This window comes from Homalodisca vitripennis, chromosome 1 (assembly GCF_021130785.1).
Source record: "Homalodisca vitripennis isolate AUS2020 chromosome 1, UT_GWSS_2.1, whole genome shotgun sequence".
Taxonomy (NCBI): Eukaryota; Metazoa; Arthropoda; class Insecta; order Hemiptera; family Cicadellidae; genus Homalodisca; species Homalodisca vitripennis.
Window position 1 is genome coordinate 189,765,665 of NC_060207.1, and position 144,179 is coordinate 189,909,843.

A 144,179-nucleotide genomic window follows, 5' to 3' on the forward strand; every position below is an offset into this window, starting at 1 on the left:
CAAACGGGATGTCAGTGTGGCTACTCAAACACTGCTTCAGGCATATATTGAGACCACTCACAAAATTGATCAACTTTTCTTTTGAAAAAGGAACCTTCCCATCACTTTTGAAGACATCCAAAGTCATTCCGATCTTCAAACAGGACGATCCTTGCCTTGCAAGCAACTATCGTCCAATCTCAATTCTTCCCAGTCTTTCAGCAAAATTTTTGAAAAAATTTTCTATGAAAAGCTTGCAAGCTTTCTAGAAAATAACAATATCCTAAATCCGGAACAATTTGGATTTAGGAAAAAACAGATCCACAATAGACGCGGTGAACAATCTTTTGGACAATGTTGTCGATGGATTGGAAAGGACGAGAACATGTGCTCAGTATATTCCTCGACCTATCCAAAGCGTTTGACTGTGTGCATCAATGAAACACTTTTTGCTCCAGTTGGATAAATGCGGTGTTCGGGGTCTCTCGCACTTATGGCTCACTTCTTACCTCAAGGATCGAGACCAGTGCGTTGAGTATCGAACGTCATCTCAAACAAAATTAAAATGACCCATGGTGTCCCTCAGGGCTCCATCCTTGGGCCTCTTTTGTTCCTAGTTTACGTATGCAGACTGAATTCAGTGATCCAGCATGGAAAACTGGTTCAGTATGCTGACGACACAACTCTCTGTATCAAAAACAAATCAACTCAAGACCTGGAAATCACATCCTTCATGGAACTGAATGCATGCATTCAGTATTTGCTGAATTGAACCTGAAAACAAATCATTCAAAAACAAATGTCATGTGTTTTAGCCTCCGACAAAATGGATCACGAAGTTCAGCCTGCCGTGTTTGTGGATGATGTGCTTTTAGAGGAAACTAACTCCACAAAGTTTTCTGGGAATGTTCCTAGACAGAGGACTGACCTGGGCTGATCATGTTGACAATGTATGTGCTAGAGTGGCCTCAGGCATATATGCCTTGCGGCACCTGGCAAAGTTTCTGTTCCCCCAGAGTTCTGAAAATGGCATATTTCGGCCTGATTCATCCACACTTTGCGTATGGAGTGAGACTCTGGGGAGGTTGTGCCAAAAACAAAATGGAAAGAGTTTTCAAGCTCCAAAAAAAAAAGGCAATCAGAATCATTGCAAATTTAAATTACAGAGAGTCGTGTAGGGAATCTTTCAGGGAGTTAGAAATTGCTGACTTTGCCCTGCCTTTATGTTCTGGAGGTGATCATGTGCTGCAAATCAAAGTGTGATTTGGTTCGTGGCGGTAGCGTTCACCACTATGAGACGAGAGGCAGGGACAACTTCCGAACTCGGCAATACAGACTGACATTATCACAACATCTCCCTCAACAAGTTGGTGTCAGACTAATAAACAAGCTCCCTGAAAGTGTCAAACTTTCCGCCAATCAACATTAATTCAAAACTCGTCTTAAACGCCTTTTGGTGTCCAAGGCGTTTTATTCTGTCGATGAATTCATGGTCAGCCGCTGGGGATGTCTAAATCTAAATTTAACTTGGATCTGAAGTCAGTTTGAATGTGTTTTGAGTGAATGCATGAATTGTAAGTATGAATGTGTTTTGAACGTCTAAGCCTGTGGTTTATCTTACTTACTTCTGACTTTTGCAAATACAATGTCCATTGTCAAAATGCAATAAATAGATTGATTTGATTTGATTTGAATACCTATTCCTAGTGGGTATCAAAAAAATCCACCTACTTCTTCAGAATGAGTCGGAAGGACTGTTTTATTTATTAATTTTATTTCACGTTGGTTCATTTTATTGAAAATGCCTAAGAAGAATAGTGCGTCATACTCAATTGTCTACTCTTCGTTATTACGTTAGAAAGACGGTATCATTAGGGCATAAGACACTAATATTTATCTCCGATGTGGCCAATAAAACAGCAGAAACGAATTGGTATTCGAAATTACATGTTATTGAGGATTGAGTTACTGTAATTGATAGGCTGAGGATGGCGTCATACAATTGCTGGTCCAAATCTGTTGAAATTACACTTAATGTTGGATTTCCCTCAATGTCACGATAGAGACATTCTCTTTAGACTTCCTTATTTCTACAACAACCCGAAAGCTGTGTACTTTATCATTCATTTCTTCTTTGGACAAATTGTAAATCAATGCCTTATAATGAAATCAGGGGCACAAGCAACTTACCAATTGACATGTCCGGTGTCCGGCTGTTTAATATGCATCTACAACACAGCGAAAGTACAGGCATACCAATACTTTGAGCTATTTATTGCACATGCATTAACAATAAACTTTACTATACAAAACAATTATTGTATAAATATAATTAGTTATATTGTATATAAATTTGACAAGAGCATGAGATGATCAACATTGACCACGCCTTTAATAACAAAATTAAAGCAACGGATTAAAAATCCGGGAATTTTACGCCTGGTTTCGAATATTTAAAATTCTAAACAGAATAAAATGTTATTAAATCTTGAAATAAATCAATGCATTACAACTCAACCAACACTCGGGCCGAATAATTTCAGAATATTTAAATGTGACAGATTGCAACAATAGTTTTAGTAAGTTACAATTAAATACTTTTAACGTTAAAATACTTTCTCATCTGAGTAGCAAAAGAACATGCAAGAGACTAACGTTGTTACAAAAAAATAAATGAGTAGAAGAAATTTTCTCCCAGTTGGGTATCTACATCTACATTTAGCATGCCCGAAAAATGATGTGGTGAAACGAATAAAACAGTGAGTCATATCACTCTGTTAATATATAAAATAAAATATGTACAGTTGAGGTAATGTTTATACCGTGCCCTATCCGCGAAGTAGGATCTGATGTGTTGTTTGAATTAGCGGCTGATCAACTTCTAAAATTGATCAACTCTCAATTCTCTTATGCTCAGACTCTTTATTTTCCACAGTCCACTGATACCACTAAAACAAGGCTGAAAGTGCAAGAACAAAATTAGACCCAAAAAATTGAGATATTCAAAAATAAATTTTCATAAAAAATCATAATTTAAATTAAATTAGTGCTTCTTATGGTAAATTCGTTTTTTGGGGTTATTAATAAATAAAGGAAATAGCTAAACTTCAACTTCAAATTAGCCATAAAGGGTAATTATGACTTATTCTGCAACAAGTTTGCTGTATCGATCATTATCTAAAGTGTTCTCCAAGCAAGGAGAAAAATGATGATGGCGTCCTAAATTGATTAGTTTGTTCAGTAAGTAATGAGGCACGTTCTCAAGCACGTCTACCAATACCTTTAGTGAGAGATACGTATCATACTCATCGTGGGCGGACATTCAATTAATATGTTAAACATTGCTAATAAAGTTCTATTTTAGGACACATGCTCATGTTTACCTTCGATTCTTCTTTGGTGTCATCTTTGAATATTCATGACTTCTAAAGTAAATGTATTTGTGTTGTCGAGGCTAATTAACAGTGTATATTTCTTGCTAACCAGTTAGTACAAGTAGGATGACCTACTGCGAAGTAACGCTGTTGTAACCGATTACACAGAGTGAACATATCTCCAGATTCGAATGACATGCCATATTACATCATATTGTATTCTACTAATGTAACGTAAATTGTAAAATTGTTTTAGCAATTCTATTTTAAAAAGCTTGTATCGCTTATCGACATTAATTATGGACCAATTTACAATCAGAAACTACAAGCTAGAAACTTGTAAGTGTTGTAGATAGATGGATAAGGCACAAAAAAGGGAGTTTGCAAAGGAGGTTTCGCGTAGTTCTTAAGAAAGAGTAGATGTTTACATATTTACAAAAGGAACCAACATATTCTTCTCTGAATGTTGGGTAGTAGATTTCTCAAATGGGGAAAACAATTTCTTGAATCGGAACGTCGCCAAATGTTGAACGTAGAAAAAACTTAAAAGTATATTAAATAAACGTGAGTTGGGTTTCGTAATAAAAAATATAATTTTCAATTCATTGGCTCAAAATAAAAAAAAGATTTAAAAAAACTTCGTTGTTGGGAATGGTAGACATATGTACCTAAAATACAATAAAAATACCAAATGGTTTCTAAAAACTAAAATGTTATGTTGAGCCTATTCAGAATTGAATAATTCCAATGAAATAGACATTTTAAAATGTTTTAAAAATATTTTAATCGATTAGAATAACTGTCCTTTTGCCTGGATCACTCCAAAGGACATATCAAAATTTGATATGTATGAGTTAAAATTTACTAACATAATAAGCTTTACAGACTTCTTGACATAAATCATGAGTGTTTATAATCTGGTGTGTATTAAAACTGATCTAGTTTGTATGAATAATTCGGATCATATTGATAATTCATTGTTTTAAAAAGTTTCTCCCTCCTCTTGAAATACAGTTTATTTTTTACGGGCAAATGAGTCAGGGTAGTTGAGTTGAAAGAGTGTGAATGCCTGCAAGTGAATTAATTACAAAAGAAATCGCTTTTGTTCGCTAAGACGTTCACAAAAGTGGAATTGAAGTGAATTTAAAAACACAAGTGATCATAATTATTTTATACAGCAAATATTCTTAGTTAATTGTGGAAAAGGAGTTTTTCTAGTAATTAGCAAACAATACAGATTTGTTGACCTTGGTTAGAAGACGAACAAACAACTGAGCAAAGTTGTTTAGTTCTCTTATTCGACCCGCTTTTTAGGGCCACCCTCACTCCAGGTTTATGGCCGTCTAAGTGGCACATCAAACTGAGGTTAATGTCGGTTTATTATAGTTTACATTACGGCGTTAAATACCCGTTACCACGGTCTGTACTAATCTCGCTTATGTTGATTTAGAAACGGGGGAAATGTTTCAACTTATCCAAGTTACTCAGGTAATCTTTCTCTTGAAATTAAAACCTACTTATTACAAAATAGTTATGCAGGCATTTAATTAAGAAATACCAACAAAATGTGTTCATAAAGTGATAATTGCTTTCATTCCATATGGAAAATATATTCCTCACTTAGGTACGTTTGGCCTCATTAATACATCTTGATCAATTACACAGTTTCCAAATAAAATCTCTCATCACCTTTGAACAAATTTACTGTGATTGTATAGGCTGTGATTATGTACCGTAAACGGTTAACATCCAATAAAAAGATCAGACAAAATTTAAAAAATACTTACATTTTGTAAATAATTATAGAAATGAATATTATCAAGTTGAGATGCCATCTTATTTGAATATACAGTGTGGTATACAAGTCAGCTGTAAAATCAATTACTTGGTGCACTAATTGTCTATTGAACAAATGAAAGTATATAAATATAAATCTTAGAAATGTATGCACGGTTCAATAAACACACACTTTGTGAAGAGTAGTTTCTATCCTGTTGTTTTGATCAGTCTTATGATGTTGCGTCCACTGCTCAAATCTGTTGCCTCTTGGACCTTTGTGCTCGCGCGCTATCTTGCGGAAACAAAAGAAATAATACTTATAAAAGTATCAGAGAAAAGTATTAAAATATGATATTGAGTAAACTCTGAAATCAACCACAAGTATGCACAAGTTAAAAATATTACTTTAAACAGAATATCCAGTGTTTAGCGCTATTTATGTGTCACTGAACTGTAGTTTTAGCAAACAAAATGTCTACCGGCACAAATATGGATGCCAGATCTGTATTTCAAACGTAAAGCATGTTCTAAGCTAAAACCTTGCATCTATTGAACACTGATTTATACACAATGTCGTAAATATTTTTGGATTGTGATTGGATTCGTACCTTTAATTGTTCCATATAACAAATCTCGATATTAATAAATAAAAATAAAATTTTAGTATATCAAAGTTCCATTTATAAAAGTTTTAACTTTTCATTCGGAAAGTATCTGGGTGCTCCATTTTTCAACAAAATCAACTTTTCCTTATCTAACAGCAGACGCAATGATTATTATTGGACTATTCCATTTCTAAAATCGCTTCTTGAAGCATAATTATATATTTTAGCTCCACATCTGCTTACCCCTTTGCTAGTAAAACAAAGGCTAGGGTTCTAGTGACAAATAACTTATAGCTCACCTTCAGCTTGTACGAATGATAAGCCAAATATGGATAGGTGTTATGTATGAGAGAGGTTACGTGTTAGGATTACAGTTTCTGAAAAAGTGCCATTGATTATAAGTCCATTAGTTACCAATCCGAGGGTGTCACAGAGTTCTACGAAAAGGTCGAACCACAGAGATTCTGATCTTTGTTATTGATACCTGCTGAAATCATATTTCTAATGCCAAATTCCATGCACAATCTACCAGATGGATTTAAACAGTATTAAAAGATCCATAAAGTTTGATGGATGTCAAGTAGCACTATAACAAATATACTTTAACTGTGGAAGCGGCTGTACCAACAGTCGAGGACTGTTATTCGTAATCAAAGGATAAACAGATAAAGACTTCCGTTATCAGTCCATTTGTAAAAACACCGTTATAAACAACAGTGACCAACTTGTTCATCAGGAAAATAATACAAGAAATACTAAACATTTGGTAATCATCGTGGGACAGACCGTATTAAAAATATTTAAAAGAGCAATTGCTAATTAATTACTGAGTGCTTGTCATTCAATTCTGGTTCTTATCCTGCCTCCTCTTGTTCCATGATATCTAAAGCAAGGGTTTCTTTCTGTCCAAGACCATCTACTGGCGATGGTTGGATTGCTTACAAATTTGGGTGACCATTCAATTTAAAATTATTAGGACACGATGAAAAATCTCGAAAATGGGGGTCCTCAGGGTGGCAAGACTGACAAGGTATAACATTATACTGTTAGTAATTGACCAGTTAGAAACGACAATTTCAGGTTCCTCCTTTTGGGGGCAGACAGGTGCTTCGACGGACCAGACAGAAACTCGTGAAGGCTTCCAAAAGACACGAGTGGAATGAGAACATGTACATAAACTTTACTTGCTTCCATATAGATTCAAATTCCATCAGCAACTGGGATTCAATGACCAACCCTCACCTCACTGCGGAACGTGGTATCTGATGATGGAAAGACCTTAACCCTACCTCAGGATTAATGATGCTGTCATAGATTAAGTTAATTGAGTTGGCGCTAGTCTTTTGGAACTGGTCAGGTCAATGACCCTTGGCATATTTACGGATAAGGAATGTCTCGAGGACTGCAGGCAGAATGTGGTGCACACACACGACGGACTGGGTGAACCTGTCCCCATGGCTCTTACAGGACAGAGTAATGCGTCAATCAATAAAGTATGAAATGGATTTTTAATAAAGGAAGTAAATGCAAGTTAGTGTTTAAACCTGAGCCAGAGGTTTGTATGTGGTAAACTGGTACCATTCATTGCCAGTTCAAGTATGACTGTTCAGTTATTAATTTATTGAATTTGATGTATAAAAACATTGCATTTATACGAAGAGACTAGAAGGTAAATGATAGCGTACTACTGTACAACTACGAGATATCCTTAAAACTAAGAGATCACTGTAACATAGAGATGTTGAGCTGGTGTGAAGACAGCGGACAGAAATCTCAACGCAGCCGAAGATGCACTCTTGAGATGCCCATTAGTTTTGACAAGTGAAAAAAAAAAAACACTTGATGCGCTGCAGAGCTTGATTGAAAAACGAAAACAGCTGCTGTTGCGTGATTAATGTTCCAGCCCAGCTGTGACGTAACAGATGATAATCAGCTGTTCCAGCAGTGTCTATATCTGTATGTGACCCAGTCGTAGTCGCACTCAGTGACTGGATAGTGGATGCTGCTCGGAGCCCGCTGCTGACCTAGCCCCCCCTCTACCGCTCTAATCGCTCTCCTCTCGTTCTCTGCGCTCGCCAGTGCTCTCCGTGTGCTGTCGGCGTCTGCCGCGCGTCTGTCCGTGTGTCTGTATGTGATTGTTTACAAACACCAGCCTATCTATCAGCGCGTCTACCCAGAGTCAATAGTACTAAGTGGTCTGTGGTCTACGGTGTTTAGGTTATCCAACTGTTGGTGCCTGTTGGTGTGGTGTTGGTGAGGTGTCAAGTGCGACGTGATTCCCGCTTCTAGCGTCGGGTCGGGAGAACTTTGGAATTTAGGATAACAGTCATTACGTCCTTCAGACGTAAGTATAATTCTGACTTATACAGTACTGATAAGTCAAACTCTCATCTATTATCAACTATTGGTGTTTGAAATTTTACTTAGAAGGAATTCCAGCTTTAGTTTTACTGTTAAAAAAATCCACATTTACTGTCTAAATTTTAACTGAAGCAGATTATATAAACTAACGTAATACAGTACCTTCTAAATTGGTTATGTAAAAATCGAATAGAGAGAAAGAGGAGAGCAATGTTTAGAAACAACAAAACGTGTTTGTTTATGTACAGTTCACTATTTTGTTCCAAACAACACTGTATGAATATAGCTTTAATTAACTAAAATCCGATATTCATGTGGTACTCTTGTTAATGATTAGACAACAAATAATATACGCTCATTAATTAGTAGCCATTTTAACAAATAGCCTACTCTGACTAAATTAAGAACCCTGAATATTCTATTGTATAATAACGTTTTTAGAATTAAAAATGTTGATGCTCTGACTGTAATGGGATGTAATAAAAATAATAATTATACCAATTTAATTGATTTTAACTCGGGCCCTTTTATTATATGTTTATCTGATTCTAATTATCTCTAAACTCTTTTACAAAACAAATAAAGTCTTGTAGCAGATATTATTATCAATAACTGAAAAAAGAAAACAACTTAACAGTGTAGTTTAATACATTTTAAATCGGAATATATGAATAGTAATACCCCCCAAAAGTGCAGCAGATTGGATGCAATAATCGTTTACAGAGTTACACAGAAATGTCTGTTTCAAAAGAATAATTCGAGTAGTTTGCAGTCGGATGTTTATGAATCATCCATTAAATACCGATATGAAGATAAGATAAACAATCGAGTTTGCTCTAATCTCCTCTAAGTTCTAATCTCAATAGTTGGGAACATGTTTACAACGCTGACAAGAAGTTCGATTCGCGAACTATCGTTCCGAGATACGATTAAATCCAGTTGTTTATTAGTTAACACTGGTAAAAAATAGATTTGGTATCTGGACACTATTCTTGGTCAATTTTATCATATATACTGGCCAAACACTATAATAACAGGCTGAACTTTTCATTCAGCCAAAGATACTTTCCCAAAAAGTACTAAAAAATATAAAAATTATAATGTGCGCATAGGCTATGTCGATCTCATCTCATCTCGGGTTTAACATGCTAGTCTTCAGATTCAGGCACAATTTACTACTGTATTTAGAGATAAATTTTGCAAAGTTAGATCATATTAGAGGTTGACATTAGGTTGATCATCAAATTTTCGTAATATAAAAATTATTCCAGGTGCAAAACTCCTTATTTGAGAGATTAATGTGCTCTCTCTCTCTCTCTCTCTCTCTCTCTCTCTCTCTCTCTATATATATATATATATATATATATATATATATATATATAAAACCTAGTGACTGAACCACTGTATGGTTTACGTTTTACGTTTTCTAGGAAGTTAACATCGTAACTTAAGATAGCAAATTCAAGCTCTTTTTCAAACCAACTAATCTTACAACATATCTTCAACTAATGTGTGGGTAATTTACTGAAACAGGTAAATAACACATGTTTAGGCATCAGTCGATTGTGTTTTTATTCATTTGTTAGTCTACGTTGCGTCGTTTGCTTATTTGTAATTGTCAGTAAAGTTACTCAAGTTCAACTTTTATTTAATATGCAGGAAAAAAAATAATAAGCACGATCGAAAGAAATTTAATAAACCGTTCTGGGCTACAGCTTTTCTTATTATCGTAAAAAGTATACGTCAGGTGTTTGTGTATTTACTCTCTCATATTTGTATTAATCCACCACCATCATCACAAGTTTAAAAAGAGAAACTGGTGTTTCTTAAATACTAATGATAATAATATCTATTTGTGGATATATAAATGTTAGCAACGAACCAAAGCCATTCAATTTATTATTTCCACACGATGGGCTGTTGGTACGTAGCAAATATTTAATTAACAAGTTTGTTTACATCTTTTGAATGAGTAAACTCTTTGTATTGCTGGACCACGTGTAGAAAAATACTAGATAAGATTTTTGCAACACGATAAGCAGAGCCGTTCATAGAAGAGTTTGTACAGACAGAGGTTTCTGAAATGGAGTGAAACTCGATTCAGAGTTGACTGTTATCTATGTAATAGGCTCATCCCTCTATTGGAGGGCTTTGGGAAACTGAAATTGGGCAATTCAAAGGATTATGTAAACCCCTAATGTAAGCTTGGATTTACCTTGCATAAATGTTTACTTTTAGCCTAATGGGTGGACTGAATATTCACCCCACATGAGTGTTTATATGTCTGTATAACGCAATTAAAAGCCAGATTGAATCGCCAACTTAAAAAGTAGTGCTTATAAATAGTGCCTAGAACACTCAGCTGATGGTGAAAAAGTTTTTCAAGTAAATTTTCTCAATGGTGTTTATGATAAAAACCCACATTAATTAAATTTTCACTCGAGAGGCTGCTGAAATTTTATGTCTGTCTGTCTGTCAGTCTATGACATAGACTTAAGAATGAACTGGCTTAATAGACTTTATTTCTAAATAGGCAATACCATCCCATTTTAAATTAGGCTACATAAAGTAAGATGGGGATTGTGCTGTCTTCCCGATCACATACTCGTATAATGTTTTAATGTCAAATGATACGTTACTAGGATTTATAGATGAATTTACTGAATTCACTATTGTCCTATCATCATTTTCCAGGTTTCAGGTCTTTGAATCTTTCTTTTGGTTATTGTGTTAACATGAAGTTAGAGCTTCTTAGCCACTTTTTGCACATGGTATAATATTTATACTACTATAAATTGAGGCATTTCTTTACTGAAGATTTTGATTTTTACGAGATCCACTAATAACTACACATTACACTAAGTGTTCTACTGTAAAGTTAGAATCAGTGAAAGTTATCATTTTTTAATACAAGTTTGTCTCATGTGTAAACCCCAATCACCTCAAACACTTAAGTAAAACTTCGAAGTAAAATGAGTGTTAAGATGAAACAGAATGGCATGTCGTTGACAATAACCCGTTGCTATATTATAGTCGTTCAGGTAGTAATGTGACAGATTTATGAATGGCGCCTACTCGTGACGAAAAGTCAGAAGGCCAACCGCCAGTAGCCTACTCGAGGTTTCATTGAATAATTAGTTGAGAGATCAATTGATGTAAGTAGCCTCAATTGAGGACAAGACCGACAAGAGTGTGAGTGAAATTACTTTGGCGTTTGTCATGGGTAAGATTTCCGGCGTCATCATTTGCGTTTAAACGTGCCTAATGCAATTGACAATTTATTGGAAATAGTTTCCCAGGAAAACGCTTCTTCTAAATTTGAACGTGCGTTTCTTAGACAATGTTTGTTCATAGAGAAGAATGTTTTGATTTTGTGTAATTTACCTTCAGATTTACCTTTTATGTAATTTATCGTTTACGTAATTTACCTTTCGATACGCTGAATACATTTAAGCACGATGGTTACGTGGCTAAACCACGATTATAGTAATTATATTTTTTATATACGTTGTGTTTGAGCCTTCAATCCATTTTTTAAATGTGGCTAACGCTGTTCCCTATTGGTCTTCAAAATAACAGGTTAAACAGCCTGCCTTAAGAATATATCCTCCATGTAACTAAATAGACAAAGTGTTTTACTGTGTAGCTACTATGCATGGGGATACTACATGAAGTGGTTACTCATGATAACCATCACGCAGGGAGGAATGTTAGTAGTGGTTTCAGAACGTAACCTCCATGCAAATAAATAGTTTGAAGTGTGTTTTACTATGTAACTATTATGAAGTGGTTTCTCATGGTAACTACTGTATAAGTGAATGTTGGTCTAAATCCAGTTCACCTTCCTCTTAGTGCAGCGTCTGAAATATGACGCTGTTACAGTCTTGACTACCGGAGTCATGTTCGTCAAAAAAGTTTGATGACGAAAAAGCTCAAAATGAACTCCTTACATAGTTTCAACATCAGAGACACCCAAACTGCCAATGGCGCAGTGTAGCGGGTACGGCGGTTATCGCAAGATAACCAGATCAAGCAACGTCGAGCATGGCCGCTGCTTGGATGGGTGACCGCTGAGCGATCCTATCCTTGCAAGCGGCCCGCCTGCCCAGCCATTGGTGGTGGTTCGGAAGTCACCTTTAAGCCGTTGGTCCCCAGGTTAATTGTTAGAGAGGGCTTCTTAGCCCTAACTTCGCCTGGTAAAATAAGACATTCTTTACTTTTTTTTTTACTTTTTAACTACAATATAATATAGTGTAATCTAGGTGAAGAGGATTCTCATTCTCTAATCACGTGCATATTTATACGGAACTATATGTAGAATTGATTTCATAATGTAACCACTATGCATTGAAGTGGTTTTATTCAGAAACACACAAATTTATGTTATTAGAAACAAATGATAAAATAAAAATATAACATAAATATATTTTAATTTGTGCAACAAAGATTAAATGTGAAGTTAAGTTCAAAAGAACATTGTGAAATGAAACATTTTAACAGTATATGAAAGTTAGGGCTTCCCCATAGATTGATCTAAAAACTTCTTCTTCTTAAAGGGCAAATATACAAAAGATTAGAAAATAAAAATCATGAGTATGAACACGCCATCTCAAGGCTATATATCGTCGTATTAGTATGTCAAAACTCACCACTAATTAAAAAAAAGCACCGGCAAAATCACTTTAATTCAGGTAAAAGCGAACCAACACAAATACAACAGAGACACAAGAGAGGGCTACATTTCACGATGAGGTGTGTTTGTGACAGTCATGTTATCAATTTAAGGATAATGGCTTTTTGTTTATATCCCTCAAAATGTCCCACATTTTAATCGTTAATAGTTTGGTCATGCATTAGTCAATGCATTATTGTATTCTCTTTATAATCTTGTATGTGATTAGGTTGTTTTTATTAAAAAAATTAACAACACGAAATTAGTCTGAGCTACTAAAAGTAGTATTCAGTCACTGAAAGAGAATTTTTACGAGGTCTGAGTTTGGGTCAGTTTGAGCCTTAATACTATTTTAATGAAATATTATTACATGATCGATTAACACACTATTTTTAACACACCTTTTATTTCTTATAAATCTATAAAAGGTCGCTAATTTAATTTAGTTTTCATATCAATTCATTCATTGAAGGCATACAATTAATATGAATTTGAAACATGTTTTAAAATTTTGCCGAATATATGTGTGTAAATTGGTCATACATATGAATAGAGTTTTAGCGAAGCCAATCATTCGTGGGATTAAAAAAGGTTTACTTCTGTCTGGCTGTCTGCCTATCGCTCGAAATTTCGAAAAGAACGGACCTGCAGACTTTGCACGAAGCTTCATTTAAATATGAGAAACACTGAGTTCGATAATGATGCATGTCACACCATGGGTTTTGGCTGAGCGTTAGCGAATGTTTTTACGACTATTTGTTTTATGGGTAACCATGAAGGCAACAAGAATAAATAGCAGAATAAATAAATTTGTAAACAAACTCAACACACCTATATGAGATTTTAAAATGTGACATATTAACACGTGTAGCCTAACTATCCAAACATATCAGTATCATTTTGTAGCGACTCAGAGAGTAAAACGAAAAATAATAGAGTAGAAAGTAAATGTTAAGTCAAGGTGACAAGATTTGATTTCAGAGCAGTCTTTCCTTTAGTTCCCTCGGTAGCTCATCATAACTGTTATTAATGAACAAAAATGCGAGTGTATCATTTGGAAAGATATCGCAAGAAAGATTTTATCCATAGATTTTGAATGGAATCTAATTTCTACATTGACAAGAAGTTGTTCTATGATGTCCGAACATGGAATTTTGCTAAGCGTATTTTTTGTACATTTCTATTCTGCATGTCTGTTTATCTGGCCTCAGTATATTTCGAGAATGAAAAGAGTTATATATTTGAAATTTTCCGTGTAACCCCAGCGAAGCCTGTTACACAACACGTGGTGTGGCGTACCTTGTACATAAAAAAGGAACTGTGAGTTAAACATTTCTACTAACCATGTTTTTATCAGTTAAATTTGATGCCTCGTCATTACAAAATATGCTCATTGAAGACGATTGAAATAATACAAACTCATTAAAAGTTATCAATGGACAAAGTTCATTTCACTAATGGAGGAGTATTCGCCAGCAGAGCTTGCGAGCTTTCATGGCTCTTTGAGTTAACATCGTACTCGGCATTCGCTATAGATGAGAATTACATTTCCAAGTAATGTTATAAGGGTCATACGAGAGTTTTCCATCATGGAGTTTTACGAATGGCTGAATGCGCCTAGTTTGAGTTGATCCAGGGTTTGTGCACTGTTGTGAAACTAGAAGCAGGGATAACTTCCACATCGAACAGCACAGTTTATGGCAGTTGCCATAGATTGGGGTCAAGTTAATCAATAAGCTCCCTGGAGAAATCAACTAATTAATGACATTAACTCCTGTATCGCATAACACACTTCCTGGTGGCGTAGGTATATTTTGTTGTGTTTGTCAGCCGCTGATGTGAAGATCGCTAAGTACTAGACATTATTATTTTCAATTTAATTTTAGACAGTAGGTAACACTAATTTTTAACAAAAACAAAAAATTAATAAATCAAGGTTATACCTAATCATTAGAACTTTATGGTGTTATCTGCGAGTGGTATATTTCAAGTTTCAAACCTCAAACACAATTTTTTGGGAATCGAAAAACCTAAAAATATTCGTTACCTCTAGTCCTAAAACTTATAAGCTTTAAGAGATAAATTAGTGAGCGTTAAATATACGTCATCAGATGTCGATATTGACGTAAACATAATCAAAGTACAGTGTTTCAAATATAAGACACATTTTTAAAATGATAAAAATATAGATATTGCAGAATATGTATAGATAGCTGTTATTGTTTAACATATAAATGTAAACAATGTCAATGTTAAAATGTAACACGGAGATACCTATTTTAATAAAAATGCACCTTGAGTATTAAGAATGAAGTTTTCTTGTTTTCACCAGAGGACAAACAGATCGCCTTTTTCCAACGCGCTTTAGTAGCGCATAAAAGTTTATACATTATTTTGCCGTCTTTTATTTACATAACTTTTTTTATAAATATTTGTTTAAATAATAACACATTAAAAATGCCATGTTTTACAATATTGATATATACAATATAAATGCTAAATGTTTCCCTAGTTAGTTTTCATAATGTTCTCGTCTTTTTCTGAGGAGACAAGCAGTCAATTCGAATTCAGCACCCAAAATACACATAACCTCCTATTTCGTGAGATCATTCGTTAGCCTCCCTAGTTTTGATGGAGGTTACAATGGAAGGTACCAAAAGGGTTAAACATACCAAATTTTAATCTTACACGATAGTATTTTTACTAGCTTGACACTCTTAAAACCAGTCGTTGGACATGTTCATACATGTTAAATTATGGTCTGCTAACCATATGCATTTCCTTAAAGTGACTGGCAAAGGAAGGACTCTCTGTCTCTTTATCTAGTTGTCTGACTGTGATATAACTATCATATATATATATATATATATATATATATATATGTCTGACAGTCGGTTTTAAGTGTGTCAAGCTAAGGAAAATATGATATGAGAAAAAAATGATCATTTCATATTTTAAAACCCTTTAGGTGCTCTTCCATTTCGACCTCACAGAAACAAGCGCAACTGACGATTTGTTTCTTTGCAAACTGATGCAGTAAAAATTGGCTCCCTGTTGCGAGATTTTTAAATTCATGTGTAAGATTAGATATTTAAGTGCCTATATAATATTTAATGAACCTTGCAAATCAGTGCCAAGGTTTCATATACGTTAAATTGAATTTATTCTTAATTGCAAAACTCAAACTGTGTAATGTAGTGCTGATACAAGTAAATTGATAACTACTTGCAATAAAGTGACAGTAACTTAGATCACAGTGATTATTTGACATTTACCGGTCCAGATTTCACAGGTCAAAAGTTCAGTGAGAACTGAACAGTCAATTGACAGTTCACGAGTCAATTGAGTTAGTACAACCTCGCAGTTGGTCAACCCCTGCGCTCTGTGAACACAATCGCTGGTATCTCCCATACTGTTCATTTAATTACAAACAACCTCTCTGAATGGTATAATGAAATATACAATATTTACTTTCGGAAATAACTCGATGTACAATATTGGTAAGTTTTGTATATATTTTTTAACTACTTATTGTAGGTTGCGTCAACTTGGTTATATGTGCCTTTTTGGAGTTAACAGTTTAAGTCAATATTAATAGATTTAACGCATTTTGATTTAATAAGAAATAGAAAACAGTCGACCGGAAAAAAATTTGTAAAAATCAGAAAAATGAGATGTACACAAAAAAGTCATCATGTTTTACTACTAATGTACAAAGGGATGGATTAACTGAAAAATTAGTTATCGATGGATATTTTACTAAAATTTGGTTGTCAGAGTAGAATTACTAGTATTTTATTAATTCTTGAACTCTGAGAGAGGGTTACTTGTGGTCAAATCCTATGATAATGTCTTACAAGTTATTATTGACCTTTTTATTGCATGGCCTCCTTCAAATTATTATTGTGTGTTAATTCATTGATGGGACGGGACATCCCTTAAATCATTCTGGTAAAAAATTTGAATTAAGAATCAATTGGATACTTTTTATCTTGCAAAACTGCAAAAGCTGGTTTTCAAAAATATAACTAAAAGTTCTATTTAAAAGAAACCAAAAATATTGTAGAAGTAGAGAAGGGTTTTAGTTCAAAATAGGTTCTGTAAACTTATTTGTTTGTTTTGCTGTTTAAAATTGAATGATTGTGAACAAGTAAAAAAGTAATACAAGTATATTTGGGGATGTAACGTATTTCAAATTTACATATTTCACATTAAAAATAATGCTTGCTGTTCTAAAATGAGCCAAACCTTACAATGGTGGATAAGTTTAAAACTTGTACAACACGTTTTCGCTAGAATGAAATCGTGATCACTATTATCATTCCAATACTACTTCCAATACATTCCAATACTTTCTTATAAAACCAACTCAGGTGAAACTAAAGTAGCGTTGAAGGATAAAATACGAGTTATAAATCCGCCGGTAACAGATAATTAACTTGAATTTTAATGGCCTACTTAGTTATTTTATTAAGTTGTTGGCTGAGTGTTAGCGAAGTTTTGTTGCCTGTCTTATCTTATACGAGATATAGTCTCGTATGTAACTATGAGATCTTATATGCCAACGATAAAACATCAGAATAAATAAATTTGTAATGAAACCCGGTTGACTCATACGAGACTTTAAAATGTGATATATTAGCTCACGCAGCTTAACTATCGCAACACATACATCATTTTAAGGTGACTTATAATTTAACACTGTTATAAAACCCAATTGGATGAAAAAAATGCGAATTTGCCACGTGATAAGATATCTCGAGAAAGATTTCGCCTGTGGATTTGAAATCTTGTACGAGACTTCATTCCTTTTACATAGACAAGTTTCAATTCTATCCAAACCATTGAATTTTGCTGAGCGTCGTTGGCCTGTAACTAAAATTAATATTTTTTATTAAATGTCCACCTTCTGAGGTTAAATTAATTTCTATTGTTTGCCGGGGGATGTACAAATTTTATTTCCGTATAATTGTTTGTCATAACATCTGCCAGTAATAAAATTAGCCGTAGACTGGAAATTTTGGATTTAATCTTAACGAACGAAACGTTTTACGCGACACGTGGTGTGGCGTAATCCTAGCCTGCAATTAACAGAATAAAGTAATTTTTTCCGGGTAATATTACCTGGAAAAAATCCTCGAATACCATAACCTGGAGAATGTTGTATAAATTGCTGCATTAATTATAAAATATTTTGTGATGCACAAATATAAAACTAGAGGTCTTTCCGGGTTCTATAGAATTTAATTTCTTTGAAAAGAAATAAAACCTTCATTAAATTCTTTAAATGTCCACCTTTTAATAACGCTAAAGGAAATTAATTTTTCATAGAAACAATGTCGCTGTTTATTCAAATACAGGAGGTATAAAAGGTATTCAGGCAAAGTGTGCTTCACAAGATGAACAATGTATTTTAATCTAAATAATTATGTAACGAGTAATATACAAATATTTGAAAATTTTAAGATCTAGAAATAAATTAGTCACTGACGTTGTGTTTGTTTAATTAAATGTATTCAATATTTCACACATTAAGGTTGTATTTAGTTTAATAGCTTCGGGACAGTTTATATCTTGTCAGATTGTTGCCATAAATACATAAAAATGTTATCGCCTTGGCTCAATAATGGCAGAATAAACATGTGTCAGACATGCAGTAACGTACTTTCCTGTGATGGGGACAAAGAAGCACAGAGAGACGGGATTGGTTTAGCCAGTTTTGGTTAATTTGTTACCTGTCCAGTTTTGCATGAGATGTCCCTACTGTTAATATTGGTATACATGCATATGTCCTAAAATATTGTGTTTCTAAACTATTTCAATACCTTTTTTGGAAGTTGTGAAAATTTTAATTTTTGATTAAAACGAAAAAATGTGTTTGGATTTGTGTATTTGTATGTGTGCGCGCGTAGTTAGTTAATAACATTCAATCCCTTTAAACTTAATAGTTTTAAAAAGTAAAAATTATCCCAAAAACTGCTTAAGGAATTGACAGGTCCTTCTTTAAGTCATGTCATTGTCTGTCTAGCAGTCCTTGCGGTAACTATTGTTAGAAAGATCTCAGAGACTTGAAATTTGGTACATGAGTTCCTTTTGGTTCAAGGAAGAATTTTTAAAATAAAAATAAGAGCTCGATCCCCCTCAAATTCTTACATATAAATGAGAGCAGTAACATTTCAGGCCAGTGTGTCAAGCCCTGAAGAAGAAAACTGCACCTGTTTCTTATTAAGAAAACACGAATCAAAATGAAAATAATTTATTTCTCATTGACATTAACATGTATCGAGAATGGTAATTATGTATAATTAACTAAATACTAAAAATATTCTTGTCACAGTTATTGTTATATCTGGTAAAACTACAAATTAAGAAATATATTGAAAAACAGTACTACTGATATTTTTACTTGTAAGGTTTAGTGGGGCACAAAAATTCAGAGAGTGAGTAAAAACAGTTTTTTTACAAGAAAATCTTTTAGCTTCTTTTTGAAAGATGCAAGTGAAGTGCTGGCTTTTATATAATCTGGCAATCTATTATAAATTGTAGGTCCTAAATATTCTATTGATTTGCGGAACATATTATTACTATGGTGGGGTAGTGTTAAACTATTTTTATTTCTGGTGGGATATACGAATGCATTTCTAAATTATTTATTTTAGTTATTAATGACGCTGGAAACCTTAGTTGGGTCAATTCCTGAAGTTGGAGAGGAAACTTTTGATTGCGAGCATGCGTGATGTTACTGTAAATAGTTATAACGATTTTAATAAACGTTGTTGAAACTTGAATGCCAACGATACTGACTCCTGGAATCGGAGAGAAAAATAATTTATCATTGGATATCCTTGAGGTAATGTAAGTTTTGCTTATTTACAAAGTGCTAGACAAGTTTTAAGATTTCAGTAACTTTAATTGTAAGGTTTAATTAACATCAGAGGATAGAACCTTGGAAGGTAAAGCAGTTTATGAATCATCCCCCACGAAATAATCTAAATTTCTATGTAGAAATTTACGGAATTCGTTACGCAATTCTTTTGCTCTCAAAAAACGGGTGCTATTTAGTTTTAAATGTCATGTCGGTGAGATCTGGCTCTAAAATCAGTGAGCAAAAGTTTAATTGATTTTTGTGGTATGGCATAAACATAAGTCAGTTCAGGTAGCCTAAACATGCACGCCAATTGTATAGGTATAATCTCTAAATATATTGATTAACATTTTAATACATGATATACAAAGCAACCTATTTAAAACCTATTCAAATATTAAAACATTTTATAGTTAGATCCTAAAGGAAACATTTAGCTTGAAAACATTTGCATTAATATTCACTGAGGAATGCAAATTAACTTGGGTAGTTGACATAAGATGGAATGTCATGAAATAATTACCCAAACTTCTCGGAAAGCAGTTCAGCAAATCACTAACTAGACTTGAAATTCAACATAAAATCCACCATTTAGAACTTTATCAATTAAGATTTAAATTATAAGGAGTGAGAGGTTGATCAAATTCGTTATTCAACATGTCCGGTATTATTAAGCCCTTAAGCTGTTGGTAGTCGTTAAATCTGTTGCATGATATATGGGAGCTATAGTTACAATATTTAAGTATCAATATTCATTTCTTTAAGTTGGAACACTTGCAGTAATTTTGGAATAATAACGTAATGCAATGGAACATAAAATCTTTGACTCAGTCGAAAATTGTAATGTAAATAAGTAAATAAAGTGGAATGTCTTTTGTCTATATAGTTGATAAAATTAATGTAATACAATTAATTACTCTAATACCTGATATTAGTGTACTGAATATTGAATGCAGATTTGAGTTTGTACCTTAGTTTTTCGATTTGGCTAGTTTATAAAGTTTCGTAATCACATACATTTAGTATCGTGATCCTGAATATAGAACAAGTAGAATAAATATTGTTAAATGTTTTTGTGTCACAAGAGAAATTTTATACATTTTTAATAGTCATTTCCAGTCATAAAGCAAAAGAAAACCGACTGAAAATAAGGTAGTACATTTATAGCACGCAACATGAATTAAGGATATTATATTTATTTAAGAAAATAAAATAGGAATCAAGAGAAAAAACAAGCTTCGTGTTTAAAAAATTGCTGGAAAAATATTTTTACTCATTATTAAAACAATAAAAAAGCCAATTATACATTTACAGGAAGAATTTCGCAATTCCAATTTATTTTCTTCAGGGTTGACGAACCAATCTTTTTACGACTACCTGTTTAAGATAATGGAAGACCTTAACAACGTGTTAACTCCTGCTGATGTATTGAGAGATTAGGCATTGGACGGAATGATTGTACAGTACCGTATGGTTGTGTGGTCGGTAGAGAACAATAGCCATTGTATTCCACTCACAGCCCTCCATCACGTGTTATTGGCTACCTTACAGGCTACATCTCAGGTACAGCCATCTTCATATCTCACTCTGTGCACTCTCTACAATGTATTCTACACACAGCCCTCCATCACGTGTTATTGGCTACCTTACAGGCTACATCTCAGGTACAGCCATCTTCATATCTCACTCTGTGTGCTCTCTACAATGTATTCCACACACAGCCCTCCATCACGTGTTATTGGCTACCTTACAGGCTACACCTCAGGTACACCTATCTTCATATCCCACCCTGTGTACTCTCTACAATGTATTCTACTAACAGCCCTCCATCACATGTTATTGGCTACCCTACAGGCTACATCTCAGGTACAGCCCATCTTCAAATCTCATTCTGTGTGCTCTCTACAATGTATTCCACACACAGCCCTCCATTACGTGTTATTGGCTACCTTACAGGCTACATCTCAGGTACAGCCATCTTCAAATCTCATTCTGTGCACTCTCTCTACAATGTATTCAACACACAGCCCTCCGTCCACATGTTATTGGCTACCTTACAGGCTACATCTCAGGTACAGCCATCTTCAAATCTCATTCTGTGTGCTCTCTACAATGTATTCCACACACAGCCCTCCATCACGTGTTATTGGCTACCTTACAGGCTACATCTCAGGTACACCTATCTTCATATCCCACCCTGTGTACTCTCTACAATGTATTCTACTAACAGCCCTCCATCACGTGTTATTGGCTACCTTACCGGCTACATATCAGGTACAGCATCTTCATATCTCACTCTGTGCACTGTCTGCAATGTATTCCACAAACAGCCCTCCATCACGTGTTATTGGCTACCTTACAGGCTACAACTCAGATACAGCCATCTTCATATCTCATTCTGTGTACTCTCTCTACAATGTATTCCACACACACAGCCCCTCCATCACATGTTATTGGCTACCTTACAGGCTACATCTCAGATACAGCCATCTTCATATCTCATTCTGTGTACTCTCTACAATGTATTCCACAAACAGCCCTCCATCACGTGTTATTGGCTACCTTACAGGCTACAACTCAGATACAGCCATCTTCATATCTCACTCTGTGTACTTTCTACAATGTATTCCACTTCTACAATGTATTCCACACACAGCCCTCCATCACGTGTTATTGGCTACCTTACAGGCTACACCTCAGGTACAGCCATATTCATATCTCACTCTGTGTACTTCTACAATGTATTCCACACACAGCCCTCCATCACGTGATATTGGCTACCTTACAGGTTACATCTCAGGTACAGCCATCTTCATATCTCACTCTGTGTACTTTCTACAATGTATTCCATACACAGACCTCCATCACGTGTAATTGGCTACCTTACAGGCTACAACTCAGATACAGCCATCTTCATATCTCACTCTGTGTACTTTCTACAATGTATTCCACACACAGAATTCCAACACGTGTTATTGGCTACCTTACAGGCTACATCTCAGGTACAGCCATCTTCATATCTCATTCTGTGTACTCCTCTACAATGTATTCCACAAACAGCCCTCCATCACGTGTTATTGGCTACCTTACAGGCTACAACTCAGATACAGCCATCTTCATATCTCACTCTGTGTACTTTCTACAATGTATTCCACTTCTACAATGTATTCCACACACAGCCCTCCATCACGTGTTATTGGCTACCTTACAGGCTACACCTCAGGTACAGCCATATTCATATCTCACTCTGTGTACTTTCTACAATGTATCCACACACAGCCCTCCATCACGTGATATTGGCTACCTTACAGGTTACATCTCAGGTACAGGCCATCTTCATATCTCACTCTGTGTACTTTCTACAATGTATTCCATACACAGATAATTGGCTACCTTACACGTTATCAGGTTACGTGTATTGGCTACCTACAGGGTACAACTCAGATACAGCCATCTTCATATCTCACTCTGTGTACTTTCTACAATGTATTCCACACACAGCCCTCCATCACGTGTTATTGGCTACCTTACAGGCTACATCTCAGATACAGCCATCTTCATATCTCACTCTGTGTACTCTCTACAATGTATTCCACACACAGCCCTCCATCACGTGTTATTGGCTACCTTACAGGCTACATCTCAGGTACAGCCATCTTCATATCTCACTCTGTGTACTCTCTACAATGTATTCCACACACAGCCCTCCATCACGTGTTATTGGCTACCTTACAGGCTACAACTCAGGTACAGCCATCTTCATATCTCACTCTGTGTACTCTCTACAATGTATTCCACACACAGCCCTCCATCACGTGTTATTGGCTACCTTACAGGCTACATCTCAGGTACAGCCATCTTCATATCTCACTCTGTGTACTCTCTACAATGTATTCCACACACAGCCCTCCATCACGTGTTATTGGCTACCTTACAGGCTACACCTCAGGTACAGCCATATTCATATCTCACTCTGTGTACTCTCTACAATGTATTCCACACACAGCCCTCCATCACATGTTATTGGCTACCTTACAGGCTACATCTCAGGTACAGCCATCTTCATATCTCACTCTGTGTACTTTCTACAATGTATTCCACACACAGCCCTCCATCACGTGTTATTGGCTACCTTACAGGCTACAACTCAGGTACAGCCATATTCATATCTCACTCTGTGTACTCTCTACAATGTATTCCACACACAGCCCTCCATCACGTGTTATTGGCTACCTTACAGGCTACATCTCAGGTACAGCCATCTTCATATCTCACTCTGTGTACTCTCTACAATGTATTCCACACACAGCCCTCCATCACGTGTTATTGGCTACCTTACAGGCTACATCTCAGGTACAGCCATCTTCATATCTCACTCTGTGTACTTTCTACAACATTCCACTACAATGTATTCCACACACAGCCCTCCATCACGTGTTATTGGCTACCTTACAGGCTACACCTCAGGTACAGCCATATTCATATCTCACTCTGTGTACTTTTTACAATGTATTCCACGCACAGCCCTCCATCACGTGTTATTGGCTACCTTACAGGTTACATCTCAGGTACAGCCATCTTCATATCTCACTCTGTGTACTTTCTACAATGTATTCCACACACAGCCCTCCATCACGTGTTATTGGCTACCTTACAGGCTACATCTCAGGTACAGCCATCTTCATATCTCACTCTGTGTACTTTCTACAATGTATTCCACTTCTACAATGTATTCCACACACAGCCCTCCATCACGTGTTATTGGCTACCTTACAGGCTACACCTCAGGTACAGCCATATTCATATCTCACTCTGTGTACTCTCTACAATGTATTCCACACACAGCCCTCCATCACGTGTTATTGGCTACCTTACAGGCTACATCTCAGGTACAGCCATCTTCATATCTCACTCTGTGTACTCTCTACAATGTATTCCACACACAGCCCTCCATCACGTGTTATTGGCTACCTTACAGGCTACATCTCAGGTACAGCCATATTCATATCTCACTCTGTGTACTCTCTACAATGTATTCCACACACAGCCCTCCATCACGTGTTATTGGCTACCTTACAGGCTACATCTCAGGTACAGCCATCTTCATATCTCACTCTGTGTACTCTCTACAATGTATTCCACAAACAGCCCTCCATCACGTGTTATTGGCTACCTTACAGGCTACATCTCAGGTACAGCCATCTTCATATCTCACTCTGTGTACTCTCTACAATGTATTCCACACACAGCCCTCCATCACGTGTTATTGGCTACCTTACAGGCTACATCCTCAGGTACAGCCATATTCATATCTCACTCTGTGTACTCTCTACAATGTATTCCACACACAGCCCTCCATCACGTGTTATTGGCTACCTTACAGGCTACATTCAGGATACAGCCATCTTCATATCTCACTCTGTGTACTCTCTACAATGTATTCCACACACAGCCCTCCATCACGTGTTATTGGCTACCTTACAGGCTACTCTACAGCTCATACTACATTCTCACCATCACACATATTTACTCTCTCTTATTTTACACGTCACTACAGCCATATTCATATCTCACTCTGTGTACTCTCTACAATGTATTCCACACACAGCCCTCCATCACGTGTTATTGGCTACCTTACAGGCTACATCTCAGGTACAGCCATCTTCATATCTCACTCTGTGTACTCTCTACAATGTATTCCACACACAGCCCTCCATCACGTGTTATTGGCTACCTTACAGGCTACATCTCAGGTACAGCCATCTTCATATCTCACTCTGTGTACTCTCTACAATGTATTCCACACACAGCCCTCCATCACATGTTATTGGCTACCTTACAGGCTACATCTCAGGTACAGCTATCTTCATATCTCACTCTGTGTACTTTCTACAATGTATTCCACTTCTACAATGTATTCCACACACAGCCCTCCATCACGTGTTATTGGCTACCTTACAGGCTACACCTCAGGTACAGCCATATTCATATCTCACTCTGTGTACTCTCTACAATGTATTCCACACACAGCCCTCCATCACGTGTTATTGGCTACCTTACAGGCTACATCTCAGGTACAGCCATCTTCATATCTCACTCTGTGTACTTTCTACAATGTATTCCACGCACAGCCCTCCATCACGTGTTATTGGCTACCTTACAGGCTACAACTCAGGTACAGCCATATTCATATCTCACTCTGTGTACTCTCTACAATGTATTCCACACACAGCCCTCCATCACGTGTTATTGGCTACCTTACAGGCTACATCTCAGGTACAGCCATCTTCATATCTCACTCTGTGTACTCTCTACAATGTATTCCACACACAGCCCTCCATCACGTGTTATTGGCTACCTTACAGGCTACATCTCAGGTACAGCCATATTCATATCTCACTCTGTGTACTCTCTACAATGTATCTACAATGTATTCCACACACAGCCCTCCATCACGTGTTATTGGCTACCTTACAGGCTACATCTCAGTACAGCCATCTTCATATCTCACTCTGTGTACTCTCTACAATGTATTCCACACACAGCCCTCCATCACGTGTTATTGGCTACCTTACAGGCTACATCTCAGGTACAGCCATATTCATATCTCACTCTGTGTACTCTCTACAATGTATTCCACACACAGCCCTCCATCACATGTTATTGGCTACCTTACAGGCTACATCTCAGGTACAGCCATCTTCATATCTCACTCTGTGTACTCTCTACAATGTATTCCACACACAGCCCTCCATCACGTGTTATTGGCTACCTTACAGGCTACAACTCAGGATACAGCCATCTTCATATCTTCACTCTGTGTACTTTCTACAATCTACAATGTATTCCACACACAGCCCTCCATCACGTGTTATTGGCTACCTTACAGGCTACACCTTAGGTACAGCCAATATCTCACTCTGTGTACTACAATGTATTCAGCCCTCCATCACGTGTTACACCTTACAGGTACATCTCATCATATCTCACTCTGTGTACTCTTATGTATGTACTCCTACAATGTATTCCACACACAGCCCTCACGTGTTATTGGCTACCTTACAGGCTACACCTCAGGTACAGCCATCTTCATATCTCACTCTGTGTACTCTCTACAATGTATTCCACACACAGCCCTCCATCACGTGTTATTGGCTACCTTACAGGCTACATCTCAGGTACAGCCATATTCATATCTCACTCTGTGTACTCTCTACAATGTATTCCACACACAGCCCTCCATCACATGTTATTGGCTACCTTACAGGCTACATCTCAGGTACAGCCATCTTCATATCTCATTCTGTGTACTCTCTACAATGTATTCCACAAACAGCCCTCCATCACGTGTTATTGGCTACCTTACAGGCTACAACTCAGATACAGTTATCTTCATATCTCACTCTGTGTACTTTCTACAATGTATTCCACACACAGCCCTCCATCACGTGTTATTGGCTACCTTACAGGCTACAACTCAGATACAGCCATCTTCATATCTTACTTTGTGTACTTTCTACAATGTATTCCACACACAGCCCTCCATCACGTGTTATTGGCTACCTTACAGGCTACACCTCAGGTTTACCCATCTTCATATCTCACTCTGTGTACTCTCTACAATGTATTCCACACACAGCCCTCCATCACATGTTATTGGCTACCTTACAGGCTACATCTTAGGTACAGCCATATTCATATCTCACTCTGTGTACTCTCTACAATGTATTCCACACACAGCCCTCCATCACATGTTATTGGCTACCTTACAGGCTACATCTCAGGTACAGCCATCTTCATATCTCACTCTGTGTACTCTCTACAATGTATTCCACAAACAGCCCTCCATCACGTGTTATTGGCTACCTTACAGGCTACACCTCAGGTACAGCCATATTCATATCTCACTCTGTGTACTCTCTACAATGTATTCCACACACAGCCCTCCATCACGTGTTATTGGCTACCTTACAGGCTACATCTCAGGTACAGCCATCTTCATATCTCACTCTGTGTACTTTCTACAATGTATTCCACTTCTACAATGTATTCCACACACAGCCCTCCATCACGTGTTATTGGCTACCTTACAGGCTACACCTCAGGTACAGCCATATTCATATCTCACTCTGTGTACTCTCTACAATGTATTCCACACACAGCCCTCCATCACGTGTTATTGGCTACCTTACAGGCTACATCTCAGGTACAGCCATCTTCATATCTCACTCTGTGTACTCTCTACAATGTATTCAACCATGTTATTGGATACTTTTCAGTTGCAGCCATCTTTTTATTGAACTTTGTGCTCTATCAGCAATGTATGTTCTACGCTCACGAATAGTTAGCTAGTTAAGATGTACTAAATAAAATTATAGTATAGTGTGGTAATCAATAACACTATCAACAATAACAATAATACTAATCAATAACAATGTTTAAGGGTTATGATTAAGAAATTATTGAGAGTATGTTTTAAAAGGGATATGCACTGTTTGAAAATGGCTTTGTTTGGAAAGTTATTCCAACATTAAAAAATATAAATTGAGGAAGTTAAATTGGTTTATCCTGCTCATGGACCTGTCAACAAAATAAAATTATTAAGATAATCTAGCGAACTATAACAAAATTATAAGCTACTCAAACAAGGGTAGAACAGCAAAACAGCACTAATATTTTTTCTGAAATGATAGTTTGTTGGACCAATTTCCACTATAAAATGATTATAACCTCTCCCGCGTGGAGCCTTCACTGATTAAATGAACGTATACAATTAAATTATCCCTGGTTTAAATTTTATATCAAATTTAAGCCCAATCATATAATATGTATATCAGAAATGCCTCACATGCACCTGACATTTCTTGATGAAGATTAAACAACTGTGACTCGTGTGTAAGTAATAAAATCAAAACCCAGTTAACTGCAAAGGGTATCTTTTTCAATATAAATATTTATAAATCAAGTCAAATTGGTTCATTACAGTGTTTGTCTTGTTAACAAACAAACCTCAACACTTGATAGAACTGTTTTACATATTGAAATTGAATGAAAGAAATTTAATGTTATGAGAATGATAACAAATTAAGTATAGTTAATATAGTAAATGATTTTAAAACTTGAATAATAAACCATTTATTTTGAAAATCAATTTGAATGTTTGGACTCTTATACAAGACATTTAATTTAATCCATTGAAGAATGTTAAACGGTGCTGTGAAGGACGATTTTATGGACAGGATTTACACGGAGTAACAGTTACGATAAAATGGTAGAGAGCGGATTTACAAGCTTCAAATACATTTTATCGAAGTCACTTTAAATGAAAAATCTGAACAAATGCCTGAACGTTCCAATCAAATTTAAGTTATTTTTTTACCTAAACATGGTTTGAGGTTTTCCAAGATTTGATTAGGTGTGAACAAAATAGTGTTACATCCTTTTTAATGTCGTCAAAATGCTACAAAAATGCGGTGTTTCTGAAACTTTGTCTAACTCTTCTGGAAAGGAGGCTGACACTAAACTAGATAAATGGAGTCCGTATGTTTTGAATAGAAACATTTAAATACTCCAGTTTTAAGGTAACACAATACGTCACATAGACTGCGTGTTGTTAGACTAAGTCAAGTTTACTACATTTTGACCTACTGTATCATAGTAATTTTTCATATTTTTGCGAAAATTGGTTATAAGCAATTTGAATTGAACAAAATTAATTTTAACGCCATAAGAGACAATGGGGCTTGAGTACCCATGGCTCCATTGTTTGTAGGCTTACAAACAAGTATACACCCTTAAAGCAAAATAGGGCCGCTCTTAGACTTTTAGTAAAAAATATTAGTACACAAATCTTGTGTAAGTACTTCTTCGAGTAGTATTTAAATAATATGTTCTTCAATTCAGCAATTTTTATCACTGCAACTCTGTACTTTACACTGCACAAGCCCCAAAAATTATGTACAACAGGAGTGTGTGTCACTGGATGACGTTTCCTGGATGCAGGAATGTCCCTAGGTTTCCTGAAGTAGTAGTACTTATTGCGAATCTTTATTCCATTTTAATGGCGATGATCCTGGCTCGCAAGGAAACTTTGATCCTGCAACAGGTACGTCATCGGGACCCTTATCGACTTCGATTTGCACCTAAGCATCCCTAAGGACACTCACAGGTGTCCTTCTATCCATTACACCTCACCTCATCAAGGAACATAATTTGGTATCGTTATACAAAGAATATATACACCGTCCTTTAGATGTCTGGGACACTTGAGGAAAGATGATATTCATATATCATCGTTGTGTTTATAGCCGAAAATGTTAACGCTGGCATTTACGGCGATCATTGGACTGGTAAAAAAATTGAATTTCGTCAAAAAGAAATAAGAGTGTTTGTAATTTACCTTGTGTGGATTGTGCAAATATTTATGTTCATAAAATTAATATTTCAGTCAATTGAGTACCGTGTGAATTTTGGGGCTGTGATAGAATTTGTTGGGATTGGGTTAGCAGAAAAGTGGTTAAATTTAGATACACCGAGTAAATGTGAATAAGAATAAGAATGATTTTTTAAATGTACAATATACAGCTTACAGACATGAGATATTTTCTCATCAAGAATAAAATAAAATATAAATACACAAGAAAAGCAATAAAAAGTACAAACGTTGTCAGTAGCAGAGCTACTTTACATTAAAATACAATGTATTTGGTGATTTCGTGCTAGAGTCATCTTAGGTTTTAACGTAAAGAAATTGAAAATGAGCAATGAATGTATGAACTATTGAAATTAATTTGGTATATTTAAAGCATAACTATTAGAACTCATGTTATTGTGATTTAAAACAATGTCACAATTTATAATGTCACAAATTTCTATTGACAAGGTTTTAAAGATTTCTGTAAATATACCAACATACCAGTTATTATCTTATTTTATTTTAAACAGAAAACCACCATCTAGAAACTAAAACGTAGGTTGAAACATCGCAGATAAACCCAAAGAACTAGTTCACAATCCGAGTTACCCGGCGGCGGAGAGTTAACCGGATCAAACTCAATAAAGTTCCTGGTGTCAACGCCGCGACTATTGAGCTTCGACACAACAAAGCCATAAGTGCCCTTCTGTAGCCTTTGACCGGCCAACTGTTTATACCGAACTTGACCAATGGGGTCGGATTGTTTGTGTTCCTTACTCAGTTGCTCACACTCCTTACTCAAACGGATATTATGTTGGGTTCTGTGTAGTCGACATCAGTGCATCCTTAAATCCTGCATAGGAAAAGTAGTTGGTAACTCTGGAATTAGGAGATACCCCTGCACGTTTTGAGTACAAAACACGGATTGTTACGCTCTAAACTTCTCTCAGCCTAATCTGGAAGACGAGAGACTTTGTTTAGTGAAAGTTTAATATTTCGAGTGACTTCTACAGATCAGATGTTAAATCGGGATCTATGCTTAGGCGACACAAACGAGGGATTCATTTAGAGACGACATGGATTCCTAACAGTTTAGAAAGTTTTCTGGGACACGGAATAAATATTTATTATTTGTAGAGACCGAGGAAACCGCGGCCGCCTGGCGGGTCCCGGTCCAGTAGAGGTTTCCTTATAGGGCGTGATCGTGCGACTTACCGGGTCCGGTCCTCCCCCCTTCTAGCGGACGGTCGGGCAGCGGCGACCACATGGTCTAGCCTGACACTGCGTGGGCATCAATCAGATTAATGGTTACACTTGGGGCACCATTAAAAGTGATTGACAACATCAATGTTAACAGTTTCCAAATTAAACCCTGTAATATCCTAAACCAACATTATAACATCTACTGTGAACAGGATTACTATACTTCCTGGTTGTCCATTCTTAGGGCTATTATAAAACAAAAACGTCCTCTTTGTACGGACTGTAAACGTAAAGTAAAGGTGTATTATTTTATCAGGCGAAATTAGAGAGAAGAAGCCCTCTCTCTATCACTTACCGTGCGGACCAAAGCGTAAAGGTGACTTCTGAACCACCACCAATGGCCGGGTAGGGGCGAAGCCCTCTCTCTATCACTTACCCTTGCAGACCAAAGCGTAAAGGTAAAGGTGACTTCCGAACCACCACCAATGGCCGGGTAGGGGCGAAGCCCTCTCTCTATCACTTACCCTGCGGACCAAAGCGTAAAGGTGACTTCCGAACCACCACCAATGGCCGGGTAGGGGCGAAGCCCTCTCTCTATCACTTACCTTGCGGACCAAAGCGTAAAGGTGACTTCCGAACCACCACCAATGGCCGGGTAGGGGCGAAGCCCTCTCTCTATCACTTACCTTGCAGACCAAAGCGTAAAGGTGACTTCCGAACCACCACCAATGGCCGGGTAGGGGCGAAGCCCTCTCTCTATCACTTACCTTGCAGACCAAAGCGTAAAGGTGACTTCCGAACCACCACCAATGGCCGGGTAGGGGCGAAGCCCTCTCTCTATCACTTACCTTGCAGACCAAAGCGTAAAGGTGACTTCCGAACCACCACCAATGGCCGGGTAGGGGCGAAGCCCTCTCTCTATCACTTACCGTGCGGACCAAAGCGTAAAGGTGACTTCCGAACCACCACCAATGGCCGGGTAGGGGCGAAGCCCTCTCTCTATCACTTACCTTGCAGACCAAAGCGTAAAGGTGACTTCCGAACCACCACCAATGGCCGGGTAGGGGCGAAGCCCTCTCTCTATCACTTACCTTGCAGACCAAAGCGTAAAGGTGACTTCCGAACCACCACCAATGGCCGGGTAGGGGCGAAGCCCTCTCTCTATCACTTACCTTGCAGACCAAAGCGTAAAGGTGACTTCTGAACCACCACCAATGGCCGGGTAGGGGCGAAGCCCTCTCTCTATCACTTACCTTGCAGACCAAAGCGTAAAGGTGACTTCCGAACCACCACCAATGGCCGGGTAGGGGCGAAGCCCTCTCTCTATCACTTACCTTGCAGACCAAAGCGTAAAGGTGACTTCCGAACCACCACCAATGGCCGGGTAGGGGCGAAGCCCTCTCTCTATCACTTACCTTGCAGACCAAAGCGTAAAGGTGACTTCTGAACCACCACCAATGGCCGGGTAGGGGCGAAGCCCTCTCTTTATCACTTACCTTGCAGACCAAAGCGTAAAGGTGACTTCCGAATCACCACCAATGGCCGGGTAGGGGCACCTTCCTTGCAGGGGCCGGATCGTTCAGCGGTTACCCATCCCAGCAGCAGCCACACTGATCCAGTATCTTGCGATAACTGTTGACATACAAATTAATAATTTTTTATATTTTTAATAATGACTGGTCAGGAAATGACACCTAATATAATTAATTCTGATTTTTGTACATTTGGGTGTAACGTTCAAATAAGTATACAAAATAGTCTTAAATATATAACCCAACGAACCCATGCAGATAAAACTGTATGTAATTAAATATAAAAAATATCATGTATTATAAAATACAGTTTGGGGTCTCTATTAACAATGTCTCTAGTCACGTATTGGAAAAAACATATTCATTGTGATAGAAAGGCTTATGAGCCTTGAAGGATCAATTTGAAGGACAAGGTATTAATTTAGAATGGTAAAGTATATAACAGATTGCAAAAATGTTATATTTATCCGTATAAGTAGTACTAATAGTTCAAAATTGTCGCATAAATGTTCAGATAGGCTACATAATTCACGCATTTAAGAAGAAAAACTCAAATTATAGAAAAGAGCTTCTTCAAATAATAATCAAATAATAAAAAACCACATTCGTTACCAATTTTATTTTTGTTTAGTAAAGCATAATTGTTCAAAAGTGTCCCCTACATACTCCAAAAAGGCATTAATAATTAACGTTTGTAAGATAAACAGCCAAAATTATGGAAAAGACGAACTCGGGAATGATGTACGTATCACGCACTGTGATAAATTTTATTTTTCGAAATTTTATTTTATCTTTATATAATCCATAAACTCTCATACAATTCCTACATGGGAATGGAAAACAAATTATGAACAAATATTAAAATTGCTGTGTCTAAATTGCATCGATTCTAGGCCCTTCAATAATAAAACTAACAAATATTAGCGTAATAACAGCAAATTTACTAATTTTCTGACTCCATAAGCGAAAGGAATTTCCTTGTGAACTTCTCAACATGGGCATCTCTAAACATATGCCAATCAAGAATGAGCTCAAAACACAAGTCTAATTTATGCATTAGGACTTCAGCCAAAGGAATTATTTGTAATAAAAGTTTTATTTTGAAGACTGTTGAATAGCATTAAATAGATTTTTAAATTTAAGCATCAGTGGTTTTTCAATGGTTCTAACAATCGAAATTAAATGCTCACCTAAATTAAAAACAGATTTCATTTTTATGTGGTTTGCAAATGTACTTTAAACAACCGATCCCACAAACCACGTCTGAGTCTCAATTTATATTCTCCAACTTTTTGGTATTAAGGAAATAATAAATTATAATCTCTGTTATGTAACGGAAGAATATGTTGTGCTGTATTTTGACTGTACTTAATTGCGATAGTACTTTCGAACCTCTGTGATAAAATTCTGAGCTCTTGGTGATGTGTAGTATGAGGCCAAGAAGGAGACAGCCTCTGTAAAAAGAAAGTGTTGAACAACACGCCCATGGTCTCTCGAGACTAGGTGATGTATTCTAACATCAGCGGCAGGCATGTGAATGGGACATGCGTGAAAAATAGCGTTCTTTAGTAATTGACCTTCATTCCAGAGAGAATCCGGTTAAGTGTGGAGAATGTTGATACCGCGGTGTTCTCGGCTAGAGTGTTAGATAAGGAGTTAAAACAAGTGGATTACCTGCACAGTGGATGGGATACATTTGTTAATCCATTCCACGACACATTTAATTACATTTGTTAGATTTTTGAGATAAACAACAAAAAATTAAATGAATGTAATATATGAAATTTAAACACTTTTGGACATGAAATAATACTGCAGATTCCAGTTCCAATATGTCTGTTAAATGTGTAAATTAGTTTTGAATTTTTGATTGTGGTGTGTAGGTAATTAATTTAACACAATTTTTACTTTAAATTTTGTGTCTGTAAGTTGCTTCTTTATCGCGTTAATATTCGTGAATTGTAAACATAGTAACAATTTACAATTATTGAAACATTCTAATATTTTAAAGCCTTAATGTATGTTACGTTTATAATATATTGCTGCTTAAGGTCTAACCACGTATGATATTAAACGTTACATTTGTTCAACATACCATTAACCATAAAAAAGCATGCGTAAGGCGTGAGTAATAAGAGGTTATTAACTGGGCAAATTTGATTTAATTATTTATTATATCACCCTTTGGCTATTCAAAAAATAGGCTTTAAAATAGCAGTTAATTGCTCTGTAATCTGTCTCAGTCTCAAAGTGTCCTATATTTACTGTATATATATATATATATATATATATATATATATATATATATATATATATATACAACTGTTGAATAGAGAGTTAGAGATAATATTTGTTTATTTCACATTAGTTTATATGTGGAACATATTCCACTGGGTTCCTTACCAGTTTTTATTATAACGAATGTGGCGTTTGAATGAAATTGATCGTCAATCTTCAAAGTCTTTCCAAACGTGAGTCGGCCACTTTAAACGACTGAACCAACAAATCAAACAGTAGATTAAAGAGTTGGACAAAGTTGGCTAATAAAACTACGTGATCTGGGCCACTGCCCCTACAGCGGCGGGAGGTTCCCTGTACTTTCTATAAATCACTAGACTCGCGGTTCAGAAGCGCTGTCGTGATGGGAGTGAATTTACAAACACGTAGCCTATAGAATGTATGGACACGTACATATATGTACACGTGTATATATGTATGGAGTTGCTTTCAAAGCATTGCAAGAGTAACTATCCGGGAGGTCGGATTCTTGAAGTCTGAGAGCAGAACAGGTTCTTAGTGGCAATTTATGAATATCTGCCTATGCGACATTTCTTGGCACTTGTTTGAGTAGGCTCTATCGTACGATTACAGTAGTTAGTTACTGCTGACACGTGCAATGCCATTAGGGCGGAGCTCTAAAGTAGGGGAGTATAACCTTTTCAGTGAAATTTACGAGTTGAATAATTAATAAGATAAAAAACCTAGACATACTGATTCAAATGAAAGGGGAGTAAATACTAAATGTATAGCTGTTCCAGGCAAAAAAGATTCTGGTATGCCAGAACATGTAAAGCCACAGCAGTCCAGCAGTCATTGTGTGCAAACACAGATGCCACAGAGGGGAGGACAAAATCTCCGCCAACCACGTCCTGAGTCCTGAGAATGCATTTTTAATTTGTCATACTCAATACTCAGAAATAACAAAAACTGCTTGAAAAAAAATGTATTTGAGTATTATTTCCTGTAAGATCTTCGCCTTTTCAATACACTGAGCCCGTTGGTAGTTTCGAGGCGACCTCAACATCTGCAGCGCGGTGTGCTTCTCGACAATGGCCCAAGACCGCCAGTCCTTCCTTCCAGACTAAGGGATGCCGAAACCCGCAAACACCGCTAGCGTCAGTACAGACAAAGAGGTCTTGAATACTGACATTTTCAATATACAATCTGAGTCATAGAAATACAACTCACAAGTAAGTGTCTGACACTGATGGTTGAATAACAACGAAAAAATTCTTGAATTGGTTACAAAAGTTCTGTAATTGCTATTTGTAAAAACAATAAAATGGGTACAAACAATAGTAATAGCCATTCCAAAGTTTAAATCATCAAAAACAAAATACTGGTACATGTAGCATGTAGTCAAATCATCGTCGTTGGAGACACGCAGTCCTAAGTATTTCGAGTGTCTGAATACTTCGCAGGTCTAATTCAATCTCTAGTAATCTATAAACATATTGTGGATTGGCTATTGCAAACCACGTAAAATCAGGGTCATCAAATTCTGTTCAAACAATCAAATGCCTAAATTATTCAAAGATAACCTGAAACTTTATAAATTGTATCTTAAATTTTGTTATACGTATTAATTTTTTTATTAAAAGAAAAATAATTTATTATTAAGTATAACATATAATTTTGTCTACAAAATGTGAGGTGGGTTGAAATACATATTTTACAGTTAAAATTAATAGAATGTTTCACAAAATTTACTTCCTGTATTAAGTTTTAATATCAGGATTATTTAAAGGTCAATGATTTATTACCAGTTTTGAAATAAATCTTAATAAAAAACTATTAGACTACTGTTCTTAGTGCATCAAACATTAAATACCACAACTTTTAATGAGCTACATTCAAATTAGAGTTAATTTAATTAAAAGTAGCCTTAATATAACTACATTCAACATAGTTTACTAAAGATATTTAAATTTTAAACGAAAAAGTGAGGTAATTTTGTTTTTATGTGGAAAATTCAAAGAAATTAAAACTCTTCCAGAGTTAATTGACGCAGTAGCACAGTTGAGAAATATTACAAGTGCAGCTTGAGCTCATTACGCAAACAAATCATTATAAAATTGGAAAGATTTTTCTAAAAATACCTGGTAAAGTTTAATTAAAATTGATGGTACATTACCGGAAATTCTTCGAAAGATTTGATTAATTAAAAAAATGTTGAAGAAGGTACATTTTATTCATTGCTAAGGTATATACGAACAGAGAGCTGAGTTAGAGTTATTCTGAGACTGAATTTTAAAAACTGAACAACCTTAATGACTTTTGAGCGAAACTCGAAAAGTTGGTTGGAGCACCCACCAAGGTAAAAGTATCCATTATTTCTGAAAACTTAAAAGTATTTTGTTTTTCTCTTCAAAAAGTCAGAAAAAGCAAATAATTATTGGTAAATAACGTAGTGTCCGTATGAAATCAAATATTTGTCCTATTAACAATTCGATTGAAATCATTGTCGATGGGCTGGAGAGATGAAGTCATGTGCTCAATTCTTCTTTACACATCCAAGGCATTTCACTCTGTGCGTCCTGAGACAGCTGCATCCGCTAGAGCCATGTGGTGTCGCTTTATCTTCGGACAGAGACCAGTGTGTGCAGATTGAAAACATTCTCAAGTACAGAACAAATGAACCTCCACGGATAGACGGAAATAGCACAGGAATAAATTCTGGTTTATGTATAAATCCAAACTGAAAAGATAATTTCCACAAAATGTGGATAGCTTCTCGAGTTAACTTTAATAAAAAGAGAGGTCTGTATGCTTTTCAGGTTTATTTTCGTCAACCTCATGGAAATAGCCTAAACTTTTCCAACTAAGCGAGAACTTTTCAAACAGAATAAGGGGATGACTCGGTGTTATACGAGTGCTACATAGATTTTGTAACTGACAATGCTTTTAGAAAGAAGCTTTATTTGTTCTTAAATATTTTCACTTGATAAAGAGAATAGCAGTGAGCCTTTTGATGAGTTTTTAGCTTTGAAAGTGATCTGTAAGGTGTTTCAAAAATAAAATGTTAGAGGCAGATTTTTCCTGTATCTTATATCCTTGACTCGACCTTTTAATGAAATTGTTAAAAGCAGGGATATTAACCACCACACCGTGGTATATAGAGTGGGATAGTGCAGAATGATGGTATGTAGACTGCCAACTTCTGAAACTCATAAATTTGCTCCAAGCTAGTTAACGGGATTCCACCAGCCTTTTATTGCTTTTCCAATCCATAAAACTATTAATTTATTTTATTCGATTAAAATTTGAACTAATAACTTATTGATGTAAGAGAGATTGATGAACTCAGTAGAGAGCACAATTATGTAACATTGATGCGATAATTAATTATTTTTAATAAACCGTCTGACCCCAAGAAGTTTTTTGAAAGATTAAGTGTAGAAACATAGTGTGAACATAATGTGTAGGAATGGTTAGTATAAATAATGCCTTTCGATAGAGCAAAATTTTCGTTTTTATTTTTTTGGTGAAGTGAATAATGTAAACAAACGCTCATAGATGTATGACAGAAATTGTTAAATATTACAACCAGAAACTTAAACACATAATTTATTTTTATTAAAATGATAAAATCAGATTATCATTTTACTGCACCAAGAACTATATTTAATTATCTCTGATAGGAAGATCGTTTAATACATTAGAAAGAATTGTCTGTACGTCAAATATGACTGCATAAATGTCCTTCTCCGTCACCATTACCACCCCCTGAATTAAAAATACGCTTTAAAAAATCTTTTCTAAAATCAGTAAAAGTTAGATTATTTTCATCTTCAAAGGTATCCTGGAATGTTTTACAGGAAATTTGTCATGGAATGTGCAGAATGATTATTTTTGTCATCCTTTGAATAGTTAAGAACTCATTTTATATCAACTCTGCAATCAACTATCCTGTCTAGTGTTAATGCCATACCCTTATATAGCCTACTGTATAAACAAAAATTACATTATTTCTTCACCATCGCTAGATTTTGTCTTTTTTACAAACTGAAACATATAATTACATTTTTCCAAGGAGGAGGTATTAAGGCAAGATTCTACTTTAACTCCTGAGGGCTCTAGCAAGAAAAGCTCCAGTAATAAAGAATCTAAGAAGATTTGTTATTACTTGAGAAGAAAATTCTTGTACTATCGGTAAACGAATAAACGTAATTACTTAAAAGTTTTAAAGATGATTCTGTCAAAAAGACCGACAACTAATTGGGCGAGTTGATGAACATTTGACGTTAAGTTCAATTTCATTCTCTATGCAAATCACTTCCACTTAATTAACGATGAAACGAAAGCTCCTTCCTTTACCTTGTTGGATACTCGTAGAGCTACGTAGAGCTCGTAGAGCTTTCGTTGTTCGTTCGTGACCAACGCAGAGATTGTTTACGGCGCGTTTTGGTTTCTTGATTCTGTAACGGACCTTGGTTTTGTTGTTAACCCTACTGAACAAAGTGTTTTCAGATGAGATTTAGAAAAACTACAAAAACGTTCGTATGAAACAGCGTAACTTAAAGTCTACTTTTACTGATTTATGAATGTTTGCAGATATAAAAATGAATTTTGACCTACTATTTGACATTAGAATTCAGATCTAATATTTATAAACTTTAAAAACTTTAACCCTGTTTAGTATAAATGCTTTGAATAATACATATAACGAATGTTGATGCTAACTGAATATTTTTACTATCGAAATATATAATGAAAAGTTAAAATTGAAACCATGAACAAAAATTCATAAAGTATATTTAAATAGATTTAAGAATACTACGAAAAAAATGTTGCTATTAAATCCTTAACTTTGTTAACTCTCAGTATTAAAATACAGGACATTCTCTTAAAGTTTAACTTCATTTGCCAATAAATGTCAAACACTGAGAACCAATGAAACCTCGTTTAACCTTTTCAAGTTTTTAAGAACACCAGAGTGTATTTTTATACATTCTTAAAATTACTCCTCCCAGTCCAATAACTATCCAAAATTTAATGTAATTGTAACAAATTAATAATCAGCACTTTATTGAATTCACATTTGAATTTTTTGATTTAGAGGAGCAATTTGATATTTAGATTTTTAATTGAATACATTACAGATAGAATCAATAACTCTTAGGTGTTGAAATTTAATGACATAAAATTCCATATTAAGGGTTTTAAGAGTTTTAAATGTAATGTTACATTATCAATTTTTGAAAAGCTAAACCTTTAGCATCGACACTTTATTTTCCCTGTATATATATATATATATATATATAACGAATTTTTTTAATAAACTCAACTTTCACTTTTATCTTTTATACAAAAACAGAAAAATCATCCCGTATTCAAAAGATATACGGTTGTACTCGTATGTAACAAAATCCTTGTTTCCCATATTTCCTTCGAAAATGTACCACCTCGTCAAGAGTTACAACTTAAAAATTTTAACTAGGCAACCGGCGCTCCTTTTATAGGAGCCAATGTTCCATCACTTTTATTTTGTCAAAAATTGTCGTTATTTATCTAGAAAGATACCCAGTTCATTTTTTTTCAATACCACAATATTTTATTCACATTTTAAGTATAAAAATTAAAATTTCATAAGTGTATATCTTTAACATTAAAAGTCAGGCAACAAAATAATACTTTAGATTTGATAAGTTATTCTTAAACATTTTTAAGTACCGTGTTTTAAATAATATATATATTGTTTCGTCAAGTAGTAGTAGTAGTTAGAAGCGATTGTGAAGTTTATTGTACGTGATGCAATAACTTTTATATCTCTTTTATTGGGAAGGAATACAATACGCCATAGAATCCTTCCTAATTAGGTGTTACGTAAAGAAATGTCCAAAATATTAATACTTGATATAACAAGCTAAGCCAAATGAACGGCATAACTCATCTCCTTATTGGAAAAAGGAACAACACTATAATGTGTATCATCCAACATATCCTCTTCTCATCGTAAAATCGAAAAATAAGTAAAATAAAATGATTATTAAATATATCTAACACTACGGTTGTATAGTCCGTACGGGATATTAAACAAATGTTGTTTATTGAATAGTCTTCATAAATTAATGGTAATTTAATTGGCTTATTTTCTAATATCCAATGCTTTGTTTTATTTATATTTCTGTGCAAAGATGTTTTAAAGGGACATAACTTTAATTTTATATATATAATGCAGGCGAGTTCTAAACATTACGATGGGATTGTATAGTACACTAAATAAAGAGTCCAGTAAACAAATGAAAAAATGTGTCTATTTTGATATTTATTGTTAAAAGGATTGCTATGAAAAAGTAAATGAAGACAAACACTGTATAAATATTTACAAAACAAATTTAATTGGAAGGAATCATAAATAAATTGAAGATGAAGATGAAATAAAAGCATTAATGGTATATTAATGCCAGCAGAACGAAGAAGTCTGGACCTATTTCGATATGTGTGGGCCAGAAAATGGGTATCGCAGTTAACGACTGCGTATTAATCGAATGGGGGTCTCGATGTTGTGGTTGGCAGTCGACCGAACGACGCGACGCGACGCAACGAGGCGCGAGGTAACGATCGCCACACAAAACGATAACTACTCAACAACTGTTGGCGGAGAGTCGTGACTGCAGCTCCACTCCTGTACAGTCCGGGAATTTATATCCTGCTTAAGGACATCATTAGAATACACTCGGCTCTGGGAGTTTTTAAGTAGTCGGTGAACGTGATGATGGTAATGCAAGACCATAGCTGACTGCATAATCATTGTAATATTTTGTAGATCACGATGTCTGCAGTTGCGTTCTTTATTGGCTGAGCTTTAGCAAAACGTACCACTGTGGGGTAGAAATATTTCATTTCTGTCTGTCTGTCCGCACGATATTTCGAAAACGAAATTACTTGTAAACTTGAAAATGTACATGAGGCTTCATTTCTGTTTGAGGACCACTGAGCTCGGATGGTGCATGTCACTCCATGATATTTGGCTGAGCGTTAGCGAATAATTTTACATTGGTCTTATGGGTTTCTGTGATAGCAATAAGAAAAAAACAGAATAAATAAACTAGCAAAGTCAATGTACACATAAGAGATTCAAATATTTGACATGGTTGTACATGTTTTCTAACAATTCCAATACATATAACATCATTGTTAGTTTATACAATTGGTGTGAAGCCTTATTATTTAAAGACACTAGAAAATCAATTTAATGAACAAAAATGCGATTGTATCATGTAGCAAGATATGTCGAGAAAGACTTCGTATGTACTCTGTAAATTTTGCAAGAAATTTCATTTCTAAATAAATGAATTTTAGGATAACACTTTTTTTTATTGTGTTTTGTGTGTCTATCTGTCCGGAGGACAATTCGAGAGTGAAATGAGATACGTTTGGAATTGGCAAGCAACCTCAGCGAAGCCTGTTACGACACATAGCGTGACGTGTTCCTACCTTGTTTATTTCTAGTATAACTGTTTTTAATCACGAGCTATCAAGCTTTATTGTTTAAGACTAATTTAAAGATCATTGTCAATTCCCAATAAAAAATTACTTACTTCTAAAGAAATTAATATTAAAGCCTTCAGTTCCGAGACTAATGACATATCTTCAAATGAACAAATCAAATGTTTCAATAAAATTAAGACCTAGTTCGTGTGAAACACGTTTCGCTTCAAATGAGTTATTCCCTTCCGCGAAAGGGTTCAAAATAGGTCGGTGGGTGGAAAAAACCAAGGAAAACACGGATCTTAAGCTGCGTTTAAATACTTCAATATTCTTATGTCATATTCAGGACTTTAGCAGCACTTTAAGCACAAACAGACATTGTTTTGTAAAAATTGCTAATGTGTTTAGCAAATAGTTGGTTAAATAGAGCGCAATGTAGGGTGAAAACTACACAAATAGAAGAGTATAGTTGTTCAAACTTTTCAAATGCACTAATAATAAATGGCCTTTCATCCTTCAGTCAAAATATAAAATATAATTTTAAGTTGCAAGGGATGACAAAAATCGCAACACAACACGTTTTAAAGCACTGTAGAAGAAATTTGACAATGTTCGTGAAATTTTGTGCTGTTGAGATCAGTGTTGTGGTCGAGCTCGTGGTTACAGAGTATCAATATCATGGTAGCTTGAGCCCGGCTGGCAGATGGTCGCGTATTGGCGGGAATTGGTGCAATCAGCTGACCACAAATGACGTCACAGCTCGATGACTGTTGTCCTCATAACACGTTCCTCGTATAGTGATGAAAATATGCTACCGTTCTAGAGTCTAGATAGAACGATAGAAGAATTTTCCGTAAAAAAGAATCGATTATCAGCAAGGCTAGTTTCTGTGGAGGTAGAAATGAGAGGAGTCGAAGGTATAAAAAAGTAGCAGGAATGTTTCTTAGATTATATATTTCCCAACTTCATACAATTAAAAAAGGACACCAGATTCAAAAATAATAGTTATGTCACAGTCAGACAACTAGATAAAGAGACCGAATGTCCCCGTTTAAGTCTGTCGGTTTAATTAGCGGAAGCTGATTAGGGGCGATTTCTCAATCGATTTCAAGAAAAACCAGCTCGCGGCTTCCGGACTATTATAAAAGTAATAACTTTACACATTGCCATCAAAATAATAAAATCTATTAAAATTTAAAAACGGTTTTTGCAGTTTGTAATAATGATTTAAATATATTTTACAACAGTTTTTCAGTATACGATTATTTACAATGGGATTAATTGTTTTTTCAATGCCCGTAATCCTGTGTTGCAATGGCTATTGTTAAGTTCCACTCAACATTGCTGGTTTAGACAGTAAGTTCAAGTGATGATGAATGGATGGATGTGCTAACGGTAACTCAAACACGAGCAGAAGTGTTTAGTTGAACTGTCACGCAAAATGACGTCATCGATAGCACGAACGCGAGAATGTAGTTTCTACTTACTTCATTGTTTTGCATATGAAAACTAGTTGTTAATCTCCAAGGTTGTATTCTAGATAGGAACATTAAATGTATTTTTAGGATTTTATTGTTGCTATACATAAATCCCTTAATTGCCTTATAGAACCGATTCTTATAAAGGAAAATTAACAAAATATAAATACTGTATAAAACAACTTCTTACAAGGATTGGACCAGGTTACAAAGGAATAAAATAAGGGTTGCCAATCATGAAATGAAAAATGCCTTTATTAAAGAGGCGGAGTTAGGGTTATTAAACTCTCTCTACTCAACCTCATAATTTATACAGAAGATTTACAATACTTGTAAATAATAACATTAAATAATAATAAATAATAAATTTGTAATAATAATTTGTAAATAATAAAATTAAAATATAATAATAATAAATTATTATTTATTACTAAAATTAAGAATTATTATGATTTTGTACATTTTTTAATATTTTTTAGGGTTTTTAAAATATTTTTTAGGGTTTTTAAAATTTTTTTTAGGTTTAAAAAAATATGTTTTTAGGATTAAAAAAATATTTTTTAGGTTTTTTAAATATTTTTTTATTTGGTTTTTTTTATAGAAATGAAGCTGGACTTTCTGAACCAATGAACAAGTGAAGAGATCAGATGATCTTTGCAATCAGCTGTCCGTGCGTAGCCAGTTGCTGCATTAGCTCATTTGTTACATACAAAAACGCATATTAACATAGTAACACAAATTAATATTAGAGTGAAAATTGTACTAACAAATAATACAAATATTATAAAATAACTATTTTGTAGATAAATGTTATTTAGTATTTTTTAACCCTTTCAAACCATTTCATTTCGATCTTCACCAAAATTAACGTGGCTGTCGTCAATTTATTTTAGTAAACATCGTAGTGTAGTACAAATTGGATCTTGGCTCGTAAATTATTATGATAATTTAACTCATATGTTATATAAATAACACAGTTTTCAATTTATAGTGTTATTGATATTTAAGGAATACTAATATAATGTTTGATGTGATAATAATGTTGTTTGTCATTTCTAAAATTTTATATTTATTGACTTTAAATCCGCAAGGATTCATGTAAAATTATTATAATATTTCTAAATTTTATAACGGTCCATTCTCTGGTTCCTAAAAAATTGTAACGTAATTAACAGAGGCTCAGCACGTTCATGCCCTAAGAATATAATTTATTGAGACAATATTTATACTTAGCTTTTACTCAGTATGGGAGGTTTTAAAATAGAACATAAATAAATTATATGCACATATTCCTAAGTGTAAAAGTATGAGTAAGTGAGAGAAGTGAAAGCAGGTGTATAAAGAAATCGATAAGTAGCCGACAAAAAAACTATCACAGCGGAGACTGATTGGGTGATTTCCGGACATTTGTTGCTGTGACAGAGAAACTAGAAGAAATGCGATCCTAATTACTTCCAGGTACCCACCGGCACGAATCTAACTTCCTAACTGGGATTGTATCTACTCGCATGGGCGTATACAAGAGGGGGCTAAGGGAGCTCGACTTGCCCTCCGAAATTTTGAATAACATGCATTAAAATTGTATTCAGTAGTTTTTTCAGATAGAACACGTTTATGTGGTCTCAAAGCTAAAACATTTGCAGTGGGAAGACTCCTAATCCTCTATATGTGCAGGGTATTTTATAATTCCTTAACAACCCAGTGAGTCAGATCACCCCCGAAATAATTTTCTACATACGTCACTGTCTACTCGTATGGTAGATTTCGCTAAATTCGTGATCTCATCGATTTCCTCGAACAAATGATATATTGTGTAAATCAAATGGAAATAAACTTTAAGTAAATCCAGACCTTTAGCGAAAAAATTACACTAAATGACTGATCAAGGAAAACTCATAGGTAAAACTAAGAAATTGGGTTATTTTTAATTCCTGGGATCCAATCTACTGTGATTTGAAACTAAAGTAAAAACTATTAGAATCTACGAAACTATGAAACATAATGCTAGGGAATATTGTTACAGTGTTATTTGATACTGATTATTTATAAGCCGTGAGCTCATCGGTTTTAGGGTTCTGCTTCAACGGAATTAAAGTGTTTAGCAATTTCTGAAATCTCAGAAACTACTAAATCAAATGTCGTTAAGTTTGTTTGAACATTATCATTAGGTATACGATTCGGAAATGGCTCTGAAGATCAAGAGAAGGATATTTACTAACTGAATCCAGAATGTTTGGAATTACCTTTAAAAATGATGGCCCACGGCTCCTCTGTTAACTGAAGCGCTAGACAAAAGCTAGTTACACCATTATTGTAGTAGCGTCAACATACAATATAATCTACGAATGTTATAAAAATTTATATCATGGTCGTTATATATTGATTTTGTCAGAAATAGACGTGATCAATTTGGGTGTATCAAATCCTTAAGTGATTTGATAATCTCCACCCGAATGTGATATGATTTGCGAGGTTTGGTCATCATATATTGAATTTGTCAGAAATAAACGTGATCAACTTGGGTGTATCAAATCCTTCAAAGATTTGGCAATCTCCACCCGACTGTGATATGATTTGCAAGGTTTGGTCACCATATATTGAATTTCTCAGAAATAAACGTGATCAATTTGGGTGTATCAAATCCTTCAATGATTTGATAATCTCCACCCGACTGTGATATGATTTGCGAGGTTTGGTCATCATTTTGTCAGAAATAGACGTGATCAATTTGGGTTTATCAAACCCGTCAATGATTTGATAATCACTACCCGACTCTGATATTATTTGTGAGGTTTGGTCATCATGTATTGATTTTGTCAGAAATAAACGTGATCAATTTGGGTGTATCAAATACTTCGATGATTTGACAATCTCCACCCTACTCTGATATGATTTGCGAGGTTTGATCATGATATATTGATTTTCTCAGAAATAAACGTGATCAATTTGGGTGTATCAAATCCTTCAATGATTTCATAATCTCCACCCGACTCTGATATGATTTGCGAGGTTTGGTCATCATAATATATTGATTTTATGAGAACTAAATGTGATCAATTTGGGTGTATCAAATCCTTCAATGATTTCATAATCCCCCACCCGACTCTGAAATGATTTGCGAGGTTTGATCATTTTGATTTTGTCAGAACTAAACGTGATCAATTTGGGTGTATCAAACCCTTCAATGATTTGACAATCTCCACCCGACTCTAATATGATTTGCAAGGTTTGATCATCATATATTGATTTTGTCAGAAATAGACGTGATCAATTTGAGTGTATCAAATCCTTCAATGATTTGATAATCTCCACCCGACTCTGATATGGTTTGTGAGATGTTCAGTTCACGTTATGTAATTCTGTACATATCTAGGATATCGTTACAGAAATAGGCGCAATCTTTAAGAAAACTCGTTAATCGACATAGTTGTAGTATTATGCGAAACAGACCGAGGTGTGGTTTGTCAGGTGCCGCGAAGGCTTCAAGGTCCCAGATACGTTGGCTCAAGAGCCTTACTGGCGGTACGCCAGCGTTACGGTTAAACATTAGAATTATAATTCGAGTTCTCAGGCCTTACCAATGTGGGAGGCTTGGGAATGTTCACGTTGGAGATTTGAACTGATTTAAAACCCAAATTAGTAAACGGGATGTTAACGAAATCCTTTGAACGAAAAGTAAACAAATATCGGTAAAAAACAAACCAAGGTCGAGCGTGTCATCCGGGTGATTACTGGGCGATCCTACGTTATAAAAACACGAATAAAAAAAGCTCATCGTAAACGCTAAAAGGGCACGCTTGTTAACTGTTGGCCGTGGATCGTAGTGTCCACATAGGGCTGCAGTTTATAACTGCGTTATAAATTAAAGCTCGTCTAAAAACCATAAATTTATCATTTCAGAAACTTCAGAAGAGTTTAGTCTCTCAAACCTTATGCATTGGCAAAAAATAAGGGTGTTTGTTAATACTATTTTTATAACAATTTATATTCAGTACAGATTTTTCTATAAAATCTATGTATTGAATATAAATAATAAAAAAATAATCTTAAAAATAACTGTATAGTTAACAATTTATTAACGAGATATTGAAATCTAAGTTTCTAAAATGAAACGTTAATGGATTTGAGAAGAGTTATTAAGTTTCGTGTTAAAAACGGAGCCTGAGGGGTGCGGCCAACAGCTAACTAGCGTGCCCTCTTAAAATCGATAACTTAATTTGACACCCTGTAATGAGGTTAGTTCATCGATGTTTTCAAATTTGAGTTGGTTTTCATAAAAAGTTTTATCCTCGAAAAACGTTTTACACCTCAAATAAATGTAAACGACTAATAGGCTATTCTGTGTGTAATATCGTACAGTACATCAGCAGTTTTGAGCTGCGAAACTTGAACCCGTCCTAGAGGTCGGCACGAGTTGCGAACGTGTGGAGTGATGTCACGCGTGCTCACTGACACGTGAGTGCATCGTGAGCACTGCACTTATTCCTTGGAGACTCTGTAGATTCACAATTGATGGTCTAAAATTGCTGGATGTTTAAGTTTTGGTTTTATTGGAGTTACGTAGTGATTGCGTTCCTTAACAAACCAACATTTAAATAAGATAGTTTCTTATATCCTCGGAATTAGTATTTGTCACGAATTGTAAATATTTATTGATGTTATTATTTTTAACAGAGTAATCAATTATGTATAGTTATGTACACATATACTCGCATAATAAAAAAGGCTATGCGAATATTTATTTCAATTCTATTTCACCTTCCGCTTAGTGCAGGGTCTGAAACCTGACGCTGTCACAGACTTGACTCCTGGAATCTGGAGTCAACGTCCGTCTGTAGAGATCCAAGAAATTCGGCACATTCTAAGGCAAAGAGGACACATCTTCATCTAAATTACACTTTATTTTGTGATTTAGGTGTCTCTGACGTCGAAATAATGAAAAAAGATAGTTTTGAGTTTGAACAGTTCATAGACTTTTTTGTTTATCTCGCTGGAAAAATTATTTCAGTTTTGAGATGCAACAAGGCGCAAGGCGTGTGGTAACGATCGCCACAGAAAATGATAACTACTATACTCCAAATTGTTGCCAGAGAAATGTTACTGCAGCATACTGGCAAGCAGTCGACGCGACGCACCAGCTGTGAGTTTACCATTGCCACAGAAAACGATAACTACTATTCTCCAAATTGTTGCCAGAGAAATGTTACTGCTGCATACTGGCAAGCAGTCGACGCGACGCACCAGCTGTGAGTTTACCATTGCCACAGAAAACGATAACTACTATTCTCCAAATTGTTGCCAGAGAAATGTTACTGCTGCATACTGGCAAGCAGTCGACGCGATGCACCAGGTGTGAGTTTACCATTGCCACAGACAACGATAACTACTGTACTCCAAACTGTTGCCAGAGAGACGTGATTGTAGCGTAGTGGTTGGCTGACTACGCGACGCACGAGGCATGGGGTAACGATCGCTACACAAAACAATAACTATTCTAGTCGAAACTCTTCGCAGAATCGTGATTGCATCGTTGTGGTTGGCAGCCACCGCGATACAACAAGGCAGATGGCGTGAGGTAACAATCAGGAGTAAAAATATATAATGCATAAATTTGAGCACGATTGAAATTATTTTTTTTTATCCTTTAGTAATTCAGTATAGTATTAATACGTTTTATTGAATTAAAAATAAACTTTGCAATTCCAAATGATTGTAGTTTTGTTATAGGAAAAATAGGGATTACTTTATCACGTTCTGTAAATTTCCTGACGATACAAAGGAAGACAACGATCGCACAGGTATAGCTGGCGAAATGGACCGCAACTGAATTAAAGTGGTTTATTAAGTTTCTAATGTTCTAAAAAAATGTATAGTTAGTCCAACGTGAAGTTATGATTAAAACCGCAACACAAATAAAGACATTGTCTGTGAACAACTTTGATAAGATGTTATGGTTATGGGCAGATTAGCTATGAATGCAAAGCATTGACATTCTGAAATATGCTCTCGCAGTCCCTAATTACTATCTGAGTTGCGTAATATACGAAGGGTATTAATATGATTCCACAATACGGGGAAGTTGCACTGGTGTAGTATGATATGCAAATATGTTCTCATGTTTGGTACATACACTAATTAGTAGAGCAGACTGGAGAGTGGTTGAACTATTAGCCACTCAGTACAATGTGTCAGTTTACCATTAGTGTTGATGAAGGCAGCACAAACTGCGCTATCATGAGCCAAACTCCCTAATGACAGTGTAACCTAAAATTCAACGTCCTCATGTGACATCACGTGACCCAGTAAATTACGTTTGTGTTGGTTTGATAAGTAAATATTTCAACAGGATATCGAACATTGAAATAAGCTGCAATATTGTTGAGGTGGGTATACCAATATAATTGACTAAACTTTTATTTAAACAGATTTAAGATAGTGTTTTGGAGCTGTATGAAATTAAAGACCTAGTGGCTCAAATATTTAATACAGTGGTTTATGTGTTTGAAAATTAACAAATGTAATATACAAATTTTACACAAGAATTATGAACCGAATAAGTTCATTTATAATTAAACTAGACCTTTACTAATATTAAAGTGAGACACACATTAATTTATGTTTAGGAAAACCATTTAATTATTAGTGGTCAATTACATAGAGACGTGTTATTGAACGACTTCATTGTATTAACGTCGGGCAAAAAATAATTTGAACCTCTATATTTTCACGATTTCAAAGCTTCCACATCTAATAAAATATATTCAACACAATCCACACCGTTACATATATACGACACCAAAGCAGGGAAAGAATACATCCCACAACTTCATTCATGCAAATTGGCGTCCAACACCTGGAGATTCATCCAAAAATTTCTAATCATTACAAATTTACACAAAAACGGCAGGCAAGATAAAACAACCTGTTACCTTTTTAGCTTAGATTAAGGCGTCTCAGATGTTGAAACAATGTTGAAAAGCTCGTTTTGAGCTTCTTCGTCACCGACTTTTTAGGATCTCACCAGACGGACGTTGACTCCAGATTCCAGGAACCAAGTCTGTGACAGCGTCAGGTTTCAGACGCTGCACTAAGCAAAGGAAAATGGAGCTGCACTCAACATATCGGTTTAGAGATGCAGTATGTAATTTCACTTTTCTAGGAGGCATTTATTCATTGATTTAGTATAATATATACTTTAGTAAGATAGATTTCATGTAAGTGATTGATTATCTCGAAATAACATTACGGCCATGAACAGATACGAAGAACCTGTAGTTCACACAGAAATCTTGCAGAAATGTAGAAGCTCATAATTTAAACACAATGAATATGCATGAAACAATCAACAGACAATGATTTATGGTGTGGGATTCAACAAGGATTTGGCATGAAATCCTATTTAGAAGCACAGTAGTCCTGCTTGTTTCTCTAGGCCAGATCCTGCCTATCTCACTGCACCAGAAGGCCGGATGTGAGGTGCTGATACAGTTTGTGATACACGTGGAACTGAAGAAATGCGAACCAGTGTGAGGTGTTAGCACAGTAACATACCTGTAATGCTACAGTATATGTGGAATTGGGAGATTGCGATAAGCTGACGGACTGTATAATATATATTCTGTGTCCCACGAATGTGCTAACGTTTTTGAGCAATCACCTGATGGGTTAATATCAGTTAAATTACATGGATATTTGAGAACATGTTGGAACATATTCAGCACTCTACCTTATCATTTGGAGTTGGTATCTGAAGAAGAAAAAAGTTGTGAGTACCGCTAATAATACATAGTTTACCCGGCAGCAATATAATGACATTTCATTATGTTAGATAATTGAATAGTTACTTTTTTCACAATCGATAGTTATTATTTTCACCAAATAGTAAAACATCTGTAGTTAAATAAACCCTAGTGTTTACTGCCGTTTAAACTATATATTGCTTTCAGTAGCCCAAATTAGTTTTTTTTGCAGATATCAACGTCCAAATGTAAAAGCATATTTAAATGTATGAAGTAATTTAGAAACAATTGACTGACATATTTGGGCTCACTCTAACTTTGACTTTGTACATGTATAATATTAGCAGGTAATAGACAGTTAAAACAGTTGGCACGTGTTAGTACCCAGGCGATATTCATAGGAGATGATGAGGTCAGTTCTGACGGTGTAGGCGTGACACTCGAGTGTCGGGAGTGGACATAACCCGAATAGGTGGGTCGGGCACTCTCTAGCCTTGACTGTACATGTATAAAACGTGAAGATAATGGACAGTTACACCAGTTCGGCACGTGTTTGCACACAGATGATGTTCCCGAGAGATGATGAGGTCAGTTCTGACGGTGTAGGCGTGACACTCGAGTGTCGGGAGTGGACATAACCCGAATAGGTGGGCCGGGCACTCTCTAGCCTTGACTTTTTACATGTATAAAACGTGCAGATAATGGTTACAGTTACACCAGTCGGCACGTGTTTGCACACAGATGATGTTCCCGAGAGATGGTGAGGGCGGTTCTGACGGATGTAGCCGAGAGACTCGAGTGTCGGGAGTGGACATAACCCGAACAGGTTGCGGGCACTCTTTAGCCTTGAACTTTGTACATGTATAAAATGTGCAGATAAGGACAGTTACACCAGTCGGCACGTGTTTGCACACAGATGATGTTCCCGAGAGATGGTGAGGTCAGTTCTGACGGTGTAGGCGTGACACTCGAGTGTCGGGAGTGGACATAACCCGAACAGGTGGGTCGGAGACTCTCTAGCCTTGACTTTTTACATGTATAAAATGTGCAGATAAGGACAGTTACACCAGTCGGCACGTGTTTGCACATAGATGATGTTCCCTAGCAGATGATGAGGTCAGTTCTGACAGTGTAGGCGTGACACTCGAGTGTCGGGAGTGGACATAACCCGAACAGGTGGGTCGGAGACTCTCTAGCCTTGACTTTGTACATGTATAAAACGTGCAGATAATGGACAGTTACACCAGTTGGCACGTGTTTGCACACAGATGATGTTCCCTCGGAGATGATGAGGTCAGTTCTGACGGTGTAGGCGTGACACTCGAGTGTCGGGAGTGGACATAACTCGGACAGGTGGGTCGGGCACTCTCTAGCCTTGACTTTGCACATGTATAAAACGTGCAGATAATGGACAGTTACACCAGTCGGCACGTGTTTGCACACAGATGATGTCCCTAGGAGATGATGAGAAGGTCAGTTCGACGGTGTAGGGGAGAGTCTCAAGTGTTGGGAGTGCACATAACTCGGACAGGTGGGTTGGGGATTCTCTAGCTTAATACTTTGAACATGTATACAAATGTGCAGATAATGAACAGTTACACCAGTTGGCACGTGTTTGTACCCAGGCGATGTTCATAGGAGATGATGAGGTCAATTCTGACGGTGTAGGCGTGACACTCGAGTGTCGGGAGTGGACATAAACTCGGACAGGTGGGCCGGGCACTCTCTAGCCTTGACTTTGTACATGTATAAAATGTGCAGATAAGCACAGTTACACCAGTCGGCACGTGTTTGCACACAGATGATGTTCCTGAGAGATGATGAGGGCGGTTCTGACGGTGTAGGCGAGAGACTCGAGTGTCGGGAGTGGACACAACTCGGACAGGTGGGCCGGGCACTCTCTAGCCTTGACTTTGCAATTATTGTAATCATACTGCGTCAGGTTGGCCAACTCAGGCCTCAGAAAGCGTTGGAAGCCTCTGAGCGAGTTGATGTGTTTTGTAAAGATGTTCTAGTTACGATTCTTTATGTCATGTTCTTGATTTACATATTTCAGTTTCGAACGATGAGCGCTAACCTTCCTTTTCTTAAGGACGGTATATAATACGTGTAATTACATAGTTATTATATACAAGAGGACAAGAAGACTGTCCTAGCACATATTCCTTTATTTCATCTTTAATAAGTTCATTATAAGCAAATACAGTTGAATTCATATAACTCTCTATTTGGCGAGTTATTATGTACTCCTATTGTCTTAGTAGTCAGTTTGGGCTGAAATCAACATAAAATCACATAGTATTATATTTTTATGAACATTTAGTAATTTGTTAAAGTATAAAATTAAAAAAAAAAAAAATAATACAATGCATCCGTAAAGAAATAAGTAAAATAGCGTAATGTAGTATATTTATCAGATTATTTTAATTTATATTTTAAGCCTGCCAGAGTAAAAATACTTGTTTACAAAATGAAAATCTTCACAGCGATGAAACTCTGATTGCGGTTCTGTTTGATTACCGCTAACAGGGAGGTAAATATCTCCCTGCGTTTGTACTGAACGTTTCTTTAAATATGCCTTTTGCATTTTCATGCCTTTACTTGCAAAGGTAAGAGGATTAGATAAGAATTTACTTAAAAATAATGCCGATGGAGAATGTAGTTCTCACCATCTTGATATTTTATTTCCTTTAATTTACAAATTCTTAATTTAAAATTAATTTTAAGACTTCGTATAAATTCACTATTGAATCAGCTCTTTATAAACAGGTTCCAGATATTTCAAAGCCAATACTAATACATTTTCTAAATTAAAAAGCAATACAGGACTAGCTATAGTACACAATGTTAACACTCTCAGTCCCACGTAAAGGTTCATAGTAAAGATATCTATACTTTTTATAAAGTAACATAGACGTTTTGGTACTGAAAGTTTAGTGTTAATAAGAAAAGACACCGGGACATTTAACTTTATTAAACCGATATAACTGAGTAACAAATGTTACCAAGCAATCCAACCTTCGTCTCATATATTACTGTCTCATGCTAAAATATCATATAATTTGTATACGTCTGTTAGTACTGCGATTTGATATTTTTTACAATGAATATTCACGAGATCATCGAAAAACGTTAGAATTTATTTTTAACTTTAGTTTTGATTTTGAAGTTACCTCAAATCAATAAGGTTCTTGCTTGGATAATAGGAACCTATGTACCAAGAACAACGACAGGATTTTAGGAAGGTCTGTCCTTAATTCATTAACATACATAAACTGGTGCTCGAAATGTATATTTGATTCCAAACGTGAACTAATATAATGTACCACCATGTACTGATTTGGGTGCGTACATTGTGAAAGAGTAGATACCATCACGTTGACGGGTAGAGGTACAATTCTAATGCAAAGTAGTCGTAAACAGAGTTCATACGTCGGGCGCGTCGTTAACAGTCCATTAATCATAATCAAACTATTAAGCAACAGACTGATGACGTCACGCATCATCATATTTGCTTTTGCGGCATGCAAATATGTCCTCATGTTTGGTACATCCTAATTACTGTCAAGAGCTCAGAGTGTGGTTCAACTATTAGTCGCACAATGGTGTCAAGTTTGTAATTGGCATTGATTAACTTCGCATTATGCTCATTAAAAATATACGAGGGTCGTCCACAAAGTAACCTCCGTTTAGAAATAAAAAATAAACCAGTTGAGATACAAAAAGTTTATTATATAAATGTTAAAACTACAGCTTTTCTCTACTTTTCTACATATTCACCATACAAATTCAAGCACTTATCATATCTTTTAACAGTTTTTGAAATTCCGTCTTTAAAAAAATCTGCCGTAGAAATTACGTATTTATGTTTAATGTCGTTCTGGAAATCCACTTGGCAAATACTAGTAATATTTCCTAGTTTTCTTAATTATTACCTCAATTGTTTAATTATGTACACACTAATAAAAATAATTTGTAAAATTTTTGTTGTTACCTAACAAGACGTATTTATTATTTATTAATCAGTAAGGTGGGAACTAACACAAAGAAAGTTTATGTATTTGTTGAAAAATGATTTGATAGCAAAGGTTTTATTACTTAAATGTATTACCACGATTTAGATTAGTTTGTACTTACAACTGTGTGTAATTACTTCTTCTAGTCATGAATTGCTTTTGGGGAATAATAAATTTGAACAAATTTCCAAATTAGGAGCCCATTGTGGAAATTATAACATTTCGTTTAAATATGGCGAGCCTTTCAAAATAAAAAAAAATCTAAACGCCATTTATGGACTTAAACAAACTAGACAGGTATTTTGGAATGTTTATAACGTTTCCTAACGTTTTGTTATAACCCATATTTTCCGTATTTAGTTATAACCCCTGACGGCTTTCGAAATATTGAGTACATGTAAATATCACATGAGAAATAAATTAATAATATTTCAGCTGTCACAAACGCGACCTAATTCTTCATATCAAGACGGACGAACTATTGTCTATATAATAAATCATTAAAATATAGACTAAAATGTAATACAAACATTTAGTTCTATCTTAGTGAATTCGATACAATTCTTGGAGATTTGTTTTTTTTCATTACGTGTCCATTACATATATGTACTCTTATATATAAATGAATATTTCTTTAACAGTTGTTATAGTATTAATAAAGAATTATAGTTTATCATGTTTAAAATGTAATGTTATCAATCCTAAATGGCAGTTTGATATTTATATTTGTATTTTTTACGTTCTTCTCTCTCTCTCTCTCTCTCTCTCTCTCTCTCTCTCTCTCTCTCTCTCTCTCTCTCTCTCTCTCTCTCTCTCTCCCTCTCCCTCTCTCTCTCTCCCTTTCTCTCCCTCTCCCCCTCCCTCTCCCTCTCCCTCCCCCTCCCTCTCCCTCTCTCTCTCCCTCCCTCCCCCCCCTCTCTCTCTCTCTCTCTCTCTCTCTCTCTCTCTCTGATTTCCGTCTTCGGTAAGGGATTCCTAATTATAGTGTTTTAACATAAAAAAATTAATAACAGGTTATCCATAATAGTAAATGTCGACATTATTGCTGCATTTTACCAATAACCCAAGAAATGGATTGAGACGTCAAAATGTACTTCAGTTAATTATAAGAGCTTAAGCGCTTGATAAAGTAAAAGCTAATTCGGAGACAACTTTGACATTTAATAATTGGAGGTTGAATGTTTCAACAAGTAATTAAGTACTTTTTGACTTCCAATAATGCCTATCAGTTCTCAAACACCAGACCTCTTTTATAAATCAGGAAAGTAATTATATAGCTTTTGTAGTCATCTACTCGTATATAAATCTTATCGATGGCAACCAAATATAACTCACTAAAATAAGTTAAAATTTCGGCCATGAAGCGAAACATTAACTACGTACTGCAAGTAAAACATCTTTTATTTTAAGTATTTTTTTACATAAAATATGCACAGAAGCTTTGCAGGGGTTTAATGAAATCATTAAATTAATTAATAACATAGGTAGCACTTCATTTAAACATTTGCAAGAACTTTGATAAACAAGTGAATGCCTTAATTAATGATCTCACCATTAATGTTGCTGTGTATGCATAAGTCTTGCTATTAACTTTTATTGCAACATGTCTTAATCATTGGATTAATAAATTAATGTTCAATGTATCAAATTCATTCCTAGATTTTTAAGTTACAACTACAGGTGCTAGGTTAATAAATATAGCACCAAATGCAAATCTGTGCATGTACCTCATTTATTAAATATGGAAAAGTAATGACTTATTTAAATATTACCGCTATTTGGCATGCGAAGGTATACGTCAAGAAGACGTTTGAGTTATGAAAACATAGAAACAACTGGGTTCACGATTTATCAATTGATTACACTATTTCAAGGTTAACTCTTTAATATTCAAGGTGTATTTAATTTCAACGGCCTTAACCTATGATCCTAGCTCAAATGAACGTCGAATATAGTGTGTATTTAGTGGGTTGTATGGTTTTTTCCTAGTTAGTATAATTGTTTGAATCTTACTCAAAACTAAACGAATTTCACCGAAATAGGCATAAAAAAGATATATGCTTAATGCAGGCTGTATTTAACTTGTTACTTCACATTTGACAAGTTTGTTTGACCGAATAAAGAAAACAACTAGTGACATGAAATTTAAAATATATTTGAATAATAATATTCAGCACGTTATATTACACTAAAACATATTATAGGCCTATTAAACTTAAAAAGTTATATTTTTACAATCTAAAATTACAAGTCCTAGAGTCCTATACTACTTACATATAGCAAAAACAAATTAAGACTTGGATACTGTGTTTAAAAAATGTATCTAACAGTCTTCTTGTGTGTGGTTTCGAACAAGGCATTTATACGCTATACCATGTGTTGCGTAACAGGCTTCGTTGATTTTGTACACAGTAAAAAACAATTTGTAAGAAAATATTTAAAAAAACTGTTTTTATAACTGCTTAATTAAAACAAATGAATTGTTCAAAACAGTGGGTTTATAACATTTGAACAAATTAATAGTCTTGTTTTGTAAAGTAATAATGTATAATGTATCTTTCTGAGGATATAGGCAGTTTATAATAATAATAACAATAACCCCACTGAAAAGGTTCCAAAGTTTGGCAGGGATTTCATCCTAAGTCGGAATTTAGTTGTACGCTGTTCTCTTTAAATCATAACAGATTAATTTGAGTCGTCTCAACATTGAGAGCTTTGTGCTGTGGGGAAGCACTTATATTCAAATATAAGACCGGTTACATTTGAAAATAATTTGGCCATTGATAGCACAACATAATTGAGATCATTCACCAACGTTTGGAAGTGTTACCAAATATATAAAATAAAATATCTCAACTTTATAAAGCATAACTTTGAGTTGTTCAGCACCATTGCTGGTAAGAACTGTTATTTAGGCTCAACCTAATGTTTTAAAGATGGGTACTTGAATAAGAGAGGAGATATCAGTTTCCGAAACGTCGATTTCAAGTTTTTATTAACAAAACACTTTTAATAATGAACGTTGCAGAACATATTATAAATTATAAACATATTATAAATATACGTTTAAAATGTACTCAAAGATTACATAAAAGTTTTCATAGTGGAGTTCAAATCAGGGGTAGCTTCAAAGTCCGGCATCTAAATTGGTACGAATTCTAAACAGAAACCTCCAGAAAGGGGTTTTGTTACAAAATTCGAAGTAATTTGCGGCGTGTGACTGCCACTGTGAACGGGTCAGTCAGTGTGAAAGGTATAGTCATCTGACCTTTGACCGAGGATCAGTCAGTTTGTCAGTGGACGGATTTTTGCAGAAGCAGTCAATTCAGCAGTCTGGTCGTGCATGCTCTCCGACTCTTGTAGTAGGACGGACGTGTATTCAGTGAGGCTTAGTAAATATTTTACTTGACCATCTCGGAAAACACTATTGTTAGTCGCAAATTAATTATGATGTGCTAAACGGGTTAGATGGGGGAATACGGGTAGCATGAAAATGCACCGGAACATTTAGATATAGCTTTGATATGTTATTATATTACAGTTACGTAAAATAATCAAGTTCGCTAGTGGAGTATCCCGAAATAAATACCGATCAGATTCAGGGAATTTAATAATTGCTTCTCCTGTGACCACCACGCGCAGAACTCTCATCTGGTCATCGATGCTTCATCACCAACGGATATCAGTTTCATGTCTAATATTAAAACACCCACATCCTCACAAATTACTTGATGATTTGATATTTTTAGTATGGTGAAAAACATATCTGTTCTATTATTTTGTATTTATTTAATTTAACATTGCTTTATTAATTCAATGTGAAACCCCTAAAGGAGTATATAAACCCGTTTATTACAATTTAATAGTTGTAGAAACTTTGATTTTTTAGAAATCTGTTAACTAAAATAATTTAATAAAAATGTTTATGAAAAATCATAACTCCCTTAATTTCTAATTGATTTAAACTAAACTTAGTGGCAAAATGGTACGCACACATACTTTAGATATGTTCCTTGGGGTGTACACAAATACTAATATACCATATTATATATAAGAACAAACATCTGAAATTTAAGAATATTATAATATTAAACAATTATTAGAAAAGGAACATTAGATTTGTTTTGATTTAAAATCGAATTTCTTAAAAAAAAAAAAAAAATAGTTTGTATTGGATGTAAAATTTTGAAATTGAAAAAAATGTGTCATAATAAAGTACTTAACATTAGAGAGTCGTCCCTGAATGTAGAACCTTTTAAATACCATTCAACAAACGAGTTGTATTGAAAGAATATTTATCCAGAATCAAGGAGTGACGATAAATGGAAAGGATCCTGAATAAATCTGCCCCTTGAGGTTAAGGATAAATCCGTCCTCCTTAAAAGTTGGACGATTGCCCAGTTTCCTTTTGTCACTGTCTCCTCGCATTTTGTAGGTGAGAAACGAACTGGAGCTCAAGTAAAATAATTTAAAGCACTATTAAATTAACATAATCTTGTATTAAGTACTGCACAAATGGGGATAAATTCAGTATAGTTTTAATTCTTTTGAACCCTACATACAACCTTGAATACATTATTGATCACTTTAAGGTATGTTTATTATTTGGAAGGATTATGGTAATTTATATGAACAGATTACGTAAAAAAACACAAAAAGGCAATTTAAATATATGTTAATATTAATGTTTTAGCTTTGAATTTGTGATAAAATCTGTTTAATTACTTTGTTCTGTTGTGCAGTAAAATGCAGTAGTCAGGGAAACAAAATTAGCTACTTGATAAATACAAGAATATTAATATCATCTCACAATAAGGGGAGAAAGGAGAAATCCTATTGACTGTTACAATAATTTATTATATAAAAATAATAAAAACTCATCGGGACGTTTCATAAAATTATTTTCAGCTAGTTATCCTTATCTCTAACGTAAAAATAAAGTGAACTCTCATTTAATATACCATAATAAATTCGTACCTATATTATAATAAAATTAGTAGTCTGCCCCTAATGCGATCAGAACTTAGCAGCTGGTGCTTGAGCCAACGATTATGCAACACGCTAATTATTGGAGTGCAGACTAATGCACTAATTGTATCCTGCGGAGTATACTATAGCTACTAACTGAACTGGCATAATTTAACGAGGCAGTTATTGTATTTTTCACTGTGTCCGAGTATAAAACTGATGCCACCACAATGGCGAGAAGTGTTCTGTTGTAAATTCGCCGTTACCCGTTAGTCTCTCCTCTCACGTCCCGCCAAACCGTTAGCGCTGAGGCCTACCACAAGTCACGGCCATTTGTACTTCCCGACAACCGCTGCGGCGAGCTGCGCTGCACACAGCCGCACTTTCCCTCGGCTGATTAGAGTCGACAAGCACCCGGCGCGCCAAACTGCACAGGAGTCGCTCGTGCAACGTCACTACTGGAAATATTGTGTTATATAATCAATGTATTTTAAATTGTGGGACCAAATTCCGAACACTCATTCCAGAACAAAACTAAACTGTAAAAGACGCGAATGCGCGGTTGTGTTGACCCACATCACTTACTTCATTATCTTGAGCCTTATATGGAAGCTTGTTGCCAGACGAGATAAATGTATGCATTTGTTGATAATTACCCAGGAGAGCACCTCTGGTTCTTTTATTCTTGACAGTAGAACCTCCACCGGGTACAGAAAATTGATGTTGACACATTTCTCAGAATTTGACTGTTTCTGTCGAAGATACAGCTAAATTCCTGAAAAATAATTACAACTCTCAAATGCAGAACTAAAAACATTTAAGCCGAAACCCTAGATATACGGTAAAATAAGAAATAAATTTCAAGTGGCAAGTTAGTTTAAGAATTTTTTTATCCACAGTTGCTGTATTTCTTAATAGGAACAGCAACGCTGAGAGGACTCGTCGACAGGGCTGGTCTCTTCGTCCATGGTTCTGTCTTCTGTGAGAGAGGCGGAGTTGGCCCGTATAGTGTCGGAGTTAAAAGTCTGATGAGATCAGCGTCAAAATCATCAATCATCAAAAGTCTGTGTGGTTACTCACACAATTGATCAAGATGTTATACGTTCAAGGTGTCTTCACATCTGCTTTGAAGAAAGCAAAAGTCATTCCATTAAAAAAAATAGTTACTTGACAAGTAACTATTGTCATATTTCCATTATTCCGGCCTAATCAAAATATTAGAAAAATCCTTCCTTGATCGCTTTGAGGATTTTGGATTTAAACAAAGTAAATTGACTATTGATGCTGTCTAGAGTATCATTGACTCTGATTTAGGTGGCTTGGAGAGACAAGAACATGTACTTAGCGGGCAAGTTGTGTTCGTGGTCTGCCTCACAGATAACATTCATCATACCTAAATGATAGAGTGTGTGCAGATCGCGAATACCCTGTCAGACGAAGTTAAAATGCCCTATAGAGTCCCCCAGGGATGAATTCTAGGGCCAGTTCTATTTCTCGTCCACATAAAAAAATGGAGTTCATCACTCCGTAATGGAAATATGATTCAGTATGTGGACGATACGACTCTCTGTACCAGATAAAAAAAACGAAAAAGATCTTGAAATAAAAGCCTTTGAACAACTAAATGCATGTCTGCTACATTTTTCAAGAATGCATTTAAAACAAATTGTTCAAAACCAGCGTGATCAGTTTCTATCTTCGACACCATGAAAACGAAAGGCGAATGTAATGGTCAATGAAGCTATAATAGGAGGAGAAGAATCCACAAGTTTATTGCGATGCAGCTTGATCGAGGTCTGACATGGACCGGTTACACCGGTAATGTCTGCTCAAAGATTGCCTCAGGAATTTATATCTTACGTAATTAATTTTGATCCTTGGATGTTTTAAAGGTAGCCTACTTTGGCCTATTAAATTAAGATTTTGGTGTGAGATCTAAATAAGCTCCCTGAAAAGATAAGACAGTTACCAGAAAAAACTTCACGGTGTCAAGGGCATTTTATAAAGTTGACAAGTTTGCGATTCAGCGCTGAGAATACCATCAGTAACAGAGTAAAAATAAATATTTCCATAATTCCCCTTCTTATGTCTAAAGAAAAATGGTAGTTGATGTCCGACGATCAGGTGACAAAATGTAATGTTATCTTGATATTTATTTATTTACTTGAAATTATTTTTATTATTTATTTGCTTTCTTATTTTTAAATGACTCTAGTAAGTCAATTATTTGAAATCGTTTCCTGCAATAAAAAATACTATTATTATTAATTAGAAAACCTAGTGAATGTTTAGCTTAGTCTATCTCTAGAAGCTAATGTCACATACTAGGGGATAATTTTATCGATAGATCTGGCCTGGGAGTGAGAATCGTACCCTGTTTGCGCTGATTGTGATGATGGAACAGAGCTAGCCTTTCTCATGACTGAAATAATGCCCACTATCTTCCCTAATGGTGGTAGTAGCATGGTATCAGGATATGTTCTGGAGGCAATCCCAGTCCTCCATCTTTATCCATCCTTTAAATCCTGTTACACCCGACTGCCACATAGAAGACTTTTTAGATCAGATCAGTCAATCAAAAATAAATTTATTTCGGTAAAAATATACATAACTTTTGTTATTATAGAGGCAGTTTCGTTATTTTTTGACTACGTATAATCTTGCTCTAAATTAATATATTGAAATACTATATAAATAGGTGTACAACGTCTGAGCATGAGCATGAGTCCAATTCCGTTTTAATAATATTTATTGACTAAGGAAAATAGTGTTTTTATTGGGTTTCAATGAAAAGGAAGAGTTGAAAAAATTTAATATATTTAATATATGAAAAGTCACGAAACAAAATAAAAACAGCATGACATAACAATGTTAGAAGACTAAGGTAATAGGAAAATTAATAAAAATTTGAGTCACTCGCGATTGTGCTGCACGCATGAACACAACACTCGCTTGGTCACTGTCCCACACGCAATGCACTCAGTCACGCGCATACACACGAAATAAAGTGTGATCCTCGTACTTGTGGTGTGTGCTCGGGACTGGCATTCTGTGCAGCGACAAAACCTGGACTGAACTCCAAGCGGATTTTACGTACGTTTGAACACTTTTATTTCACTTCTTTACTTCTTTCTGTTCTTTATGTTTGTATGTATTAATACCTCCTCCACCTGAAAAAGAGAATAGATTCCAACTCTCGAAACGTTGTGTTATACCTTTTGATACTACAACTATGGCAAATTTCTGAAATCGTCTTCCCAACTAGATTCTATAATTTGATGTAATAATGCTTTCAATGTTTTGTCTTCCCAGATTCCTTAACCATAAGCTTAAAGATAATTTCAAGATATAAGTGCAGTAGAGTTTTCTAGAGAACACAAATGCAATGTTGACAATTGGTAAGTAGAGGGTAATAAAGAAAACTGTTATTTTTATTCAGAAACAGACACGAGCACGCTTTTAACTTCAAAATTATAATCTGGTATTGTAACTGGTTTAATAAGGTTTTTAATTATATTGGAACTATGAAAATAATTTAACAGTTTAAAGTCATTGTAGTTATTTTATACTTTTTCTGATTTTTTCATCTTGTATCCATGTATGTAGATATAGAGGTCAGTAGTATGATGTACGACTTTGGAATTATACTACGAACACGTTGCTATATTTACTAAACATATACTACTTCCATTAAAAACGAATAAAAAAGTTTTGTGACAGTGTGAAAAACATGGACTCACTTAAGAATTAGTTTTTAATGGCTCAATATCACCTTGGAGAAGCTTATGCAAATCTCTGATGGACAGAAGACAACTTATCGAACCAGTTGTTCTCCAGCTTTGATCTGCCTCGGACAGTAGCCAGCTACGCCTTAACTCATTCATTATACAATCCGTTGTAGAAGATCGCCATCAATGGTAGTGGTAGTGGCAGTCGGAGAGTAGGTTGTGGTAGTAGTAGTAGTAATGTAGGTGTGCGCGCGTCTGTGTGGGGCTCTTGCGTAGGATCATCTCTCGTGAACTGGTTCTCGAATCAGACGGACCGAAAAACCAGTTGTTCCCGGTGTGGCCAACCTACAAACGTCAAATGTCATCCTGTATAAACGTCCAGGGAATTAACACGTCAATTCTGGATCTTAAGTATGAATAAATTATTAAATTGCTCTGACTATAAAAGGACAGGATTTGAGAAGAAATAGAGATTTCTCTTAAAAACATTCCTAACAAAAAAATGTATACAATTTTAAAATCTATCTTCTTCCCTCTTTTCCTTGTTTCTTCACCTCCTCTCTCGCTCTCAATATATTTTATGATTGATTTTATAAATTAATAATGAAAACATTGTCTAGTTGTAAATACTGCTCAATGTGTATTTTGTATCATTACAACAGAATTATTGATCGTGACAGTGACGGTGGTTTGTGACTGTACTACACTTTGACAATCAAATAAAAATCATACGCTAAGTCATCGAGGGACTCTTTAACGCAAACCCTTTATATGACTTTATAGATAATCTCCTAAGATAGCAATTAAGAGACAAATCCCAGTCCTTGAGGTCGTATCTCTTGAGACCTCTCTCTTGGTGCCTTTCCTTTACGTTATTACTTGACACTTGCCCTCGTGTCTTAAAAATTGCACCATGAGACATTATCTACAAGGTATAATGGGCCCGAGCATCGTTGGAGAAAGTTATGCCTTTTGTGAAACACCAGCGCTAGTAACCTTTAATCATGTTGTTTTATAGTCCTTGTTGGTCTCATGGTCTCATAGATCATGTTGGATCACATAGAGTATCCTCAGTTGGGAAACAAAATTGTCTTGGATACCACTGAAGTAAATGACATTAATATGATAAAACGCATATATCCTCTTTGATTAGTCTTATTTGATTGGTGTGAGAGCCTAAAGCAGCCCTTAGGTCCGTTACTACGATAGAAAAACGGGGTTTTATGACTTCTATCTTATCCCGTCAAGTCCAGTAATCCATGGTCTTCAACAGGAGTGTTATTGGAAGCTCTTACCTAGACAACCACCGACTACGCAGTGTAGCGGATACGGCGGTTATCACGAGATAACCGAATCAAGCAACATCGAGCGTGGCTTCTGGTTGGATGGGTGACCGCTGAGCGATCCTGCCCTTGCAAGCAGTCCGCTTACCTGGCCGTTGCGTTGGTGGTAGTTCGGAAGACATCTTTAAACAGTTGGCCCCAAGTGTTAGAGAGGGTCTTTTAGGCCCTAACTTCGCTTGGTAAAATAAGACTTTCTTTACTTTTTATTACGTACGCAACACCTGTTATCAGACACATTATAAAACAATGTTTTAACTGCCTATGTCTAAAGACTATAATGAAGGTGATTTTAAAACAATTTAAATTTAGAAAAAAAACATTCAAGACAGATAAAAAAGTGATATCCCATCTCAATCAGAGATACTCTTGTACTTCAATCGGGACTTTAAGAATATATGTGCTTTTATATGTTTTCATATATGCACTGACTAATATTGCAGTTGCCTTTCTTACTTTTAAGAGAAACGAGCAATTTATTCGTAAAACAATAAGTGACAGAAAAAACTCATCTAGTAGAAAGTCCACTGCAACTATAATAGCACTAGAAGAACTGCATCACTGTATAGACAATCAGCCTATCGAGCGCAAGTGATGCAGTTATGCGAGACGCTGTGCTGCAGCCCATTGTGAAATGTCTGTAGTTTTGAATACAGAACGTGAAATCAGGAGAGAAATCTCGTTCAACCATGACTGGGGAATTAGACAAGGAGATATCAGCTGATGGCGCTATCAGACAGGTCTTATCCTGCAGAGCCGCAGTCGGTGATTAGAGGTGTATTATGTAATGGCCCGTAGAGATGCGAGCCGACTGCGGACAACCTGGCTCCCGGGAGGTCTTGTACTTTAGTGAATTAATACGGCACAAGACTTAAATATTCCAGCATTAGAATTCCAGGCATTAGAAATGAGTGGTTCCACACCTATTTTACAAACACCGCGAAGTAAAACATATTTTTCGCTCTGCTATTCTCTACTATTCTCTGCCTTTCTTTCATACTCTCTCTCTCGCTCTCTACTATTACACAGTCTCGCACAGTAGCCTGCTTTCCCTGCCGACTAAACACCGAACTATCATATCCTTATGATCTGAAAGTAACAAGATTTTTTGTGAAACCTGTTTCTTTTTCTTTCTTACATTTGTATTTATTTATATTTTGTCAGTCACACCCACACAGCATTATTGAATTAAAATATCAATTAATCTTAAACGCTAAACATGATCTAAATAATGCATTCATATACAACTGCGTTAAAATTATCGTTGAATGTAAACAACTATCAATTCAGCGATATCATATATAAAACTAGCAATAAAAAAATCTCAACGTAGCATTATTGGATTTAAAATATCAATTAGTCTAAAACGCTCAACATTATCTAAATAATGCATTTATATACAACTGCGTTAAAATTATCGTTGAATGTAAACAACTATCAATTCAGCAATATCACATATAAAACTGTTATTAAGAATAAAGGAAATTAATGGACATTAGTGCCATTACCACTTGCCTTGAAAACGATGACTGAATCATGATGCGATGTGTGAGTGATGCGTAACGTCATGTGTCGTACCGCGCCTCACCGTGCGGCATCGTTATCAAAGACGAGAAGAGAACAATGGATTGATCTCATATCTGATGTTCCCTTGTCCATATTAATTAACTCAGACGCTTGATACATTGAGCAGCCAACACATTGTGTTGACGATCAATCACAAGATCTGCCCTTTGAGTTACTGGATGTGGATCACTGGAGGCCGTTCCTCGAAGGGAACTAATTAGAAGCATCAACGAGAAAGCAAGTAAAGTACAAGGAAATTCAAATGCCTAATTTTATAACTAGTCCCGTCTAAATTAAATGTCATAATGATAAATGATAAATACGTGTTAATGTTGTAGCATAAAATTAAAATACTTTGCACTAGTTTATTATTCATTTCTGGTATAATTGGATTGTCTTCTGATCAATGACTAGAAATCAATCTCGACCTTATTAACATTTGAACTATAAGTGATATATACTAATTGAAATTTATCCGTAAACATTGTTAATTGTGATAAGTATATCAATAAACATATGTAGACTTATTCAAGTTCTCTGAAATGTTTGTATTACTGAAAACATAAGCAAAATGGTTTGAAATACGAGAGCGGAGAAAATAAATGAAAGCGAGGAATTACCGAGAAACGCTTGAGACGGTTTGCTGGGCATACAGCCTTCAAACGGAATTGCAAAATTATATTTGTCTTACGAACGTAATGGTAAATAGGTTAGAGTTTTATTAACATACTTTTATCTGTGTGCATATTTACGCAAAAAATTCTTTATATATCTTTATATTTTTTTCAGAAAAATATCTGCAGCATGGATCGTTCTGCTTGACACTATGAGTGAGTACCGACAGCAAACTTCCAGGGACAGTGATGACCTGGAGGAAACCTTCGTGTACAGTGGTACAGAACCTCCGAGGCCGCAGCCCAGAGCTTACCGACCGCGATCGTCAACGTCGGACACCATCCCCTTCGCAGATGCCGAGGTGGTGGCTCCACAAGGGCGGTTCAGCAACGGGAATACCAAGGAAGATAGCTTGGAGCGTCGAAGGGTCTTAAAGTACCTTATTCCTCCTCCACCCCCTCCTCCACCACCCACTTCAGTTCCCCCTCCTCCTCGGAACAACACATCGACTACTCTCGAGTCAGAGGACTCCACCAGCCTTAACAATATCCTGGATGCCTTGGACGATCTAGAGCAGCCCGATGATTCCGACGAGGATCTTCTGAGCTCGATGGCTACCACGGGAAGCATCGATGACTCCGAAGACGACCTGGATGTACTCACCGATCTCCCCGTCAGTGTAGGAAAGTGGAGTGCGATCAAAAGTGAAGTGAGCATGCGTGATGTGCGGGCTGATAACGGAGTTGCGCGAGTGTTACCGATTACACCCGAGAACCTCCGAGAGCAGCCGAGTGGCCACGAAGACGTCCGAAGTGAACGGAGCACTCCGACCTCAACATCGCAACTCAAATTACAGGTAGGCTGTCAATTATTCTGCTTCACTGGTTTAACTTTTAATTATAGCTTCCAAAGAGTTTGAGCTCCGAGATACTGCGCATTGGATAAAAACACACATTTCCATGTCAATCCTTAACGTTGAACTGTGTCAGATTTCCGCCATTGTAGGGTGTATTACTCTTAAACTCGACTGTCGGTACTTTTTAAAAGAATAGATGTTTATTTAAAATGTGATTGTCTCTAACATTCAATTTACGTCTTAAGATTTTATGTAGTTATGAACATGATCTCATGTCGCCCTTTGATCGCTACTTTTTCCCCCTCCAGATAGCTTTGACTTCTGACTGTTGAGGTTTTATTGATGTTTATCTTAAGGTAAGAACGCTCAAACTCCTCGTGGTTGGAGCAGGAAAACGACCTTGTCGGTGTTTTAAGCCGCTCGGGCAGCTTGTTGGATTACCCGGTTCCCTTTGAGTGGCGTAATCTCGATATTTTTTGGCAGGTGTGAGAATCGATACTTATCTGGTCAAAGACGAGATTTTATAATTTAATTAGTGGTTGATAAGTGGTAAGGTTCTACTGTATTTTATTATTAATATACATATTACACAGTTTGTTGGGTTTTTCTTCTTTATTATTTTTTATATTAGCCAGACGTTGAGTCATGGTACCCTAGACAATCCCTGTGCTAAGTGTAAAGATAAGATGTATTGTAGTAAAAATATACTTGTCTGCGGGTGTATGACTATCATGCACATGTTCAAAAGTTGTTTTAGAGTCCTTTAAAGCTTTAGTTTATATGTCTAGTAAGTTCAGAATGCTTTGAACGTCAGAAAGCTAGGAATGTTGAGATTCAAATTATTCATACAAAATCGGTCTCTTGTCTTTTTTTTTTAAACTAGTGGTATTTCTGTGGGTCATGAAGTTCACACTAACATACTTCTGTAGACACCGATATATGAGCTTCTTTCCGAATATTCAATAGATCGTCGATGAAAAAGTGACTAAGGTTCTAGAGCTGCAATATTATCTAGAGGAAAGACCTAGTGTAATGTGCTGTAATAGTCTGTCTTATTCCCATCAGCTGTATTATGTGATTTGGTAAATCTTGAGAATGAGTTGGCTTCAAAAGTTGCACAGAACGACATTACTGAAAAGCAGACCGTTGTTCTTGAAGATTATTCAGGAATTGCTTCAAGCGATGATTATATAAATGAGACGCAAGTGCTCGTGGATACACCTGTTGACCTTTTGAATAAAAAATTGATTATTAGCCTGCTTCATGATTCACTTTGGTCAAAAAGGGCTGTTAATATCCTACGCAATATACTACTTTAAATTACAATTGTTACAGAAAAGAAACGCCTTTGCAGTGCTGTATTAGTGTTCAGATCAATAGAAGCTTCAATTATCCATGCTGTATGTTTAAAACAAATCATACGACTTGATTCAAGCTTAACCTTGAAGCTTCCACAGATGTCAAAATGACTTTGAATTGTGGGAGAATATAAGGAGTCAATATCAGAAAAAAGTCTATGGTTAGTAATTGGATTTAAATAAATTGTTACTGAGGAGATATTGAAAATTAAAAGGAGTTAAGGGCAGTGAAAATTAAAGGACAAAAGGTAAGTTTTTGTCTTTGTTGTTTATGACTCGAGTGACTGGAAAATATCATTTCTGTCTCTCTGTTTGTTCTCATGACATCGCAAGATCAAACTAACCTACACCTTGACTTGACATTTTTTACGAAGCTTCCTTATTACGTAGGTAACCCCGAGTTCAAAGTGGTGTATGCCTCATCTTGGTATTTGGCTGAATTCTTGTGAAAGATTTTACATAGGTCTTATGGTTAATCATGATGTAAACGGGAAAACGACACAAGAAATAAATTTGTTAACAAACGGAGTAGAAACACATGACATTTTACAATTTGACACAATTACACACAGCCTAATGAAATGAGTTATAGCCTTGAAAATTTGCGAGGTGGTACGATTTCATTTTTTATTATATAGCGCATAATATGTATCCTATATAGATTTATTAAGGCCAGATTTATGCTGACGATATGATTATCTCCGTAACAGTTAGAGTAGTTATACATTTAGCCCTGAAATAAACGATTGAATATATTACTGTTCGATGGGATGAAATAAACCAAATAGTCGCGAACCCCAGTAGACCAGTGATAGTTATCTTTATTCAACTTGTCTTTCTTTGTGTCTTGAAATTATATGTCCGGGAATCAAAAATACTTTTAATTGATTAAATATTGTGATTCGTGATTATTGTTTAATGTAAAGCTTTTACAAATTTAATATAGAACCTGAAATAACATGTGATTTTTGACTCTGTGATTTATTTTCATACTCAACTTGTTTTATTTATTGTAATGTTTCACTTTTTGAAGTGTTCATGATTGGATACTTTGAGCTATTCCAGCCTCTTGAGTTTCTTGTATTTTACTTATTGTGTGTAATTGATTAGTGAGAGGTCCGGTGAGGCGTAAGGATATGGGTTAAATCAGAGACTCTCCCGGAAAATAACTCATGTATTATAAAAGTATTCTCTTGGTACCATAGTACAGGAAGTATAGTATTAAACCATTATTTTCATTGTAAATTACAGTAATATTCGTAAACATAACGAGAATGTTTTGAATGTGAATATATATAAAAATGAAACGTAATTTACGTTTTTGAGCAATTTAAAATAAAAATCCACATAAATTCGGATTGGCTAAACATATTTAGTTATAATTGAATTAAATAATTACAATCCGTACAATAAATACATTACAATACAGCTTTATGTTAACACGTTTTGATAACAATATACAAGGCTCCTATTCCACTACTATATTACTTATGAAACGTTTATTTGGTCAACGTTTTGAATCCTTTTGTGATAACGTTGTCCTACAACCCTTTTTAGTTTGCCATGTTGGAAATATAATATATATTATAAAAAGTCTGCCATTGTATAGTTATTTACAACGGTAATTAGAATCAAATACACATAATGTAGCTATGGAGGGAAGGGTTGATTAAATAAGAATATCTCTTTAAACAGACTTGAACTCTAGTCTACCAGTGTGAGATTTCAGAAGTTGCACTAAGCGGAGCTCAACTCAGTATTCACATACAACCAAATATTTGAATATTTCAAACGATTAGGATCTGAAAGCAATGGAAATATTGAAAACATCACTTTGGTGTAATCAAGTATGACTAAAGATACAATTTTACTTTCTAGTGTCCAAAAACCGTTATATAATCACTAAAATTACAATTTGTAAAATTAATAAAGAATACTCAATTGCAGACCACAATCAATTGCCAAGTGCCATCTTAAAAGTCTACAAATATAATTATTGTGTTTGTTTTTGCACTGAACATTAGAAACTTCCAAATGATTTAGCAAGTCTATGGTTGTACTGTAAATAAGTGGCAGTGTAATTTACGAATTGTTTTCTGTTTATTACTGTGTATTTAAATATGGAATAAATCTCATTATTTTCTATTCAGATATAAATATCGTAAGTTGTCTCTCAAATTTTATATTTTCATTAAATTCCAAAAATATATTTTATTTTTCATTGATGGTAGTGACAGTGATAAAATTACAAGTTTCATATTTTATATAATAGAATACGTGTAGGCTATATACAGAATAATTAATTGGATACACACATAAATGGATTCTTTATACGTATTGAATATGAAATTATTAATAAACTTAAAGACTGTAACACTGACAAAACAAAACTACCCTTCTACGAAATTTTAGTGACAAAAACTCCCTACGATATTCGGGTTTAATAATGATTTTCATAGAACAAGATGCTTAAGATGATGGAACATGGACGAAGGTATAGTCTTGTCCAGCATTGCTTGTTGTACAGGACCTGCTATTGTTGTACACACACAATACGGCAACTCATCTGAGGCTCTTGTTCTATTGTTGATGGGCTACTCGGTACAAGCTCTATACTTCCGGAAATTACCTGTAATCCTTACCTGAGGACGTTCGCTGTATAAACCGATTGCGCTTTGGTCTTGTAAACCGAATTACATCCCCTGTTGTGGTAATTGATAACTTTTATTTGTACTTGTGTGTGGTAGGGAATTAACAAATTTACTATCAAGAAAACTTTATGTTGAATCTCGTGTTTTTATGACAATTTCTCAATGCAAAGTGCTATCTAATTACTGTGGATTTTTGGAAATATTCATATAAAGTATTCATCCCATAATTAGTGTTAAACATACTTTAAAATATATTTTTTTATATACTTAATGTGTCCTCACAGATAACGTGAGTGGCATTTTCTCTGTCTTATTATTACATCAAATAAGTTAATAAGTTGAATAGGTTGATATGCATTCTTTTGCATTATTTTGGCCGTGTTCGTTGTATACAGGTATCAATTTTTATCTAAAAAGTATATATACATATATAAATAAATATATATACATATATTTAGTGAATACATACTGCGCTTTACATAGTAATAGTCATACTATACATATTAATTTTTGAAGAATCCTGGAGTAATTAAAACAATTTTTAAATAGTACTAAATGTGTGTTAACAACACGTTTCCAAAAAACCTTTTTTTGGACAAGGCCTTTCGAAACCAAAGGTTTTATCATCAGGCAACTCCACATTTATTTGAAACCTTTGGTTTTGAAGGGTCTCGTCCAAAAAATAAATCTTTTGGAAAAGTATTGTTAACATAAATTTAGTATTAATATTAATTGTTATAACTTTACGTATTAAGAAATTTGGATAAGGCTTCATTATGACGAACAAACCATACTTGTAAAAGAAGTATGTATGAATATTTGCACTAATAGTGATTTTACCAGTTATAATATTTCATTTCTTACCGTTGTTATTCAACAGCATACGAAATAAAATAGTTGTTATCCGTATTATAAGAAGTTGTAGTTTAATTCTAACAAAGTAAATAACTCATATAAAAATAAAGAGATCAGATAAAATCCTAACTTTGACTCAACGTGGTAAGCTTTAGATTAAATCAATGCCTTTCATTTAAAACAACTTGTAAGTAAGATTTATAGCTCGTATTTTCCACAGTCCACTCACATTAAGAAACCCCACACGTTTTTGGGAACACAGTATATGGATAATTTTGCGTTTTACCACCCTTTTCTAAGATTTTATATATAATCTTATATATATAATTATATATATATTATATATAATATATATATTTATATATATATATATATATATATATATATATATATATATATATATATATATAACGAAACTCTACCTACATATTCTTTATTGAAATTTGAACTTGAACCGATATGCTAAAGTATATTCACCAGATATAATATATCTGGCTAAGAAATCTACTAAGTTAAAATATCGCCTGCTGACTGTACTGTTTCTGTACTGTTTCAGAGGCTTTCTTCTTTATATAACCAACCCAGTTTTTATCTCACAATGGCAAAAACGATGGTTACATACTTGCATCTATTTAGCAACCATTCTGAAGGCTCTTTGAACGATGCAAGACTCAATGGGGGTTCAGTCGAATCGGCCATTTATGGTACGGTATGGACGACTTTCACTGCCTTTAACCTTTAGCGCTCTCCCGCCATCGCCATCGCCGCTTGGATGTCAATCATATGTCTGTCTGTCCGAGGGTTAATGTGTGGCGTCTCTTAATGTCGCAGCGGCCTCTCTGATAACAGCCTGCACAACCAATACATCCCGTGAGACAGGATAGAACTGTCAACTGTCAACTGACAGAGGTCAGCAGGACAGGAACGATAAGCCATACTTGGTCATCTATGGAACCAGTAAATTAGTCTTAATTTGTCCTTGCTTGGAAATGTATTTTTGATTAATCTCAAGTTGAAAACAAGTCAGATTGAAAACCTGATAGGTTACGTAACCACAGCTGAATTAGCATCAAAAACAACTTTGTTAATATAGCATAAAAGGTTGTAGAGTAGCTTATTTAAAAGACTCTTTTAACCTAACATAATAAATATATAAGAATAGAATAAAAAATAAAATATAAAGCCATCAGAAAAATTTAAAAAAAATGCCGTACAAGATAAAAAGATTTGAGACATGTTATTATTTAAAGTTCCAATGTTTATACTAAAATATGTGGAGTTTTTTTAGAAAACGATTTACTATTTTCAAAATACAGATGTGTATTGATTTGTATGGTGAATAAAAGGAAATGAAAAAGGTTATTGTAACTATTTGGTAGAACAAATAAGGAATATCAAAGCCTGAGTTAATTATTTGGGTTTTAGAGAGGGGAAATTGTATCTGTTTCAAAATTGTAAATGTACGACGGAGAAATGTTTTAAAACTAAACATTGAAAATAAAAATAAAATAATGAACCGGCCTACGGCAAATTATCTTGAAACGTTTTCAAGGCTCACAGCTAATGGGTTAGTATCTCTTAATGCTTTTTCTCTTAGGATTTGTGGAAAGTTTAAATTCCTTAAATTCCTCGCTGATGTCGGTCCTACCTTGGACATTGTAATGTTTGAATCCGAATCATTAACAGGTACTTAAGATGTGACAGTTTAATGCTCTCTGATTACATTTTATAATCTAGCAATATTTTTAAAAATATATGACTCTTTAATCAAGTTACTAAAACAAAATTATATAGTAAGAAATTTAGCCTTTTTTAAGCCGCAGTCTTAAAATGAAACGGGTGTACCATATGTTCTACCTTTATCTTTTACTACTCACTAAGTTGGTGGACATGCAGACATCCAATCAGTGAATGATGGCTAAGTGATAATCTATATATATAAAAATGAAACTGTTCGTGTGTAACAGCATCACTCACAAACGGCTGGACGGATTCGCCTAATTTTTTTTTTAAATTTGTTCGTCTTGATCTGTAGAAGGTTATAGGATACTTTTTATCCCTTTCCCGATTCAGGATTCCGCCCCACTGGTTACAGAAATACCCGTAAGAAATGCATTGCAGCAAACATATGTTATTAAGTGAAAGAGTCTTTTCAAATTTTTAATCAGCTGTTCTTTGTAAACATATATAATGCGACAAAAAATATATTTATATATAAATTTCTTTACACTTATAGTTTTAAAGCATAGAGTAAGCTTAAGAGAAACGACAAATTTTGTTTAAACTGTTTCTGCAATCATAATATATAAAAATGAATGTTTGTGTGTTTGTCCTTTATAGACTCAGAAACTATTGGACCGATCACTATGAAAATTTGTATTTTTCTATGTAGAAGGTTTATACGCAATGCCCATTGATGTAACTAACCACCAGGCTGTACTGCAAGATATAAAAGTTATCAAAGCGCCTGCACATTATAAACTGCAATTACAACACAGTAGTTACGTATATTAAAATATCCAAACACTATTTGAAGGCAAAGAAATATACGGGCAAAGCTTAAGAGACGCGTGCGAAGCCGCGGGAAACAGCTAGTACTAGAAAAAGAAATAATTCTATAAGATGATCAGAATTTGGTGTATGTTCATATTTATACAAAACCTAATTTCCTTAACTAACGTTGTATAAAAACTACGTCATTTCCTTAAATCATATGTTATTGGCTGAGCTTTAGTGAAGCCTATCACTCGTGGAGGAGATAAATTATATATCTGTTTGTCTCTTCGCACGATAAATCGTAAAAAACAAAGCTAAAGACTTTAAATTTTGCACGAAGCTTCATTTCTAAAAGAGATATACTGAGTTCGGTCATGGTACATGTCACTTCAAGGAATTTGGCTCAGCGTTATCGAATATTTTTACATTGGGTATTATGGGTAACAAACGATGGCCACGAGAAAATATCAGAATCAATATATTTTTAAACAAACTCATTACACCCTTTTATTAGCTGTGTAGACTTTTATTATTTAAACGCTGATATAAGCCCCATTTTAATGAACTCAAATCTGAATGTATCATTTAGCAAGACATGTCAAGAGAGATCTTAAATTTAGCACGCCACTTCATTTCTAAAAGAAAAACTTTTATGACGTGACATTTTCGTATGATAGTCCTTCTGTATATCTGTTAGTAGAAAATCTCAGAATGAGATGAGATATAAATTTGAAATGCTGCGTACCAAACTGAGCGAAGCCTGTTACGATACGTGGTGTGGCGTACCTGTATCTTGTTATATACATATAAATTATTTAAATCATAACAATAAAAATATGTCATCCCTTCAAGTTACGATTCAAATTATTACTGTAATTGTCACATTTTTATTTTAAGCGCTATCATTGGGCTTGATTCCAAAATGGACCATAACATTTACTTTGTCAGTATTTCCTCGTGGGGCGATAACAATCTCCTTACTTTATTTTGTCTTTAATCAACTTAATAAAATCAAATCATGAAATGATAATAAAATCCTGTATAAGTTTTAGCTTATCAAACAAACCTACAGTGGTAAAACATGTACGTGGTATGATTACAAACTTTCATGAAGTTAAAAACGAAATAGTTTTTTAACCGATAGCTCGTTATACTTTAATTTCAGCCGAGTAGTCTTTAAACTGTCTGCCATTAAACATTTTGAAAATATCTAAACTCTACTTAAAGTAAAACTAAGTGGCCATGACAATAGTGGTTACTGGAAACGCCTGCAAGAGTCAGGAATGAACGGGGAGTCAGTTTGTTGTGCTCGGGAAGGCTCTCATTAAAGCAGCCGTTCAAACAACAAACTTGGGGTTATTATTTCGCACTTTGGCTTCACTCCAAACGCAATAAATTAGCTTTCTCATTATCCAACTGGGAGCTGCTGACCTGGAAACAGACTAACAGTTAATTAATAATTTACTCCTCCCAACAGTGCTCTGATTGCGTTAATTTCTTTGAACCATTTATGAATTTATTTCATATGCAATAAATTAACCATGAAATTGTTATAATGATTAGATTTATATTTTGGAATCAAAGAATAAAAACACAAAATATTAAAAATCTCATCAAAAATGTTCCACTCTCTATTAGGAGTCCGACGGAACGTTCTTAAAATCACGTTACTGTATTTCGTGAGATAACTCTTGATAGAGCGGTCGTAGAGAGCGGTCATGGAGAGTGGTCGTAGAGAGCGGTCATAGAGAGCGGTCGTAGAGAGCGATCGTAGAGAGCGGTCGTAAAGAGCGGTCGTAAAGATCGGTCATGGTGAGCGGTCGTAGAGAGCGGTCATGGAGAGCGATCGAGAGAGCGGCCATGGAGAGCGGTCGTATAGAGCGGTCATGGAGAGCGTCGTAGAGAGCGGTCATGGAGAGCGGTCGTAGAGAGCGGTCATGGAGAGTGGTCGTAGAGAGCGGTCATAGAGAGCGGTCGTAGAGAGCGATCGTAGAGAGCGGTCATGGAGAGCGGTCGTAAAGATCGGTCATGGTGAGCGGTCGTAGAGAGCGGTCATGGAGAATGGTCGCAGAGAGAGGTCGTAGAGAGCGGTCATGGTGAGCGGTCGCAGAGAGAGGTCGTAGAAAGCGGTCGTAGAGAGCGGTTGTAGAGAGCAGTCATGGAGAGTGGTCGCAGAGAGAGGTCGTAGAGAGCGGTCATGGAGAGCGGTCGTAGAAAGCGGACGTGGATAGCGGTCGTAGAGATTTGAAACGTTGTATTCATGTTCCTCTTGGTCCAAGGAAGAACTCTCTTAAGAGCCAGCTGCACTGATGACCACCTTGATTGTAGCTCTATTAGAACAATGTGAAACCTCAAGCACATTTGCAGCCTTATTTTTAGTCGTAGAGTTATAAGAGATGTCTCATTTGGAAGATTGAACTAATACGCATCGAAAAGCTGTTATGCTTTTTTGATATTTATTGTAGGTTTCTCAGGAAAAAATTTTTTAAATTCATTATTCCAATATTAAATACAATTTACAAAAGAGACTAAAACGCGTTTAGATGCGTATTAATTATACACAGGGTGTAAATTAAGTCCTGATACGCTTGGATATGTTCAAAACGGGTTGAGATATCGGTGAAAAATCTTCACCATACATGATAAAATAATTTTTGAATTTTTGGAGGGTAAAGATATTTCCTCCCTCCTTTTTCAAAGGGGAGTAGAGGGGGTTCACTTTAAATTTTCAAATTGCAACTTGTGACATGTAATTTGATATGTAAATTCAAAAGTAACACAATGTCATTAAAAATTCTCTACGACGATCCTAGCAAAAGTTAGAGGCAAATAAACCCTTACATATTTTCCGCTTGACGTTCTTTATAACAGCGAGCAAATAGCAAAACTAGTTGAAACCTACACACTTCAATTGGTTCGTCTTGTTATTACGCACTAGTTTCGTCATTTGAACGACATATGCCGAGTCTGTCATGAATTCCAAGATCACTGTAGTAGTGTGCATAAAACTGGAAACCTGATGTACGTATACGCCACAAATATGCCTCACTCGTACACCAGGTCTATCAAGCATACTGTGCATATCTATGTTTCTACTGACGTTATATATATATATATATATATATATATATATATATATATATATATATATCCATATGTATATATGGACCAGTTTGACTAAATATCACCATGATTATGTCCTTCAAAAGATTAGAGAGAAACCTCTGTCGTAGTATACTTAGAAACATGACTGTAAATGGTCCTATTTGCACTTAGAAGTATTATCTCTTTACCGCGATAGCACAAATACCAAAACCTATAAGGAGAAAATGAAATTTATTAAACCGATACAACGGAGTTTCAAAGGACACTTTAGAGAAAATCGAACGAGGGAGCGCACAGACTTAAAGACAGAAGGAAGGACTGCTTTAATTTTTCGATCCTGAAATCAACAGCGTGATTATTTGGACCAAGAGGAACCTATGACCAAAACCTAATTTCAAATCTCTAGTACCTTTTTACAAAGAGTTGGACAACAACACGATTTCAATAAAGTCCTACCTGATCCTTAATCAAATACAGACACTATTTTAATCTCAAGTCATAAGTTCTTATTAGAACACCATAAACTATCGGACTGTGATTTTAATACCCTTGCTAATATTTATATGTTTCTTTTGATTAAAAAATCTTTCGATAGGATTGCTAATAAATTTAAAATAAGTGTTTCTATTACTATAGCAGCTCAAGAACACAGATTGTTATGGCTTTAGTACTGTGACATAATAACAGTTGATATTGTTTAGTACTTAGTTAAAAAATATAATTATTTATAATTTATGAACTCATTTTCTCTAACTGCATATAGTTTGTTTAATAATTAAACTGTCCACATAAAACACATTAACTGTAACTTTTCATAATATGCTCTTTTAGATATATACGTTTGCAGTTTTTAAGAAGTAACAATTTGAAAAATAAAACTTCTAGAAATCATCGTGTTTTTGGCCTATAAAGCTACTTAAAAAATTTCAAGTTAACAACAACAAGCCATTCTCAAATAAAAAAATTAATACCAGATTCGTGGCTGTTTCAACTATTATAGTTTTAAAACATTTTGAATATGATATTTGCTTTTTATCTCTGGTCCAATAAATGAAAATTTGGTAAAGATTTTGTAGACAGAAGCTCAGTATGACATTTTATTGTAAGTGCAAATGACAGATAACATACATAAATACTTAATTGGTCTCAGAAAAAGCTAATTTTATTGTTAAATAAAATTGTATCTTTTATGTCTTCAAAAATCCCTGCAGGCCTTACACAGAGTTATACTGTGGATAGCTGTATGTGAAAAGGTGAGTTTCGGGGGCGCAGAAGGAAGGAAGTAGTTTGGGGCTTTTGCTGAGAAATGTTGAAGCGCATAAGTTTTCTTTTATTCATTCTTTTTACTAAACTTAAAGTACAGTTTGTATTGTCAAATGTAAAATTATAATGCTCCATTAATTAATTGAGTAACACTCAAAGTAATAATTAAAAATATAATAAACAATTGATTTTTGTCACTATACAGATTAAAGTATTAATTTTATTTCATTAACTTCACTCATAATTGTTTTAAAAGCAACCTAAATTGTTTTACAATAATTATTTTGATGGAAAACCGCACATATAATACAGTTCTGAGAAAGTCTCCTCCTTAATGAATGTTGTATTTAAGAAATATTCACATCAATAACTTACTCTGTTTAGTACAAAACAGATTACATAGATTGGTAGAATCTAACAGAATAACGAACGTTTAAATGCTCGCAAGCTTAAACCATAACCTATCTGCTTAGAAATGTATGAAAGCCATCAAGAAGTACTTTGTTTTTAGCAACTTTCACTTTATCTCCTCAATGAAACAAATTTATGGTCTAGTAAACAGACGACCTCTCTTGCATATCTTTTTGGACACCTGGCGGATATTTTTTGGTTTCAGTTCAGTTTCAGCAGTTTGCGTTCGTTGGCCTAAACGAATTTTTATTCCAATACAGAATCAGTCAGTCATTTCATTATTTAGAGTTAATAAAATTTAAGTTGGTAATGTAGTCCTGCATTTCAAGGGGACCCAGACTCCTATTTCACCTCCGCCACTGAGGTAAAGAAATTCTGTTTTAAAAAATTATTTTAATCGTTTATCTAGCGTAAGAGGATCATACCCGTCAAAAAATGTCCTTACATGATTATTCTACAAATTACATAGACATATAAGAGGCAATTTTGAAACTTAAATATTTGTAAGTTAGCATATAACAAATAAAAATACAAGACAATCAATTTTAAAAATTCATACAATATTTTCATTATATATCTGAATGCAGCGTATAGCCTACTTAAATATACAAAATGCTGCTATTTAATAAGCTCTAGATATTAGAATATTTTACTACCATACAAATATTATTTTTATTTTTCGTGTTTACTGAAATAAATATGTAAGAAATATGTTACATCTGTATTAACATGCCTCTGGTTATTTATTTTTGGCATCGTCTTTGTGTAATCAGAAACCACCATCCACTGTCATTGTCGTCATGATTGTGTTTTATGTTATAAAAATATAGATGACCTCATAACTGCGGTTGCCATGGCAACACCTTTATGTATTAACTGACGCTGGGTGATGAATGCTTTTATAGAAAAGTGCTATCATGTTTCGTTCATATTCTGACGCCGCGCACAATAATTGTGTCAATAACAGCCGCTATTTCTCTTCATATGTGGACATATTTTCTATTCCAATTTATGGTTGGTCCTCTATAAAAATCAACGGAATCGAATAACATATTTTTGTCAGAGTTTTATTATTTTTATTTAACACAGTTGAATAAGAATATTATAATAATCGCATCGATTATGTATAATTTGTATGTTATATACAATAAATTTACATTCGAAAACATAACATTTATTAAAATACAATGATATGAACGTTCGTCATAGCGTGTAAGCACGTTGTTAGTATTATAGGGAACACGGACTCCACAAAGTTCTGTTATACGAGTATTATGTTTATAATGCAAGAAGCTCTACTTAATTCAGGAATAACTGTTTTACACCACCTAGCTTAGGTTCGTTCTCCATAGGTTTTAAAAAAGTTCAATATTACCTATTCATTCACATTTTGTGATTTGAGTGAGACATTAGGAGCTTGTGTTAAAACGAATAGATTTTATAAATGGTTCTCAGAATCACTGAGCAGTTGAATAGTAAAAAGTCAAATATACCTTTGAGGTGATATATTACAAATCACATGATTTCGCTCATTGCAGAAACTTTAACCAATTTGAAATCTGTGGTATAGACAACTTTACCAGTAACATGAGCTGATATTATCTAGTTATTTTCCACAAAGTTTTGGTGTCAGACAAACCGATAAGCTCCCTTTAAGTATTAAAACATATTCCAGTCAATTCAATACAGTAGAACCTCGATAGTTCGACACTTTGTGGACTAACGGGGTGTCGAACTATCAAGATGTCGAACTATAGGGAGTATATAGATTTTAAACACAAGGAATATTAAAAAGGCGAGTTTATGTTAAGATGGACTGTAATTTAATTAACAATGTACAACTAAACAAATATTAAACTGATGAAACAAAATGTATCAACTTACATTGTTTTACAGTGCTGTACTTCTTCCTCTTAAAATAGTTAATGATTAAATGAATAAATGTAAAAATAAACAAACTCAATTCATAATATAGGCTAGATAAAAAAACAAAATGTATATACAAAAATAAATTAATATGGGACAACTATAACTTGTAACATGGTTACATCATGTTTTACTTTTTACAAACGCAAAATAGTTTGTGATTTTTAATTGTTTTTCACTTTGGTTTTCTTCGCCGAGCCGCCTCGTCACGTAATCGTCGAAGAAACAAAATGTCCATTCCAGTCGTCCCTTGTTTCCTGTAAATACTGGATCGCTCCCTCGAAGAATTTTACACCTTCGCTGTGTGTCAGTTTTGATTTTTGAGTGGTATCTTCGTCGTCTTCTGACTCTTCTTCACTATCCTCTCTTGATTTTAAAGCATCAAACTATTTCTTCCTCTGAAGTTGGTCCGCTTTCTTCATCTTGTTCCATCACTCGAAAACATCTGTAGGTGAAGCTTCTTCACAACCTGGGATTTTTTCCATTAAAGTGGCTAGCTCGTCATCTTTAATTTCTTCGTTGAACTCATTTCCCTGGTGGTCCAAGAGCTTCCTCCAAGAACGCACGAGCGTTAGGGGATTGAGTTCATCCCATGCCTGGGAAATCCAGCCAACAACATCCAGCATATCAATTTTTTTTAACTTATCCACTAATTCGACTCCTTCATCTAGGGCTTGAATGAGACATGAAAGGAGTTTCTTCCTATACAACTTCTTAAGCGTTACCAAAACTCCTTGGTCCATAGGCTGGCAAAGGGAGGTTACGTTAGGGGGCAAGAACATAGCTTTAATTTCTCCGTCTTGAATGACATCTACAGCCGGGTGCGTTGTTGCGTTGTCGAGGATCAAGAGTGCTTTCATTGGAAGGTTCTGGGACTTTAGATGCTTCTTAATTTCGGGCACAAACTGTTTGTGAAACCATTCGTTAAAAATGCTCTCTGACATCCAAGCATTTGATTGGTGTCTGTAAAAAAACGGGGAGGTCAAAATGGTCACCATTCATTTTAATATTTTTGAAGGCTCTAGGTTTCCTGGCCTTTCCTATCAGAGCCAATTTTAATTTATGAGTTCCTGTTGCGTTACTGCAAGCCAACACAGTAACTCTGTCCTTACTTTTTTTATATCCTGCTGCAGCTTTCTCTTGTTTGAGAGCCAAACTTTTTGTTGGGAGCATTCTAAAATTCAGACCAGTTTCATCACAGTTATAGACTCTTATAGGTATATAGGCTCTCCACTAAGGCCTAATTCTTCAATCAAAGCTTGAAATTTCATTTTAAAATCATGTGAACTATCGAGATTTGCTGACAGTTTTTCTCCACAAATGCTCAATTGTTTAATACCATACCTCTCTTTCCATCTGTCCAGCCATCCAGAGCTTGCTGTGAATTCAGGCTCTCCCTCTTCTTTAAAGTTTTGATAAAATTTCAAGGCCTTTTTCCTGTAAAATCGATCCTGAGATCGGTGTCCCTTTATCCCTCTGAATCCTAAACCACTGGAAAAGAGCTTCACTTACTTGTTCATACTCAGACCTCTTCATACTCCTCCTCTTGTCTAACGATTCTGAACACACTCTTTTCACACACCAAGACTCAATTTCATTTCTAGACTTCCTCCATCCAATCACTGTTGACCGACCAACGTTCAAATCACTCGCCACTTTCTGTACACTTTCACCTTTGTCAATCCTTTTTAGAGCATCTAATTTCATTTCCATCGTAACAAAGCACCTTTTACGTTTTTTATCTGACATTTTAAAAAAAACAAACAAATTACAAAGCAGTTCAGTAACACCAACTACGTATGTCTAACGATCGTAAAAACAGTAACGTATCACGAAAGGAACAAAAACGCGTCTTAACTCCCGCAGCGTCACGAGCGAACTGAGTTGACGACTAAAGAATAGCGGGTGAGTCAGAGGGGGAGGGGGAGGAGGATGCGCTATACAAAGGGCAGTGGCGCGCGTTCACGGCAACAATGGCGGGCCCGTCAAGGACACCACTTGTCCCTGCTGTCACGTTATGTTGGTCACGGCTGGTGTCGAATGATACGACTGTCGAACTATCGAGTGTCGAATTAACGAGGTTCTACTGTACTGTTCTTAAATGTCTCTTGGTCTACAGTGTGTACTATTCTGTCTAAGAACTAATAACGAGCCATTATGATTTCTTGAAAAGCGCTGGTTGTAAAATTTTTTATTAATGTTTTTATTAATATTTTATTAATTATATTATATATATTTTATTTATTATATTTTATTAATTTTTATTAACTAGTGTTTTAATAATATGAAATCTACAACTAAAATGGAATATTTTGATAAAGTTTAATAATTTATGAATGCAATAGTTTTGTATTGTATTTTTACAAAACGCATTCATTACTGTATAAAATAAATTAGGATTTAGTTAAGTTGAGATCGTTAAAACCATCGCAGTAAATCACGTGACGGCGGGCAACTGTCAAGTGTGTAGGAGGATAAGAGGCAAAGCACGTTTCTTACAAATTTGTTGTGTATTTTGGAAGCATTCTTTAGGAAAACTATTTATTTATTAATCTTCTTAAGTGGTATTTTGCACAAGTCGAGGATAAATTCTTGAACAATTACATGGTATTCAGTACGGTTAATCCATCCAAAATAATTTCACCTTGTGCTTTACATGTCTTTGTACCTCAATTTCAATTTGAATATGACACCGAATAGGACAGTACCCAGGAATTAAATTGAAAGAGAAATATAGTTCGTGCAGAAAGTCGGGGTAGTTTGGATCATTTTACAGAACTTGTCACTTATTATAACAGAAAAACATACAATTATTATAAGGTGAATAAAGCGAGTGTAGTAGGAAAATGAGACCTAGCTTCAGTACTAACTAAGATGGAGGGTTTCTTGGAACTCCATCCATTATTCAATAGACATGCAAACCGATGGAGTTTTGTAATATTACGGCGATTGAATCATAACATACCAAGGTTTTAAACTTAAGGAACTGACTATTTATTTGACAGAAGATTTGAATGGACTTGATTTGGGATCAGGAGCGTTAATGGCTTCCAGACATTTAGAAAAATTAATCTGCGCTATTATGTAGCGGTATTTTGTTACATACAAGTTAAACACCTGTCAAAACTAACATACGAATCGTATGTATAGAAATCCAAAATGACAAAGTGAGAGTCTTGAGTTTGTTTTGACATTACAGTAGAAGCGGAAAATCGCATCTTCAACGAGTCAGTGAACAGAGAACCTTGCCTCAGGATTTCTTGCAAACCTCTAGAGGAAGCTTACTTTTGCTATGTTAAAATATTAACAACGTAATAATTATTAATTCCTCTAAAAACATTTCTAAACAAAATAATAATAATACAAGGACTATGATGCACTGTTAAATTACTTGGTATACTTCTAAACTTTGTTATATTTCAATATTTATAAGCAAGTAAAAACCCCGCTAAACAGTTTCTTTCCTTAAAAAGTATATTATGGAAAATATATTACAAACATTCATACAGATGAATGGAACGTTGAGAAGTTTAGCAGTAAAACCGCTGAGGGAAAGTTTTATGTATACTCCTAGTCTGTTGATGCGCAACAGTGTACTACAAAGGAAATACGAAGAATATAAAAGGAACTCTTGAAGAGTAAAAGATAACAAAGCCAGAGTGAGGTGTTGTATTATCTTGAGATAATTACATAAAATCAAACTTAATTATTATTTACAGGTATCATTATGTAATTACATACTATCACAATGGTCATTCCAAAATGGATACGTATTATTGAATAATACTTTTATTAGTAAAATTTGGAATATTATTTAAAGACTTATAGCAAAAAATAAAATATTTTACAGTATTTGTGTTACTGCACCGATATGCCGAAAGAAACATACTATCGCGAAAATTCACGTACTCGCCTAATGGTTTATAGCAATAGAATTATATAATACTTATAACTATACTAGATAATCTCTTACTAGATCTAGTTATCGTACAATGTTTATGATGTTAATGAGCTAGTTTAATTGTTTTAGTAGATTTTATGTACAAAAAATTATTGGAATTACATTTTCAAAACGTATATTTGGACTTCTGATGTCCTTTTATTGGCTAATACTCATCCAATTAATAATAAAAAACAATTGGTTCTGTGTTAATGATTCTTAATCGATTATACACAGTCATTTAGGTACAACAGCACATGAAGAAATAGTAAAAGGTTTAGATATGAATCGTATAAAATGTCTTGTTAGCTTTTGTCTTAGTGATATATTTCAAGCAAAAAATTCTCATATTATAGAGGGCAATGTACAAAAGCATGATGTTATACTATTCGTGGCGTGAAGCCTTCGTATACCAGTGCAAAGTTCTCGGTTGTAGGCCCCTCGGATATCAACTAGCAGTTTCATCGTGGAAAGCTAAGTTAATTTGTTGTATTTACATATATATATATATATATATATATATATATATATATATATATATTGTAGCTGCACCTTTAATAAACACCAAACTTATATCTTTCGTATACACCTTTTTACTTGCTATTGTTGCTGTTTCTCAATACTATCGATTATTGACGATTTAATTGTATTTTAATGTGAGTTAAGTGGCCTGGCCGAGGATTCACATTATGAATGGAGATGTAACCATTGGAATACACGTTACATACACCAGGAGGTGGGAAGCTGATGGAGAAATCAATTGTGGCATTTCCTGTGGTATCGCTTCAAAGTGGTATCGGTCTTCCACATTCGGTGGTGCGTGAGAGACGTTTAGTGCTCTAGGTTCTGTGTATTGCCATCGCTTGGGTTCATTCTCACCAGTCTGGACTCCATCTGTTGGTGTACCAGTCAGGTATTATTTAAGTTTTTGAGTGACATTTGCTGCATCTTTTAATTTTAATTTTTTTTTGCATCAGATATGTGTTTTAAGCATCTAAAGAAGAGAGTAAATTTCAATCCCCAAAACGTAATGTTTTTTTAGGTATACATAAATATGACAAATACCAGAAATCCTGTTATCTTTTAAAGCATTGTAATTGCCTTGAGGAATTTACTTTTGGCAACGCATTGGAGAAGTCACTGCAGCTGTCAATAAAAATTCGCGTTTAACTCATTGTACTTAGTACTAGTTACTAACCATTCTGCTTTAGTGTTCACTAATTACGAGTGGTCGTGTTTTTGAAGCAGCAGCGGGAAGTGACCACTGCCGCTGTATATAAAAGGTCCCATTTAACTCGTTGTAGCCAAGCGACCGCTCCCGCAGGAGGGGGGGATTTGGACCTCTTTGTTATCATAGTCACTTTACTCACCGTCTATGTTATGGATTAGATACCAAATAAGGAAACATTCATATAATGGTAAAAATATAATTTAATTAGTCAGCGCTTATAAAATATACTTGTTAGCCACTAACTATGTATAGAAAATACAAACCTTATTAATATCCCTATCGGCGCAGTTGGTTGTGTTGCTGTTATCTCAAAATATCGAATTGAGGATGCTGTTTTGATAGTTAATCTGTTACTATATGTCTATTTAATAATTTTCATATTATGAAAAATTTTGACTATTTCAGTAAGACCATAATCATCAGAAGGTTTGAAAGATTTAAACAGTTATAAACCTAGTTTCTAAAAGTATGGACTCGGCAGCTATAAAAAATGATATACAAAGATATAGTAGGGACAACATTAGTCGTAATTACTATGGGAAATGTTTCCATTTTGATCTACAATGCTTAATAAGTAAAATTATCCTTTCACAACTTTTGTGAAGGATGGCCACCATCTTAAAACCTTAAGGGAAATAAGAAATATGAAGGTTTAACGTTACTTAAACCTACATTAAAAACCATTTTATTTTTCAAGTGGTTACATTGGGCTCATATCACTTATATTAAATTTATGTTATTGTACACATCCCAAACTGTTGTACAACGCTATCGTCAAAAATGTGTGATGACATTTTATCGAAATTTTACTGAAATAGTAGATGAAAAATAAATCCAAACGGATGGTTCAAACATTTTTTAAAGCATAGGATGAACTGAATGGTGTTTTTATATATTTAAGTATGATTTTCCCTGCAAATTATACGTACGATTAAATTATATGGGGAGAACAAAAGTCAGCATATAAAAATTGTATTTTATAAGATAAAGCTGTATATGCTGGACATACATAGAAAATAGTAATAACATCAATCAGCATTAAAATATAGACCATAGTAAACTTGGATTTTTGGACTAGTGAATAAAAAATTTAAAATGAATTTAAAATGACTCTGCATTAAAGCATTTTGGGAAATCAGAACAGGTTATGTTAAATTTTTAGTTCAATTTTAATAGCATGATAATTGCGATCAATTTTTTAACGTTTTAAATATTGGATAAAATTAGTTAAAATAATGCTAATTCAACATAAGCACCGAGTTGTGTGGTGTATACAGTTTTCTTAACTAATCCTCTTAAAGTAATTAATGATTGTATTAACACATTAAGTTGTTTTAGAGTCTAATAATAATTATATGGAAATGTCAATAAGCTTTTAGAAATCTCCTTTATTTACAATAGTGTAAACCCAATGGTAAAAAATTGAGAGCAAATACATGAGGGAAAGTTTGGCATATCTCCAGCCATCGTCCTCACCACTCCTGCCAAAGTTAACACAACTTTTTTGGCGCCTGCCATAGTGTGGTGGGATATTAATTGCTTGTAAAACTGTCACCGGACAGTTAAACTAGATCTATATCAAAGTTGTCTGTAATATTCACACTCTATACTTTCGTACATAGTGTGGTGGGATATTAGTTGCTTGTGGAACTGTCACCGGACAGTTAAACTAGATATATATCAATGCATGTAGTATTCACACTATATTCGTTCGTACTGTGGTGGGATATTAATTGCTTGTGGAACTGTCACCGGACAGTTAAACTAGATATATATCAATGCATGTAGTATTCACACTATATTCGTTCGTACTGTGGTGGGATATTAATTGCTTGTGGAACTGTCACCGGACAGTTAAACTAGATATATATCAATGCATGTAGTATTCACACTATATTCGTTCGTACTGTGGTGGGATATTAATTGCTTGTGGAACTGTCACCGGACAGTTAAACTATATCTATATCAATGCATGTAGTATTCACACTATATTCGTCCGTACTGTGGTGGGATATTAATTGCTTGTGATATTGGCATTGGACAGTGAACTAGATCTATATAAAAGTTTTCTGTAATATTCACATTTGTTTGTAAAAAGTGTGGTGGGATATTAATTGTTTGTAAAACTGTCACCGGACAGTTAAACTAGATCTATAGCAATGTTCTCTTTAATATTCACACTATATTCATTCGTACTGTGGTGGGATATTAATTGCTTGTGATATTGGCATTGGACAGTTAACTAGATCTATATAAAAGTTTTCTGTAATATTCAAATTCTATACGTTTGTAAAAAGTGTGGTGGGATATTAATTGTTTGTAAAACTGTCACCGGACAGTTAAACTAGATCTATAGCAATGTTCTCTTTAATATTCACACTATATTCATTCGTACTGTGGTGGGATATTAATTAATTGCTTGTGATATTGATATTGGACAATTAAACTAGATCTATCAAATCAAAGTTCTCTGTAATTTTTACACTCTATACGTTCGTATGTAGTGTTGTGGTGACAAATACTTTCTTCGATTTATTTGTAATGGTAAAGCTTAAATATTACGTTAAACATATTTTAAACGCTTTTACGGTTAAGAAATATAATGAATGAGCAATTTATAACAAGGATGGACTTTCTTTGGCCTTTGATGTGAATGAAAATCGTCTCTGACACTAGATGAATGTAAAGACACTCTAGTTACGGAAATTATTTACTATAAATCATACATTCCAAAATACACAAACGCTAATCTGATGATTTTGGTGTCTCAACTAACTATATGGATAAAACCGACGAAACGAAAGAAAGAAAATAAATAAAAATCCGTATTCGTCAGGGAATTTGAATACAATGTTATAACACAGGTCAGAGGTTAGTGCAAACTGTAATCCTGTATGATTCAATTATAAACATACATACATTCACATTTATAATATTTATGGTTCGGGTAATACCCTAAAACTACACATTTTCCTGATTCGTACGTATTTTACATCGTGGTTCTCACTTTTATCCTCGGTTTTCATTCTTGGAACGTATACGTAAGCTCTCTGTGAATCTTATTCAATAGAGTGATACCTGCTTTCTGATCCCTGTTCAATGTATTATCCTGCTTCCTTGGTATTGGAGAAAACTATATACTAGTATTTTATCTATACTGATAATATACTACAATATAGTATCAATATCGTACCCTCCTCATTGTCACATGAGTTCGCTGCGCTCTATATTTTTGTCACTCTAAACAACATTTATATTAAGTCTAATTCTGTAATTATTCTGTAAGCTTTTTGGAATGTCCGTCCCCTCAACTTTAGTCGCTCACTTTTTTCTGCCAAATTAGTGCCCGAATTTCCGATTTTCTTTGAGCTTTTGTAATCCAAACATCCAAAAATGTGCTTTAGTCCTCTTGAAATTTTATGCACCTCCTAAAATTTAATGGGCATTTTAGATCCCACTGTGCAGAACCAAATTTTAAACGTAAATACGAATAGACCAATATTTCACAAGGCGGCTTTTAAAGTTTTAAACAGATTCAGTTCATCCAATTCAGTCGTATTACCTGAATTCATCTAAAAGTTAAAATTGAATATAATTAGGATAAAATCACTCGCCAATAAAATTGTAAATATGCCATTGTTTTGTCCCATATACGATTGTAGTACTTATTGTTTTGATTAGTTTTCCCTTACTTAATTCCAAGAAAATATCTAATATTAGTTTTTAGTCACAGAAACTATTCTAAAAATCTCATTATTTGACTGGAAGAAATTCTGAATCTTTAATAATAAAAAAGTTCAAGAATCCGATGCAAATTTACTGCCAACCCGGGGAATTAAATACATGTAATATACTCGTATGAAATCAATTGAAAAACAATTCAATAATATTAGTGCGTAATGCCAATGTTTATGACGTCATCCAAAGTTATCCACCAAGGTATGACACTGACATAAAAATATAGCATTCATACACTGACCCGTCGCTGGTGGTAGCTTTAGAGTGCAGTACCGTGTATCGTTCATATCCGACCGCTGCACACTAAATGTGGTGCAAATAAACGTTTGCTCTTTCTCTCCATATCGGGGCACATTTCACTTGCCACTCTATAACTGGTTGTTTCAGTCTGTCTGCGATCGATATTCATTATTTTGTTATTGGCAAATCATACTTTAAAACGTCCGTTGAAGTCGATATGTGATAAAACACGCATAGTACTTTCTACAGTTTGTCAGTCGACACCTAGAAATAGTAGTACGCAAGTCTCTTGCTTATTAATAATTACATAACTGCTATTAATTTCTTGTCAACAAGAATTACACAACTTTGTGGCAATAATTTTTCAGAAATCAATTAATTACATTTAGTTTAATAAACTGTTTGTGGCAAATTATATGACGACTTATTTTTTTGGAAAGGTTTTGATTAATGGAATATTTTGATTAAACTAAATTAAAAAGTCTAATACTCAATGTTGCGCCTTCAAAACAACACAGGCGTTGCAATACTCAATTGCTCTGTTGTTGCATAAATCAGAAATGTAGGAGGCGTAATGGTGAAGTTCATTGGACAATTTATATAATTCATAATAGCTTTATATTTACGTATGGCTTCACTTGTTGGAGAAAATAGAGATTTCACAAACCATATACGTTTGTAGTGATAATAAGGGAGACTCTATTATTGGTTGTCATGCTTGTATAAAAACTGTGAGATGTTTTTGAAACTTGTAATGTACATTACCATTTATCGCACAGTTGTGTTTTATTTTATTTTCATATTTACCGGTTCTCTACGAAAATAACAAACCATAAGTTCAAAAATGTTTAGTAAAGCATTGCAATACAGTTTTCACACGGACTGTACACATCATACCATGGTTTTGTATTGGTATCAAACTAAACCAACAACTTAAATACATTTACAAGTTTCCAGAGTTTTAGAATTACTAACAACATTAAAGTGTAACACATTTTGACTTAACGTAAACTAATGGAAGGTTTCACCTAAAGTTTCATGTAATCCAGTCAGGATTTATTTTTAATTCAGAAACCAATAAAAGTCCCGTCTCTAAAAGTTCGATATTGGATTCCGACGTCATCAACTTTTAATGGCGCACTCTGTAATTTCTGACCGTGACTTCGACATTTTACTCTACTAGAATTATATATAAGCCATGTAAAAATAATTTAAATACGTTAATTAATTTACTGAGCTGCTGCCATTTAACGTTATTGTGGTCTCAATAAATAACAGGATGCGCCAGATTGTAAAGAAAAATTGTAAAAAAATTAATTTTGATTTTAACAAACAAATAATTGTTTGTTAAAATCTAAATAATTAATTTATAAATCTGTAGAGTGCATAATAAATATTATTAATAATTAATTTATTAATCTAAAAAAATAATTTTCATGCATAAATATTACGAACGATATAGCATTACTTCTTATAAGAGATACTTAAAAAGGCACTAGTCTAGTAAAACCAGGGCCCAACCCTAATACCCGAAATACTTGAAATTTTGGCTATTATATGTATATGATAAGTGATAAATATTTGCTGGGCATTAATTACATTAGTTTTTTAATTTACACTTAATTTGAAACAAAAAAAGTGATAAAAGTTTGTGCTGTGGAGATATTTAAGGTGTAATATATCATTAGTGCTTATTTACATTTTTCTTTAAACTATTGATCTTTTTGTTAATAGCAAGCCACTACTTGTAATAATGACTCAACAAAATCACAAATCCTTTCAGTTCCTGGTATCAGTGGGGTTGTATTAGTTACAAATATAAATTTGTAGAACGTGTCTTGTTTCTTAAACATGAGATAAGGTAATTGGATAAAGTTTGTAAAGTTAAAAATCAATACTTTAATGTAAAGGAACATTATTTTTTACAACAAACCTAAGGTATCAGAAATGGATTTATGTTAAAATTATTGTGAAATTAATAATTGGAAAGTATTGTGAACGAGCAGTTGGTTGATAGTTTAGTTTCTGAAATCTGACATATTTTCTATAAAAAGCTTAATCATCACACTAATTATTTACTGTATATGGTCTTTAACTGTATACTATGACAAACAACATAAATTACATTTTTATGGTATATTGTAATTAAGTCAAAAAACCAAGAATGCAATTCTTTTGGGTTATTAATGTAAAAAGTTCATATAATTTAGAAATTTTGTAGTTAGAAAGAAAGAATTAGAGTACAACAAAAAACTATATAATTTTTGGAGTCCACATTTCTCTGAAGAGATTAAAATAATTCGTCGACGAAGGCATTCAAAACGAACTCTTTTGGTCGTTTTAACGTCAGAGACACCTAGACTACAAGGAAGCTGTCAATTGTGCACCTGATGAGACAATGAGACCACCTCTTCATCTAGATTATACCGTATAGATGGTGGGTAAACCAAACAAAGGTCTCATGCAGGTGTCTAGGATATCGCAACGATGCAAGAGGTTCCAAGAAGTTAATTTGGATCTCTTTAGACGAGAGTGGTCTCCAAATTTCAAAGGATAAGTCTGTAGCAGTGTCAGAATTCAGAATTTGCACTAAGCGGGGGGTAAAATTAACTAAACTTAATATTCGCTTACATTTTTCGTTAAAATTGTAGGCTTAAGTTTAAAATATGAAATTTATATTAATTTCTTAAGTATATTATTTATTGGAAAATGAAACATCCGTTATATACGGTTTTACATGCCATCGTTTATTAACTGATTATTTTATTTAACACATAGTTTGGGCTTATCTTTAACATCAATATTACAGTCGATTGAATAAAATAAATTTTTCATTCCAGCCAATCATTTTCATGCAATTGTGAATGGAGAAATACAGTTAATGTTATACAAGATTGTGTAGTTAATGAACATCATGGAGCGCTTCCCATAACGATTAATTATATGAGACCTCCGGGCAATGGGGGAGGGGGGAGGTCTCTGGACACGAAGGTATTCCAACCTAATTACAGGTAGCTCATAACTCAAGTTGGAAGTACGAGTTAAAACTTGCATTTATATGTAATTACTGTATAAGTTTCAACATTACAATTTTTCTTTATAAAATCCTCTATGTAGATTTTATTCTCTTTTTAATTAACGCCTCTTTTTTCTTCGAACCAACTCTATTTTAATTGCAGGAAAGTAAGTTTATTATTCAATGTAAGCATATAATTACGCGTACGTACGCTAATAAACACTGCTGATAAAGCATTTGAAATGTCGTTGAGGAAGGAATACGTTGTCTGTTTTATATATAAACACTTTTCAATACAATTTCTTATCATATTATCTAGGCTCTATTAAAGAGATATATACAATAATAAAAAAACCAACCCCTCTTCAATCTCATAAACCTTAGTAGCACTTGAATGTAACAGTTTATATCGTGGATATACAAAAAGAAGTTTTCACAATTTAACACAGCATCAACAACACATTTTATATATGAAATTTTAACAGGGTTTTTGATTTTTCCACGTGATTGTTACGTGAATAGAATATTATATTATGAAGATTGGAACTTATCTTCTTATTCAGGTGTCAAATACTTAATATTTAGCAACCACCAGCCAATATGATTCGAACACAATTTACCTTTGAGATCGAGAACTCAAACGTAGGGTTGAGGTTGAATGTGTTAACTCTATCACCCCCCCCCCCCCACTAAGTAGCCTAATCTAACCTAACCTAACCAAACTTTTGCCATCAGATCTATGTTTCCATATCTAAACCATGATATGGGATATTCCAGTGTAAATTTTTACCTCAGTACTCACTATCTTAGTGTTCATAGAATGTTTTCCATAGTGTGCTGTATTTGAAGATCTGTGGTTTTTCACACATATATAAATCTCAGATACATGCTTCAATTATTTTTACACATAAATTGTCCCGTTGTAAAAAGTTTTAGACTATGACGGGTCCATTGCAGTATAGCAAATTCGCTGTGTATAATGTTTTTGACACGCAAAGAATAGGATAGATTCTAATTCTGGAAATTATTGCTTTTCGTACAACATTACTGACCCCCAGAGCCAAATGTCATCCCTTGTTCAACGTGTTTGATGAATATGTATAAAAAGTGGCTTGTGGGAACCATAAATATCCCAAAAGAGCCCAAACAAATTAAAACATGGTACAAAAATTTATCTTATAAATGTCTCGGCAAAGTTTGCTCTCAGCTTGGTTCGCACTTTCGTTTCAATATTTTTGCGGCCGTTTAAAATAAAAATTACATCTCCGCAGTTTATGAAATTAAAGAAAAAGTAGTGTTTTGAGATGCTTATACAATTCATATGAATGCTGAACGATAGTGAATGTCCGGCAAAAATCCTGTTTCCTTCACAATCCTTCCATCGTCAAAAACAAACTTCAAAGAAAGTGTACGATTTACACTTTTATTGGAAGGAATAAACGTGTTTATTTAACACTTAAAATTTAACAAAACATTTAACAAACATTTAACAAAATAACATTTTCTTTATTTTTATTACAGAATAAAAAAAATGTTTGTTTATTTTGTAATAAACAAACATTTGTTGGTATTTTGAATGGTTTTTGAGATATGGATTACATGTAAATGGTGGTAGTGATAGAAATGCCGAAACAAGTTTAAACTTTTAACTTTTATATATTTTTATTACTTTCGTTAGCCAGTTTTTTTTGCGGCATTCAATTTAAATATTACGGCCATTTAAACATTTAAATATTCAATACTCCATTTTTATATAGCTCGGGAAAAAACAAATGGTGTTCTGGAATACATATGAGATTTCCTAAACCTTTTGTATCTTGAACGGTTTATGAGACATTGAGTACATGTAAATCATATGAGAATGAATTAATACATTTTCAGCTGTTACAAAGTCTATCTACTTTTTCCGAATGAGTCGGAATGACTATTATTCTTGTAAAATATATCTATAAAAATGACCAAAATCTTTTTTATTATTTCAAATCAACCATAGTCATTAATATATTTTAAACAAAGAATTCTAAAGATATCTTTATTAAAAAAAGTCTTCAGTTCATCACTGTAAACTCACCAGACTTTATAATGAGGTAATGAGTCCGTCCTTTGATTTAAATCTCCATTTAAGCAACGCTCTTATCTTAGGAATAAACTTTCCTCATTTCCCTTTACGAGTCTGCGTATATTTTGTCTTTATTGTTATGTAGGAAAGATCCTGAGACAGCTCTACATAACAAACCAAACCTACTGTATATCTGCCGTTGTATTGCTGATTCTTTTTCCTGCATACAATACTGGTTAGTTAAATATATTTTGTATACTAATCTGATGAAATAAGCTAACAATATTTTTTTTGCATAAGAAAACATTATTTATAAACTACAAAGAAAATCAGTCATCCATTCATTGTGCTTAAGATATGAATTATAAATTGGACACAAGTATATAATTGGAAGTTGGTTTTACTTTTTATAATGTACTTACGACTTAAAAAACTTCAACTAAAGTATATTATTGACATACTGTTACACGAATTTATAATACTGTTTCCAGTCCATTCGGCTTTTACATTCGATCTATTTCCACATTTTTCAATATAGAAAGTTGCTCGTGTACATCAAAACTGTTAAAAATGAAATATAAAATGTCACTTAACATTTGCCTTGCTCAAGTTATAGACACATACCAATAACTTGGAATATTTCAATTTTGTATATCTGCAGTATTCTACTCTGAGCCATTGGCGAACTTGATATCAAGTTCTTTTGAGATTTTTTCAAATTGATCTCTGGTATGGTATAAAATGTTGACATGTTCCTCTTAAAGCGCCTTTTTGAAATTTAAATATCCACGCTTATGAGTTTGCTTCATGAGATATTTTATTTTATGTTTACTGACAGTTTTTTCATGAAGATGCTTTTCTTTTAAGTATCATATAACCGGAATGGAACAGTTGATTGCATATGCACTCTCTTTTCTTAAAATGACTTCTAAATATCTGAATGTTATACTAACGATGAATTTGGTTTGTTTGCTTTCTTGATGAATTCCCCTCGGTATTCACATGGAATATAACTTAGAACATCGGGATTGAATAGATATTAGAAGTTCTAGGATACGGCATGAAGTAGTAAGAATTGAGAAGGAGCAAAGATAGGGATATTTTAATTACTATGATACTTGGGAATATTTAGATATGTTAAATTTCCAGATAATAATATGTCTCTTTTCGTACGGAAAAGAACCAGAGGAAACCTACATAAAGATTCATATCTATATGGGGTTTTCTCCATCGACTACAATGACAGCGGTGCCAAAGGAAATTTGAGTTTTGTGTTAGACATTGAGATATCGCTCTAGGTGGGTATTATTTGGAATATAATTTCAGAACGATTGAGGCAGGAGATTGGGTTCTTCTCATATCCGGTATTACGAAACTTACATGCTGCTGGAAATATTTCTGTATATGTCTGCAAAATTATCCACAAGGAAGCCTGTGGAACATAATGTAGTGGAAAGAGTCGGTATTAGTTTTGGCGGAGGAGTTTTATTCCAATAACTATCATTTTAATCAGGAATGCTGAGGAAATATACTGTTTTCCGAGTTCCGAGAAACCATTTGGAATCTATCTTCAAGCAGTGAGACAGGACTGAGTGGAAGGATAGGAACTTATGTAATTATTGAACAACAGACTTTGGTTATGGCAAGGTTTCGTCATATTTCCAAATAACAATCCCTTTTGGAATTTGCAAATATATAGTTATAGAGAATGCAGACAAAGGAATTTCTTATGAATAAAGCTTCACAAGCATTTCTAAACAAAAGTTCCCTTGGTTTTACATTAAAGTATTTATAAATAAATCTCTACTTAGGTAACCGGATCAAGCAACTTCGAGCGTGGTTGCTGCTTGGATAGGTGACCGCTGAGCGATCCAGTCCTTGCAAGCAGCCCGCATGCCCGGTCGTTGGTGGTGGTTCGGAAGCCGTTGGTTAAGTGTTGGAGAGAGCTTCTTAGCCCTAACTTCGTCTATTAAAACAAGACATCTTTACTTTTTACTTAATTATCAAATCGAATATTGCTTTATCCTATTCTTACCAAAACGCATATTACATATATCAGGACTTTTTGTCCATAGACATAGAGCGTAATAGTCGTATAAAATTACATAACTTCAATTGCACGCAGATTCAATTCGCAGATAAGGTATCATGCCGTTAGACTCAGTAAATTTACACTACAAGTAAATTAATTACTTCTGAACCGTCAATATTATTTGCCAATTTCCAAAATGAAAGGATATAATTATTTGGTTAACTGATTTTAACATCAAAGAGTGTGATGCGTTTTAAATGTAAAATAATTTTACTAATGTCCACTGGAAGGACTCTAAGTGATTCATAATGTTTCATGAATAACAAAGAATGCCATTTGCAGTGTTAGATGTGTAATCGTGTAATGTTAGTTGTAGGATACAGTCGTGTCGTGTATAAATCAAATAATTTTAGATATCAATTACCTTTATAAGGAGCTGACACTGTATTATTCATGTTCAAGAGGAATAAACGTTCTTCAGTAACTTTAATATTGGATTCTACCAACAATTTATCCGATATCAATTTTAATCTGTTTTATGTGCGTTCAATTCCATGAACTCTTCAATTTGTTTCTGTAACAGTTATTTTTAAGGTTTGTAGAAGTGAGAGACCCAGATCACTTAATTCATCATTTCATAAATATTCTCTCTCAATCTATATATTCTTCAAGGCATTTTGTAAATGTTTATAGCAAAAGTTACATTTTAGGTAGAATTTCAAGATAAGTTGAAGTCTCCAAAGCTATGTATGAACATTTACATATTATGAAAATGAAGATAATGTGTATACCATTTAAAGTAAAAACGTTTCTTTTCTATAATAAGAAACTGATATAATGAATATGTTTATTATTATTATCTTCCACATATTTCTAATGACTAATGGAGAAGGTGTTAAAGTAGTCTGTGAGCGTATATCGAGTGAGTACATGTCGTGAATTTTAACAGAATACTCCGTGTATATTAAGTCAAATATCAAATAATAACAAAAAGTATTTACTATTTGTATGTAATACTAGGCATTATATGTTTTTGTTTAGATTAATATCATATTCTAAGTGTATTATTTCAATGTTTGAAACCTATATTTTACTTTTTAAAATAAAATGAGACGTATGACTAATGTTACCCGAGAAAAGTAACAAAAGTGGAGTCTAGTGTATATGTTACGTAACAAAACAAACAAGCAGTTTAATGGAACTGTAGCAGTCGTTTACCGTAATTTATGTACTCTTGAGTGCGCCTGCTTATATTGCTGAGAGCTTGTTTGTACATTCTGATGGTACACTTAACTGTGTTCCACAAGAATAATTGAATGTTTTAGTGTTTATTGTTGTTTTATGTTGAAGTAGCGTATAATTTTCATCCGAGTTCCACTGTTCATATTCAGACTTTATTTCAACCTAATATTTTTTTATTACCAAATTGGGAGAGTTTATGGGTGAAGGGTAAAAGGTGTCAGAGTTTGATCTTAGTTAGACAAAGCGCTACTTTAAATACTGTATATGACCGCATTACATATAAATACCATCAACCTTATTCAATGTCGATTGTCCTCCTTTATTCTCTATGATAAGATCCTCGCACAGGCCAGACGGGCGGAATAAGGCTTAAAATTTGATCGGCCTCTCCTTTTCTGAAAGAAATGTTTGCTTTGGAGTAAAATTTTAGAAATAGGTTCGTTTTCACAAACCGCAATGTCGGATTTGGAGTATTTTGAATATTGTGAAAGAAACTCTGGGGGAAGTAACAGACGACTCTACAATTAAAGACAAATTCTTCTCTGGACAAGTAGAAATAAAAAACCCGACGAAAAAGGAATGGAGTTTTGGTTTCTTCTGTAATCTGGTTTAATGTTTCCCTTTCCTTCTATGCAGTTTGTACTGTAAAAAAGAGATATTTTGGAAAATTCTACTTTCTTAAGCCAGTTATAGGGCTTGAGATGTGCATATCGCTAACCATGGATGATTAATGGGTGGTTAACACACCTGGATAAGTTCCTGTCCTCTGCTATGTACAAAGCTCATCTTTGTGGATGTAATAGACATGTCTGTCACTGTCTACGAACGTCTACCAATAAAAATGAAACCACGATCTGTTAAAATAATATACGCATGCGAGAATCGTTCTTATAACATGGAAATCTTTTGAAAACCGATTACGGTCAGTATTACGGTCTTTTCATGAAAAAGATTTTTAAATTTAACCCCTTTAAATCCCCTTTTTTCCGGGACGCTTAAACTGTAATGTCTCACTAATATCCTATTCTGAATAGTAGTCACCACCCCTAAACTTCGTAATAAGTTTATTGTAATTAACGTCATATCAAGATTACATCTCTCAGTTATATTTTCTATAAATGGTTTTGTAAAAAATAAATGACTTAATTCTAATTTGTACTTTAATATATCTTACGATTTATGACATATCTAATTTAACTAATATTATAAACTACTGTACTTAGGCACTAACTAATATAATTGATATACAACTTGATTTAATGAATATTACCAAATTGAAAATTATTTCTATTTTGCTACCTATTATGGTTTTGTGCAGTGTTAAGAAGTAGCAAGTAACACAGCCAGCAAGTGGCTACTTCCAATTATATTGTTAGGAAATTTATTCTGAAAAGTTTCCTTCAACTTATTTTAGAAGATTGATTCCTTTTCTAACTTTAAGTACAAAAGCAAAGAAAGAAAGCCTTAGCTATTTTTATTGGATACCACCACGTTAAGAACCCCATTTTACAGTATATTTAAGTATTAGAAAATTAAACCTATTTATTACAAAACACTTTGCTAATACCGACCTTTCTAATATTTACATCGTACTTTTAAACTCAGTAATTTAAATTTGAAGACAGGTGTAAATTAAAGTTTTCATCAACACTATTTTTGAGAACCATTCTGAACGTTATTGTAATACGTCTTATTCATTTTGTTTCAGGTTCTTCCTGCCAACGAACTTTAAATCCGATTTGTTAATCTACTAGATCTTTTAATTAAATATTTAAATTTCACACCTAAATTTGGATAAAACTTTTTATTACCATTTATTAAAATTAATTGTTTTATTATTGGCCTTTCTTATTATATGTGCATGCTGATATGCCACAAAATAAAACTCTGCTCTCATCCAGTATTTTTTTGATCATTTGCACGAATCACCTGAAGATTAAAATTGCTCTTTTGTCATTTAAAAATTCATTAAACAAACTTTATAATTCTATTTTATTCTTTACAACCCAAAATGTTTTTTTAATTCACTTCTTTTATTTGTAAAAAGTCAAATAAGTGCTTTCACTGAACAAATGATTTGTAGAAAGAAAATATCTTGAAGTATTTTAAGTATTTGTTTATGAAAACCTATCCCTACAACCTGGTCGGGGTGATAGTCTAATGGAGGGGGTGGGGGCAATGAGCTTAGTTTGTAAATTAAAAAAAAAACGTAAGTTTACAGCAAATGTTAAGTTTAAATAGTCGAGTAAGTCGCCATTTTTGATTAGCAGTCCCGTCATCCGACACCAATAAATAAAAATCGTTGATATCTCATTAAGTTACCATGAGTATATTCCCAGTTATTTAAATATGAGTGACGTATTTGTCCTAAATAGCTGTGAAAATTAGTTTTATGATAATTTTTTCCCTTATCGGCGGTTTTATGGAACACATTGACTGGACAACTGGATAAAAAATCTAAAAGATGGATCTCATTTCATTCTGCTCAAATTCTTTAGAATATATGAAAATGCAAAAGAAATAAAAATTCAAAACCATGATGCATTTTAGGGACTAAAGCTAAATAACACAACATGAAAATTAAAACTATGTTTGTATGTAACCAACTAGTAAAATATTTAATTAGAATATAAGCTTTTTGCCAGTGGGTCACATTAACATTCCCCAACAAAACGGTTTTAACAATGAAATAATCCTTAAGTGGCACTACTGAATCTTATTGGTAGATGTTATTTTGTAAGAGAGGTTTGACGCCGGAGCGATAATACACAAAATAATAACGATTTAATAACAATAGTAACTTTTAAGTAAACTTCGTACCCAACATTCTCAAAATACTGAAGTAAAGTTCAAGTGCAAGACTGAAGTAAGAGTACATTTCGTAACTATAAAGTAACTTTGCTGCCACGATGTTGGACGCTGACCTCACAATAGAGTGACACTGTATCAGTAATGTTGTGGCGCTATAGCATTGCCCAGCGTGAACAGAATTTACTATAAAGAACCCGCCATTTTTATTGAAATACATAATATCACATTGCTTGTATCTTAGAAATTATGTTTATCATTTTCCTCGACAAATTTGCATTCTTTAACATTTTCTGTTATTAATATTCCTTGCGGAATATACTACAGTTCGAATTTAAAGTAATACCATAACGGTTTCATATATTTTAGTGAGTTATTTTATTTATCTGCAATTATTACTTTAGATAATTAGAACATACTGCTTAAAAACAATCAGCAGGTCATCATAAATTTGGTTAATTGAGCTGGTAACCTTTGTGAAAGAATCGGAAGGATACGCTAATTCTATCCTTAAATGTTTGAATATTCCTTCATATGCTTTGTTGTGTGATCAAAAATCAATATTAAAACGGATTTGATTAACAGAATATCCGAACATTAATCCTGTACGGTGTAGTTTTCTTCCTACTTGAGATATACATAAATAGTGAATGGAATATGAATAATTGTTTTCTAACGAAATCGTATTTCTCATATTAGGTGACGTTTCAAAAAGTTGTGAACATCACTTAATAGATAAAAAGGGGTGATAAGCTTTCATATAATATTTTAACAATTATGTTGTCTTTAAATAATGATCGTGTTATGTTCTTCATATAAAATATACTTTTGAAGGCTATGGTAAGCAGTGAAAAGAAAATTGTGTACTGGAAGTTTAAAATATAAAAATATTATCACTTAACCACAGTTTTGCACTCAATTTCCTGCCGAATAATAGAGACATCATAGGCATATAAATTTTAAATGGTATACAAAGTGCTCTGTAGAAAGTAACGATTACTGAAAAATATTCCAATCTAGCGATTCATAACCGAGTCAGACTTTGAGATGAGTGATTTAGCCATGAATTGAGAGAGTGAAGAATTTTATAAATATCGTACAAACCAAACACTACACTGAATTTTCTACATTCCATTTATTTAACTAATTACCATTACATTTATTAAACCAACGTGGCAGAATTCTAAAGACGAAGTGCGTAACTTTCAAAGTGAAATTACTTATGATGTAATGAAATGGTATCCTATGATATTTATATATGCATAAGTCCTATCATATATGATCCGGAAGTAGGCATATATCAGTTAATCATTTTCAGTCCAATACGATTAAATTAAACATACTTTATTAGTAACAAATTTAGTATAGTATAATATATTCTTTTAATTTCAGCGAAGTGTAAATGCATGCGTAGCTGATAAAAATACAACTTTCAACCTTTTTGTTAGTTATATATAACAAAGCAATTTTCACATCCTGAAAATAAACTTATAAAATTCATACGCCATAATACGATAGTTTAACAATTAATATTCCTTTGTACTAACTCCATACTACACAAAATTGAAACAAAAGAAAGCAGCAAAGGAAACGTGACCTTGTAATACACATAATATTCAGTTTAAACATCAGAGGTGAAACGAAATTAGGAGTGGTTTTTATTTCAGGTTTTGCGCATGTAGGAGAACATCTGGTTCGAATTATATTTCCTACGCCAAAATTGAGTTTCCTTTTTTATCCCTATAAACAATATATAGAGGCCTATTTATGAAAAATCGTACTTCTACTAATTTTTTTACTTATCAATTGACCTATATTGGTGTAAAACCTCTTATATATACGTCAAACTGTTTTTGGTATGTCTTACACATAAATGCATATAATATTTACGATTAGTTTATTTATCTAAAAGTAAATGTATGCCAACTTTGTAGGCCACCTGGCTCGCTGCCTTTTTCTGTACTCTTGGTAATCGTTTTTGGAAGTTATCTGTAAACGTGATAAAGAACAGCATATGCTCTCGCTGCCCAACCCCTGCTCACAATATCATCTCATTTCCTTGGTTTAGTCTAGGCATTATATCAGTAGTTGTGTACCTAATCAGTATCGTATGCCTCATCAGTGAAAAACGGATGCGATGTACCATCTACGATTTTCTGTTATAAAAATGACCGTATAGTATGGTTTATTGTTTTGGTTTCATTTGCTACTGTCACGGGTTCATTGTTCTAATTTCTTTCCAAATAATTAAGTCTGGTAGCGAGTGGTTCGTTGAGTTATGTTAGTGCTTGATAACTCCGTTGACGTTCTTTAATATTTTTTCTAAATATGCTGGCCCTTAATGTCAAAGATTTACTGTAGACATTCTCAATTTTTTTCATTATATAATATCCAGAATAAATCCATTAGTTTGAATTTTCCACTCCTTCTATCTACGATAAAAGTTAGATAATACGAATATCCATTAATGTTTACATCACACGACAACTGATATTTATTCATGCAAATACAAAGTAATTTAACCCTGCGTGTCTGTGACTCTATCAGCTGTCAAAAACATTGGACATCGTTACAGTAAATCGATTTTCTTTAAATTACTTGTAAAAGTGCGGTATTTGTGAGTGGTATTTCGGAATACAAATATGCTTATGATTGATTCCAAGTAACTCTATATTTAAGTAATGCCAAATATCATCCAAATCACCACGATTTGAGTGATTGAGTATCTAACATCCAAACATCTTCACAAACTTTCGCATTTATAATACGTGTTTGTGTATAGATTGAAATCGGATAATAAATAACTTAAAAGTTTATTATACATTTCGCAGCATTATCTTATATTAAATATCTTATTTCTCCCTGTTATATATTTTTAATATCTTTTAATTTCTCCCTGTACTTAATGATAAATTAAATACAATTTATTACATTTAAACAAGTAACAATTATTTAAATGGATATGATAATTTTTACAACTATTAGCGAATAGTTTTGAAGCGTGTATTAACTTTCATATCAACATTCGGCACAGAAACCAATAGGCAATAATTTTAGCTAATTAACAGAACCATTGTCAAAGTGGAGATTGGAAGGCCGATTTCCAGCTCTACTGATGTCCAGGTAAGCCGTAGTTGATGGATTATTTGGCTGAAACAAAGCTGCAAGCTGATAATTCCAATCCTAGGCCACTTTACACTATATAACCTCAGGTCTGATTAATAATGCAGCATTAGTTTATTACTTTGGTATTACCAGGAGGCCACTATTTATGGAAGGGTTTTTATTACAGGGGCCTAAAAGAACAGAGTTATTAGAGAAAAACAGACTTTATTTAACTTACTGTCAAATTTACATGAGATTATGACGATTAGTTCTTTTTTATGACTGCAAAAAGGATGTGTTTGCGAGAAGGACGCTACTATGTCCCATCTACTATTAGGTAAATACATACGTACGTGTCATAAATATAAAAGTTAACGAGCTATAAATTATTTAAGTAATTATAAAATGTTGGTACTTTGATACTATCCGGGGGCCACTATTTTTTGAAACATTTATTTTTACCGGGAATCCAAAAAGACTACATTACATATATATTTTTGTTTTACAAAGGACTTTTATTTAATAAACAGATATTGCATTTTATGCCTTATTGTTCATATGTGTTTATTTAATGATACATGAATATGTTGTGTTCGTTTATTATTAGTCTATTTTACATAATTGTATTCTGAATTAAATTTCCTAGAAGTTGAGGTTAAAAGGTTTGCGTGTTTATTACCCGTTTAATGGAATTAATGTACTTCAAATCTAAACAAAGCATGTTTTTCGAGACCGAATTTTGAATATTTTGTTTTATATCTCCAATATGGGTGGTCTTACAGGTATGGGACGTATTTTAATAAATTTTTCAGTTAGTTTATATCAGAATTTACCTAACTGTACACCATAAAAACCACCTTCAGTTTCGCTTTATTTCCGTCCTTTCCCAGAAAATCGGGCGAAATCTTTTGCTAGCCGTAATTTATTTTGATGATTGGAAAGAAGTTTGTTGGGTTATTAGTGGGGCACTATGTATATAAATAAGTAAGTTAAAATTATGGATACACTCTGTTTAGTTTTTGATGTATTAAGATGGAGGGACGGAACTCGGTTCTTTCTATGAATAGAAGTGAACTTTTTAGTCACTGTTACATCTTTGCCAATTTCCAACGGGATTTTGGGGAGTGTCTCAAAATGTTTAAACATAAACACCCATTAGGTGACACCTCATTTGAAAGGTCTTGATAAAAGAAGAAGAACAGAGGAAAATAGAGCTTTCTATCTCAACCCAGTACAAAATGGCAGCTCATTTAAATGAATTAAATGCCGGGAGCAACAAACAACTCATACCTGTCAACTGTGACATGTTTGGCGCTCCCAGCTACTGCAAGCGTACCTTTAAAGTGGTCTTTTCGCTTATAAATTAATGGATTTCTTTGAAACAAGTACTGTTGGAATTGTAATGATATTGCTCTAGTAGTTGGTGTCTTATATTTTTATAACTATACGGGTTTTTTTTGTTATTTGACTTTAAATATTTTCAACAGACGCAATTTTGTTAATATTACCGAAAATAAAACAATTATTTTTAAAATTATTCTCTTCTCTATTCACACATATGCTTTAAATTTTGTTAACTAGGGATTAAATAGTTCTAGAAATATTAATTTTTTTAAATAAAATTATCAAATGGCGTTTAGTAGCTAAATGACAAATTTACCGACCTATATTTGTGGTAATTCTTTTGTTTAAAATTATGAATAATATTTCCCACAGAAGTTTATCATACCCTTTTGTGAACATCCTGCGCATATAATGAAAAATTGATGCACACAGGCTTCTTATAGTAAAGAAAGAAAGGGCTTCGTCCCATTCCTTTAATATTTCGAGATATTGTCGTTTTCAAAAAGGATATAAAATATAGTGTACACAAGCAAAGAATGAATGTAAAAGTATAAATTTTAGTACCAGCTGAATTATTTTAACCTAAATTAAATATTTCTTTGTTGGATAATGTTTAAATTCCTTCGTATATTATAACAAATTTGGGAAGTGGCCTTAAACATCAAAATTGTATTTAATATTGAATAAAATAAATTTTATATTACTATAATTACTGATAAACGGTAAAAAATTCACTTAAAGCCATAGAATACTAATCACAGTTTTAAGAAACCAAACTAGATTTATTTTCAGTTACGAAAGCAATAAAAGTTCTCCACTGAACTCCGATATTGGATTCCACTACCAATTCCACCGATATCAGTTTTAATCTCTGTTTTTATGTCAGCTCAGTTTCACGAACTCTAATTCGTTTCTGGAAAAATTGCTTTTAAGGTTTAATAGAGTGGGTTAGGTAATAAATTCAACCTTACGTTCCACAGTGGTTCTGGTTCACTCTGCATGCCTGTAGCTCAGGATGGTTTTGAAACAGTGCAATAAAAGTTTTAATGAAAGATGTTTCAGATAACGAATAATATTTGGTATTTCTACGGTAGTAATACTGAGAAGTAACACCGAAGTAACAATGAAGTGTAGAACAGTGTAGAACACTGAAGCAACACTCAGAGCCAGAAGACTGTATAATGAGGTAATGAGACCGCCCTTTGATTTAACACCCTATTTAAGCAACGGTCTTATCTCTGAAATAAACTTTCCTCATTTTCCTTTACGAGTTTTCGTCTTTATTATTATTTAAGGGAGATCCCGAGAGAGCTCAATGTAAACCGGCAGACAGAGATCTGTGTCTGTATCTTTGTTATCTAGTTTATCCAGATCGCAACTGACGGTGATGGATATTTCCATATCATATGGTGTATTTTGTGTATGTAAGATATTGTTACTTCATACCAAGGGAGCATTAAAATGGTTAGTCAATTTTTGTGACTTTAGTCTATGTATTTTTAAACAGACATATAAAATGGAGATTGATGGATTCGACTGAATGTAATTAAAGAGCTATCTCTTAAGCGGACACACAGAAAGACCGACAGATCTTTAAAAGTTCGAACCAAAAATGAATACGTTTATTCGTTCTTCTTTAAATTAATTGGAACCTATGTACCAAGATTCACGCTTTCGGGACCTTACTATTACGATGGACAGATACAAAGACAGGGAGGTATGCGGACCGCTTTTCTACCTTTTAATTCGAAAATGAATAGAGTTATTCCATAGACTAACAGAAACTGTGTACAGTCCAAAGTTTCTTTGACTTGTATATCAAGAGTTATCTAAAAATGTACAGGAGGCCAGACATATCCACAACGACAAGATTTTAATAAACGTATGTCAGTTTCTTAATTAATATAAATTTTAAACGTATACACAGAAAAACCATTAAAAATATTCTTCAGAAAATAAAATTACAATAGTTCTCAATAAGCTTTTTCTGACATTTTTACACAAAACTTTTATGAACATTTATTCATATGTTTTACAATGACTGGTGAAGAACGTTCCTAACTGAGTTGTATATTATTTTGTCAATTTATATTTATTATGCTTTCTTTCGCCTTTATATTGAACAAGTTTAGGTTGAAACAGGACAAAATAATCTAGTTTCTGATAATAATCGAATAAGTGTCTTACATAGACCTTTGTAAATAAATAATAGGTACTTTCGCTATCAACTTGTACTGGTCACTTATCTGTAGTTTCAATAAATCTTTCCAAAAACCCTCTCATTACAAGGTAGACTAATATAACAACATCTATGCATACAAAGTACCGAACATCCCAATATTTTGCATTCCAAACATTTGTTCATTTGTGTAAAAGTTGTTGAAAACTTCTGAATAATACAAACTAATTATTAAAATAAGACAAATCATTAATACTACAGAAGGAAAGTGAAACAAGTATCTCCTCTATATTTTACACCAGACAAATACAATAAACAGTGTAATGGAACTGCAAGCAGTCGTTTGCTGTAATTTATGTACTCTTGAGCGCACCTGGTTACTGTAGAGAGCGTGTTTGTACATCTGTAGAGAGACTCATTCTGTTCCTCAAGAATAATTTGTTACACCCATACAAATACAATAAACAGTGTAATGGCACTGTAGCAGTCGTTTGCTGTAATTTATGTTCTCTTGAGAGCGCACCTGGTTACTGTAGAGAGCGTGTTTGTACATCTTCAGAGAGACTCATTCTGTTCCTCAAGAATAATTTGTTACACCAGACAAATACAATTGAAACAGTGTAATGGAACTGCAGCAGTCGTTTGCTGTAATTTATGTACTCTTGAGCGCACCTGGTTACTGTAGAGAGCGTGTTTGTACATCTGTAGAGAGACTCATTCTGTTTCCTCAAGATAATTTGTTACACCAGACAAATACAATAAACAGTGTAATGGAACTGCAGCAGTCGTTTGCTGTAATTTATGTACTCTTGAGCGCACCTGGTTACTGTAGAGAGCGTGTTTGTTACATCTTCAGAGAGACTCATTCTGTTCCTCAAGAATAATCTGTTACACCAGAAAAATACAATAAACAGTGTAATGGAACTGCAGCAGTCGTTTGCTGTAATGTATGTAACTCTTGAGCGCACCTGAGGTTACTGTAGAGAGCGTGTTTGTACATCTGTAGAGAGACTCCATTCTGTTCCTCAAGAATAATTTGTTACAACCAGACAAATACAATAAACAGTGTAATGGAACTGTAGTAGTCGTTTGCTGTAATTTATGTTCTCTTGAGCGCACCTGGTTACTGTAGAGAGCGTGTTTGTACATCTTCAGAGAGACTCATTCTGTTCCTCAAGAATAATTTGTTACACCAGACAAATACAATAAACAGTGTAATGGAACTGCAGCAGTCGTTTGCTGTAATTTATGTACTCTTGAGCGCACCTGCTTACTGTAGAGAGCGTGTTTGTACATCTTCAGAGAGACTCATTTCTGTTCCTCAAGAATAATTTGTTACACCAGACAAATACAATAAACAGATGTATGGAACTGCAGCAGTCGTTTGCTGTAATTTATGTACTCTTTAGCGCACACCTGGTTACTGTAGAGAGCGTGTTTGTACATCTGTAGAGAGACTCATTCTGTTCCTCAAGAATAATTTGTTACACCAGACAAATACAATAAACAGTGTAATGGAACTGCAGCAGTCGTTTGCTGTAATTTATGTACTCTTGAGCGCACCTGGTTACTGTAGAGAGCGTGTTTGTACATCTGTAGAGAGACTCATTCTGTTCCTCAAGAATAATTTGTTACACCAGACAAATACAATAAACAGTGTAATGGAACTGCAGCAGTCGTTTGCTGTAATTTATGTACTCTTGAGCGCACCTGGTTACTGTAGAGAGCGTGTTTGTACATCTGTAGAGAGACTCATTCTGTTCCTCAAGAATAATTTGTTACACCAGACAAATACAATAAACAGTGTAATGGAACTGCAGCAGTCGTTTGCTGTAATTTATGTACTCTTGAGCGCACCTGGTTACTGTAGAGAGCGTGTTTGTACATCTGTAGAGAGACTTTATTGTTTCTTGAGCTCTATTTAAAATACCACAAAAATAATTTTACTAAAGGCATTATTCCTTTTACGTCAGTTTGTTATATTTTAAATCATAAATTAAAATAATAATGACATATAACGCATCAAATTACCACTCCAAAGATCTTAGGTAAGATTCCGGTTTGAACCAGCAATTTCAACACGATATAAATTAATATATGGGTTTCAGAACTAATAGACTGTTTCAGACGAGACCTTTAGATTGTAAAAATGTTTAATGTATTACAAATTGTTGTGCAGGTTCTTAAAAACTTAATCTGTTTATTCTCATTAGGGCGTTACAGTAACGGTTTATATATTTTATGATATATATTGAACAGTTCATAAACGAATAATATAAAAAATATAAGTAAAGTGTTAACACAAATAAAATATACTACTATTAAGAGGGTCTGCACAAGTAAAATTGTTATATCTATAGAATCGAACAATGAATTAACTGTTTTTTGGCTTTAGTAAATAATTCCTAGATATTTAAGAATTTCAGGTGTGTCAGAAAATTAATCATATTTGATCATTATTTTCATCTTGAATTTCTCCACTGCTTTTCTTGCTCTTCTGAGATGATTTATTTAAAAGCCATGAGCTACTAACTGTTTCTTGAGTTTATAAACGTTTACATACACATTTTTTATATGACGAAAATAACATACTATTATCATGGACAATAATTGAAATAAACGACATGAGACGGGGAAAAAATACATTGTGCTATAAAATTGGTGGTACCCTACGGAATCTGAAAATAAATATTGTACGGAAAAACAAAATAATGATCAATACTGCAGCTAAATCAAACTGTAATATCTATGATGAGCAGTCGTAAAAGTGTTTTTTTACAATAGGACCAATTGTACAGTTGTAAGAAGATATTCAGGCAATATTTAGTCTGTATTTTAGTGGGCTTAAATTCCACCTTCTGAGAAACAGACATTCAATAACTATCCCGGATGAGAGAATATTACATTCAAATATCACAGGGGTTTTATAATGAAATATTATTTTGGTTAATACCTGGGTAATACGTATATGTCAGCTTGAGAATTCTTTCCTTCCCAACGGCGGAGCCTAAAGTACTTGTACGTAATAGCCAGATTATTAACACTAACGGCTATTTTGGCTTTCGCCATCGCATCAGACGTACGAGTACCTGAGGTTATCAAGACTAGAATTATCTTTCATAAACGAGAAGCCTTTTCATAGATTTTAGTTTTAATAATTATTATTCTGAAAACAATAATGCTTGTTCACTTAATAAATGGAAAAGTATTAATACATATGTATAAGTTGATTGGTTTTAACAACCAAGTTGATGGATCAAGTAATTATAGTCTCTGTATGCGCTTACAATCAGACATAATTTATTTAAGATTCATATACGCAAGATAATTTAAACACTCTCAATTGTAAGGCATTATGTGAACAATATTAACAATAATTTTGGTATTTAGTCATCCACAGATTGTTTAATGTTTAAAGATAAAACGAATGGAACCATTACCGTATATCAGAGTTATGTTGTGCAGGAATGAACTCTATCAAATAAGAGGTTGTCGAACTTCAAGGATATAGATTTTTAACACCTCTTACGCAATATTTTCTTTAATCATACAATGCCTAAGGGTAAGGAGATTGCAAATTGCGATTGGTTGTATTAATGAGGAATGACGTCACAGAACAGCTGTTTGAGGGACGGTATGATCAAACACGGGCTCGCATGTAAACAGACGGTGTCACTCTTGTGTAAACACGGTCTGCTTGTGTACGTGTCCGTGCCTATCCAACTTGACTTGTTTAAATCAGCGGCCTTTGATCTAACAAACTTACCTGGCAGACTCTCTGTCCATATTAGCAAGATAATGAAATGTTGAAACGACAAATTTTTAATAGCACTTAGTAGCATTAAGGTTGGCCCAATGCCTTGTACATATTTACTTGATACTCTTTACAATCTGTATTCATAATGGCTCTAGTTCTCAGATTTGGTAAAAAATATATAATAATAATTAGTATTTGCTACTCGCACACTGTAAGACTGTGATTTATAGAAATCCGGAATCATCTTGGACCAATCGTCAGATCGGGTATGACTGGTGGGTGACACCAAAAGACTGAACTGTGTTTTTTTAGAAGTCTATAATCATTTTGGAAGAATCGTCAGATCGGGTATGACTGGTGGGTGACACCAAAAGACTGAACTGTGTTTTTGTAGAAGTCTATAATCATTTTGGAAGAATCGTCAGATCGGGTATGACTGGCGGGTGACACCAAAAGACTGAACTGTGTTTTTTTAGAAGTCTGTAATCATTTTGGAACAATAGTCAGATCGAGTATGATTGGTGGGTGATAAAAAAAGACTGAACTGTGATTTAAAGAAATCCGGAAATAACCTTGGAACAATCGTCAGTTCGGGTATGACTGGTTGATGATACCAAAAGACTGAACTGTGATTTATAGAAATCATCATGGAACAATCATCAGGACGATGAGATTCAATATACCTCTTCCGTTTACTCTACTCATTGTACTCATATGGACTCGCATCCCTCATTAATCCTCTAGCAAGAGTGTTTTGAAATTGTATCTATAAGATAAAATTGTCGTTATGCATTGTTATAGCCTTACTGTTTACTTTTTTTCGCTTTTTAATATAAATTCGATTAATAATTATATTTTTATTTGTATTTCTGTATCAATAACTCTTGACTTCGATTGTTATATCCTTGTATTTGTATTCCCAAAGGTAGAATAACGAAAAATTACAAACTGAAGTTAAGCTAAGATACAGTTATTCAATTAAATTGGAATTCATATAGAGATTTCTTAGAACAATCTTGGGTAATAATACTTGAAGATAAAATTTAAGGAGAGGAACTTAATTTAATTACAAAACTGACCAAGAAAAGCTTGTTATCTTTACCTTCTTCTGCAACTACCGGCTCAGATATTGATGATGACGTTATCTGTAAGACTGTACCCTGTGTTCTTTATATCATCTCCACACGACTAGCTTTCATGTTCTAGCTTTTATGGGAAAGATAACCCCATTTTCTGAATTTATATTCTTTAGACAAATAAAACGTTAAGTAAAGAAGAAATTGCATTGGAACTTTTCTACGACTTATGAGGAAAACTTTAAAAGATGTTAAGTAATTTATTGATACTAGTCTGATAATTTATTTCAGATAGAGATTAAACCAGCTATTTTGACGAAAACCTGAAATGTATTGTTAAAAATACCATATTTATGGCTTGCAGTGCTATTGGTTGAAAACCCCCGAAAGTGAAAATGGTGATAAAGTTGGTTTGTACTTATTCTTTTCTTTCAATAAGAAAACGAGGCGTTCTGTATTTCAACTCTCAAATGTCGACCAAGAAGCTCTTCAAACCTTGTATTGTAATAAATAACCAGTACAGATTATTGTGTACAAAAAGCTTTTAAACTTTCAAATTAACTGCCAAAAGGTATAAATATTTCTTTTACTAGAATGTCTAGTATATAAAGAGAGTCATAAGCTCCAATTATTTAAACGCCACCGCTGGTGCTGTGGATTTACCGCAGCTCAAATTGTATCCAAAATAAATAATATAATCATCCTTTAGGTGAAATTTCTTCGCGCTTCGATCGTATAAAAACTGTGTCACACAGAGCTGCAGATTTAAATATTATTGACTCACGCGCTTTTGATTTTCGTCCAGTCACGCAGGTTGGGCCATAGTATTAACAAAGCTCATGGCAGTGTTTCTATAATGATACCAAACTGATGTTACATCATGCAACCGCATTAAAGAGTACAAAAGTATTTTGTGCATTGCATAATCAGGCAACATGATACATGACGTACATTTTATTAATGTTGGCTTTACACATTGCACTTTTAACAACGATTAAGTTTTTTTCCTAAACTAGAGAGTAAGGTAAACTTCAGGACTGAGTAATATTTAAGAGAATACTTAAGTTATAATTAAACACTTTAATATGTACAATATTCTCAGAGGGATAATATTATAATATGCCCTCCAAAGAGTAAATTAAAAAAATTACAGAAAAAGTTTATTTTATTTCTGTAAGAGGTTAAATTCTATAAGTTTATTACTTGACCTCTCTTGTGCTCTGTATTTTGGTACACATTTCTGACCACATACCAAAATTAAATTTATCTTTGTGTTAAAACTTTCATTAAGGAAATATATTATTTACAATAACTGTGAATTCTTAAGTTAAGTGGATAAATTGTAATGTGAAGAGATTACTTAAAGCAATTAATGAAGATGAATATATATAAGTTTTTATATATGTTATATACAATGTATATATATATATATATATATATATATATATATATATATATATATATATACATAAATTCACGTATTAAACAACTAATCACATTTACTTGCCTGTACTTAGTTTATTTCCATATGTATACGAAACTATACAGAAATGTATACATATACCTAATATACAAAATACCTTTATACCAATAATGTTATAAGGAATATTGCTTTAATAAACGAATATAAGTAGAATTTTATTTATTCTAAGTAGTAATAGACGCAATTCTTTAAAAACAAATATAAGATTTTCGGCCATATAATTTATTTAAATATGTTTAAAATATCCTTTTTAATGGGATTAAAAAAAATCTGTTGTCGCTCATTTGAAGAGCTTTTTATTGCGTAACCAAAATAGTCTATATATTAAAGTTTTATGATATTTAGTTTTGACGAACAAGTGATTTTTTAATCCACTTCCAAAGGCACGAATCGTTTTTATTTAGATCTTTATTCAAAGTTGTACTGTTGCTACCCGTTGTAACGTAGAATTTGTTCAAAGTTATAATGAGAGAAATTGTTTTTATTATTCTGTAGTGTATTTTAAATGTATTAATATAATCTAACATTAATATTTTAAAAAACGCTTAAAAGAAACTGCACTAAGTATATTCTTAAGACCTAAAATACGTTAAATAACAGTTATAATGCCAGCAAAAATAAAGATTTTCAAAAAAACCAAAGTAATGTGGAAAGAATAAACTTTACATTTTATTTTATTAATCAATTGGTTTGGTTTTACTGGTTTATAGCGTAAGAAAGAAAGCAGTCTCAAACTTATAGAGTTAATGGCGAATAAGTAAGTAATCTTATCTATAGATTTGTACAAGTTTCAACTGTATATTTTACGTAACGTCCTACCCATTCTCACACTTTATGATCCATTAAAGGAAAAAACCTGTTTGAGATGCCCAGTTTGTGCAACACGTCGAGTACAAAAAGCCGAGTATAAACACCCAATTACAAAAAGTGATACATTATGCACACAAACCTACTCTTAATTTTCTCTGTGGTGGGAAAACATAAAAGTAGACTGCGTTGCGAAACAAAACAGACTATTGATAAGTGACTACACAATCTGGGGCGCAATATATCACTTCTTATTGCTCGAGCGATTCACACTGCTCTAGTTAGAACCAATCATTACTACACATATATCAGAGGAAATACGGTGATAAGGCGCTTGAATTGTATCTACCGATCTCTGGTGCCCCTGAGAAATATTGAAATAAATAGCAGAGACTGTTATTCAGCCCTACGTTACTCCTCATGGACCTGTGCTAAGATCTATGTTGTTTCTTGATTTTTGTATGGCGATTTTAGGTATCTAAATGATTTGTAATACTAGTACAAACGCTTCCGTTATAGATGGGACTTGAATCTGCTTTATGCCCACTTTGGCCACTGGCTTGATATCACCCCCTGAGTGGGCTAGATATGAGCAAAGCTTTATCTTCTGTACTTCACCGTTTGCGCACTAAGAGATGGCTTTGGAAAATCTGGATTAAGATTGGTATTGATAATAATAAATATTACTATTTAAATTGTTTTTATACGAAATTGAAAGCAGTTTCTTTTAGCAAGGGAATTGTAACATATTTGGTTTATGCTATATAACAATTATATGATTTTTGTGGATAAAAATTAATATTAGATTAAGCAAACCTTTAATGGTATCAAAAGTTTAAAGATTTTATTGACATATCCTCAAATTAGAATGCCACTCCATATTTTGTATAAGTAAAATATATTTATTAAATATTAAATGATGGTTATTAATGATCTTTTACTTAATCATCCATAGGAATTTTAATAATTTATCAAACTTAAATGTCATTTTCAGAACGTTATAGTATGGGAAATTATAACATCTTGTAATTATTAAATAGTACACGTATTTCAAATCAATACAGCTGTCCTGACAAATGAAATTTACCACCTGAATGAAACACAGTGGTGCAAAATTTTAAAATGTTCCGATTACTTAAACAACATAAACAATCTGATAAACACATATTATTTTGGTATTACACGCATATAATCACATCACCTATTATATTCAATTTGTTATTTTTTGGGAAACGTTGTGGTAGGAGTCTCATAAGGCAATTTTGAAAGCAAAGATAATATATTTGACTGTACAATTTAGTTGTATTTAGTTATTAATTTTTCAAAAGGGAAGACAAGATTGCCTAAACGATCCTCTATAGATAAAATTAAGAACGGTTTAATATTATTGATTAGTAGTATTAGAATGTGTATTGTTTTAGGGTTGATTTTTAAGAATGTTTAATTTTTTTGTGAAAAAAAAAAAAAAAACAATATAGGTATTATACTACAAACCAACGATGTGTTGTATAATATCCATTAACTGAAGTGTAAACCATAATAACGAACCTGTTTCACCTCTATGTTCTTTCACAAGAAAGACTTCATGAAAGCTTTTAACAGATGAATGGGAAACATTTTCATCTCGAGATTGTATGCATGTCTGTTGATCCGGAGATTAGATTTCAGGAATTTCAGGAGCTCTTGAATTATATACTCACAAATACAATTCTTCAATTGTGGAGCAAGCTATTTGTGTACTTTGTGTTTTCTAGTAATAGTTTCATAACTGTACTCATAATTATAAACGTATTTTAGTTTATGATAAAACATTAAAACAATGCACAAGTGCAGTATATTTTTATAGCATTGTAAAATCCACATATGGCCGTAACATCTCGTTTTCTTGGATTAATCCCAGATACTCTTTTTATTATAAAAAATGATGTATTGCACAAAAAAACCACCACTATGTTTGTATTGATTGAAGAAGTAACAAACTTTCATTTAGGCAATCACATTCTTGGACCATATTTGAAAAGTTCCACGAGGTTCAATGCAACACGTTTTCATAAATTGCAATGATGTATTCAAAACTTGATTATGATGTAAAGGCCAAACTATCTTCTCAGAGTCGGTTTCCTTCAGGAGGATCCGCTCTGTAGAAGGTGTAATGAGCAGGAGGAAACTGCTGAGCACCTGCTCTTTGACTTCCCTTCAATAGCAAGGGAGCGGTATGCCATTTTTGGTAGTTTGGTCAAGGGTGGTGAATTTACCCAGGAGGACCTGATAGGTTGTTTTCGGTGGTTTGTGGAAAAGCCCTTGAGGCTTAAGTGCATGGCAGTAGGCCGCTCTAAGGGAGAACAAAAAAATTAAAGGCCGAACTCCGTTATCTCTTCTTAGACATGGGCGTATAACATTACTTTTTACAATTTTTCAATGTAATGCTAGTTGTGCTTTGGTGGTTTGAAATATGAATAAATAATCAAATGGATTAAATAGAATTGTAATTTCCTAGGGTTCTTCTTGCTACCTGAAATGATAAAATGAATTTAATAATATTGTCTTTTACCAAGTGTTCTCGTATTCTTGTACTATTAACATCTATGAAGGTACATTCCTATCTACTGCATTGTAATGGATAATCTGACTAACACGTTCTATTTCCTGTATCTTACGGATGGATCGTACATGGCGGTTCTCTTTGGATTTATAGGCTACATCTGTTTCGGGATATAAGACTAATAAAAATTCATAAACTTAAACGCTTGCTATACATAAGCCAAGTTGGCAGTGGATGACATCATATTTAAATTAACGAACAATAATTGTAGTATACGCTTTCTATGATGTTCACTTATAATAATGTTCTTGTGTACTTATAATATGAGGGTTCTAATGGAATCATTAAATGCGTAGCTAGTAAAGTACTGCCCACGACATCTGACACATAGCAACTACATCAGTGTCTCCAGTGAATACTCTGCTAAATTTTAATGCTTGTTGTGTAAACAGCAAAACCAATTTTCTTGTAAAATATTAACGAAATAATTAGTTCCACTAAACTGGATCACTTATTTCAGACACATTAAGAAGCTTATTAAAAACAAATATTTCATTGTGTGTAATGTATTTAAGGCATTTAATTAATTTTAACTTAAAACTGGTCTTCCTATGAGTAACATTTGCCAAATCAAGTAGAAATTAGTATCGATATCATAATTATTTTTAATTGTTGGCTGAGCTTTAGCAAAGCCTATCCACTGAAGAGGTTGGAAAAATGTCTGTGTGTTCATTCTTTCTGTCTCCGCACGATATATTGAAAACGAACTGACCTGCAGACTTAAAATTTTGCATGAAGCTTAATTTAAATGAGCGGAACACTGAGTTTGGTGATGATGCATGTTACTTTACAGGTTTTGACTGAGCGTCAGCAAACACATTTATATTGGTCTTATGAGGAACCATGAAGGCATTGAGAAAATAGCATATTAAATAAATTTGTTATCAAACTGAGTGCAATTGAATGGGATGTGTTATTTTAATTCATAGAGTAAAACGAAAAATAATAGAATGGAAAGTCAGCGTTAAAAGTCTGTCACAAGATTTGATATCAGCGCACTCTTGCGTAGTATTACTCTCCCTATCTCACAGGAACTTTTATTATTTGAACAGCGTAATGAAACCCAACTGAATGAGAAATAAGTTGAATGTATCATGTGGTAAGATAACTTATAAAAGATTTCATCTGTAGTCTTTGAATCTTGCATAAAACTTTATTTCTTCGTAGAAAAGAATAAGTTATATGATTGTGCATGTCCAACCAAGAAATTTAACTGAGTGTACTTTTTGTGCAAATTTCAGATCTGTATCCCGCAGGGCATCTTGAGCATGAAATTATTGTTGATTTGCAAATTTGTATGGAACCTCAGCGAAACGTGTTACGCGACATGTGGTGTGGCGTACCTCTACCTTGATATAATAACCAACATGTTTAGGAAAAAATAATGGCTAGGTATAAGCGTAAGTGAAGCCTTAAACTCGACGGGCTGTAAAAGCCTGTCCACCCGATATCATCATAAAAGAACTGACCAATTGGCGTATGACCATTCATTTACGTATAAGCATCACAAGATGTGTCGTGCCACGAGTGTTAGCAAATAAATTTGTATTTGGTTTTATAATTAACCTTTGATAGTAACGAGAAAATAGCAGAATAAATATATTTGTAAACTAGCTGAGTTATAATAATTTGATATTTTAAATGTGATGTATTATCGCACGTAGCTTATTCATACATAACAAAAATGTGACAGAATGAAAACTGTTAAAAGTCGGTTACAAGACTTTATTTACCGCACTCTTTATTTTGTAGTAACGTCTTTACCTCACCAAAACTTTTGTCTAAACACTGGTATGAAACCTGTCTCTATGAAAACATGTGAATGTATCGTGTGGCAGGATATTTCGAAATAGAAAATGTATTTATACTTAGACAAGTATGAGTTTTATTATGGTGCATGTCAAACCATAAAATGTGGCTAAGAGTCTTTGCAGCATATCATTCTGGAGATATTTTGTCTGCAAGGGGGATGTAAACATTTATTTTCTGTTTGGGTGCCTATCAGTCTATAGGACATCTCGAGACTGAACTGTACTATTGAGTTGAAACTTAGCATGCAACATAGGTTGTTACACCACTCGTGGGCTGGGCTAATCCTATCTTGCGGTTTATACTCAACGAGAAGTAAAAGAGACACTAATTAAATATACTGGTGTATATTAATTAAAACTATCGTAATAAGTCACTAAACGAGTCTATGAATGTTCATTTCTTGTAAAAAGTAACGGAATGGAGTCCAGAGTTGGAGATTCTTTCTAATGATAAAACTTGTCTATGGGGTGCTTGGGAGTTCTCGATATTCCGCACTTAATAAAGTGAGACAGATTGGAGTGCTGAAATTAAATTATATTCTAGTGAAGGAAGCAGGATTTTCCGGACATTTGCCATCGTTCAGTGAAACAATAAATCAGTAACACTACGTTTCGATATCTGCTATCTGAAAATAAACAAAGGTTAATATAAACAAATCATACCAAAGCGTTGTGGCACGCCTAAGTCAGGAATCACAACCCCCGTGTTGCTTGCCAACTTCAATAACTCTAAAAACATGCACTTAATAAAAAACTATACACAACACTAATAATTAAAACTGAACTACAGAATACAGGTCACAATACGTCTTCATTCGTCTACCAACAACCTACGACTGACCAGAGGGCACTAGTCAATGGCAATCGTCACGGCAGACAAAAACAAGATGAGTTTAACCTAGTTTGTAATTATGTATTAGGTTAGTTATTACCTGAAGAAGAGATCAGATTGCTGTTCTCGAAACCTAGTTTTACTAAATTATTGTTTCACTGAACGATGGGAAATGTCCGGAAAAAATCCTGTTTCCTTCTCAATCCTTCCATCGTCAAAAATAACCTTCAAACAAAGAACATTATTGTGGTGGCTGGAATACCTAGGAGCACATTTAAAGTATATTGTAGGACCGATGATCAATGACTTTTGAACTGTATGATTTTCTAAGTCTGGCGCAACGAGATACCATTGATTGTAAAGATATTGACTTCTTAGTTACATATCATCAATTTAAGGATTTCTATCAATAATTCTTTTGGAATATCATGAAATATTGGATACTGAGATCTGCCTCAGATACTTGAAAACTTCGTGATTTGGAGGTAAATGATGATATCTCTTTCTTAAGTTTATCATATGAAAATCTTGTCATGGTCATGGACCTTTTCTGTAATAAAATTATAATTACGCTTTTAACAGTATTTGAGCTCAGAAATAAAAAGGGGGAACAGTGTTGGTTAACCCCAATTGTCGTAATAAAACAACTTGTTAAATGTTTATAATATCATTGAGTGTATAAATTATTAACTCATTATGATTTTAGCAGTCCAACAGAACTACCATATTTCTTACTGTTAGTTAGAAATATAACTATATACGTACTACTATATAAGTATACTCTAAGTAGGTTTTTATCATAACTACACAGTTGAAAGGATAGTATTATTTCGGACATTTGTCATCGTTAAACGTTACAAAACCTTGTATCCTTTTTTGTAACATACGATAGCGAATTTCCGAAATCCTGCTATCCTTTTAAATCAACCATTGGCAATAACAAACTTTAAATAAATAGTTAATTTTTATTTGTTTCATTTTAAAATATTTTATTAAGAAACGTATTGTACATGTTTTGTACATTATAAATATGGAACGATTTTATTATTTTATTGCGGAAGGTTGTTAGTTCATTCAGAATACTCTTTGATTAAAAACTTGACCTTCAACTTTTGCTTAGGTAATAAAGTAGCGTTAGCGTACGTGGACTAGGGAAGTACTAAACATGGTTAGTACGGTCTTCAATAAGCTGCTTAACTTCAGCTCTTTGTGAACCACATTAGTTTGTCGTTTGTCAGAACAGCGATTTCCATTCCATATTCATAACGCTTCCAGGTATTGGAATATGAACCACGTTAGATTAATAGGGTTTCAAATTTACTACCGTTATATGTTATAAAATATACAGAACGCTTCGAGGATTGAAATAGTGGAGGTAGTTGGGGTATTAATTCTCCCCTCACATGACGAAGCTATAGATTTCAATCCTCGAGAGGTAGTATACATTTTGTAACATATAACGATGGAAAATGTCCAAAATACTATTGTTTTTTTTTAAACTTCCATCCTCATAACAAACTTTAAACAAAGAAAGGATAATATATTTTTGTATGTTGCCTACATACTGTTTATGTACATAATATTTTCAAGTTTAATTTAATCATGTATTATTTTAAAAATTTAATTCTACACAGACTGTGAATGCTTGACTTTGGCTGAATGCTGTTGATGCCTATCACTCAGTACGCTACCAGCATTCTCTTTTGTCTGCCGAGGGTATATAAACATGTCTTTTCTGTCCATATGTCTGAACAGAGACTGACATGGATAAATTGAGGTATAGATTTACAATTATGTATGCAGCCTCAGCGAAGCCCGTTATGCGACACGTGATGTGGCGTACACGCGACACCTTAATAATACATAAAACATTTCCTTAATTTCATTTGGAATCCAAATAAAGATTTAGATACGATATTAAATATTAGCACAACCACTCTTTAATTACCGAAATCTCAATTATTTTAAAATATGTGAGTTTAAGCTACATTTTGGTGATTAAAGGGTGGTTGCTGTGCTAATATTTAATATTGTATCAAAATATTTATTATGATTTCAAATAAAATTATAGAAATGTATTATTAAGGTAGCAGTTCGCCACATCTATATAGTAAGAGTAAGTCATTGTAGAATCACCCCAGACTTTATAATGAGGTAATGAGGTCGCTCTTTTATGTATGCCCCCATTTAAGCACTGCTCTTATCTCAGAAATAAACTTTCCTCATTTCCCTTTAAGTTATACATTTGCTCACGTTTTGTTTTTATTGTTACATAATAAAGATCCTAAGACACCTCTATGTAAACCAGAAGGAAGATCTCTGCAGTTATATCCTCGATATTACTCGTTAGTTTCTTATACGAATGAGATGATAGTAGAAGGAAATCTTCTTGTTCAACACAGAACATATAAGCTAATCACTGAGAACTTCTTTGTAAATACACAAATGGCTTTTAAATATGTATACTCGTATATAAATACTTCTCTAACTATAGTATAAGATATTGAAATTTAACATCTAGCAGCATAACGTCTAGTCATGGAGTGCTCAGAGGAGTGAGCACGTATAAGATCTGGGAGTGAACACGTTATATCAATAAATATAGAAATAGAAATTTTGTTGAATCATATTTTTAATAGAACGTGTTAAGCACGTAGTCTGTAAGTTATTAAAATAACGTATACATATTTTAGAAATTGTAAATTTCTTTGAAATATCTCATACATGCACGGGAAGTTTCTTTGTGTTTGTCTGTTGATGGTCTACCAGGAAGCCTGTGCAAAGTGACTAAAGTAACAAAGTATGTAGCAGAGATGGAGTTCCTCTAAATGACCACCAGGCTTACTGAGGAACAAATCGCTTCATATCGTTCAGGAAACATATCGTTCAGGAAACATATCGCTCATTTTATGTTTACGGGTGACATCATTTTTGGAGGCAATATGTGGTCTATCCTGGACCGAGAGTATGAGAAAAGTGCACAGATTAAAATCTATAAAAATACGAATTACTTTTTACAGGTTAAAATTATTCACCAGACACACGTTGGAAGGGGATTTTTACCAACAACTTAAAACACCAATACCAAAACAGTGTTACGTATTTTAAATTTATATGAATATATTTTAAAAATTTTCTTCGTACACAACTTATATGGGTTAATAAAATTTTAATCAAATAAAAACTTTTTAAAATTATCTTACTAAATGTTGAAGCTGCGGAGCTGGACGAGTTTCCTAGTCATTTAATAATAGTGAAATCTGATGATTGCAATATGATGCTTGTACAGAAAGATATCAATTGGTTTATACTACTACTGCAGTTTATATCATATAGTAAAACTATAAATTACCATATTGTTTACTTTTAAGTACATTTGTTCACTAAAACATGAGTTATTCTGTTCTTACTTTCAAAATATAATAACGTGAATTGTTGTTTAAGGCACTTTCCTACAAATATATAACATCTATAAGTAAAAAAAGTTAGATTAATGTCCGTTGAAATATTTAACAATGGTTTCTTGTTAGAAAAATATAAAGTTTGTTCAATATTATCAACTAGAAATTTTTAAACTTACGCTTTAATTGATATGTTGTTTAATATTTAACAGAAATTGTATCATACTTTCTTGATTGATTGAAATAAAATTAATTTAGTTGATTAATACTTTTAAATAATTGATAGAGTAACAACTGGATTTAGTTTTAAATTCAGAGAGCAATAGAAATCTCACTAAATATAATATTGGATTCCAGTAACCATTCCATTGATATTGGTTTTATTCAAATTGTAACGGTAGTCTGGATGGAACCAAATCCAATTATCTTACTATGTTTGCGATATTGAAATAAAATGAGTCCTATGACTAGTTTTGAAAGAGTAAAGTAACAAATGCACCTACTCCCGCATCTGTTACATAACAGCTTAATGGAACTGTAGCAGTCGTTTACTGTAATTTATGAACTCTCAAGTGCACCTGCTTATACTGTTTAGGGGTTGTTTGTACACTCTAATGGGGCACTTTACCGTGTTACACAAGAATAATTGAAATTTCAGCATTTTATGTTTTTATCTTCAAGTACTTTCAACAACAACTAAGACTGAACTTAATTCAATGATATTTAAAAAAAATAATATCTCGAAAACCAATAAATTAAATTATACCAAGTTTGGCTCAAATTATTATGATAACAAGACCAGTTACTGATAAAAAAATTATCTTTAGCTCTAAATAGCGGCTATAAAAACTTTAAAATTGAAAGATATCAATTATTGTATAAAAAACACCTTCAAAAATTTAGATGGGAAAACTAAACATAAGAGACCCATGTTCATTTGGTGAACTACGTTTTTCATGACCTTGGCTATAACTTGGTACTCGTTTATCCAAAGACTTACGGAACACGATATATAAATCTACATTTCGTGAAAACAGCAAAGCAGACATTCAGCAATTCAGTTTTTATCACTCTTAGTCGAAGAAATATTTATTAACAATATTTTGAACAATATATCAATAAGAGATTAAAAACAGTATAAGAGTTAATACATAATACAGCCTAGGGAAAGGAATGCCTTACACGAGGTAACGTTTTGTACCGCACGAGAGATGCTCGGTATAATGAATACTCGGGGAAAGTGAAAAGGCAAAAATTAGACGGAAAGATAAAGAGATGTTTAAGTGAGGGACACAGAGCACGGACTCTAGAGATAATGACGTCATCAATAACTGAGGTCAGGGGAGAATGAAAGTGTAGTGGTGCGTAGGAAGGAAAGCTTTGGGGCATTTAGAATGTGTTTATGTTCACTAACAATTATAAGAGTAACATTTTAAGCCAAAAATACTCTTCTGAAAAATATGATTAATCATATAGAATTATTTACACAACACAACGTAATATACGCTGTTAGAAAACGTTTTCTGTTATAGTGCAAAATTTATGTATTGGCGTATGTGTTATGGCAGATAATGTTTTTTAATAAACGTGTGTGGTCTAGATCTTAATTGTTTTACTTATAAAATGTTATGATAAATATAAAAAACGTCAAATGCTTATTTAGCTTAGCACTCCTGAGTTTATTAACAGCCAGTTGACATATTCCCATTTCCTGACCTACCTTAACAGTTACAGTTAAGGTAGGTCCTGACCTAACCTTACCGTAACAGTTTCAATGTTACTTTAAGGTTAAATGAAGTGTTTGTAACAAAAGGATAGTTCTGAACCAAGTAGTGGACATCTATAACATTTTGGAACTGTTTGATAAGGTACCATATTTTAGTTATTGATACAGTTACCGGGCTATACTATAGACCATGAATTTTGTTTGTAGGTCCGATGTCGGCGAAATATTTTTATAGGTATCAACTCGAATTAATATCCAACATGCCACAGTATTTGATTCAATAGCTCCAAATATGCAAGTAACACTTTTGTAGGTCATATAATATAAACTGAGTCTAAGTTACGGTACTATAATCAGGTTATTATTATTATTTTTGGTTTTTATTGAGTATTTGCAGACGTTAATTATTTTCTTATGAATTATGATAAAACATGTCTGAGTAATCTATATTAATATGTTGTATTTTTTTACAACAAGGCTTTCTATTTTAGATTTCCAATAGAGAAGGTGTTGGTAATTATAAACCTGCAAAAGATATTTAACCTCATTTCTAAACCATAGGTTAACTGCTGTATATCGAACCTAACCTAAAATAAACTAAACTAACCTAACCTGAACTGACCTGAACCGAACCGAACCGAAACGAAACGAACCGAACGGAACCAATCCGTTCTTTCCCGTCCCCAAGTTTTTATAGTGAAGAAAATCGGCCAAAATATGGTGTATGAATGCAAAAATGTATGTGTGGCCGTGGAATGAATTCCAAACTTCTAATATCAATGAACAGCAATAAAAAGTTTGAGACTGAATAACACCGCACAGCACAAAACAATTATTTTCCCTCGTTGAAGAGGCCATTCATAATTTATTTATTTGTGATTTTAATTTGACCAGTACTGAAAGTTTTGTTTGTTAAGTTTTGTTTCCTAGCGACTGAAATTAAGCTTCATTGGATGTGATTAATACTCGAAAGAGATTTTCTTCAATTTAAAGGTACAATGATCTATAACATCATGAAAATCGCTATTCCAAGTCTCCGTATCACAGTTTCTATACAATCACTTCTTTATAGGGATCTAATTTAAATATATATCTAACATTTATCACACATAGGTATTAAGTATTTTCAAAGGACCAGATTGTTTACAAGGTCAACGCTTTAGAACTACCCACATAATTCTGAAATAAATAGCTCAGTGGCAGTTAACGTGACTTTGTAGTTAGCACGAAAAACCACAGAATCGTTGTTTAAAGAAATGTGATACCCATATTTTATAACTCAGAATAAGGTGAAACAAACTCTTATTAACAGCAAGAGGTAAGTGTCCAAAACATAATAGCTGAGCTATTGTTGACGAAAACATACCATGTTTTCACGACTCATATCTTATTATTTAAATATAAATATTTATAGTCAAATTTAGTCGCATTTAAAATGCACTTTGTTTTTTCGAGTTTTTAAAAGGTATTTGTTAATAATCCGATTGGAATAACACAAAATCAATTCTTTATTTATATCCAAATGCCTCTTACACGTTTAATTTACTTCTCAGAAGTACTTCTCGTTGATTTTACGATCATACAGAAACTGCCAGTAGACTTTTCTCACTGATTAAACGCTATACAGAGAATCACGTTATACTTCAATCATACACAGCACCTAATGTTCTGGGTTCTTTAGAAAAGTTTAATATGATATATTTTTGGATAAGCTACTTTAGTTAAATCACTCCACTAAAATGGATTCAAATTATTAGTTTTCCTGTGTTTATTCTCTTTAAAGATGTAAAAAAATGCAACAGAACGTATAAAGAACAAAGTTAACATTTTAAAACTAACAGGAACAAAATGATTTGGAAACAAAACGAATTGCGAAAAATTAGTGGGTCTATTAAGGCGAATTAGTAAATATGAAATTGAGTCAAATACTTGAAAAAATATGTAGTTTGTTCTATGAGCATAACCTATTTACTTATAATAAAATACATATTGAATGTTATATTTTAAAGGAGAGCGTTTTTATAATTTTACCTTCGGACATTCGTATAATGGTTCTGTTATACCGTTAAACGATTGTTTATCTTTAAATACATGTCTTAGATAATTTTAACTGATTTGTGTAATAACTTTAAAATGCTGTGTAGGCTACATTGATTATACAATCGAAACATTCTCCGAAAATTAGTGTAAAACGTTGTTATTCTATTTTAAATGTTGAATTCATTGTAAGTACTCATTTTAACTTTTATTTCTCGTTTCAGGTGCGTGTTAATGGAAAAACTATGGTAAGTTAAGAAAAAGATTATAACATTGTAGCACAAGAGATCGAGGAAACAGGTTTATTCTGAAACTGGACGGACTTCCACATAAAGAAAGGCAAGACAAGAGTCTATCTTAGATAGGATCAACAATATTCAATTTCTTCCCTTATGAGCTTAAACTCTTTAAAAGTTCACCAGAGCCCTTCGGTAGTATTTAACTTTCTTTTCTTTTTATAAAATTTGTTGTTTTTAATCGATAATTTCCGTACATTAGTGCCATAGTTAATACTATTTTGGAATAAAATATAATTGCATGAAACTCTAAAATAAACGAAATAATCTATTTTGGCAAGGATGTTAAGGTGCTAGGTTATGTTGGGTTAAGTTTTTTATAACAGTTATTTTATTAGTATGCAACAAATGGTGGGTTAATTAAAAACTAAAACATGATTAATGACTTTGACCAACTTCTGTCACCTAATATGCACAATGGTTGGATAAAGTGATAAATAGAACACTATTTATCACTTTAACCAAAATCACTTGCCGGCTTAGTCCTGAATCAGGCGGGTTGTCTTGGACCGCAGGGCAGCTGTAGAAAACAAATTTGGATAGATTTGTTGGCAAATCTTACAATCATTGATTTAATATTGCATGGATTTTGTGTCAACCACTATAATATTTTCACGATTCATAATCACTGTTATATTAATCTGGATGTAAACACAGGTAGTTTAATAAATACTTATAAAAAGTCCTATGGTTGTGTTTACAAAACGACGGGGATAAGATAGATGTATTCACCTACAGGACAACTAGATATATTCAAACTAGATTCAATAAAACACGCAGTAATGTGTTCGTAATACATTATTCCTAATAAAACATTTCATAACTACAATATAAATAGTAAGTTTTCTATACTTAGAAGTTCCATAAATGAAGGTGACCCTATCTGATGAATACCGTATAACTATAGTTTATAAAAAATATATATCAGTTTTATGCACGTGTAGGAAAAAATAGTACCTTTTTATATTTCTGAGGTAGTACATAATTTTATTGGCTCATGTAGTTGGAAAAAACTAATTTCTTTATGTCTGTTCACAAGTTATCTCGAAAATGAGCTGACCTAGACAATTTAAATGTTGCATGAAGCCTCATTTATATATAGGCAAAACTGAGTTCGATGAAAGTACATGTAATTTAATGGGATTTGGCTGAGCGTTAGTAAATATTTGTACATTGGTCTGATAGATAACTATGATGGCAACGAGAATATGTCAGAATAAATTTGTAAACAAGATGAGCAAAACCATATAAAATTTTGATTTGTGACAGATTAACACATATAGCTTATTTATACAGTAAAACTAAGTAGAATGGCAAGTTAATGTTAAAAGACTGTGACAAGATTTATTTCAACACACTTTTGCGTTGTAATATGTCACTGAAGTTTTATTATTAAAACACTGCGATGAAACATGGCTCAAGGAACATAAATGTGGATGTATCATGTGGTTAGATATCTTGAGAAACATAAACTACTTTAAAATTTGCATATAATTCTATTTCTACCACATAAACAAGAATGAAATTGGCTATATAATTAAAAATTCACATGCAAACTCCGGAGGCTGTTACGCTACACTAATCCTGTACTTTTTATGTATCATATTACTGGATCAACTTTATAATAGAATTTTACACGGATACTTTAAGATTAGATCCATTTATTCTTGTATTTGTATAAAATTCTGTATTTAGCCTTCCCAAGAAAACAAATCATTACGATTGAGTAATTCAGAAAATATAAAGTTAGTTTACATCTTTATTTACATATCTATTTTAATGAATAACTGTTAGTCGAATATAGAATTAGAAAATAGTTTAGATTTTTATAAACATACCTGTACCTTTATTCCTATTGTCATGGTTATTCAAAGAAACCAGAAACATCCACTATAGGCTAATCATAACAGTTTGTGTTGTAAAAGTGTAATGAACATCATAAAACGACTGGTGTTACTATACAATAATATCATTTATTACTTGACGCTGGGTGATACATCATTGTATCGTACAGTGCTATATCACGTTTCCTTCATCAATGGAAGCCACACAATAAATGTGCACCAATAACAGCAACTAATCCTTCATTTCAGGACACAGTTCCAGCCCGCCTTATTGCCGACGATCTTTTTAAATTAACAGCTTAGCAGAAGTTTTAAAAAGTACTTTTAAGTTAAATTTGTTAGGTGTAAAATTTTTATTGCGTACTGTTATACCGTTATTTTAGTGGCATTCGTTGTTTTATGTGAATTCCGTTTCATATTAAAACACAAGGTATGCATTCTAATTGTAACCTAGCTTCCTTAAAATATCGAGTTAACATTTTTTTCTATTTTCACTCATTATTGTTATTTTCTCATATTATGACAAGAAACTTATCTTCTACACAGAAGTTTCAAACAAGATATATTAACCCTAAGCCATTAATCAATAGTTTATTTGCAACGACTGGGGCGTGAAATAATATGTCTTGTACTATAGTTTTATAGAAGATTAGCCAGTGGCATTGCAAACAATTTAATTTTGAATAAGAGGGACACCATGAGCCTATAATTTTTATGTGGTCTTCCAAACAATCCTGAGATAAGTGATAGTCACTGAAAGATATTCGAATATCTTGATCCATTTTAAATTTAAGTTTAAAGATGAGGTTCTAAAGGCACAGAATAAGACTGCTTTTCATGAGTACCTTTGAAATTTCTTGGATTTATTTCCAATATTTCATGATATTTTACTGAATAGCTTCAACTACTTCAGTAACAACTGAACTATTTTAGGCCAGTTTGAAGAAATCCTAAGAATAAATGGAGACTAAAGTAGAAGTTTTTAGCCTTTCAGTTAACGAATTTTACCATGGTTGATTAAAATCTCAATAAAACAAACCCAGATAAAGGGAAGTTTCTGCAGGTAACATGATATTTGTAAAGTGTAACAGACTTTGACTGATGATTAGCAGCAAACATTTACTATCACCTGTATCTGCGGATTAAGCCAAGTCCATGAATATCATGTATAATGAAGTGTAAAGGGAGTTTTGAAGGACAGTGGGGAGTAGTTCGGAGATATTTTAGAAATAGGAATAGGTCTATATATTAACCGGGAATCGTAAGAATGTCCATGTAAAATTTCTGTGCAATCGATTCAGTAAGTTTTTACATGATTTAATAACACACAGGCATACTCCATTAGATTGTTATATAATAGTATAGATATGTTTTAAACACTAGACTATCGAGAATATGTATAAAATTTGACAGTAGAGTTGTGGAAGTTTAAAAGAACTAAGTACATAACTTGTTTGATAGACTTTTAATTTTAAAAGTCATATAAGCAAAACAATGAAATCATAATAATGATAAAATAAAGTAGAGTTTGGTTTAAATTTGGCAGTTGTATTAGCAATTATAACAGTTGTTGTACGGAAAAGAGTTAAGATTCAAGAAAGAGCCTACAGAAAAAAGCAGAAATAGAAATTTAGCACATGCGGACAATTCTCTAGCGATAGTTTTGATGTTTCAGAACTTTTCATATGATATTAAAAGCAGATATTTTAAAGAGAATAAATATTAAGAATGTATAAAACGAGTTCTTCATCGCGACATCACATTGCGTCGCTCGTGCTAGCAGAAAATATGCTCCCAAGAGTTTAAGGATGGCTCCATAATTACATCTTGCCCCACAGACCATTATTTTGCCACTATTTATGATTATGCGAATAAGCTAATAGGTTTCAGATTAGTAAAATTAGTTAAAAAAAATTACGAATGTTAATAGAATACTACCGATCTGCTCGTTTTAAGATCTGATTTGTTGAATAGTTGGTTTGGAACTGTATTTCTATCTATGGATAGAAATAAAGTAGTTTTTATGTATTACAATATTAAACAATGTATTAACAATATGAACACGATGATGAATCGACAACTATAAAAACACTATGAAATATTTTCAGTTACTTAAATAAACTTACTTGTGAAGTAATAATAGATTAGTTTACAAACAGCATGTTTCAGATGAAATTGTAATTTTTATATCTCGTTAAATAACGAGTCAATTTTCAGTCTTTTAATAAACACGAGTTTTTCCCTCAATGGGACACTTAGGTGGTGGTGTGTTGAGTTTGGAACAAGGCCAGGAACCACGAAATAACAATTCCTTCTCACTTTACCGATATCTTAAATAAATTAATGTCACATAGTTAAGATTTATAATATTTTAGACATTGTATATTTTTAATCACTCTGTATGGTATGTCATGGACTACAAAAGAACAATAGTCGCATGTAGTCTGTTGGTAATGGGCTACTTTCCACTCCAGGTGAGATCTGCGAAATACATAATTTCACTCTTAGCTAAGTCAGCTTAATTACCTTTCCCTTTACACATTACTTTCCCTTTGTATACTATTTTTGCCCTAAGTAAATCTGTTTCCTTGTATTAACAATTAAAATTTCAATTTTGATTCCTTTATTTGTTTTGACAATCCTATGTTCATTTTAATATAAAAATGAAAATTTAAATAGTTTCCTTATGGAAGAATAATTACTAAACTATGAAGTTTCAGGTAACCCTTTAAACGAATTTGTGTGGTTTTTACATCGTGATACTCATTAAAATAAAAAAAATATTGTTCAATAATCGTCTCGAAGGTTCTATATTCCACGCTCGTCTTAGCCTCGCACGTAAGTGCAATATTCCCCCGCTATAGGTCAATTTCGAAACTATTAATAAAATATAATTTTTAAATTCTGGGTTATCACGGTTAAAATTAAAAAAAAGGTTATAATACATTATGCTACAGAGTTTCATTCCGGTAAAGATAAGGCTAACTAAAAAAGAGGCCGGTCTCTCCAACATCGAATGTAATACATTTAGATTATTATTTTTTGATTTATTAATATTATATATTTCAAAAGAGAGTGTCGTCTTCTTTAAAATATATATTATTGGTAAATTAAAATATAATAAATTTATTTGTAACATTACATGTTATAAAAATGCAATCCGTGGAAGATTACTAATACCTAATAGAAAATCATCACTTCATTAAGATAAGGAACAATCTCTTAGAGATAGAAAGAAATTTTTTTTATATTTTAGGCATATAAATTACAGAGTCCTTTGAAAATAGTTGAACTACCAAGTGATAATATTTTTAACTTAGTACAGTGGTGTAGGCGGCATACATTTCAATTTGTAGATCGGTGTGAGAATTTATATTTATTTTATTTTATTTGCATGCTTTATAACAGTATTAACCATTTACAATAAAGCAGTTATTACATATAAAACAATTAACTGTGGGGAATGTTCTTCACTCACTTCACTTTATATGGTTTTAAATTATGTGATAACATAAAAAAAATTTTACTTACAGCCTATTGCCTATAACTTATATAATCTATAAATTTTAACTTATAAGTTAAACGAAAGAGAATAAATAAATCTATAACAATCCATAACAATAATAATAAATATATCAATGATAACAAACAACAAAATGAGTAATAAATATATGCACATGAAATAAATAGGAACAAACAATTAATTGGGTGGAATATCAAACAGTTACAAACATAGATACAATTACAAATTAATTACAATGTACACAGCTGATTAATTGATTTTAAACTTCTGAGGCATTTAAATTCTAAATACATTTTGTGAGTCAAAAAAAAATGTCTGCATCAGACCCTAAGCTCTGTATAAAATTGTACAACCTCATCACCCGGGGTAGAGCGGCGAGGAAGCGTGAGCCGTCGTGCGGCAGAATGGAACCGCGAACAGAAGGTTGCTCCTACTGTTGAATGAAGGTACGCGGTAAGATAATACGGCCAGGCTAGCAGGATCTTGTACCACGCCTCGCACCAGCTTGTATAGGAACATCAGGCTAGCCACCCTCCTCCTCAATTCAAGACTCCCGAACCCAAACAGCCCCAACAACTCGTCATATGGAACTGCGTACGTAAAAATGTTAAAGCATTTGAAAAATAAAAACCTTAAAATCGTTTTGAATTTTTTCTAACATATCTTGATATGTAATGTGAATAGAATTCCAAATAATGATATTGTTTTCTAGCCTCGACCTGACCAATGAACAATACATCAATATCAGAGTTTCAACATTTTTAAAATTGAAACTTTGTCTAATAACAAACCCCATAATTCTACTAGCTGCTGAAGCACACGCATCTACATGACAGTTTAAAAGATAAAGTAAAGTCTATATAAATACCTAAATCTTTAATCTTCTCGTTCACTCTAGATACTAGTACTCCATTCAAAAAAATAATCATTTTCTATGTAATTACGAGATCTTCTGAAAGTCATTACCTGACATTTTGATGCGTTTAAAAGACATTTTGTTTACAATACTCCATCTAAAAACGTTATTAAGATCGGCTTGCAGCTCGTCAGCGTCCGAATGTGACCTTATTTGCTTAAATATTTTTAAATCGTCCCGCGAACAAAAGAGTATTAGAAGAGAATATACAATTACTTATATCATTTATTAATATAGTGAACAGGCAAGGCCCTAAATTTGAACCTTGAGGAACTCCTGATTGAACATTAAAGGTTGATGAGCTGAAACCATTATAAAAAACAAATTGTTTCCTATCAACAATGTAAGATTTGAAAAATTTTAAAAAAAACTTAATGATATGCCATAAAATGCAGCTTCTGCAATAAAATCTGATGATCGACTTTATCAAAAGCCTTGGCCAGGTCGAGAAACAAAGAATCAGTCTGAGCTCCAGAGTCTAGCCCCGAGGAGATATATCCTGTAAAATTTAACAAATTTGTGCTAAACCGACCTCCCCGGAACAAATCCATGTTGTGCTGGAGAAATGTATTTTTTAAAGTGATTAAATAGAGATTTATGTACAATTATTTCAAATATTTTAGCTGATACATTCAAAACTGCCACTGGCCTGTGATTAAACTATTTCCGATCTCCTTCCGCTCTTAAATATAGGAGTAATTTTTGTAATTTTCCATTTGTCGGGGAAAACGTTAGAGGTCAGACTTAAATTGTACAAAAATGTTAATGGTTTTACTAAAGTGTCAGCGCACCCTTTAAATAAATATTGAGGCAGAAAATCAGGCCCAGTGGTGTTTTTAGATTTTAACCTTTTAATAGCTTCCAGCACGTCATGTTCGCTAATGCGCGGGAGAGCAAGGCATGACACACCCGCCAGACACGGCGCCGTCGTCGCTGACTCTACACTCGGCTCCGCTGTATATCTGTTATAAACCGAACTGAAATATTCTGCAAATGCAGTGGCGATTGCTATTCCTCTATCTAGCTTGACTCCATTATATTCCATAACCATTAACTTACTATTTTCAGATCTCTTATTATTTAAAAAACTCCAAAATTTAGTACTGTCTCTATTAATTAAAATTTCTATGTTATGCAAGTAATTATCGTACACAACCTTCATACCTTCATATATATTTTTAACATATACGAAATTAAATAACGTTGTGGCAAGTATATGCCTTGAGGAAGGCCTGTTTGGTTGGCAGAAGGTTTGAATGGACTTGTCTGCGCCATGGATCTACAGGAGCATTCAAGACTTCCAGTCAAAAAAATATATCCTCGGTAGAAAAAAATAGAACTATCTTTTGTCACAAAAAAGTTAAATATTAAAGTTACATAAAAGAAAATTATAGTGATCTAGTGCGACCCTGAACTTTGTTGATACTTTAGAGAGAAGAGTAAAATCGCATATACGGCTCAGTGAACAGACAACTTATGTCGGGATGCTTGAAAGCTTCTACAGAGAGCGTATTATGTTAAAACATCAGTAACGCAACCGTTCCTCTGATAAACGTTTGAAAATAAAGCTTTTATGCTATACATCTTCATATGGAAACCTTTGTAACAAAATAATTAAAAGATAAAACTTAGTATATTAAAAAATAATTATTTGTCACACTTTGCAAAGTAAAAGGCGTAAAACTTTACAAAATATGGCATGCGGCTGTTAATGAATGACGAATTTTGATATATGCCTCCAAGTGTTTTTGGCTGATAAGTTTGTATTTATAGGTTAATTATATGTATTAATAAAATGAATATGTTAATATGTCAAATGTTAAAATCTCACCTTGTTTACACATATATTTATTCTCATAACACCTATTTAAAAGTAGTTATTGACGGTCAGCCAAATTCAATACAATGTCATGCACCATCTTCGAACTCAGTATTGCCAATATAAATGAAGCTTCACGCAAATTTTAAGTCAATGGGTCAGTTCATTTTGGAGATATCGTGGGGGGGAGAGAGAGAGACATATAGGTAGAATGACTGAAACAGATAAACAGAATGAAATGTTTTCAGCTCTACGAGTGAAAGGCTTCACTGACGCTCAGCCAATCTCAAATAATCATGCGATTTAAATTATTGTCGAAGAGCAAAACCACTAAGAGAAGGTCGCTTGTATATTAGTAGTCTATTACTTAATCAAGATGCCATAAATGGAGATACAGATTGAAATATATGAAAGTAACTCTTGAAGAATATAAGGTAACTTTTAAAATACCAGTCAAAGTGCGGACTTTCATCAACATTGCGTCCTTCATCCCTTCTTCAATGAACATAACTTTCCTTTTTACGGTTCTTTGATCTTTAAACTTTATTATGTTGCTGTATTCCAGGTTTACTAACTTTAATCATTTTCCAAACCACGTTTATCACAAAAAATTATACTAAAGTGAATATGAAATATTGAATCTTGTTTTATTAGTTAATGTGGATTATTTAGAAGACGAACTTAGTTAATTCTGTTTATATTAATTATTATTAATAATACACGCGGTACAACAGTACAGAGCAAGAATAATCAGAGTGTATATATAAATGTAGCTTTAGTATCTCTTGTATTTTAGGCAGAAAATTCCTTGTATTATAGAGGGCAATTTACATAAGACCATGGGGAAATGATTTTCGTGAAATTATGACTTCATAAAGAAATACAAACTTCCCTTTTGAATGCCATCAATATCAATACAGCAATTTTAATGTTGAAAGCTATCTTGCTGTATTCAAATTTATAAATGCTTGCACCCTTTAAAAACACCCGTTTTATGTATTTAGTATGCATTTTTACTTGATATTGTTAGCTTTCTCAACATAATTTATTAAATGTAGATGTAATACATAATACATATTAATACATATTATGCTACAATATAAAGGATTATGATCATCCAGACATAATGCATGGAATACTTCCTATTCAATGAGAAAATAGATTTGGATGTGGGAGGGCCTCAAGTGCGATGTTGCAAATTTAAGCTTTATAACTTTTTACGAGATTTTAAGCGTATTTATTGAGGAATTGTATAATTCATTTCATTTGAGTCATAATTATAGTAATAAAAAAACAAAGACGTAGATATAACCATATAAAAAATACTACAGTGAACCTCATATGACTTAATGGATAATGTTGCAGACTTTATAAACGTAAATTGAAAACGATTCTGAAATTTCTAATTAAAATATTTTATGTTGGGAGGGCAAAAAACAAAACACGGTAGTCCTTATTAATTTTTTACTCATTTGGAGGATAATTACTGAATCGCAAAGTGCTCTCAGCTTTGTAAAAAGCTAAAGTTTGTGGTAAAAAACATTCAACATAAAAAATAGGACAATTAGCCCTCTTCCACTCAACTTAATATAAAAAATACAAACTAATAAAATTACCTTTCAATTATACTAAACAATTGTAAATAACATAGTTATATGTACTGAAATACCGGTAACATTAATAAAAAACACATTTTAATAAGAACTAAAATATATTCAAATTATCTAATTAAATTATCAATCAAATATACTACTGATAATGTAAAATCCTTTCATTGTTCAACCTTTCACACCACTCGCCCACATGCGCCCACACAGGCATCACCAACCACCACCCCTACACGGCCCGCAACCAGTCCCCGACCATCGCTCCTAGCGAGCTCGCCTTTCGATATTTATAATATTGTAGGCAAGCTTGAACAGTGAACGACCTATTAAAAACTAATGGACGATGGACAGGAATAGCAAGTAGAAAAGCTCTTCGATTAAGTGTCGTCCACTGATATCAGATTTGAAACTAAAATTGTCGGACAGATATGTAGGAGACTTTAACTTGTTGATAAATACGAAGCTGTACAAGCTTATGGAGAAATAATTGATGGAAATAAGGAGAAACGTGCTTAGCACGTCCAAGATTGAAAATAAATATGATACAGTAGTTTTTGGTTCGCTTAAACCTGTCCGACAGCTCAACAGTCATGTCGTTTTTCACTGTCACAATCATTTAAATGAGGCAACACAAGAGTCGCAACGTATATAAATTTTACGCTGAGAGGCAGGTATATAACAAACAGTTTTAAACAGTGAATGCTGACAAATATTCTATTATAAGTTGTAGTTACCTGATCAGTCGTCCAAGATATTTAGGTTTGTCCTGGTATTACAGTTCGTGATTTTTTAGTTTCGGTACATTGCCATTACAATTAATGAATCTTGTGGTACCTATAACCATGGTTTTATTTTTTCTTAATTAAGTTTAAACCCATGCTGCTTCGGCCAGGAAACTATTGATTCAATGTCAGAATGTAATAGCTAAACGCAAATTCTTTTGTCATCAGATTAAACGTTTCTATATATTATTAAATCGTTAGCATATAACTGGAAATTGTAATCACTGATATTACGTTTTAAATTTAAAGTAAAGCAAAATGAATAATTTAATTGAAATCCAGATTGAAATTGAGTGAGGATACTGTGCCTCTTAAGAAAATAGATGAACTGCTGATGGATAATTTTTCGAGATATTTAGAAAGGCAATCCTGTACGAGATTATCAAACAGAATAAGGGGATGAGTAGATGCAGTACAAGGTGGATGGTATTGATAAAAAGTGCAACGATGACATAAGGATCACATTCAGGATTTGAATCTGCGATATCTCTTACTGGGATCCAAAATTCTCGGCCATTGGCACTCCCAAAAGCGCAAAAGCTCCTAAATGTTAAAAACTGTATGGTATCGATTATGTTCAACCATATATAATTTTAATATTATGTATATTATTAAATATAAAATCAATCCTTAGTGCCTCAGAACACTTCTATAACTCATTGCTTTTATTTATATTTCTTCATATAATATGGTGAGATTTCTTTTCAAAGAATAAATACTCAAGTTATATTCGAACAATTCTGAATCTTTTTATAACAAATTTAAGACTGTGGGTTGTGTCTACGGGTCTGTGAAGGAACTAGTTACCGCTTGTTTTTACTCAATCTTATCATATAAACTTAATTAAGTAAAATGCTATAAAATTATTCGTAAACTCTGTCGTAATAGTGACCAAAGGCTACAATTCAAGGCAAAAATTCACTGAAGACACTCTTAAATGAACCACCAAGGTTTGACAATGTAAATACAGCTGCCATTCATACACTGACCCTCCACTAGTGAATCCTTTTACAGCAGAGTGGTGTACCGTGTATCGTTTATAACTGACCGCCAGACAGTAAATGTGCAAATAAACGTCAACTCTTTCTCTCTCTCACATATGGGCACATTTCCCTCTTTATAATTGGTTATTTCAGTGTTTCTGCATTCGAATGCATTAGTTTGCCACTTTAAACTCTGTTTTCCATTTGACATGGATCTATATAAATATGTAGGAAGAAATATTCTAGCTAATAATTAGTAAAAAAAAGTACGCGATGATCTTTAATAAGTCTTATCCATACTTTTAATTATACACAACGCATTGAAATACAAGAACTCCTTCCTGATAAAAATGAATTTTACTCTAATCATGTTACAGTTTCGTTAGTTTAGGGTACGGTTTTATTTATATTTAAAGTAAAATGTTAAACGTTTAGTACAATATTAGTTTTTGTGTATAATACAACAATCCTCATCTGTTTTGTTATTGTAATAAACAGAAAATCTATGTTTTGAGGCTCCGTGAGTTTGAGTATACCGGATAGCCATTATGAGAACCTCATCCATTATTGGTTGAGTACAGTAGTTGAAATTTGTTTTAACCATTTGTTATATAACTTTTTCGTATTTATTCAACAATTGGTTGAGTATAATGTAAACCATCTGCTTTATATATATATATATATATATATATATATATATATATATATATATGTGTAAAATTTGTTTGCATGTTATGAGTAAATACTTGTAATAACCAATCATAAGTCCAAAATAATTTAACTAGAGCATTTCAAATGTGATGTCCACGGTATGCGGCGTTGCGTCGTACTGTTACTGATACATAAACTATACAAATAGGTAATGGACGTATTTAAAAAATCATAAATAAATTAAAGTGTATCAGATTTAGTATACCTAATCTGCAGGTGGGAGTCTTCATTCAAAACTATGAGGAATCTACTCTGTATTTACGATTTGAAAACCAATACAAATTTCGTTTGTTAAGTTCGATATTTCGACTCCTCTGACGACGCGCTCTACAGTACAGAGACTTCGAAATGTTGTTATTCTACCTGTCCACTGTAACTAACTATATCAATTAAATTTGTAATCCTATTTCAGTTGTAACTGGAAAGTACAAAAATAAAGAATACATTAAGTTTTATGTGTAACTACATATAGTTTTTAATAGTGTGAACAACGTAATTAGTATTGGTAGACCTGAAAGGGTTGTTTCATTGCGAATGTTTAGTTAAGCTCCTTTTCGTATCTTTTTTTTACTTATTTTGAAACTTTAGTCATGAGTCGCCCATAATTATGTTTGAATACTTTCGTGCCCTGAGACAGCCCCGGACCCCCCCTCCCAACCATGATCTCAGCCGGTGATCTCATGACAATTATTCCCCAAGGAAAGAAAAACTATTCAGTCATACACAATACAAGTTCAGTAAAACAATTGAGTGCAAATATTTTAGATTTAATTACATAGTGAAATAAAGAAATCGTTATTTAATCGTTATCGGCAATTATTTTCAATTACACATCTAATAAAAATTACTAGCTCTACACGCACTAACCACAAATAGACTGAAAAATTGACTAAAACTAGATTTATAAAAATTTGTAAGTACTGCCGCACCACTGTAGTAACTCTTTACAATATTCTTTTAACGTCGATGTAAATATTGCAATAATACTAAAGTAAAATTGTAGCATTATTAAATTAAGGCATTGCAACATTGAAGTAAACTTTAAATAACACATAATAGTGAAAAAAACTGGGTTAATCGTAATAAAAGTAAATACGAAGTGTAACACGGGTAAGTGTGTAGTAAGAACGTTGGACAGTAAACTTACGCTGTAGTAACGCTGTATTAGTAGTGTAGTATAACTAAAGCAATACACAGAGTCCGGAGACTTTGTAATAAAGTAATGAGGCCACCCCTTGATTGAGAGACTTGTTTAAGCGAAGCTCGTATCGCAGAAATAAACTTTTCTCATTTTTCTCTACGAATTAGCATACGTTTCGTTTTAGTTGTCATCCTAGAAAGATTCTATGACTTTAATTTAAAGTTCCACAAGTGTACTTGAAATTAGAATATATATCCGTGGTTATAGAGTAGTTTCATTTTATATTGTATATTGTTTTATATTAGTAATTAGTTGCCCTATTTGTCTGAGGAATTATTACTGGTGAGCTTCAAACTAAACTACTTGACCTATTTATTTGTTTATTTATAAGTGTAGTCGTGTATCATACCTGTTATTATCAGTAACAATATAAATGAATACTGAATCATATTTGGACATTCTGGCCAGCTGTGCCTTCGTATAACGATACTTTGATCTCCGTTAAATAATCCTTACCTAAAATAGTTGAGTTCGTCCTAAAATGTCCTTCTAGAAAAATCGTGTAAGGTTTCCATAACAATAAACGGTGTTAAGACGCGTAGATAGCCTAAATATAAACAATCCTTTGCTCCTCGTGAATAAGTGTCTATTAGAAAAGATTAGAAATAAGATAATTCCTCAAAATTTCGAGAAGTATACGACAGCCGTAGTGAAATCACAATCTCTGCATCCTGTCCTCTCTAGATGCAGCTAGCTGGAAAGTTCGCTACCCAGGCGAGGTGAAAGCTTAGCGTCTAAGATCTTTGTTATGGCAATTCTGAGCTATATCCATCACTTTAACCCACATCATCTATTTGAACCAAGCCTAGAACTCTTAATATAATACGCGTAGACATTCTAGCAGCCAGTAATGTAGGGTGATATTTCATAACACATCGCTGTATTAGGCTCGTATCTTAATATATATTTTATTCAGTCTTATACAGTACTGTATCGCCGTTTTGGCTGTAAGGAACGCACAAAAAATGACTTGACTATTGGTGTACTGTAGCCCTATATATACTTGATTTACTTTGTTGAGTAAGAAATGTATGGTGTAGTTATACACTTAAGGGTGACACCAATAAAGGAAACGCATTAATAGTTTACTGATTTGTTTGCTTCTTTAATGGTCAGTGAGTCAATTTAGATACGTATCCGAATAGAGATAAAATCATATTAG

General features: G+C 33.7%; 1 protein-coding gene across 1 annotated transcript; it reads left to right on the forward strand.

Moving 5' to 3' along the window:
- Nucleotides 1-7,728: 7,728 nt before the first annotated feature.
- On the forward strand, nucleotides 7,729-70,181 carry LOC124352944. Its single transcript, XM_046802685.1, has 2 exons — nucleotides 7,729-8,081; nucleotides 68,123-70,181. Exon 2 carries the CDS (start codon nucleotides 68,160-68,162, stop codon nucleotides 68,865-68,867), a length of 708 nt encoding a protein of 235 aa, XP_046658641.1. The 5' UTR covers nucleotides 7,729-8,081; nucleotides 68,123-68,159; the 3' UTR covers nucleotides 68,868-70,181.
- Nucleotides 70,182-144,179: the final 73,998 nt, after the last annotated feature.

Excerpts from the sequence above, each read along its gene's own strand:
- LOC124352944 (XM_046802685.1), top strand. The coding sequence starts at position 68,160 with ATGAGTGAGTACCGACAGCAAACTTCCAGGGACAGTGATGACCTGGAG.